Source organism: Capra hircus, chromosome 20 (genome assembly GCF_001704415.2).
Source record: "Capra hircus breed San Clemente chromosome 20, ASM170441v1, whole genome shotgun sequence".
Taxonomy (NCBI): domain Eukaryota; kingdom Metazoa; phylum Chordata; class Mammalia; order Artiodactyla; family Bovidae; genus Capra; species Capra hircus.
Window position 1 is genome coordinate 41,262,894 of NC_030827.1, and position 144,179 is coordinate 41,407,072.

Sequence of the window (144,179 nt, forward strand, 5' to 3'; positions counted from 1 at the left end):
TCCATGGGGTTGCAAAGAGTCGGTCACAACTGAGCTACTTTCACTTTTCAAAATAGTAAGCCTGAACATCACTGATGGGGATTTGAAACTCATTCGGTGAGGTTCCATACAGTACGCTTTCGGAAGTTTTGTTCCAAAAGGGACAGGAAAGAGAACTGCAGTGAACCAACGCTCACAACTTAAGTGACCGCAGGATCACTGGGCGACGGCGACATTCTTGCTATCCAATCGCCGGGGAATCTGGAGAGAACCCTTTGGATTGGTCAGAGAAAACATCCCTCCAAGTTCATTGAAGGAGGGGCTTGGCGTGGGCGCGGCCGGCAGAGCATTTTGGCCAATCAGAGAACGCATGGGGGCGGGCTTGGCCGCAAGAGGGTGGAATGGAGCCTTTCTGAAGGCGACTATCCGCTAATCAGATCCGCCTGTCGCGAACGGAGGGGGCGTGGCCTCCGGCGGCGGGTTCCCTACTGCTTGGGCCCAAGCGCAGAGGAGGTGGGGCCCGGGCGGGCCTGGGCGGGGCGAGCGGTGTCGGCGGCGGAGCCGGATGCGGGCGGCGCCGCGGCCGCGGCGGCCCTGGGGATGGGCGGAGCCCCGGCCGCCAGTGCTGGTGGCCGCTGCGAGCGGCCGCCCCTGCTCCCGCGCGTTGCTGCTACCCAGGGTGGCGGTATGCTGGGAAAAGGAGTAGTCGGCGGTGGCGGCGGCACCAAGGCGCCCAAGCCCTCTTTCGTGTCGTACGTGCGCCCCGAGGTGAGGGGGCGTCGCGCGGGCGGGGCGTCGTGCTGGAGTGGCAGGGGCGGGGGGCGCCGGGAGCCCCTTCCCTGCCTCCCGAGGGCCGCGAGCGCTTCTTGCCCGTGTGCCGGAGGGGAGCTGAGCGGGATGAAGGACCAGGGGCGCGCTGGGACTCCTCGCGGGCCCGGGTGGGATTCCCCGACGCGGGCGGGCAGGTGCTCGAGTGCAGGGCCCACCTCACCGGGATACCAGGTGAAGGGGCCCTGGCCGGGAAGGTCCTGCGGCCCGGCTGGCTCCTGGCTACAGTAGAGGGGAGCTGGGGTTTGGGGCACCACGGGAGGGGAAGGGCTGGGGGGACTGACCACCCCCCGCCCCAACTCCGGGGACCTGCGTAGAGCTTGCAATCCCGGCGGGTGGGTCTGCCCTGCTCTTGGCATTTCTCAGTGAGTCTGTAGAGCTTGCTTATCTCAGCTGCTTGCTTCTAAGAGTGCTATGATGCCGCTGGCGGGACCCGGTGCCCTGCTTCCCGCTTCCCATCAGCACTACTGGGAGAAAGTGGGGTCGGTCCCGGCCTCAATCAGTATCTGTCTCTTCCTTGTAAATTCCCCTCTGTCGCTTCTTCCCTCTTTCATTTCACTCCTCAGCATCAGCCTTTCCACCTCCTTACTTTCCTCCTGGAGTTTTAGTGTCAAGTTCATTCATTCATTCAGAAGATATTTTTTTGAGCTCCTACTCAGGGCCAAACACTGTTCTAAACTGCTTGGGGTATACATCAGTAAACAGAATAAATATCCCTGTTCTCTGGGAGCTTATCTGAGGGAGAGAGGAGTAAACAATCGGTAAAATAGATATAAGTAATTATATGGTATATTAGAAGTTGCCAGTGGGATAAAAATAGGGATTGACTGATGGCCCATGGGGCAAAGAACCTGCCTGCCAATGCAGGAGACACAGGGGACGTGGGTATGATTCCTAGGTTGGGAAGATGCCCTGGAGGAAGGCATGGCAACCTTCCTGGATTCTTGCCTGGAGAATCTTGATGGACAGAGGAGCCTGGAGGGCTACAGTGCTTAGGGTCGCAAAGAATTGAACATGACTGACTAACACTTTTCTTTTTTCAATTATATGGTGTATTGGAAGTTGAAAAGTATGGTGGGAAAAGAAAAGACCCCCTCTTCTTCTTTGCACTTGGGCATCTGAGCAAAGACTTGAAGGATGCTTGGGATCTGAGGGTAGAGTCTGGAGTGTTGGAGGGCCATCAAGGAAACCAGCCCTGCAGAATCCAGTGAGGGAGGGGATGCCCGAGTCCCCGGAGAGGAAGTTAGGCTGCAACTCGTAGGCCACACTGAGGTCCTGATCCAAATGCTTGATTAGATGCATTTTCATTTTTGATTTCTGAAGAGTTTTTTTTCCCTGCTCCTCTCTTAAGACTTTAATCAGCAACGGGTGCAGAAGCATTGGAAAATTCTTGGGCTGTCTTCCCACCTCTGTAAAGCAAAGGCAGGTGGACTGTGAGGAGAGGTCTTCATCAGGGAGTGCTTCTGTAAAACCACCAGTGGCCTGAAGCCTTTGCATGTGTATCTTTAAATTCAAATGTGTGTCTTTTTTTCCAGTGCAGAGTACTCTTCTTATTTTTAGTCCTAATTTTAAAATAAAAACCACTTCCTCTGTAAATGCCTGATAGAGTCAGGGTCATCTTGAATATTCAGCAGGCTCCCTTTATAGTATCGAGGGTAAGTAATGTGGTCAGTTTCTCTTTGTGTCTTTTTGGTTGAGCCTGGGTTGAAATGCAACTGATCTTTTAACCTTTCCTTTTTAGTGAGATTCGAATGCGAGTGGAAGTCTTCTGAAATGTGGCCAGAGTTCAAGAATGTTCCAATTTTTTATCCACCAAGCACACATGTTGTAATTAGGCATGTTTTCCCTCTTTGCCCTCAGCTCCTGATATATTTTCTTTGAGGGATATTAGGGAAGGGGAGTGGGTCAACCCCCAAATAAGCCTGAAGTGGTCGCATTTTTCAGATCCTTATAGTTGGCAGTTCTCTTTCCTCGCAATAAAATAATGCTATGTAGACACTATGCTTCTTTGTTGAAATCTGTCTCTAAAGATATTTTGTGACAGAGTGTAAGGCTCTGACCTAAATTGTCGATGAGTTTTAGAAGATAAGGGAATGAAAGAGTGAGGAAGCAATTTGTCATTAAGTATAGTCTAGCTTTTGCTAGCCATTACATTATCGGAAATACGTGTGAGCGGTTTTGAGGTGTAGCTATGTGCCTCTGAGAGCCCTGGGTCTGATGAACTTCGGCTGGCTCGCTTAATAGAAGTCCTTCTGACGACTGTCATTCTGCTGTTCCTATTCCTCTCCCTCATACCGAGTTCATTGTCAGTGTTTTTCATGTGTTTCCCCATCACTTCTTTGTATGCGCTTTGCTTTTGTGAGCTGGGAGGTCACAATTTCTCACAGCTCTTTTTGCTGGTAGATCACTAAGCCACCAGAACAACCTTCAGGATGTAAGGTGCCTTATGGTCCCTGTGTCCAGTGATGAACTTGTTCTTGACTGATCAGACCTTGTAAGATTTAACAGGATCTATGTTCTGTATGCCAAAGAGCCTGTCAAGAGTTAGCACTTTGTATCAAAAGCAGAAGGCTTAACTGGGTAAGAGTATTTGAAGATGATGCTTTTACACATAATAGCTTTTTTTTTCTCTTGTGATCAGAAAGGGTTGGCATCGGACAGCCTAAAATGAGGGATAGGAGTTTACTTCCTCCATTAACATTGGATCTCTGCCATGGTAACTTGGCTCTTCTGTCACTGATTCTCCTAAATCAGGGAACGAGCAAGTTAAAATCTTGAGCTGTAATTTAGGAACTTCGGTCGCGTTTTGTAAACTCTGCCCAAAGGGTGGCACATCAATAAATTTGATAAATAGGAAGTCGATGGTTTTGGAAGCTGAGGTGAACAGGAGGGAGAGAGCTGGGCTGGTCTTGGTGGTACCCAATGGCTGGTACCTGAAAACATGTCAGCACCTTCACCCCAGCATAGGCCCAGGCACAAGGTGCCTCTGTGAATGGAACCCTGGATGCTGAGCTCTGCTTCAGCGAGGTGTTAGCTTATAGTTTGGGTGCCAGCTCTTCTTTTCTTGTACAGAAAACACGTGTTTGAATTATGGTGATTTCAGAAACGATTAGTGTTCATTGTAGAAAAATAAGACAATGTAGATAAGCAAACATTTTTTTAATGGAAAAATTGCAAGCTTATTAGTGACTTGGAGTGTTATCCTGTCAGATGTGTGTGTAGGGCATATATATATATATATATATATTTTTTTTTTTTTACCAAAATGGGATTAATATTGCTGATCACATTATTTTATAATCTGCCCATTTCACCAGAAATGTATATTGTAAATGTCTTACCTTGTCAGTTGTCAACTGTAACTTCTTTTTAAATTAGACCCCTTTTCCTCAACAGAGACAGACAGTGTGATGGGAGATGTTAGGTAGCACAAAGAGGCCAGGAAGGTAGTATGGTTTTAAAATGGTTTTCTGGTTAGTTACCTTCTCTGGTACCGAAGGACAACTGATTTCCTTAAGACTGTCAGTTCTCTGCTCAGTTACCTTGAGATTGTAAACTCTGCTTTGGTAATTCTTAGTGGTTAGAAATGCTTACTGTCTGTACTTGGCAGCTTGTACTAATAAATAAAGCACCACGGTGTGTGTGCTCAGCTGCTCAGTCATATCCAACTCTCTGCGACCTCATGGTCTGTAGCCTGCCAGGCTCCTCAGTCCATGGAATTCTCCAGGCAAGAATATTGGAGTGGGTAGCCATCCCCTTCTCCAGGGGATCTTCCGACCCAGGGGTTGAACCCAGGTCTCCCACACTGCAGGCGGATTCTTCATTGCTGAGCCACCAGGGAAACCCCATTAAATGGTGGTCCTAGGAGAAAGTTCTGATTTAATAAGAACGGGTTCTCTAGTGATGAGAGAGCTGAATAAACGCCTCAGGGTGCTGTGTGTTGCCTTCCGAAACTAAGACCAGGAAGAATTCAGCTTTGAGAGTCTGCTCTACTTGTGCCCATGTTTGTGTGGTGTGCCAAATATGGTTAAGATGTACTTTCTAGTTGAGTTTAGGTCAGTGTTTGACTTGAACGTACTAGTAATAGTTATTAGTTACTTAGTTGTGAATTTTTAGAGTTGGAAGAAAATACAGAGATGACCCAGTCTGCACATGAACTCTTGGTCTGTTCTGTTGATGTGGAAATGAGGCCCTTAGGGTTAATTGTCCTGCCCACGGGTACAGTGCTTTTGTAGAGCAGGGTTAAGAGCTGTCTCCTGAGGCCAGCACTGCCTGTGACTAAGCCAGACCCACAGGAGTTCAGGAAAGGTTTTACGTAGATTTGAGAACAGACAAGATGTGAAGACTGAGAAAAGTCCAAAAAAATCCAGATTTAAGAGCCGATGCTTTGCATTGATTCCCCCAGGGAGAATAATGTATCTGATTGCCTCTTCCTCACTTAGGGCTGTTTCTTTTGGTGGTGTGATCCTGTGTGCTTCCCAGAGCTAGGACTGTGGGTATATATTAAAATTGAAAAATTTTTTTACTGGTATTGATTAGGCACTTCTGTGTCCCAGAAACTCCTTATCTCATTTCATCCTCATGTGTCTTATGTGGTGAATACTACCATGACCTCTCTTTTTTGTGTCCAGACGTGCAAAGTGAGACCCAGAGAGTTCCTTGCTCAGGGTCACAGCTGGCAAGGGTTGGTGCCAGGATTTAAACTAGGGTGGTCGGACTCCAGGGCCATTCTCTTATCCCTCTGTGAATGCCAGGGATGTCGTTAGTGAAGCATACTTGTAGGCATGCCTGGTGTTTGCACATGGGAGTGCTTTTTCCTGTTCTCTGGCAGCAGTTTCTTTCTTGGCTTTTGTTAGTTTGTCCACCAGGGGATCATGAGCAGATATGGGGCTCATTGGAGATATGATTAATTTGTTCAACAGGTACTTACTCAGCACCGGGTGGTGATTGGCACTGTTCTAGATGTTGGGGGTCCAGAACAGATGAAATGATTGAGATTATTTTTTTGGTGGAACACGATGGTATTAAACTGTTAATACCAATTTTGATGACTTTGATGGGTCGATGACAAGAAGAGATTGGCTTATCCTGAAACAGACCTCCTTCCTCAGTTCTAGCAAGAAAGGAATACCTCTGAAAGCAAAATCTAGATCCTGTGACTTCTTCTCCATTAAGGACACAATTTTCTCCTTGAGCTTCGAGATCATCGGTAGTGACTTCACAGGCTGTTAAAGGACATGAAGAGTTCTTCCTGAAATGACCACTTTCCTAGCTGTGGCTCTAGCCTGATGATCTGTCCAGAGCTTCCGCTTTTTCTCTGCTGCTTGTGCTTCCTGCGGCATCTCCCTGGGTCCCTTCCAGCACCACACAGCTTCTGCAGACAGAGCACCAGAAGATGTCAGGAGACTAATGTAGGCAGTCCTGCCTGCAGCCAGCAGCACAGTGGCCGCTGCGACAGCCCCCACTGCGGCCACCACTCTTCCGCACCCTGCTTCTGTCTCTGACCTTAAAACCAGCCGTGCTGTTAGAGTCTCAGGCTGTGGGACACCCATGCTTAGAAACTTAGACGTTCTGGGTCCTTCTCTGCACATGCTCAGCAGGATTTTGGTGTCCTTTGACTACTTCCACAGGAAACCGTCCTGTGTCGCAGTGTGCATCAGAGAGAACTCAGTTTTCAGGGGGTCAGAAAAAATTTTTTTAATCACTATAAAAGATATATACCTTATTTTTATGATAAAGACAATATTGCCGACTTTGGAAGTTAGGAAAATGAAGCTACCCTTAATTATGCTACCCTAATAACCGAAGTGACTCTTTCCATTTTTTCTTTTAGTATGTCCAGGCTTGGTCTGTGTCTTACACGGTTGCAAACACAGTATGTGTAAAGACTTAGAGCCTGCCCTGTGGTAATCGTGACTGAAGGTGGTACCACTGATTCCTGTCAGCAGGGCAGACACTGAAGAGCTGGTTTTCCAGCAAGGAGCCACCCTCAGGTTTCCATGCGACGTCTTTTTTTTTTTTTTTTTCACTCACTTTTGGCCGCACTGGGTCTTCATTGCTGCATGTGGACTTTTCTCTAGTTGCGGCGAGTGGGGGCCACTCTCCAGTTGTGGTCCAAGGGCTTCTTGTTGCAGTGGCTTCTCTTGTGGTGGAGCACAGGCCCTGGGGCACATGGGCTTCCGTAGTTGTGGTGCACGGCTTAGCCTCCCTGCAGCATGTGGGATCTTCCCAGACCAGGGATTGAACCCATGTCCTCTGCACTGGCAGGTGGATTCTTAGCTACTGGACCACCAGGGAAGTCCACACTAGTGACTTCTGATGTGCTTTTTTGGAGACCCCAAGGAGAACAGAGGGTTTGTAGTTTAATGAATCACTTAGAATCAGCCTCTTGAGGTAGATTGGGAGGTAGGATTGAACCAGGATAATTTTGCCAACCTCTAATCTGCTGCTGCTTCAGAAGGAAGAAGAGAGGAGGTAGACATGGAGAGGGGCCCCGGCAGTGAGCAAACCTTTCCAGTAGCTGGAAGGGCCACAGGGCCTCCCCCTTCGCCTAGTCCCCTCTGCATACCTGGGCATCACTCTCCAGGGAAAGCAACCACTTGTCATTCCTCCGTCTTGCTACCTATGCATGAGGCCAGTCCTTCCAAGCCTCAGTTGTATTTTTACTGGAAAAGTGGAAATAATGATATCTGTCTTATCTGATAGGTGTAGGTGAACATTTATGAATCTGAACTGTGAGTGTGCACAGGGGGTGCTGCATAGCAGAGAGCTTGGCCACTAGCTGGGTAACCTTAAGGAGATAGAACTTGGCCGCTAGCTGGGTAACCTTCAGGAGATGTGGGCTTTCATTGTTACTCTTATTCAGGAGCCCCCTGGAGGGTTCCAGAAAGTACTCAGTCACCAGTCTTAGAATACAGAAATCTTTCCCTAAGCTAAGGTGTTAATGACAGTGGAGTATTTTAGTTGTTGCCGTTGTTGCCATGGCACCGTGCCCGGAAAGTTTGCTGTGTGGTAACTCTTTCTTAGAGTGTTTTTCACTATCTCTGAAAGTTTCTTTTCCTCTTTTCTTATTTCCTTTTTACTTTTGAGAATGCTTTGATTATATTTAAAATTCCAGCCTAATGAGAACACTGAGTGGTCGGCTTTTTTTCATTGTTAGCGTTTGGCCTTTGACATTTTGCTGGATTCATTCTGTGGACTTATTTTTTCCTCTCTCCTCATTTCGGAGTCTTTCCATCATAGGCCACATTTTATGCATTTATCACATCTGGTCAATGATTTACTGAAGATACGAGTAAGGAAAATCAAATCACCTCTGGGAGTAATAATTCTCTTTACGTGCTCCAAAGGCAGTAGCCACATCGAGTGCTGTTTTGACGTTAAACGCTTCAGTCCTTGTACACACCTCGCTGCTGGGCGGCCTTTCAGAGGAGGAGTCTGAGCCCTCACTTGTTTGCTTTGTGGGGAGAGGGTGGCTTCGGCCAGGAGAAAAGCCGGGCTTGTGCGTGAGAGCGCTGGCCACAGGGGTGGCACATTTTGAAGTCTGCCTTCTCCCTGGTAACAGATTGTCAGCTGCTGTTTCAGGCAGTGATCCTGAACTGCTGGGTTTTCGTTTGTTTGTTTGTTTTTGCTGAGAGGGCTTTTCTTTTTTTTTTTTTTTTAAGATTCCTGAGAATGCCTTTGATGGGAATGGTCCCAGTTTTTTGAATGAAAAATCTTACTCTTCTACCCTTTTATCCATACATAAGATCGTATCCCTGTTTTGCTTGAATCCCTTGAGATCTGCTTCCTGGTGTGACTTCCCCTCTCTGAGCCTCCCTTTGATCTTCACCTAACGTTGGGTGCCCCTCTTCCTGGCAGGCTTATTTTGAGCATGAGCAGAAACACCATGTACGCCCAAACAATAACTTGAATTGGGAGAATTATTGAGTGTTGCTACCATTTGCTAAGCACTGTGTTAGAATTAGGAATGAGAGAAAAAAGCAGTCTGTGCACTCGGGAGGCCCACATTCTGCCGGCGAGATGGCATGTCGACAGATGGCTGTGTTGCACGGAGGTAGGTGCTGCCTGTTGACAAGGGAGGAGCGCATGACGCTCCCGGGCACGGAGGAGGGCCCGCTGCGGCCCCACAGCAGCATTTGGCCTCATTGGGAGGCTGCGTGGGACTTGGAAAGGGCAGCGTTGACATGGGCTCCGGTGTGGGGAGGAGGAGGCTGCAAGCAAGAGGGACAAGTTGGAAGACTCACAGGTGCATGGGGACCAGGTGGTCGGACCATCTGTCGTCATCTCTTATATAAGGTGCACGTGGGCCGTGTGAATGCGGCAGGTCTTAAAGAATAGAATCCGGGGGTACCGCTGGGACCTGCAGTTTGTTCCCTGTTTTCTGTGGATGCTGCTGTGTAGGTCAGCCTGGCTCTTGGTGAGCCTGTAGGCAGCTTCTCATTTGCCCCAGTTCCTCTTGTTCCAAGATCATGGAAGAGCTACTGCCCCAAGGCTTTCAGCTACTTGCCAGCTCCTCTGCTGACCTGACATCTATACATAGCAGCCCTGAGGGGCTTCCCTGGTAGCTCAGGTGGTGAAGAATATGCCTGCAATGCAGGAAACCCCGGTTCAATTCCTGGCTAGGGAAGATCCCCTGGAGAAGGGATAGGCTACCCACTCCAGTATTCCTGGGCTTCCCTGGTGGTTCAGACAGTAAAGAATCTGCCTACAGTGTGTAAGACCTGGGTTCGATCTCGGTGGGGAAGATCCCCTGGAGGTGGGTTATGACAGCCCACTCCAGTATTCTTGCTTGGAGAATCCCCATGGACAGAGGAGACTGATGAGCTACAGTTTATGGGGTCACGAAGAGTCAGACACAACTGAGTGACTAAGCACAGCCCAGCACAGCCCTGGAGGGGGACAAGGAGGGCACACACACAAGGCAGTGCCATGTGTTTCTGCAGCTGCTGTTGGTCTCATCAGTTAGCTTAAATGATAGACTTTGGTGGTCTCGTGACCGCCCCCTGACCTCTTCTCCTAGCCCTTGTGTGCATTCCAGCACTGCCCTCCTCACTCTCAGTGTCATGAGGGGCATGGCTTTGGAATCAGAGTTTTGCTACTCACTGTTTGGATTTAGGCTGGGTATGTAAGTTCTCTAAGCCTCAGTTTCTGTATGATGGGAATAAAGGTCATAGTATCCAGCCCATACTAGTGTCGTTAGTCTCAAGTGAGGCCCTCCATGGAGAGTTGCTGACTCAGTACAACTTGGCTTGTAGTAAATGCTTCGGAAATGTTAACTGCAGTACTTGCTGTTAAGTCTTCACCCCAGAAGTCGCAGCTGTGTGTCTTCGTTCATGTGTCCTTGTCTTTGGCCACTAGAGCGGGTCCCGATGATGGCCCAACTTGACTTGGTTCCTCTTGAGCATCATTCTTCACTCGCCCTCTCAGAGGCGTGAGTCTGGAGCTGGGGGCGCCGTCCCCCCTGTGGGATCCTGCCATACCCACAGTGTGCGCCCTTCCCATCTCTATTCCAGCACGGTTTTCTTTCTCAGTGAGCTGTCATGGATGCCCTCTCTGCCCTCCTGTAACAGTATCTTCCCTTGTCTCGGGGCTGGGGGCCCTGGGGTTTGGGCAGCATGTTAGGTCCTGGGACTTTGCCTCTAGTTCAGCTCCTCTTCCTTCCTTCCCAGCTGCTGCCAGCACCTCTCTCATTTCCTCAGTACTGTGTGGTCCAGACCAAGCACCTCCTCTGATGGCCGGGACCACCAACTGCAGCTGCTTACCTTACACAGGTTTTCCCACCTACCACTGCTCCCTTTGGAGCCCCCCTCCCCCAGACACCCCTCACATCACGGCCAGGCTCCTTTTGGACACTGCCTTGACATGTCATTTTCCTATTTAAGGGTCTTTCATGCCCCCTGCCCCTTTCACTGGTCCGAACTTTAGCACCGTTCCCAGGCTCACCCAGATTCTGCCTGCTTCTGGTTTGTTGATAGAGCAATAGCTTGGATTCAGGAACCTTGGGCTGTGGCCATTTCTTATCTGAGTGTCTTCGAGGAAGCCCCTTCACCTCTTTGGGTCTCATTTCCTGGATTAGGCAAGTGTTTTTAAACAATATTTTGTTCAAGGAGCTTTTTTAAAAAAGAAAAACCCACAGCATGATTCTTGAACAACTTTTTCAAAACTCACTGTCCCCAGTCCTGCTTTAGAGATTCAGATATGACCCCCGGGGGTGGTGGGAAGGGTGTATGTGGGGGAGTGTGGGGAGTGGGAGGGAGACCTGCAGTAGGAACCTGTAGTTTTTTTCAGTTCACTAGCATCTCTTCCTTCAGCCCCTCTTAAGAACTGCTGTTTCAGATGAAATCACAGAGGAAGCCCAAGAATAGAGACAGACCAGAAGAGAGAGGGTGTGAGAGGTGCAGTGTGAAGGCCCCGGCCAGGCTGAGCCGAGGGCTCCTGTTCCTTCAGCCCCTTTGTGTTCCCAGGTCTTTCCTCGTGCCTGGCAGCCTCCCTGCTCTGCCTCTGTGGCACAGGCTGACTGTAGCTATGGGCTTTGATGGCACCATAGAGCGTTTACTGTTGACTCCTTTGTGCTCTGTGTCTGCAGCTCTTATTTCCCCGACAGGACTGTAAGCTCCTCCAGGGCAGGGCTGTAGTGCCCACCACTCAGCGTGGCCTTGTGGAGCTCACAGTGGCTTCAGGGAGGGTGAATGGGCGGTGGCTCGGCCATCATGGGAGAGGGCCTCAGAAGGTCGCTGGCGGGCCCTTCACTCAGGTCGTGTTCACCTCTCCTGCAGAGTGAGCTTTGGGGGCTGAGGTTGAGAACTATACGAGGAACTTCGGTGTGATCACTGATTTGACTCTGGGTCTTTGTGCCCCAAGAGTCTGCTTTGGCAGGAGATGTTTTGCCTAAAGATATTCCTTTTCACTGTCACTGTGGTGCTGAGGTTGGTAGGCTGTTGACCTGCATGGATGCCTGAAGCCCAGCTGTTGCCCGCAATGTGTCTTGGGCCGACCTTAGCTTCCTCAGGCAGCTCCTGAGCTCAGGCCCTGTCTTCTGGAATTGAGCCAGCTCTTTGGCGAGGTCAGATCTGTGGGTTTTGAGGCTTACGCTGCCCACGGTCTCACCATTTCCTCTCTAGCTTGAGTTTCCTACCAGGGAGAATGTGATAAAGGGTTTGGATTATTTAAAGGCCTGGGGAGTGCCTGGTAAGAGTGATCCTTGCTAAGAAGTACTGATAAACCTTCCACTGCTGTGCAGTGGGTGATGAGCTGTCAAAACAGGTGAGGGCTTTACCAGGGATCATCTTGGCGAGCAGTTACTTTCTTCCTTCAAAAAGAATCTGAGATAAGGGGGACTAGCAGGAGATCTAAATGGGAGAGAAAGGATTTAGAATGATACATGAATGAGGTCTGGCTCAGCTGTTGGTGGTGGGGGAGTTGGCGGTAAGGGCGCCGTGGGAGGTTGTTGCCTGTTTCCCCTGCCCTGGAGACTTGTCAGAGTCGACGAGACACTTGATAGTACTATTTTGTAATAAGAGAAAAGTTTAAGATTGTCTGCCTAGGGCTGTGGGAAGAATGGGGTGACTGCTCTTGGGTAAAGGCACCTTTGGGTACCTGAATATATTCTAGAGTTGACTCTGGTGACAGTTGTACAATCCTGTGAGTGGACTGATAAACACCTCGATTTGTATACTTTAAATGGGTGAATTGTTTGGTATGGGAGTTATGTCTTAATAAACTCTTATGGAATCACAGTTTATGAATCAGAAGGACCAAACTTGGTGTCTGAAGTCTTGAGTTCTAGCTTCACCACGTATTTAGCCCTCTGAGCCCAGGCACATCATCTAACCTCCTGGAGCTTCACTGGTTTTATCTGTGAAGTAAGAATGAAAATTCCTTATGGGATTGTTGTTAAGACAAACGACACAGGGCATGTGAAATAGGACATAGTAAAACCTCTGCTAATTACATATTTACATGTTTAAGTTAGTCTGTTTCTGTGGATAATGGATGTTTAGCCTGAAGTGCTCCTGAGAGTTCCCAGCTCGCCCTGTGAAATGAACACTGCTTGTGGCTGAGAACTGATTTGCATGATGTGTAAAGAGCAGAGTCCTTAAAACCCGGTCTCGAACTGCGTCATGTCTGTGGTCTGGGACCTTGAGTCCAGACAGAGTGTGTCAGTTCGCCTCTTACTGGACGTCAGATGCTGACATCGTGCTTCATTGTAACAGTAATTGTTGCTTATCTCCACCTGCCAAGGCAGTGTACCGTTAGCAGAGTCGAGCTGTGGTCAGCGGCAAAGCTGGTACCTGGTCAGGCTGACTTGGCAGGGTGCAGAGTCATCTGTCCAGGAGTGGGGGGCCAGCAGCCTTGGAAATTGGCTCCAGGAAACAAACCCTAAATTGATTTCTCCAGCTTCCTAGACCTCAACAGTAGGTAGACTCGCTCAGTCTCTAAACTCCATCCTTAGTGATCAGGCTTCCGATTCAGAGTCTGTTTTTGAACATGCCCCTGCCTTACTGATGAAACTAGAGCGTGTTTCAGGAAGCCAGCTAAGGAAGAGGTGTGAGGAAAGGTCAGTGATACTTACCACTGATCACAAACGTAGGTAGTAGTTTTTGTTCATTTATTCTTAAGCTTTAAAATTAAAAAAAGCTTTTTTTCGTTTGAAGTATAGTCAGTGTACAGTATTATAGAAGTTGGGCCTCCCAGGTGGTTCAGTGGTGAAGAATCCCCCTGCCAGTGGAGAAGACATGGGTTCGATCCCTGGGTCGGGAAGATCCTGGAGAAGGAAATGGCAACCCCCTCCAGTATTCTTGCCTGGAAAATTCCATGGACAGGGGAATCTGGCAGGCTACAGTTCATGGACTTGCAAAGAGTCGGACACGACTGAGTGACTAAGCACACACACACGTTATATAAGTTATAGGTGTGCAACAGTATTAGGTAGTCAGTTTGAATAGAATTGTCTCAAGAACTGTGTTTAGGATTAAAAAATATTACCAGGATCAAGAATTGTTTTTCTCTTTGTATTTTGTTATGCATGCTTTCAGTAGACTTTTATTGGCATTTTGCTATCCAGGAGCATATATCTTGTTGAGGCTAAAAATACGAAAAGTACAGCTCCAGCCCCTACTTAGCATCACTCGGGGAGACAGACAAGGAAAGAGACTATTGCAGTCTAAGAAAGGCTTGCAGAGGATTTGAACTATGTGGCAGTGGGTTGGATGGAGAATTGGCTGGGCAGGACTGGCGAGGGGGGATGAGGGGCCCTGTGGGTGCAAGGGCGGGATAGCGGCAAGGCAGTGCAAGGGTAATCAGAAGTGTACAGTATGCTGGATGGTGGCTGGGTAAGTGCAGCAGCCAGGGCTGACAGGTGCAGATGGCTTCTGGAGCTGTCAGGAAAGCAGAGCAGACAGAAATACAAGAGGCAAGGGAGAGCTGAGAATGACTGCCGGGTGGATGCAGGGCTGGAGTCCAGAGGACCGCAGGTTCAGGGAGGGACGGGGGAAGTGATGAGCTGATTTAGAAATGGGAATTTGGAGAGTCTGAGGGCCTTTCCAGTACGAGTGGCCGGGAGGCTGTCTGGGGTCCAGATCCGGATCCCTGAAGAGGAGTCTGGAGTAAAGGTCCGTTTGAGGGGAGGAGGGCCATCAGCACGGGTTGCTGGAGAGTTTCCCCAAGGAGCAGAGGACCTGTGAGGAGATGCCCAGGAGGGAGATGAGGAAGAGCAGCCAGACAGCGGGTCGGTTGTTTGGCCCGGAACTCATTTCTGCTGATTCTCAGGTCTCAGCCTAAATGATACTTCCTGAGGGTAGCCATCTTTTCTGACCTCCCCTCCACGTGTGCTGGGTGTTGGTGCCGCGTCCCTGCCGTGGCCTGCCCGCCCCCGGCGTGGCCCTGCACACGTGGAGTCACGCTTGCCCCTGCTGCGGTCGGACCGTTGCTCTGGGGACGGTGGGGCTGTGCGCGGTGTTCACGCCCGCATTTGCTGTGCTGGTACAGCGGGTGCCTAAGAAAGGCCAGTACAGTCGGTGAAAGAGCGTCTGAAAGGCCGGGGTGGGGGGGGCGGGGAGACAGCGTTGCCTGGGAGGATGTGGTTGGTGGGCAGGCCCAGGATTGTTGCAGCGAAGGGAACGGTGCTGGGCAGGCAGGCCCAGGCTCAGGTCCCGCTTCACTTACCCTTGGTCAGCCTCGATTTCCTCGTCTCTAAAATGGGAGCAGTAATGTCAGTCAAGAGTGGAGAGGATTAAGTGAGATGACGGGTAAAAAGAGAACCTTCTGTCGGTGTCTAATATTAATACGTTACTGGCTTCCCAGGTGGCACAAGTGGTAAAGAACCCACCTGCCAATGTAGGAGATGTAAGACACACAGATTCCATCCCTGGATTGAGAAGATTCCCCTGGAGGAGGGCATGGTAACCCACTCCAGTATTCTTGCCTGGAGAATCCCCATGGACAGAGGAGCCTGGCAGGCTACAGTCCTTGGGGTCACAAAGAGTCAGACATGACGGAAGTGACTTAGCATAATGAATGAATATTTATAGCACTGATTCCCCAGTTTTCCAGTTTTTTTTTTTTTTTATGTGTCCATCTAAATGTCTTGAATGCTGAAGTCAGTTCTTCATCTTTTATTTTGGGTGTTTGGTGGTTAGCCTACCTGGAAGCTGGTTGTTGGAAGCAGTCGGTATTCATTGGAGGCAGGTCCACCTTGCGGCCCTGAGGAACCAGACACACAGCTTGAGTGCTGACTCACTGGTTTCGCTCCACAGGCTCACTGCAGCCCTGTGATCTCTGCCACTCCTGAGAGACGAAAATCTGAGCGATCAGGTGGACGCCTTTTAAATGCTGGACCATTTGCACAACAAGGCGGATGTACTTAGTGCCACTGAACAGTGCAGTTGAATATAGTTAAAATATTATGTTTTATATTATGTGACTGTTGCCATAATTTAAAAAAAAAAAATGGAAAAGGAATCCATGCTGGGCCAGCTGTGTGAGGTGGCTCCCAGAGGGCGTGTCTCCTTTGGGCCGCAAGCTTGCTGGAGAATGGGTGGCAGTTCTCACATCTTGTCTGGCACACAAGTGGCCAGAATGGGAGTGCCTCTGGCTCAGCGCGGGGCGGGGTTCCTAGGCCTTGTCTGGGCAGCAAGTCCTGGGAACTGTTGATTGTCCAAGCGCAGCAGGAACAGAGGTAGCTCCTTTTGAGCTGTGGGATAAAATGTACGGAAACTGGAAGACCTGCTGTTTATGCCCTTATCCCCTTTTAAAACAAATAAACAAAGGTAGCCATAGCATTGGGGTAAATATTGAAATAAGCAATTTACCAAAAAACCCCAACCTTGATCCCACCCCTCTGGCATAACTGCCCTCCCTCCGTTTATTTCAAGCTGCTGTTCTGACTGAATGCAGGCCTCTAGGATTCCCAGGTTTGAAGACTTGGATGTTCTGTGACCAGCACCAGCTGGCAGTCTCTGCTTCACTCCTGTGATAATAGCAAGCTCTGTCAGAACTCAGAGAGGTGCTGCACAAACCACAGGGGCCTTGGTTAACACCCCATTTGTTGAAAATTTGCATCACTTTCCAATTGAGTTCCTTTTTGGCCTGTGGCAGAGAAAAAAGTCTGTCAGCATAACTGGTAGAACCAGTTCTGCTTGATTGTTAAAAGAACTGTACTTTCCTAACCTTCTTTTCTTATGCATTGAACATGATACGCAGTTGGGGTCAGTAAGGGATTTTATCCCACGTGTCCAGTTCTGGAAACAAGACCGTGGCCATTTGCTGATAAGGCAGCTGGCAGGGAGTGTCACAGTTGAAGGGCAGAAGGAGCAGAGGGTTAAGGGGAAGCCCAGGGCCCTTTGCTGAAACCAGGTGACAGTTAAGAAGCTCCCACTGCTCCAGAGAAGAGGGAGAGGATAGAAGCAGCCGTCCCTGGGCGCTGGTTGAATTGCCTGTGAGATCCTGGGAGGACACCAAGTCCATCCATGGTGGCTGCTGCCCTGCCTCTCTCACTGGACAGGCTTCACGACTTTCTTTCTGGATGAATATCATATGCATGACAGTCTTCAATGGAATGTTCTTTCCAGTAATATGAGAGCATTTGGTGATGCCGCCCGTGTTAGTGCCCAAGCCTAGATATTGTCTCTTAATCTTCCAAATGTTTCCCTGGCCCCCGCTGGAGTGGTTTAGAAACCTCTCATTACTTTAAGTCATTATTAACTAACTTACTTAGTGAAATCTTTTGAGCACTTACTGTTTGCAAGGCCTGTGCTGGGACTTCCCAGGCAGCATTAGTGGTAACAAACCCGCCTGGCAATACAGGAGACACAAGAGCCATGGCTTTGATCCCTGGGTTAGAAAGATCTGCTGGAAGAGGGCATGAACCCACAGGACCCTGGTGGGCTACAGTCCATGGGGTCACAAGGAGTCAGACACGACTGAAGCGACTTAGCACCCACACGCACACACACTGGATTCTGGGGGCAATATGGTGAACAGAAAAACAGAGAGCCTGCCCTCAAAGAGTTTATAAACTGATGGGGAGATAGACTTAAATAATTACATAAACAAATGTGATACTGCAATTGTGACAAGTGCTAAGAAGGAAAGATACACAGGGCTTAAAGAGCCTGATGGCAGAGAAGGCTTCCCAGAGGAAATGACCCTTGTCCTGAGGTCTGATGGATACACAGAAACTCACAGGGCAGAGAGGAGAAGCATTCCATGCAGGGGCTTGGATTCAAGGCAGGAAGGAGCTTGGCAGGTACTAGAGGCTGACGGAAGGCTGGTGTGGCCGACATGCAGGCTGAGGAGGAGGGTGTGGGAGACCAGGCTGGACAGGGAGGTAGGCACCAGGCTGTGCAGAACCTGGTGGGCTTTGTCAGGTCGTTGTGCTTCTCCCACCGGTCACCCAGAGCAGGCCGTGTCCTGAGGGGTCACTGCCCCTCCAGGGTGGGCAGTGGGTGCCAGAGGGGCAGATGCAGGCTGAGCAGTTGGAAAGCTGCTGCACTGGTCCACGTGGGCGATGATGAGAGCCTGGACTAGGCTGGTCCTGGTGGAGGTGAGAGAGGAGCATGGGCTCTGGGTGTCTGTAATAGGCAGTACCGATAGGATTTGGTCAAAGACTGGATACCGAGGGTGAAGGGGAAGGAGGTGTAAAGGGGACTCCTACATGATATGCTTTTGAAGGGAAGCACAGGGTAGCCCAGGCCATACTGTGTTATTTGCCTTGGGGCCTTTCATGGAGTGTGGGACCGCACAAGGTTCTCACGGAACTCTCGAGGGTTGGTTGGAGTGACAGAGACCTAGGCCTTGAAGGATGGATTGGAGTGAGTCGTAAGAGGTGAGCTCTCAGCTGGTGTTGAGGAAGCCCCTGAGTTCTTCTCCACACAGCAGCCATTACTCCTGGGGGTAGATGTATTTTTTTTTTTCCTTCTTTCAGTCTCTTTCCCTCTCCACAACAATTTGAGGCTTTTCCTGGGGCTTCCCAGGTGGCTCAGATGGTAAAGAATCTGCCTGCAATGTGAGAGACCCAACTTTGATCCCTGGGTCGGAAGATCCCCTGGAGAAGGGGATGGCTACCCGCTCCAATATCCTTGCCTGGAAAATCCCACAGGCAGAGGCTACAGTCCATGGGGAAGCAAAGAATTAGACACGACTGAACACCGAACGCTTTGGGTTCTTCTGGTGATGCTTGTCGAGCAGATGCATTCAGTGACCTTCCTGTGTTGCTTTCCTTTGTTTCCTTCATTCCACAGAAGTAATGTGGCCTCGTGTAGGAACGGAGGTTGAGCCGGCTGTCAGGTTTGACTTCCACCTGCACCACACGCTAGCTGAGTGTCTTCACCTGCAGAGTGGAGGAAAGAGTGGGTATAAGAGCCCTCCCTCAAGGGTTGCTGTGAGGATTAAATGAGTTAATAAGTATAAAGCCCTTTAAACAGTGCCTGGTATGTAAGGCTCTAGAAATGTTTGTTACTATTATTCTCCTCTCAGCCTCCGTAATGGCTGGCCCTTGAGAGTAGCCGCTTTGACGTTCATAGAGTGGACACTTGTGATTTCTGCAGTCTACCAGCAACCTCTGAGTCACGATGGAGTAATTTGTGATGTTAGTAAGGAAGAGATTGTATTTTCTCATCCAGTTGTAAAGGTCAAGTTGGATAGCCTTTAATCACTCGCCCAGTAAATTTTGCCCATGAAGACAGCAGCTTATTACGCATTGAGAACTCAGCTTGATCAAGAGGAGGATGTACACGTGGGAATTTTATTGTGTCCTGTAACCCTTGGCGCATCCAGACGTGGGCTTTGCCTTATTGTTAACCACTTCCCCTCTTCTCCATTCAGCTATGCTCATTCTCCCAGGATCAGCAACAGCAGATGTTACAACTCTTGTTTCTCAAAAAAAGAGAAAACACTTTGAAATATTAAAATATTATCTCCATATTTGTTAGTTCTGTGTTTTTCTTATGGGGTCCAAAAAAAAAAAAATACTGTAAAAACATGTAAGGGAAAGAGATGTAAGACGCGAGAACTCTCCATTCTGTGTTCCCCGTCTGCTCCCTGACCTGTACAGGTGGCTTCCCAGAGAAAAGGGAGAATTCCACTTTTTCTCTAAGGGGAGGGTTTCCTTTTCATTCTTGTTTACACACCCTGATTTATTGGAGTCCCCTAGATAATTTCTCTTCTCAGGACTGGTGTATATTTTGATTTCAGGGGTGAAGGGGTGGTTGACGGTGATGGTACCATTTTTGAAGTGATAAACAGGTAAGATATTAGTGATGCAGATATTAGATATTATTGATATTAGCCTGCAGTATGTCTCTTTAAATTCCAGTGCAGAAGTACTTAATTCAAGTTTTTATTCTCAGCTTGTCGCCAGCTTTCAGTAGCTTAGTCTACTTTGTGTGTGTGCGTGATCTTAGTTCCCTTATCAGAGATCAAACCCAGGCCCACGACAGCGAAAGTATCAAGTCTAAACCACTGGACCACCAGGGCATTCTCAGTTTAACCTACTTTGAATAAACTCAGTAGTTGAGAAAACTCTCCTTTTGTCTCTGTGCCTGAGCAGTCTCTTCCTCAGATGTGGTATTCTCTTAAAGAAGCTGTTAGTTTATTCTTTTGGTCTTGTAAGTGGGTTCAGAGTACTTTCTATTGCAGAAGAAAAAGACACCAAATGACCAGAGCTAACTCATTGTAGAAAACAAGTCCTATTAATAGAAAAAGGCCGTTTCTTTTTCCATGACTTCAGATAGTCCTGTGTAGTCAAGATCTAATGGAATTAGGACCAGTCTGGGTGTTGCTAATGGCAGTTTTCTGATCCACAGAAAAAAGAATTGAGAAGTCTCCTGAGTGGAGTCAGTTTCGTTTAATGTGGGAAATAGGATTGACAAGAGAAACAGAAATTATTCTGCTCATGCAGAATCTTAAATAACTGTGTCTCTTAAGTAGTATGTTGAAATCTTTATTTAATCATCAGAGGAAAGGAAGAGAAAAAGAAAGGAATCAAGAAGGACAGATTCTGCTCAGTCCAGTAGTTGTAACAGATCTCATTTACTGAATATGTATGCCAGATGTTTACACCCATTTCTATTGATAACCTCATACTAGGTAGTATTGTTTCCATTCACACAGGAGGAAACCAAGCTCAGTCAGGTTAAATGGCAAGCCCAAATGCATGTCTGTAGGTACCAGAGCTGGGTTTGGACTGTTGCCTCAAGTCTCTATTACTTGTTTTCAGTACATGCACAGAGAGAAGTTTGGAGAAACCAGGGGAAAGACAAAACTTAAAGTCTTAGTACTATGCTGTTTTAAAACTACAACTGTGCTTTAAAAAAAGGTAAATTTTGTTCTGAGATACACGTGGATTGCCACCTAATATGTAGCCACAAATGCATCTACCCCCTCTGATTTTCTATTCTAGCGGAAAAAGCAGAGTATTAAGTGTCCATTTTAGAGCAGTGGAGCGACCTGGAGGAAATAAAAATGTTTGTATTGTGTCTTTTTAGCACTTGGTGCCAGAAGTGATCGAAAGAAACTGTGTTTTGGAACCTTTAGGGATGTTATGTTGCCTCTTGGAATTTGCCCTTCTGCCTGGATGAAATTAAACTGAGAATAACAACTTTGGTTTTTGACTCAGAGCCCTTGTAAGCAGTGAAGGGTTGACATGAACATTTACAAGCGTCTGGCCTAGGAGAGCTTCACGGTAGAGACCCCCACTCCATTCTTTCCAAGGTCCCTTTTTCCCCCTTTGCCAAGATTCTAGGTCCTCCACACTTTTGAGATGTGCACAGCCTGAATATGAACTTGGTAAGACACTAGAGAAAACTCCGAGAACCAGTGGAGTGAAACAACCAGGCTGCCCCGCAGTCTCTCAGCAGATTCTCAGGCACGCAGCTGACACTTGCTTTCACGTGCTTTTGTCCTGTATGAGGCAAAGCCTTGTACAGTGGAGTACAGTTCTCGTAAGGGAATTTTTCTAATTTGTTCTAATGAGTTTTGTAGCAGGAGACTGGTTTTCTGTTGCATGCAATGGATGTTTTGTGGTAGGAAACTAGAGACTGTGTTTGTTGGAACACAGCGGCAAGGAATGTGGGCTCTGGAGTTAGTCAGGGCTTGGGCCGAACCCTTGGTTAGTGACTTATTTTCCTATTAAAGGGAAGTTCCTGAACCTCTTTAAGCCTCAGTTTCTGCATCTGTAAAATGGAAGCAGTACCAATTCTGGTGTTATGCAGATTAATGAGATACTTATGACGAGTACTTATCTGACACATCATAGAACTTAATAAATGTGACTTATTATTATAGTTAAACGTGTGCAGTTGAAGTGGAAGCTGAGACTGACAGCTTGTGGAGGGCCTTGATTGCCGTGTACAGACTTGAACACACCTGTCTTTACTGCTCAGAAGTCTTTTTTCACTTTGGGATTTTCAGCAGTGTTTCAAATAGCTGAGGTTGCTGTATGATCTGTGTTTTGGACAAATAAAGCTGTTTTACTTGTTTAGTCTTCCCTACTGGCTCAGATGGTAAAGAGTCTGCCTGCAATGCAGGAGACCCAAGTTTGATCCCTGCGTTGGGAAGATCCCCTGGAGAAGGGAATGACAGTCCACTCCAGTATTCTTGCCTGGAAAATCCCATGGACTGAGGAGCCTGGTGGGTCCCAGTCCATGGGGTCGCAGAGAGTTGGATACAACTGAATGGCTAACAGCACACTCACACAAAGTTATTTAGTGGCATTCGAGGCAAGGGCTCACCTGTATTGGTTGGTTAGACTCCTTTTTGTTGAACACTAGCTTGTCGGCAGCAGTGTGTATCTTACTGCATTATTCTGACCTCTCCTCTCCCTGTCTGCAGCTGAAGGAAGTCTGCTGAATAGTGGCAGCTTTAGTAGGAAGTCAAGCACTGTTAGAAATCTTGGTGGTTTTTCTGCCGCCGCCTCTCATGCTGAAATTTCCCACACACTTCATGAGATATTTGGCTCCTCCACGACCTAGCTGCTCGGTGGGTTTTCCTTTCTCTCAGATCAGTTTTTGGTCAGCAACTTGTTGCCAGCATCAGAATGTATTTAACATTATTCCAGAGAAGAGGAGGAGTCCCTACTCTTTACAAAATATATTTATTTTTATTTATTTATTTGGCTGCACTGGGTCATAGCCGCTGGATCACCAGGGAGGTACCAAGGAGTCCCTACTGTTAAAGTGAAAAATGTGTAATAAGCTTCTGGGGCATTTGAAAAAAACAAGGGTGAGTCTCCAGTTTCCCTTTTTCCATGAGGGGAAGAGGCCTCCAGTCCTTTCCCTTTTTCTCCGAGGAAATGCTTCTGGTAGATTTATCTTCTCCCCTCTGAGATCGGAGTGCCCTGTCTTGCCCGTGTTTTAGAATCGAGGGCTGGTCTGCAGGGGTCTTCCTTTGCCGTTCTAGTGAGGGCGAGCCGCCATGGACCCTGCCTCCTTTGAGAGCACAAATACTGAGGCTCACTGCGCTGTCACGATGTGGTCATAAGGCAGGCAGTGAGCTCCTGATTCCATTCTCTTCAGCGGGCACCCCGAGGCCAGGACACTTGCCCAGATGGTCCCGCTTGCTCCGGAGGAGGCCGGAACCCACCCAGGTTTCTGACTTGGTCCTGTGCTGTTGCCCGAGAGACCCTTGTTGCAGATAGGAAACACTGTGTGTTCAGTGCAGTCTGCTTGACCGCCTTGCTCCTCACAGCCCACGGGATGAAGCCCAGGCTCCTTAAGACGGCCTTCCTTGTTGCCGTGTCTGCACCTTCTCTTTCCTTTCCTCCTGCCTCTGCTGGTCCGTCTGTTGAACTCCCGCACACTCCTTGTGAGCCACTTCCAGGGAGACTGCTTGAACAGTCTGCCCTTCCCCCGCCCGCTGTTGGTCCCTCTACTGAGTCAGGTCCCCACTTCTGTGTTCCTGGAGTCCCCGTCAGAGCCTTCGTTAACGCGCATATGGCGGTACAGTGTGTTAGTATTGTCTCGTCTCCCCACTGGGCTGTGAGCTCCTGTTTACCTAGCACTGGCTAGAGATTCATTCAGTTACCTTTGTTTCTTATAAATCTCCTCCTTTTTTTTCACGTACAAACCTCAATTATCTTTAGAAGCCTAGCATCCCCTGCTTTTATATACTTCTGAACATATATATAGGTTTTCAGGTGGCTCAGTGGTAAAGAACCCCCCTGCCAATGCAGGAGACGCGGGTTCAATCCTTGAATCAGGAAGACCCCTGGAGAAGGAGATGGCAACCCACTCCAGCATTCTGTCCAGCAAGAGCCTGGACAATCCCATGGACAGAGGAGCCTGGTGGGTTATAGTCTGTGGTATCGAAAAGAGTTGGACACAACTTAGCAACTGAACAATACATATACATATATATTTGTGTGTGTGTGTGTGTGTGTGCACAAATACATACACTGTAGGACTTAGTTTGGAAATGACAAGGCTAAGAACATTATGGGATTATTTTTTGGCACGCCATGCAGCACGCAGGATCTTAGTTTCCCGACTGGGGACCGAACCTGCCCCCGCCTGTAGTGGAAGCGGGAGTCTTAACCACTTGAAGTCCGTGGGGTGTTTTGTTTTTAAGGTAGTTTCTGCTTTACCTGGTATGTGGGAAAGGGTAGAGCAGGGAGTAATATGCGCCCCTACACCCTGAGAAGTCATGCAGAGATTGTGGGGGTAGCCGCCAAGGCACGCCATTCGGGGGGGCTCTCTCCGCTTGAATAATGGTGAAACCCTGTGAGGCTTTACAGCCTGGAGGCCTCATACGTCCTCACCTAAAATCCACACAGTTGGAAGTGGCAGGTGCTCGGTCTGGCGTGTGATTCCCGCCAGTCTTACTCGTGTGAGACGGTGTCTCTGATGTCGGTTCCTAATCCTAGAGCCCTGGACATACTTACTGCACATTGACATGTTGCATGACGTGATTCCTTCATCTCTGGTTTCTGTTATTGGTGCAGTTGACCGAAGTCAGTACCGTTGGTGATGGTCAGCAGAATTGCTGTAGCTAGCTTTGGCTCACAAGGGAGTCTGTTATAAAGATACAGATGTGATGCTTGGAACTGTGGGCCAGAGGCGTGGTTGGGCATCACCAGAGCCTGGAAATCCATGGAGACCAGGCCAGGACTGCTTGTTTGTTTGGGGGACGGTCTTCTTTCTCCACCTATCTTCTTCATGTGTGTCATTCTTTACAGAACAGCTTTCTCTGCTGCCACGTATTTGTAGCCAAATCTACAAAGTCTGTGGGCTTCCCAGGTGGCACTAGTGGTAAAGTACCTGCCTACCAATGCAGGAGACAGAAGACATGCAGGCTCGATCCCTGGGTTGGGAAGATCCCCTGGAGGAGGGCACGGCAATCTGCGCCATTATACTCACCTGGTGAATCTGATGGACAGAGAAGCCTGGTGGGCTACTGTCCATAGGGTCGCCAAGAGTCGGGCACCACTGAAGTGGGAAGATCCCCTGGAGGAGGGCACGGCAATCCGCGCCATTATACTCACCTGGTGAATCTGATGGACAGAGAAGCCTGGTGGGCTACTGTCCATAGGGTCGCCAAGAGTCGGGCACCACTGAAGTGACTTGCACACATGCTACAAAGCCTGTAGTTAAAGTAGCCAGCTTGATTAGCTTCTCTTAGCCCTTCAGCCAAATTAGTGGGGGAGATAAAATGATTAGCCGTTTGCAACTATGTCTTGTCTGTTAGCTCATGCAGGTGGTGGGAAGGAGGTGGTACTCTCCAGGAAGGAGGTTAGGGAAGCAGGGAACACTCGTCCAGGACAAGGGAGTTTTGGGTTGGACCATCCTGAGAGATGTCCTCTGATTGCCTTGTTCATGGGATGTAAACTAAAGGATTTCATTAACCATTTCAAGAATTGATGTACGTCAGTAATTTGGGATAGTATAAAATCTTTAAGTCGGAAGATGATACTTCTGTGGACAGCGTAACAGTAAGGCTGTCTTCTCTGTCCTGGCTTCAGTTTTTCAACTGAATTCCAAGCGCTAAAGATGATTGCTAGTTTTCTAACAGCTGATTGAATTTAATGCATAGCTTTGCTTTCCTCAGACACAGATGATAAACCTGTCAAAAATAATTGTGCTTTAATTTAGTTCTTGTCAATGACAGATGATGAAACCTCTCAATGAGAATTTCTAAATTACCAAATCCACTCCTAGCATTTACATATGCAAAAAACAGTCTCTCTTGTATAACCTGGAGCAGCGTGTCAGAGTCATCTGGGGAGTGTTTACAGATGAGAGACTCAGCTGCGGCCCCCACACTCTGATTCCTCAGGCTTGCGGTAGGGCCTGAGCGTCTGCGGAGGTGAAGAACAAGCTCCCCAGATGACCTGATGCTCCACAGCTTTGAGAGGCGCTGCGTCAGGGAGGCTTGATTTATTGGCGTCTCCCAGGATGGAAATCAGTCATCTCCAAAACCGACCAGGCACAAAGCAGGTTCTCTGAAGACACTACGACTTCATTCTGCAGCCTCAAGATGGGCTGTCTGGCCTCTCCCAGCCTCAGCTGTACTGTGGTTTCTTCTAGTACTGGGGGGCTTCAATTTGAATCAACAGATTCCAGAAACTCATACCACCCAGAAACTTCTACCCAAAACAAAGTAAAAATATTTCATTTTAATACGTTGACAGAACTGGTTGTGTTTTGTAGCATTTCCTGCAGTCAGGATTTGATTGTTTGCATCCCCGCAGTGTCATTTAACATGTTTCTCTGTCCCAGTGTTCTTATAAACTGGTAGGTAGCAGCTCAAGCAGATGGAGTGAGATATTTTGGCAAGAATTCTTCATAGGTGATGTGGTAGGTTGATGAGGGGGCCCAACAACACTTTTTGTTTTTCCCCAGTGTTTTACCATATGATATTTTTTATTCTGTCTTTTTGTGGAAAAATTTGATTTTGACTCACTAAGTTGATTTACAACCCATTGATAGATACAAGCCCTAGTTGGAAAAATACTGTTACAGAGAGGGAAATAAGCATGCACTTGGATACTTAAAAGGTGATATTATAGATGCCAGTAGAAGAATGTCTAACATGAATATTCTAGTATGGGGATAAATTGTTTTTAAAAGTAGTGAAAATCTATATAAAGAAGTAACCCCCATTGAGTCTTAAAGTTAACAGCCATTTATGATTGATGTTTTGGTCCATTCACTCATTAAGGATTGCTAGTTATCTTTGACTATCGGGTAAACACTGAACCCTGGATAGAAGCCTTTGAAGACGTTGTTAATTGAGAAACAGTGACACAGAACCTCGCCTTGGACTTCCCTTGGTGGTCCAGTAGATAAGCGTCTTCTTGCCAGTGCAGGGGACATGGGTTCAGTCCATCAGCCAAGAAGATTCCACAGTCTGCAGAGCAATAAACACGTGCTCCCTAGAGCTCGTGCTCTGTGACAAGAGAAGCTAACCCACCGAGAAGCCTGTGACCCACAGCGAAGAGTAGCCCCTGCTCTCTACAACTAGAGAGCCTACGTGCAGCAATGAAGACCCAGTGTAGCCAAAAATAAGTAAATTTAAAAAAAAAGAAAAGAACCTGGCCTTGATTTACTAGAAATGATTGCGTCCTGGGGCACTGTTGTGTGGTTTTAGGTAGCTTAGAAGGAGCAGGTCTGTTCGCAGCCACCTGTTCTGAGCCCTGGTGTGCTGCAGGGCTTCCCAGGGGCGCTAGTGGTAAAGAACACACCTGCCAGTGCAGGAGACGCAAGAGACATGGGTTCGCTCCCTGAGTCGGGAAGACCCCCTGGAGGCGAGCATGGCAGCCCACTCCAGTATTCTTGCCTGGAGAATCCCATGCACAGAGAAGCCTGGTGGGCTGCAGTGCATAGAATCACAGAGTCGGACATACCTGTAGTGACTCGGCACGCACGCACATGCTGCAGAGTGGATGGATCTGTATTGACTTGACACGTCCATAGCTTCCTGTTTTTACCTTCCAGCCCTTTACACAGGTCCATTTTCTCCCAGAAACACAGAAGTCTACTTCAGTTTTGATCCTTGATTCTCACTGGAGGAAGAAGGGAATCATTCTTGGGCTGTCTTCCATTCTCTCTCAGACTCTGCTCGAGCTGCCTTGCCTTGCTGAGTGACATCTGTTCCTGTATGTGGGGAGTGCCCATCCCTGCTCCTCTTAAGCATTGTCACTTCTGAATTGTTAGTGTAACCCATTGAACTGACCTGCTGAAATTTTCTGGCTTCTTTAGTTAAAGATACTTTAGGTACTTCCCTGGTGATTCAGTGGTTAAGACTCTGTGTTCCCTGCAGGTGGCTGGCGTTCAGTCCCTGGTTGGGGAACTAAGATCTTACATGCTGTGCTGCCCCCCAAAAAGAATAAACCAAATGTACCTATTTTCTTAAAAGTTTTTTTTTTAATTACTTTAAAAAAGCTATTAACACAACATTGCAGATCAGCTATGTGTTAGTTAGTTGCTCAGTTGTATCTGACTCTTTGTGACCCCATGGACTGTAGCCCGCCAGGCTCCTCTGTCCTTGGTGATTCTCTAGGCAAGAATACTGGAGTGGGTTGCCATGCCCTCCTCCAGAGGATCTTACCAACCCACGGATCAAACCCAGGACTTCTGCATTGCAGGTGGAGTCTTTACCATTTGAGAAACCAGTTATACTTCAATTAAAAAAAACACCTAGCTTGTCAAATAAACAAAAAGCTGCTGAACGTGATGTTTTAGCATGTATTCCGAAAGTATGGCTTTATGTTATTCACTTGAGCCCTTAAATATATTACCCTTTGCTCTTCTCTTTTAGGAAATTCACACAAACGAAAAGGAAGTAACCGAGAAGGAAGTCACTCTTCACTTGTTGCCAGGTAACAGTCATGTTAGCGTCGCACCTCCTCATGTGCAGTTCAAAGCCAGCAATAAATTATGTCATTTCTAGTAGCACTATATATAAACTCCTTTGTTTTCATCCACACAGTGTGTGACAATAATGAGTTGGACCAGAATATCAAGGTCTTTAGTTCAGTGTCTGCACACCTGGAACTGAATATTACACCATCTGCAAAGAATTTTTGTTTCCTCCTACCCAGAGCGAATGAAAATAAAGGCGGGAAATTCTCACCTCTTTGTAAGCAAATGAGGTCTTTTTTCAGGTTGCCTTACTTGGCCCCATCAACTTTTCTGGTCCCTATCTGGAAGATTCTGGTCCCTTCTAGATCCTTACATCCCACCCAGCTGGGGCTTAACCAACTCCCCAACCCTGGACTGCCAGGGCTTGCTGTTTGTCATCACTGAGGAGACTGGATTGGCTGGATTTTTTTTTTTTGAGATGGAGGAGAGTGACTGTCTATAGCGTAAATTGAGTTTTAATTATTTCTGAATTCAGAAACAAACTTGGTGGTGTAGGCTCTCCAGATATGGGGCTATCCTGTGAGTTGTGCTTTCAGTTCTGCTTTCTTTTTTTTCCAGCTTTTTTCATAAGTATTTTTGGGTACATTTCCCAAAACAATTGAGGCCTCATTCTGGTTCTTTTAATTTTATTCCCTTTTATTGGGACAGTATGAATATGCACAAGTTTCTGACTGATCCACCTTATTTCATAAACATCAGAAATCTCTAACTTTAAAAAAAAATGTTTTTAAGTGTCAAAGGCTCTTCCCTATAAAAAATGGCCTAAACCTCAATCCATATATCAGTTTGCTCTTCTTGGGGTACAGATTTGGAAGCTTACTTTTGTCTTCAGCTTAGTGTTACACACATTCTCGCATTCCCTGGATTCCTGACGTCTCGTCTCGCTGTGCAGCCCAGGTTTCCTAGACTAGATTAAGATCTTTCCCAGCTCATGCCTCATGTGACCTGAGACTCTGTCTGTCTGTACTGGCTGACAGGTGTGGCGAGGCCTCGAGTGCCTGAGCATGGACCCATATGGCTTGCCTGGCCTTGGGGCAGGTTCACTATTAAAGCTGTTCTATTTATTTATTTTTAAAGCTGTTTTACACCAGGGGTTCAAAGCATAGAAAGCCTTGCTCACGTGCCTTCTACCTTGAACTCAGCTAAAGCACTTTTTCTGAGACTATTTTAAACTCACTTCATTGTTTTCTTCAAGCCTGGTGGTTTGAAGATGCTGACCTCTCTGTAGAGGCTGAGCTGGTGACAGAACCATCTTCCTGTATTTCTATTGTATTTAACAGCTTGGAAGAGAGAAAAAAACAAGGTGAAACATTTTATGTGTCCCTTCAAGTCTTAGTATCTGAAATTCTTCTTTGTTTTCATATTGAAAGTTAGAATAGATTAATTTTTAGCCAAATGGTAAATTTAAAGACACTGAAGGGAAAATCCAGAGGGAGATTTTAAGACGATGGTTGTCTGTTAGATGAGGAGAAAATTCCTTTTTTTCTTGTCCCAAAGTATTTACACTTAGGTGTTTTTTGCTTTTTTTAAAAATTTTATACTCAGTTTTTTGTTTCCCTGTATCCTCCTTTTATTTTTCTGTCCTCACCATCCGGCCCTCATGAGCCTCTCCACTTCCTGCCTATCCCTAAACCCTCATCTCTTTGACTGGAGACGGAAGTTGTCTCTCTCTGTCACCAGGAAATACAGCTCCCGTGCTGCTGGGCGTCTGCAGAGAGAGCAGGAAAGGTGACATAGTGAGAGGAAACACGCTCAGCGAAGAAAGGGAGGAAACAGGCTTGCTTTCCCACAAACCTCTGACCTCCCTTTTCCTCCCATCCTTGTCTGTGGAGCCAGACCGAGTGCGGTCATGCTGTACCCCCTGGGCCTGAGGAAGCTGCCTGAGAGCTCCGGACCAGGCACACACCCCGTCCTCTTTCCGGGGTAAGGAATGGCCACTCTCGCAGGAAGGGGAGCGCGAGAACGACATTCCGCAGCTTGCCGGCCAGCCCGTCTGGCGTTGCTCGCTTGGGTACCGCTTCTGCTCGGGTACAGAACGTCTGTTCGGGTTCAAGTGATGGAAGCACTAAGATCTGTGCCTGCCCGTGCGGCCTAGGTCGTTTCTACCTCTTTGGACACGTCCATTATTCGCAGTGAGAAGACAGGAGTGCCCCATGTGAAGGTGTATCTGAGTCATTGTGGTTCCACTTCTCCGTGGGCCCCACGCTGCTTTGTCTCCCCCTGGGTTTTGCAGCTCCCCTGTGCCATGTCGTGGCCTGTGTTTGTCTTTACAGGAATAGAGCCAGGGAAGCTTGTACTGCTTGCCTTCTGTATGTTGCTTGAGGACTCTCAGGACACTTTGCTTTGGTTTCCATCAGGTGAACAGCTGCTGTGTGAAGCCAGCACAGTACTGAAGTGTGTCCAGGAAGATTCCTGTCAGCGTGGAATCTACGGGAGGCTTGTCTGCACAGACTTCAAGATTGCTTTCTTGGGCGACGATGAATCTGCCCTGGATAATGATGTGCGTGTGAGCTGCACTTGGCTGAGTTTGGGGTAGCACTGCCCCTGTGACCCCGCTGTCTTTTTCCCCAGCTTCTCAGTAACTTGCCCTTAATGCATGTAAACACAAAGGCCAGAGTCCTTCTCACCATGATCTGCTCTCCCTCCTTTGGTGGGAGGACCGCTGTGCAGTTCCACCAGTGCCTCCCGTCGTGCTGGCGTGCATTGGACCTCATAGGTTGACACCATCAACTTTTTTATTTTCTTCTGTATTTCAGTGCGGTACATATCACTCAGGGGAATCACAGCTCCCCAAAAACACTAGTTCCCCCTGTTTTCTCTGCACAGAACTCTTCCCCAGATTTAGCAACTAAGTTCAGTTATGAGACTGGTGCTGAATGCAGCACTTGAGTTTGGTTTTGTGTTTGCTCTGCACTGAGCAGCAGTGTTCTTGTGTAAGACTTGTCCCCCTTATGAAGAGTGAGCAGAGGAGAGAAAAGGAGTGTCCGTGCCACTCGGAGCCCACTGTGTGCGGTCCCGGAAGCCGGTCAGCCCGGCCATGGCAGCATCTCGCTGCCTCACAGTGTGGGCCTCTGTGCCGCCACTGCGTTAAGAGCCTAGTTCCTAGTCCTGTGCAGAGAGAGCATTTGCAGAAATGCGAATCTCCTGGGGTTTTCTTCCTGCCCTCTCATAGCTTTGTCACTCACCTATCACTCACCTGCATTTGGGTAGAAAAATCCGAACCTGCCTGCCACCTCCCAGCACCTCTCAGAGCGCGTGTGCAGCTGCCTGGCCTGTTGGCCTGGGAGCAGCCCAGGACTGACATGTCCTGCCTGGGTTTGAAAACAAGTGTTCACAACATTTCTCACACTTTGCTACTTCATTGTCCTTTTCCTCGGGATGTGACATTTCCCTGTTTGTTTAGGGCGTATACCTTTTCATTTATTTTTTCTTTAGTTTTATTGAGATAGAATTGACATACAACATTGTAGTGGTTTCAGATGTACAACATGATGAATTTGGGATACGTATGTATTGTGAAATGATCATCACAATACGTTTAGTTAACATCCGTCTCCTCACGTAGTTGTACAACTTTTTTCTTGTGGTGAGAACTTTTAAGATCTAGCCTGTTAGCAACTTTCTAATGTACCGTGCAGTGTTACTAACCATAGTCACCATGCTGTATGTTACATTTCCAGGACTTACTTATTTTATAATATAACCTAAGTCTGTACCTTTTGACCACCTTTGCCCATTTCCCCCATCCGCTCCTCATTTTTCTTAGTATGCAAGTTGGGAATAGTAATTCATTGTGCCTGTAAATGTCTAACAGTGCTTAGCAAGGAATCACAGTTGTTTCCTTTTGAATTTTTTAGGAAACGCAGTTTAAGAATAAGGTCATAGGAGAAAATGACATTACCCTCCACTGTGTTGATCAGATTTATGGAGGTGAGTATCTGTGTTCCCCAGGCCTTTGAATGTGTAGCTGGTAATGATGGGTTGGTTTTGTTTTTTGGACTTTTATAGTTTATTAAAATTTCTTCACCCATTTATCTTAATCAGTTTTATGGATGATAAAACTGAGATGTGAAGTGGCTTATTTGAGGAGGAGCTTATTAGCTGGTGAAGCTTGGACTTGAACGTGAACCTGTTCTTTCTAATACTCCACGGTGCCATTACAGGCTAGGTGTTGGTCATATGTCAGTGTTAGCCATGCAGGTCTTACTTTAAAGGCTAACCTATAAAAGTCTGTTGTAGCACACCAGCTGTCTATTCTGCTGATTACACAAAGCCTCTCTTGGCATCACTTCTCTATTTTGGTAGTCAAGGCTTTGTGAGCAATTACTTGGTAGCTGTTTATGGAGTTCCCAGCACCAGGATGTCCAAACTCAGGGTCAGGGTCAGGAGGGGCCCTAGCCATAAACCCGGGAGTCGGCTGTCCCAGGTCAGGTCCCTAATGATCTCCCATCTTTCATAATCTCAGCTTTCAGAGCTGGGTTTTCTGCAGGAGTTGATTCTGCTGCCAGTGGCAGGTCCATTTTGGTCTTGTACTTTCTCTGGAGGAATGAGGAGCCCTGGCTGTTGTAGAGTCCTAGGCTCCTGCTGGGTGGAACAGGGTGGGCTCCTGCTGGGTGGGACAGGGTGGGGTCCTGCTGGGTGGGACAGGGTGGGCTCCTGCTGGGTGGGACAGGCCCTGGCTGGGTGGGATGGGGCCGTGCTAATGGTTACTGAGAAGATGACGCCTTTCCGCTCACTTTTGAGAGGCCTCCTTGGAAGTTAGCAGTTTACCTTGTTTCTTTAGCATTAACCTGTCTTATAGCATGATTTCCCTTCTTGATTTCATTGTTTTGTAGTGTTTGATGAGAAAAAGAAGACTCTCTTTGGACAGCTGAAGAAGTACCCTGAGAAGCTCGTCATCCACTGTAAAGACCTCCGGGTGTTCCACTTCTGTCTGAGGTACACAAAAGAAGAGGAAGTCAAAAGGGTAACTAGTCGCATGTGTTTTTAGGTTTTATTTCCCATCAGGTTTTCCCCGCTTACTCAGTTCTTGCTTCCACTGCACGAAGGTTGAGGGGAGCCTTTCACTCTGTAAAGTTGAAACTGGTTATAACCTCATGTACTTTGATTAGAATTGAGAGATAACTTGGTAGAGCAGGACTGTATTGTCCTGGCACATGGTACAGTTAGTCCTTCGATTCATACCATGTTTGTTCCCAGAGCCTTCAGAGGGTGGGAGGTGGGAGACCAGGGTCAGAAGGCAGTCAGGGAGGGGAAGATGGATGGAGCAGCTAGAAGCAACCCCCTTCCCCGACCCCACCAGCCTTTCCAAAAGCAGCAGCAGCGACCCCCAACTCCCACATGAAGGAGCTGACATCTGGAGGGTCGTGGTTGCATGTGGAGGGAGGTGGAGGTACATGGTCATGGGCAAAATGAGTCACCAAATAAGCCTGTGCTTTTGGTCACTTACTTAATCTGGTTGCTGCAGCAAATTGAGGTGTGTAACCGGGTGAACTGGTTACAGTGATTATTTTAAGTTACAAGGTTTCTCTTAAGATATTGAAGGTCTCAGACTTGCCACTGTCACAGTAAACGCATCAGGGAAAACCTTTAGCGAGAGGTCAGTTTATCAGTTGGCTTTGGCTACAGTGAGTTATTAGACATTCTTTTTAGATATCCCCTTAATCTTCTTTCAGGTAGCACGGGAGTTTGGTTAGAATAATAAACATGACCCCAGTATTTGTTCTGAGCAGAAAAAAGTGGTACAGATACGGAAAATTCCCTAAGAAGCAAGAAACTTCCATTTGAATGATGATTTTCATCATCTGTCCAAATACACTTTTTGTTTGGAACTTCAAACTAAAAGCATGGTAGATTGAGTTCCTTATCTTCTAGAAAGAAAGAAAGAAAGTGGTGTCGCTCAGTCGTGTCCCACTTTTTGCGACTGCATAGACTGTAGCCTGCCAGGCTCCTCCGTCCAGGCAAGGGATTTTCCAGGCAAGAACGCTGGAGTGGGTTGCCGTTCCCTTTTCCAGGGGAATCTTCTTGACCCAGGGATTGAAGCTGGGTCTCCTGCATTGCAGGCAGACTCCTTACCGTCAGCCACCATGGGAAGGCTGTCTTCTAGAAGAAGATCCTTAAGGCCATAACACATAGATCAGAATAGCTCAGTGTCTTGGTTATTATCTGATATCAGCTTTACATCTTTAGAAAGACTCCCCTGGTGGCTCAGACGGTAAGGAGTCTGCCTGCAAGGCAGGAGACCCGGGTTCACTCCCTGGGTCGATGGTATCCCCTGGAGAAGGAAAGGGCAACACACTCCAGTATTCTTGCTTGGAGAATTCCACGGACAGAGGAACCTGGCGAGCTACAGTCCATGGTGTTGTAAAGAGTCAGACATGACTGAGCGACTTCACTTTCTTTTACTTTACATTTTTGACATGTCAGATTTTTGGAGTGTCTGAATACGGCACTTGTTTTTTTTAGCACTTTGTCTTTGATAAATTAGATTATGTCTTAAAAATTTCCCTAGAAATTCAAAGCTCTTAAAAAACCTGACAAAATAGTTAGCATTCTGTTTGTGTGGCATTATTCCAAGAGATAATATCACAGATACAGACCTCAGTGAGAGTTAGCATGTTGCTCAGCGGAGCCCATGGGCATTACTGAAAACCTAGACAACTTGGATCTTGTCTCTCAGTGTTTACTTGCCAAAAGCATGACTGTATCCATTACTTGGTTCTTTGTAGATTGTCAGTGGCATAATTCATCATACCCAGGCCCCTAAACTGCTTAAACGATTGTTTCTGTTTTCCTACGCGACTGCAGCACGAAACAGCCCAGGTAAGCTTTCATCCGCAGTTAGGCAGGACCCTTCCAGTTCCTACCTGCAGCTCATGGGAGAAAACCCATCCGTGGGTTTTTTCCCCCATCTTTTCTAGCAATGGGTCACCTCTTACTTGGGTGATTGATTCAAAGTTCTTTTTTTAAAAAAGGTTTCTGTTTCTTTCCTGTGATCTTTGTTGCTTTAACTTATCTTTTAGGTTTGTTTGCTTTTTGTGAAGGATTATTTGATGGGTTCTTATGGAAGATTAAAATCAATAGATTGTCATTGGAAATGTGAGACTATAGAGAAAGAAAATTGAGACAAGTTTAAAATCACCCTTTCTGTCCCTGGGCTCTTTGTTCCACTTTCATAGGCTTGATTTCATTTCATAAGACCCTACAAAAATGTCTTGCATTCTAGAAAGTTTTTAAACAGCCAGAACATGCTTTATAGCAAATATTTGGGGGTGGGGAAGGGAACACTTGTACAGAAGAGAGCACATCCGAAAACCAGTTTGGTTCGAAAACTTGAAATTCCAAATGTTTTCCATTTGGTTCCCTGAAAAAGAGAGCAATCTTTTTAGTAAGAAACTGTGGTCATCTGAACGAGCTATTAATAATGCCCAGTGTTGTACAGTGATTCCACAGATGCTTGTCTTCATCCTTCTCTGGATCTTTCCCCTCCGTCTGTTCACTTGCTCTTCCCGTTCCTTTTTTTTTTTTTAATTCCAAATTAGTATTTTAATTTTTTTTCCTTCCAGTTTTACTGAGATATAATTGACACAGCATGTCTAAGTTTAAGGTGCACAGCATAACGATTTGATTTCCATTGTCATGACATGATGCCCACAGTAATTTTAGTGAACGTCCATCATCGTACATCGACATGATATTCAAGAAACAGAAAAATTTTTTCCTTGTGGTCAGAACCCTTAGGATTTACTCTCTTTAACAGCTTCCATACATAAACGCACAGCAGTGTTACTTGTACTCGTCATGTTGTACATTACGTCCCTATCTGCCCGTCACTCTGAACGTGAAGTTGGTGTTGACCAGTCCCGTGCGTGTGTCATGAGCCTTTCTTCAGGGACATGACGTGTCCTACCTGCACATGTCACGCTTTGTGGAATGCAGAGTTGCTTTGTCACCAGCTGCTCACTTGGTAAATGTTTCTCGAATGCTTGCTATGGGTCAGGCACCCTGGAAATATGAACAGGACTAAATCTCTGCCCTCTAAGAGCATTGAGTCAGGGAATTCCCCAGTGGGCCAGTAGTTAGGACACTGTGCTTCCACTGCAGGGGGCCTGGGTTTAATCCCTGGTTGGGGAACTAGGATCCTGAACACCACACGGCACAGCCAGAAGAAGAAATAAGCAACCAGTCAGTGCTGTGTGCTCTGGTGGAAGGGACCGGCCACGCTGGGGAGGGAGGGCTGTCAGAGGGCAAAGGTTGGGCCTGAGCTGCTGGTGGAGATTGTATCCGAAAGGCACTCAGGAGTGTTTGAGGAAGTGACACTGGCGTGTGCAGAGATGAAGCTATCTGGAGAGCAGGCTGCATTTGGGGAACTGTGGTGATCTTGAAGAAAAGGTGTGAATTTCCAGGTCTGTCCCTCCTGAGTTCAAATCTTTGTCCAGCTGCCTAGTAGCGTAGACCCTGGGGATGGTGCTTAACTCCTGAGGCCTCTGTTTTCTCATTTAAAAAACAGTAGTGTTAATGCTTCCCATGAATGTTTTGAAGACTGTAGATGGTTAAATGCACGGCACATAGGGTACAGTCATTGAGTGAGGGTTAATTGAGAGTGTAACTACTTATTCAGGGCAGATTCTGCCCAGAGAATTACACTGACATGAAAATGTACTCAGCACTACTAGTAGTCTGAGCCTAAACCTTGTGCCTTCATGTAGTAAGTTCCTGTCTGTGAATGATCTTTTCATGGTAGCAATACGTGTACGTGCTGATTAGCTGGGCGCTGGCTGACAACAGCGTGTTGCAGTATGAGCTGTACAAAATACGACCTCTTTGTTGATTGCTGTACTTCGTATAAACATTTATTGGGTCTACATGTGAAAATCATACTGTTTTTAGGAGCTCTGCCTCTCCCTTGTATCCTGACTCTTGGTCTGGACCAGCACAGGACATATCCTAGCTCCCCAGCAGGTGTCAATCTGTATGCCAAAACCCTTACCTTGACTGACCCTGGCAGTTTCATTACCTTATGGAGGTTTTTTTTGTGCCAAAATGTCCAGGCTGTGTAGCATCTTGTGTTCTATTCAAATTCCAACATCCTTCTCTTCTCCTTCCAGCCCTCCTTTTTTTGGTAAAGTAAAGGTTATAACTGAGAGGTGCAAGTGGACCAGTTAGTTTTTTTATTGTGTAGGGGTTTGTAGAAATGGGTGCTTTGCAATCGGAACATCTTTCATTTTTCTCAGGTTTAATAATTCACACATGTGCTTTGGCTGAAAGGTCCTAAATGTTTGTGACCTGGCATTTTAGGAAAGAACTTATCTGTGTTGCTAAGATAATGACCTAGTATGCTTGAATAGGAATATTGGTATTACTTATGTCTGTGGGGAAGTTTATTTGCATCTGTTAACCTTATGGGAAATTTATGCTGCCTAGGTTTGAATTCCAGTTCTGCCATTGCCTAGCTGTGTGACCTTGGACGAGTTAATTGACCTTTCTGTGCCATGCCTGAATGAAGGAAATAATATTGCCTACCCTGTAGGGTTGTGAGGATTGAGCACATGAAAGGTGCTTAGAATAGTGCTTGGCATCCTAAGTGCTGTATAAGCTTCACTACTGTTGTTGCTGTTTTTTTAATCATTGTTTGTATTATCATTCTCTGTACTATGATGTGGTTTTATTAAAAGGAGCAGGTGGGCATTTAATTTAACACTTTGTTTTCCCCAGAAGGCTTGCTTTTTAAAGATGTGCACAGGTTGGAACGAACTGATCCGTGTGACCACCCAAGGGTGTTTTGGTGCACGTCACCCTCATCAGGCAGTGCTGTGGGGAGGACCACGGGCACACCTGCTGAGCTGCGTGAGCAGCACTCCTGAGCCCTTGCTCCTTGCAGGGAGTGGCAGGGTGAGGGGCAGAAGTCCCCATCAGCGAGATGTGGCCCTTGGCCTATGGGCCCCGACCCTCGACGTGGCCATCTCCTTCGTTTGTGGCTTTCAGGAGCCAGGTGTCACACTGAGGACTCCTCTTCTTGGCAAGGAGGCTTTAGACTCAGGAATCTGACATGCTGTTCAAATGAGTTTGCCATCTTATGCACACATGGGTAGGGCTAAAAATATTTTATTATTTTAGCATTTGTGCCAAGCCAGTCTTTTAGTGCTTCACGGGATCTTTTTTATGTTATATAAATTATCTCATGGTCAGATGACTGCAGATGGAGCTATAAATTACTTTTGCAAGGAATGGAACGAGAACAGCTCCTTTCCCCTGGTACAAAGAGACAGAGCCTCGCTTATAATTTTGGATGAATGACAGAAAGAAAGGAACAAGGTTAGGATGAAGTAGTGAGTTCATTCTGCAGGGATAAAAATGGGCTTTGTGGAGGAACTTGGGGCCCAAGGAGCCACTTTCACAGCATTAAAACACCAGGCTTCACGACAAAATTTTACTGTCTTTCTCCATTTGTTTTGTTAGCAATGGACCCCAAGAAGCACGCCGTAATGTTTGACACACTTCAGGACTGGTGTCGGGAGCTGGAGCGGACCAAAGGCAACATGAAGTACAAGGCAGTGAGTGTCAATGAAGGCTATAAAGTCTGTGAAAGGTAAGCTCTCGGCACCATGCTTTTCTTTTTGGCGGATTTGTTGAGATTTAATTCACGTGCCTTGCCAGTTCATCCCCGTGATGTGTATCGTGGTTTTTAGCACATTCACAGGGTTGTGCAACTGGGTGTGCTCAGCTGCTCAGTCAGTCGTGTCTGACTCCATGTGACCCCGTGGACTGTAGCCCACCAGGCCCCTATGTCCATGGAATCCTCCAGGCAAGAACACTGGAGTGGGTTGCCATGCCCTCCTCCAGCGGATCTTCCCGACCCAGGGATCCAACCCGCGTTTCTCACATCTCCTGCAGCCATCACCCTGGTTGATTTGAGAACATTTTCATCATCCCCAGAAACCCCCATGTCCCCACCCACCCGCCCCAGCCCTAGGCTGCCGCTCATCTACTTTCTGTTTCTGTAGATTTGCCTGTCCTCAGCAGTTCGCGTAAATGGAGCTGTGCAGAATGTGGCCCTCGTGCCTGGCTTCTTTCACTGAACACAAATGTTATCACGGCTCATCCATGTCATAGCAGATATCAGAATCTCATTCTTTTATTACTGCTGAATAATATTCCATGGTGTGGATGTGCCGTATTTTATTTATCTGTTCATTAGTTGAGGGACATGGAATTGTTATCACTTTTTGGCTATTATGAATATGCTGCTGTGAACATGAGTATAAGCTTTCATATGGACGTATTTTTAGTTCTCTTGGGTGTATTCCTAGGGATGAAATTGCTGAGTCATATAGGAACTGCACATTTAACCTTAAGAGGAACTGCCAGACTATTTTCCATAGCCCCTGCACCATTTCTACACTCCTGTCCACAGCAATTGAGGGTTCCACTTTCTCCACATCGATCCTGTGCTTTTTTAAGAAACCCTTAAGAGTAATGACAGTGTATTAGAAGGTAATAAGTGCTTTCCTGGTGGCTCAGGTGGTAAAGAATCTGCCTGCATTTTAGGAGAGCTGGGTTTGATCCCTGCATGGGGAAGATCTTCTGGAGAAGGGAATGGCAAACCACCCCAGTATTCTTGCCTGGAAAATCCCCTGGACAGAGGGCTACAGTCCATGGGGTCACAGGGTCAGACACAACTGAGTGACTAATACTTTCATTTTCACTTCAAGTGCTATGGAGAAAAAAGTAGATCAGGCCAGGGGCTGGGGCACGCTGGAGGTGTTGGTGGGAGGGTGGGTCAGGCAGAGGGACAGTGTGGGCAGAGGGCCTGAGGTGGGATTGAGTCTGGTGGTGTGGGAAGCAGTGAGGGGCCCAGGGGCTGGAGGGGACTGAGCGGCCAGAGCGGTAGAGGGTGTGATCAGGGAGGAGAGGGCCAGCTGGGTGCTGATGGCTGGAGCAGTTTCCAGAGTTGAGAGGGCAGAGCGGAGGAGCTTGAGCAGAGAGGCTTGATGTGGTCTGACCTACATTTTTAAAGGATGACTCTGCGTCACCCTTTTTTTGGAAACTTGAATCTTATCGTTTTGGAACACATTCCTCAACACCCTGCTAACACTTTCCAAAAATCCATATTTTTCTAGAGCATTTCGTGTTCGTGATTCTGAGGGGCCTCGTCAGCAGATCAGTTTTTTTTTAAACTATTTATTTTAATTGGAGGCTAATTGCTTTACAATATTGTAGTGGTTTTTGCCATACATTGACATGAATTAGCCATGGGTGTACATGTGTTCCCCATCCTGAATCACCCTCCCACGTCCCTCCCCATCCCATCCCTCAGGGTCATCCCAGTGTACCAGCCCTAAGCACCCTGTCTCATGCATCAAACCTGGACTGGCGATCTATTATATGATAATATACATGTTTCAATGCCCTTCTCTCAAATCATCCCACCCTTGCCTTCTCCCATAGAGTCCAAAAGTCTGTTCTTCACATCTGTGTCTCTTTTGCTTTCTTGCATATAGGGTCATCATTACCATCTTTCTAAATTCCATATATGTGCATTAATACACTGTATTGGTGTTTTGTGTTGACTTTGATCAGTCTTAGACATTTGTATGGTTAGCCCTCTCGTTACGGCACACACCAGGGTGGCAGTGGGGCGGGACCTGCGGGACAAGTGTGGGATCACACACACCCCTCATGCTTTCTTGCCCCTCTTCCTCTCTTCACAGTCACAAAGCGTATAAAGGGAAAGCTGGTTAGAAGGAGGTCAGAAACCCCTGCTCCTCGGAGGTGATGTTTTATAATGTGATGTTGACAGTGAGAGAAGGCAGCCCCACTCCCAGGGTTTTTTAAAATCCTGCCGCCTACTGATTAGAGTCGCTGGTGCTGGCATAGGTCTCAGCACAGCGGAAACACACCAGGTGGAGAAGGTGGGCAGAGCAGCGTGTTGGGGTTGGAGTGGGGGGTTCTAATTAGTGGTCAGCGGGAAAGATGGAGCCTCAGCAAGGTTTGGTGTTCAGAGCACTCAGTGCAAACGCACTCCCCCACACTGCCCCAGCCAGGTTCCCCTTCCCGGCACACACACTCAGCACCACTCCCCTTTTCTGCCCCACTGGAACCATACAAGAGAAGCTATGCTTTGGTTCGCACCTGAACCACGCGGTAGCTGCCTGCATGGTTCCCCCAGCCACTCTGGCCCCAGCATCCGTGCTCCGTGGAGCACGTTGAGCAGGGGGATCCAGCAGGCTTCTCACCGTCCTCTCCTCTGCATCAGTGCTCCTCACTGTGCATGATAGAGAAGATGAAACTTCTGACAGGCCCTCCAAGGCCCTTCGTGGTTGGATTCCTGCCTAGCTATCAGCTTTCCGTGCACCACCCCTTCAGCCCCACCGACCCCTCCTGTGGGCCCTGCCCGTGTGGTCTCCTGTCTGGGACGCTCCTTTCACTCCGGGCTGCACAAGTGAGTTACCTCCACGTCGTCAGTCAGATCTCTGCTCAGGCATCTCTTTTAGGGAGTCTTCCCAGGACTAGGTGAGGTCTTTTGGGAGAGCTTTCCTTGCACCATGTGCCTCTCTTCCTGCAGCTCCTCTGGTTTGGAGTTTGTTTTTATCTATAGGAGCCTGGCGGGCTGCAGTCTGTGCGGTCACAAAGAGTTGGACATGAGTCGGACACGACTGAGCGACTGAACTGAAGTGAACTGAAGCACTTATCACCATTTGGTTCATGTTTGTTTCTGCAGCCCAGCAGTTCTGGTGAATCAAGGACACTGTCTTTATTCATCTTTCTATCCTCAGTACCACATGTAGTGCCTGACTCATAAGACCCACTTAGGGGCCAGAATGAATAAATTAACAAAAGCCCAGTGGTTAGAGGAGGAACCCTAATCAGCTTGGATAAGAATCAGGAACTCAGTGTCTACTTCGCCTTCTCCTGAAAAGCCTTCTTCCTCCCACCTCCCTGAGAAGGCAGAAGACGGTCCCCAGCCCTGCAGAGAGTGTGTGACACAGAGGAGCCAAGAAGTTGACTCGGCCAAGGAAGACACTGCTGGCCTGGGGGTGTTGCTCTGGGGGTTCCCTTACCCTGCTGGAGGTGGTGCCTGAGAGGATCGCACAACTTTCCTTGAGGAAGTCAGCTTGTGTTTGGAGAGGCTGATTACTTTGTTTTCAGAACTCATCCTAATGATAAAATGAGCACTCTCCAAGGAGGAGGGTGAGTTGCCTATAAACGCTGGCAGTCTCACGGCAGAGCCTCCGTAGAGCCACCTCGAGTTCACTGGGACAGGAGGGGATGTCACAGACCACCCCCCCCCCAGTGGTGCAGAGCTGCCCATTTGTGCAGCCTCTTTTCTCAGTGACTGCATGCTAAGTCACTTCAGTCATGTCCGACTCCTTAATACCCCATGGACTGTAGCCCACCAGGCTTCTCTGTCCATGGAGGTTCTCCAGGCAAGAAAACGAGTGAGTTGCCATTTCCTCCTCTAGGGAATCTTCCTGACCCAGGGATCAAACCCACACCTCTTATGTGTCCTGTGTTGGCAGGCAGGTTCTTTACCACTAGTGCCACATGGGAATCCCCAGTGACTGCATGTAAACATGCTAATACACTGGGTTCTGACATTTTCCCCCACGTGAAAGACTTTATAAGAAAAAATTAACTGGTTCACCAGCATCGTAAAATATTCACCCTCACCATAGTAGAGGAGGGCATGTAGATTTTTAAAGCAGTGTGGCCCCACCTCATGGGCCCCTGGGGAAGGAGCTGAGAACCTGCTCATAAATGAAGGCCACGGGTGATTCTGCTGAAAGGGTTGGGGAACAGCGGTCTGTTTGTAAGTTGCCATCTAGGGCCATGCTTCTCATGGTTGACTCTGCGGCCCTGTCACCTGGGAGCTGGTGAAAGCACAGCTTCTGATTCTAGAGGTCCAGGTAGGGCTGAAGAATCTGCTTCCTTCTAAGCACCCTCATCCCCTGTGCACCCCTGCTGTGCAGGAGCTTCTAGAACAGCAGCTTTCATCCTGTGGGCACACCTGCTGTGCAGGAGCTTCTAGAACAACAGCTCTCTTGCCCTGTGCACCCCTGATGTGCAGAAGCTTCTAGAACAACAGCTTTCATCCTCTGTGTACACCTGGAGAGCTTTAACATCTCTGCTATTTAGTAGTTCTGAGTGCATCCTGGATACTAGGAGTCTTTTGGTCTTCCCATGTGACTTTAATGGGTAGCTTGAGTTTGAGAGCTGTTGATCTGTGAAGATGTTTTTGTGTCACTAACAGCACCTGAAGAAGCCCACCTACTCAGCGGACCTGAAGGAAATACCCTGAACACTTCAAAATCTCAAAAAGTCAAATAATTCTAAGTTTTAATGGTTTGATGTGTTAATATCTTAGCCTCGACCTGTAGTTCTCAACCTGATTTTGCCTCACGTATTATAGGAGCTTTGTTCTTTTTAATCACTGTTAAGAATTGTTGTTGTTTTTTTTATGGAAAATTTCAAACAGTATAAAAGAGAATTTGATGAGTTCCTTTTACTCATCACCCAACTTCAACAGTTATTAACTCATGGCTCGTCTATGCCTCTGCCTACTCTACCCCCACCCCGCCACCCGCCCTGACTATTTTGAAATAAATCCTAGAGCTCATCATATTTCATTCGTAAATATTTCAGTTTTACATCTCTAAGAATTAAGGACTTTTTATAAACATAATCGTAACACTATTATCACAACTTTCAGATAATCTATAGACTCTCACACTGTTACCTTTTTCTTGCTTGTTTACTTGAAGAAACCAGGTCATTTGTCTGATCATTTCCCTACAGTGTGGATTTGATGTTTACATCACCATGGTGATGTTTAAACTGTTGCTTCATCCCCTATGAATTGATTAGATCTAATGACTTGATCCCATTCAAATTCCGATCTCTTCGACTCGGAAAGTCTATCTTTCCCATGACCTGGTACTTAAGAAACTTACTTCAAACTAGGGATGTGCACACAAATACCATCCGATTGTTTGCCATTGTAGTTTTTACACTATAGGCACCTTCTGCCTTCTCATCCTTCCTTCAAGCTTTTTGAGTGGAAGCTGTTTATAGCCCCACAATGGTAGAACTCAGGTCTTTTTAATAGAAACCTACATCTCCTAATTAGAGGAAGAGATAGTGTCCCTGTATGTCTCTGACCTCTGCAGCTCTAAAAACCTAACTCTCCTACATCCTACTAATTAACGGATTTGTTATTTTTAGAACCTAAATTTATTTTATTCTTTAGAAACTGAAGTCATACTGCTTGGGGCCCGGTTCCAGCTCCACTAATTCTTACTAGTTGTATAACCTGGGAAGGGCCTGAGTAGAGCTCTGTTTCTTTAGCTGTGAAATGGGAATGAATAATAGTACACATACCTCATAGAGTTGGTGGGAGGATTAAATGAATAATTCACGTTAAGTAATTAGAACAGTCTGACATACAGTAAGCAGTTAAATGTTGTCCGAGCACTTGATAAAATGTCTGGGCAGTAGTCTTCATGATTATTGGTTTTCATGTTAGTCTGACTCAGATCCACACAGGTATATTGTCTCTGTATGATGAAAAAGATCCCTCCCAGTTTCAGAACTCCTATACTCAGGAATCTAGAAAATTGGTATTGATGAACCTGTTTGTAGGGCAGGAATGGTGACACAGATGTCTAGAGAACGGACTTATGGACATAGTGGGGGAAGGAGAGAGTGGGGCAGATGGAGAAAGAAGCCTCGACGTGTGTACATTACCATGTGTAAAACTGGTAGCTAGTGAGAGGTTGCTATGAAACACAGGGAGCCCAGCCTGGCGCTCTGTGATGACCTAGAGGGGTGGGATGGGGGCCAGGGAGGGACGCTCAAGAGGGAGGCAATATTGTAAAACTATTTTCCTCCAGTTAAAAAAAAATGTTTTTTTAAGAATTCATATACTGTTAGATATCAGATGTCCAATTCCCTTCATTTTATACATGAGGAAACAGACCCAGAGAGGTGGGGTAACTTACCTAGGGTTACACAGAATCAGAGGCAGAGCTGGGATTTGAACTCAGATTCCTGACTGATTTGGACAGAGACAGTTTATCTGCTCTAGTTCTTAACAGGGAGATACAGTCCATGTCAAGACAGTCTGCTCAACTTCCTGTGTTCATCGACGGCAAGCGTTCATATTTAATGAATTAACTTGGGTACGAAAACCAATGACATCTCTTTCCTCTAGGTTGCCAGCATACTTTGTCGTCCCCGCTGCTCTTCTCGAAGAGGACATCGTGTTCTTCCAGGGTCGTGGCATACCAGTAAGTGCACCTGGAAACCCTGAAAGCACGGGTTACTCATTGGTCCATTCTGGCAGATTATCCTACTTAAAGCCCTTGGCTTTGGTATTAAACAGTTTGTCCTCAGCCCGAGAGCAATCTAAAAATACCTTCGGGACTCCCCAGAGGAGCCCCTTCGACAGGAGGCTCCCGGGGAACAGAGTTCTGAAGTTTTTCCGAGGCCCTGGGGCTCTTAGCAGAGACATCTTTAAAGAGCTTTAGGAGGATTCCAGGCCCAGCTGGTGTTGAAAGCCAGCCTAATTTAACACCTAAATTGTTTCGAGGCTGAACCGTCCCCTCCAAGGGTTGTAGGGTTTCAAATCCTTTTCGGCCTCTCCGTTAATCCTGAATGGGCATGGCTGAGTTCCCGCCCAGAGACAGCGTGGAGACTTCCTTAGTTTTCACAGAACAGACTGGGATGGGAGCCATATTTCACGTGTCGCTGATCAAAGAAAGCAAGACTCTGGCAGTTATTTCAGTTTCTAATTGGTGGTTGGGAGTTGCCAAGCCTGCAGGGAATTGAGTGCAGAATGAGAATCACAGATAAATGCTGGGCCATGCACATGGCTGGTGCCCCTCAGAGGTCACTCTTGTAATGGGAGGTGAGGTGTCTCAGCAGCGGCCCCAGCCCCAGCAGTGCGTGCAGGCTGGGCAGGCAAGGAGACCCTCTGCCTGCCTGAAGGGCTGCCTGCTCTTCTGTGCCAGCCTGTTTGTGCCATGTCAGAGCATGGGCCTGATCTTGCCAGTTGCTCGGACTTCTCAGGAGAAATCAGAGATGTGGGTTTTTATGTGAGTTTTCCCTGTTTCTAAATGTATGCAGCTGTTTTCAAACTCTCTGGTTTCAGGACTCTTTACACTCTTGAAAAATCATTGAGGATCTCGAAGAGTTTTTGTTTATGTGGTTGTTATCTGTTGATATTTGCCATATTAGAAACTAAAATTGGAAAATTGTTTAATGTTTATTTTAGTAGTAAACTCATTAGGTGTTAACATAAGTATTTCTATAATAAATAACTGTATCGTCCAAAACAAAACAGTAGGATAGTACTGTTGTACGTTTTTGAGAACAGACAACTGCTTTCTTTAATCCCCTTTCCTTCATTCAGTCTGTTGTGCTGTGTTGGGTGTGGTTGAAGTGTATGAAGACAATCCAGCCTCACATAGATGTGTATTTAGGAAAGGAAGGTGTATTTAATAGCCTTGTCAGATAATATGATGGTACACAAAAAATTGATAAATGGTGGTTTTGTAAAGGTTAATTGCAGTAAAGAATCTGAAAACATAATCAATGAACTTTTCATTCACTGCATTAAATCCATTGGTCTGTCTTGTACTCTGAATGGATCTTAAACCATGCATGATTTTAAAAGCATAATACATTGGTCATTTATAAAATGTTAACTCACTAGGTTATGTTCAAATATTGACATGCTTTCTTAGATACAAATCACATTTGTTAATTTCATCCCTGTCTCATTAGAAAAGTCTTTGAATATTGGGAATTTGTTCAGCTAAAAAGGCAGAGACTAGTCTTCCAAAATTCTAATTTTTGCTTGAAAGTTCAGCTTTTATCATTGGCAACAAATTGTCAGTTATTCTCCTTGTTGTTGTTCAGTCACTCAGTCGTGTCTGACTCTGTGATCCCATGGACTGCAGCACACCAGGCTTCCCTGTCCTTCACCGTCTCTCAGAGCTTGCTCACACTCAAGTCCTTTGAGTCAGTGATGCCATCCAACCAGCTCATCCTCTGTCGCTCTCTTCTCCTGCTGCCCTCAATCTTTCCCAGCATCAGGGTCTTTTCCATTGAGCCAACTCCTCACATCAGGTGGCCAGAGTATTATAGCTTCAGCATCAGTACTTCCAATAAATATTCAGGGTTGGCTTCCTTTAAGATTGACTGGTTTGATCTCCTTGCTGTCCAAATGACTCTCAAAAGCCTTCTCCAGCACACAGTTCGAAAGCATCAGTTCTTCGGTGCTCAACCTTCTTTGTGGTCCCACTCTCACGTCCATGCATGACTACTGGAAAAACCATGGCTTTGACTATCCAGACCTTTGTCGGCAGTGATGGCTCTGCTTTTTAATACGCTGTCTAGGTTTGTCTTAGCTTTTCTCCCAAGGAACGTGGAGCAGATGTTTTCCTTAAAGTTGTTGGGCTTTCTTCTTTTTTTCTAAAAATGCATGTCTGCCAGATACCAAAGTCAGAACGCCCCTGGTTTGTCTGTCGTCCACTCTTTCAGTTCCGTGAAGACGGCACCTGCCTCAGCTCTCCAGTCAGTCTCATGGGTGCTTTTCCCTTTGACAGACACTTTCATGCTTGGTTTGTACTCCATCACACAGAGCATAAAAGATATTAGTATTAAATATATTGTACACCATGGGGAATATAGCCAAAATTTTATAGTAACCTTAAATGGAGTATAACCTTTAAAAATTGTCTCTCTCTATTGTGCATCTGTAACTTAATATGGTACATCAGCTGTACTTCAGTTAAAAAGACCAAAACCAAAGGAGACTTAGCAAATAATGGAGGGATTTATCCACTTTTTAAGATAAACAGGATCATCCAACTAATTCTTGTCTGTTGTCAAGTCCTTCATACGAGGAACCTGTGGCCCTTTCCCAGACAGAAATTGTACAGATAATAATAGGGGAACTCATGTGTCTTCTGCTGAATTCCTGTGAGAAGTCTTCTCTCTGACCAGGAATGTTGCTTGCTTTCTATTTACTGATTCAAATAGAGAATGTAAGGCCCCTCCGTGCCTGAGCTGAGAGGAGATGGTTACAGTTGAGCCCCAGTGGGGAAATGAGCTATGGTTGGCTATCACCAAGAGCATGTTCTTTCTGCCCCGGGAGAGGAGATAAAGAGGATGAGAACACCTGACTTCCTAGAACCTGTCACCAGTCATGGCTTGAGAGGGTCCCCTTTCTCAGAGTGAGCCGCTCCCCACAGTGGGCAGGAGTGCCTGGGCTAGGGCGGAATGTGACCTGGAGAGGGGAGTAAGAGGGCAGCGAGGGGCCTCTGCTTTGTCTGTGTTGGAGTACTTCCGCCTCGCCAGGAGTCTTACAGGGTCTGTGCTCGCTTTGGCAGCTCATGAGGCACTTCTGTGTCCCTCAACAGCTATCCCTCCATAGCCGGCAGTCGGCTCCCGTGTCTACAGTGGCAGCCCGGCCTTTCTCTCACCTTGGCGCCCCCTCGGTCTCTCCACACAGATGTCCTGTGGGCACTAGACACCCAACACACCCAGTACTAATTTACCATCTTCCTCTGAAACCCCAAACCAGTTCCCCTTTCTGAGGGTAGTGCGGAGTATCGGCTGGATTGCGTGCTCATCTCCAGCCCAGGCTGCCGCTGGTATTCCCGTGTATGGTTGATACTTACATTGCAGGTGACTCACAAGAGGATGCCCTCTCTAGACAGCTGAAATCCTCTTGGTTGACCTTTGACCTCGGGCCCAAAAGCTTGGTCAGCAGAGCAGGGCTGGGCTTTAGCCACTGTCAAACCCTTAACCAGACCTTTACACAGGCTGCTCCAATCAGCCTTCCTTCTCCATTTCAGGTTCTACTGGCAGATTACATTACTTTGCCCCCAAATCACGTCTCATCTCCTTCTGGGCCTGTACAACAGAACAAACAAATGAAACTCGCCCTGTCTCTAGCAAAATGCTGAAAACGGTCGACTGTCACTTACGCGCAGTCACTTGATTTCTTTCTCTGTTGCCACCCTTTGTTGTTCATTGAAATTCCCTTCTCCTGTGGTTTACCACATTCTGCTTCCTATTAGATTTGCAAATTTATTTCTCTTTTTGGAGTATAAAGCTCTTTGAAGTAGACGAAGCATCATAGCCTTCTTTCCAGCCTCTCACAACCAAATTCAGTGTCTTGCGTGTGCAAGTCTCTTAGCAGTGTTATGTTGAATAACCAGCTGTCCGTGTTTTCTAGTTTGAAGTTTCTGTAATGACGGGAGCTGCCCGCGTTTGACCATCCCGGTAGAGTAGGGCCTTCAGAGTCATTGCTCTACTGTGTGCAACCTGGGGAAGTTTCTCAGTCTCTCCAGCCCTATTTCTTATTGTTATTGGGGCTAGTACTCATAACTTGTCTGAGTGTGGTTGTGAGAATCAAATGACTTAATTCATGTAAAATCCTGAAATAGCTTTACCCCAGTGATAACCTCTATGATTATAGTAATAATAGTCTCTATTATAATAATAATAATAGTAACAGTAATGATGATGATGATTTTATTATCCTCCAGGTTCCCAGCACTAAAGCCAAGTTATAAGGTGTATGTTAGGCCATCAGTGAGTCTGAATGTGACTACTTAGACCTGAGGTGGTGGTGGTGGTGTTAAGACTAGATCAGTCCTTTTTGTTGTAAGTGTAACACATTAATTCCTTGGCATAACAGAGTTGACTATATTCAGGTCTTTTGTATTGAAGGTATAATTTCCCTGTATGAATTTCATGGCTAAGCTTACCTGTCCTCTGTAAGGTGGTTTACATCATGTCTGGAAAACCTTCCTTCTCTTCTGCAGATATGGTGTTGGTCGTGCCACAACGGATGTGCCCTCTTGAAAATGTCGGCCCTGCCCAAAGAACAGGATGATGGCGTATTGCAGATCCAGAAGAACTTCTCGGATAGGTCAGCACTGTCGCGCATCTTGGTATTGTTTAGTTGGCTTGGTTCTTTTCCAGGAAGCTGGGAACAGTTCTCGGGAGTAAGTCCATTTCAGTTTACTTACTGATAAAGCCCTCGAGTGCCGGGAATACAGCTCAGCGAGGTCATTTTTAATTTGAACAGAGTCGGGATGACATGGTCCTGAAGTGCATCAACTGCATTGTATTGAGAGACACACGGCTGAAGCATTTAGGGGAAAGTAGTCTGATGGCTCGGAGAAGGCAGTGGCACCCCAGTACTCTTGCCTGGAAAATCCCATGGATGGAGGAGCCTGCTAGGCTGCTGTCCACGGGGTCGCTTAGAGTCAGACACAACTGAGCGACTTCACTTTCACTTTTCACTTTCATGCATTGGAGAAGGAAATGGCAACCCACTCCAGTGTTTTTGCCTGGAGAATCCCAGGGATGGGGAAGCCTGGTGGGCTGCTGTCTATGGGGTCGCACAGAGTCGGACATGACTGAAGTGACTTAGCAGCAGCAGCAGCAGCAGCAGCAGCAGCAGCAACAGCAGTCTAATGGCTTTAATATTGACAGTTGTCAAATTTGGGTCAAAGTATGGATGTCACTGTGCTATTCTGTTCTGGCATGTTTGAAAATTTCAAAATAAAAAAGTTAAACGTTTTTATTCACCCCTAAACTGGATGAATTTAAAAACAAGAAAAGGAGTGGACTTAGGAGTTAAATTGCTCTGGTTCATATCCTGGCTCTTTCAGTTTATAGACTTGGTGGTCCTGCTCCTTGTCTCTGAGTTCCTGGCCCCGGCTAACCAGGAGTGGCCGCTGCTGGGCAGCAGTTACCTCACTGGGGAGGAGTCGGTGGGAGCTCTGCACACAGATCCTGGCACCTCGGAAGTGCTCAGGAAAAACTGTTTCTGACTCAGGCCTGTTCTTCTAATGTCTCGTTCCTTTCTGGTACCTAGGATTTACAAGACCGTCCACAGGCCCCCCTATGAAACTGCTAAGACTGAAGACCTCTCAAGCAACTTCCTGTCCCTGCAGGAAATCCAGATGGCGTACTCTAAGTTCAAACAGCTGTTTCTGATAGGTGAGAAGAACCCTGAGCCAAAACTCGCTGTTACCTGGAAAAAGACGTGCTACATGGCTCGGGTAAAAGGTGGTGCCTTGTCCCTGGGTTCCTCGTGGTCGGACACGGCTATAGGGGTGGCTGTCACAGAACAGAGGGGCTGGTTACCATGGGGCTGGTGGCCCTTGCCACATTTCCTCCCACCATTTTCCCCTGGGCTCTTGTCCCATTGCCCCTTCTCAGAGCAAGAAACACAGAGCCACCCTTCTCCTCTCTTCCTTCTCCAGCTGTGAACGTTGGGCTTCTTCCTCTAGAAGCTGTGAAACTATGCAGTACCTGTATTCCCCAGCTGTTTTGTAAGGTCGATGATCTGTTTGTTTTTCTTAGTCACTTATTGAATGGACTCCTCCTCCACTGAGTGGAAGTATTTTATTTTTCTGATTGAGCATATATATATATAAAACTCCAGTGTAAAAAATCCCAGTTAATCAGAAATGTACAAAGTAGAAAATTAAATATGTCCATCCTTGCCACTCCTCCTTCCCTGCCCAGGCTGCCCAGTGTGAAGGGTTCAGACCTTGGATCAGATTTAATCAAGGTTGGTCACCTGTTGATTCTTTTCACTCCTTTTTTCTGGTGGCACCATGTGGCTTGTGGGATCTAGTTCCCCAACCAGGCCCTCAGCAGTGAAAGCACTGAATCCTAACCACTGTACTGCCAGGGAATTCCCTATTCTCTTCATTCTTTTTTTTTAAAAAAAGATATTTTATTCATTGATTTATGTGTCTAGCTGCACTGGATCTCAGTTGCAGCACATAGGATCTCCGCTGTTCTTTGTAGCATGTGAAATCTTTCGTTGTGGCATGCAAACTCTTAACTGAGGTGTGCAAACTCTGTAATTGCAACATATGGGATCTAGTTCCCTGACTAGGGATCGAACCCAGGCCCCCTTCAGTGGGAAAGATTAGTCTTAGCCACTGGACCACCAGGGAAGTCCCTTCCCTTTGCTCTTTTTTTCAAGTGTATTTATTTTTAGTTGAAGGATAATTGCTTTACAGTGTTGTGTTAGTTTCTGCCGTACATCAACATGATTCAGCCACTGACGCACATATGTCCCCCTCTCTCTTTACTCTTGAATGTGTGTTTCCCCTCTGATATTTGTCATGCTTATTGCCAGTTTCTCAGCTTTTCGTTTTTAGCCTAGCGGTCTGACTTAGGATTTACTTAGTCATTCAGCCAACGTGTATTGCATTTCCATTATACACACCAGCTATGCCAGGCATTGGAGACAAAGATGACTGTGACACCAAGGGAAACCAGTGTACACCTCTAACTGGAACACACCGACAAAATGCAGGCATGTGGAGAAGTAAGAAATTGCACTGGTTAAAAAAAAAAAAAGAAATTGCATGGTTGATTCAGGACTGTGATTCCCCACTTCTTTTGTCACCATCCAGTACTGGCAGGGGTATCTGCCTTCTCACTGATTTGAGTTTGCAACTTTCACATGCAGTAGACTTCTGTAAAATGCAATGCTTCTGTCTCCAGTTGGATTGGGAGGTTGTGTCCAGTGTGCAGGATAAATATGTGTTTAAGACTCCAGTGGAAGTTTCCACGGCATAGGACACGGTCTGTTGCATCTTCCGCTTCTAAGAGCAGCGGGCTGAATGTCGATGTGTCTGCCTAATGCATATTTTTCTCCTTGTCAAGTTACGGGGTGACCGTGACTTGGTGGACAGATTTTAGGGCACTTTTTTACTTGTGCAAAAAAAAGTCTGTTTTTGACTACCACACCCTTCCAGAGGTTTACAGTTCAAAAACCACTTCAGCTGAAGGCTTGAAATGCGCTTTACTTAACTGGAGCCCGGTGCTGGATTCTCAGCCTAGCGGAGGGCCACGCCACTGAGCAGCAGAGGTTCCACAGCGGCGTGTCCACAAACAGTGCCCGACTTCTTCACTCTGTTTCCTTTCTTTTCAGATAATAGTACTGAGTTTTGGGACACAGACATCAAATGGTTTTCCCTGCTGGAAAGTAGCAGCTGGCTGGACATAATCAGGTATTTCAGGGTGTTGTTTTGCTTGTAAATTTCACAGTTCTGTAAACCAAAGTAGTAAAGCAAACTGACAAATAATTTAACTGTTTTCTATTTCACAGTTAAATACTGTTAGGTCACATGTTCTGTTCAGGGCTCAGCTGGATTTTGCATTTGTTATTTATTATTTCTGTGCATGTCTGATCAGAATTTACGAATATGCTACCTGCCCACACAGATCTGCTCCTGAGACTATGGACCAGGGATGGGAAGGCTGCAGAAAAGGGGGTGTGGGACCCCAGCATTCTAACTGAGCTGCTCTGCTCACCTCCAGGGAGGAGGCAGAGGGTTGGGAAGGTGGGGGGATGCTGAGTTTTCTGGTTTTGTTTTTATTTTGGGCAGGGGGTGGTTTGGTGACAATCAGGGATTGAACCTGCATCCTTGCAGTAAGTGTGGAGTCCTAACCACTAGACAGACAGGGAATTCCCAGGTGCTGAGTTTTTATTGCATACTTTTTAAAAGAATTCTCTATCTTTTATGTCTCTTACGTATTAAATTGTTTTTTACTATAATGAGTGCCAGTTAGTCTTTCTCATTTGGGGGATTAAGTAGAGATTCTGAGAGAACAAAACTTTTTTCCCTGTCCTACTTCCTATTTTGAATAGCTTCTCTCCATTGCCCTTAAACAGAGGCGAGGGCAGAGGGAGGCGCAGAACAGATATGACGCTTGGGTGAGAGCCAGTGAGAGATTGGCTCCAGCCCCAGGGCACCTCTGAGGAAAGGGTGGGCCCCCGTCTCCCCTCGCTCTGCATTCTCCCTCAGACCTGCCTGGTTTGTACAGAGAAGCCGCAGGCCTCCAAACCCTTCTTAGCAAATAGGTTTTGAAGAGCCTGCTGCATGTCCCATAATTTGAATATATAATTGCAAGTATTATCATAGATGTTATAAAATAAGAGGCCCTTTCTTTCTGTGGGGCTTGTAGAGAAGGTGTGCGTCCCTAACCAGGTGAAGAGCCTGTGGGAGGCACCCCCGTGGCAGGGTTATCAGTCCAGCAGATGGAGCTGCTGATGGTGGCAACAGTTTCAAAGGGCATAGTGTGTCTAGAGAGACAAAGCGATTTCGGGACACATGGACCTTTCCAGACAGGCAGATACATTTAGCCAATGATCCTGAATTAAACAAAATGGGCCTGTAGCACAGCCTCCAGATATAGACATTTTAGGGTCTTACTAGGACTCACTGCCACACTCAGGTATAAATCTGCAGTAAGAATTCCCAGTTTAGGAATCGTCTAAGAGCATTTTTACGTCCGACTCTGGAATTCCCTTCTGAAAACTATAATAACTATATAAAAACTATATAAAAACTATAAGCAGATGAATGTCTTGCAGTACCTGAATAGTGTAAACAATAATTTGTTTCTTTTCTGCAGAATTTTAGTATGATACAGTAAGTGTAATGGAAAACTGAAGATCAAGTTAGATTGCCTCTAAATTTCTTATTGTTCATAATACCAAGCTCAAGATCTATTATCTGTTTTACTTGTCTCTCTCCTTATAGGCGCTGCCTGAAAAAAGCAGTAGAGATTATAGAATGTCTAGAAGCCCAAAACATGAACGTTCTTCTTTTAGGTAATACATTTAAAGCACAAAGGGTGGTTTCCTTTTTCATTTTCTTGGGGTTCTGTTTCTGTATATAGAGATTTATGTAAGTGGAATTGTCTTATAAAGTGAAGTCGGTCAATCATGTCCAACTCTTTGCAACCCCATGGATAGTAGCTTACCGGGCTCCTCCATCCATGGAATTTTCCAGGCAACAGTACTGGAGTGGGTTGCCATTTCCTTCTCCAGGGGATCTTCCCTACCCAGGGATCGAACCTGGGTCTCCCATGTTGCAGACAGATCCTTTACCATCTGAGCCACCAGGGAAGATTGTCTTATAAAAGGAGTGAGCTAGTGTAGAAATCCTTCTCATACTTTTTACCCTGACCTTGGAATCCTTGCCTTGGATTTCATTGTTACAGTTTAAAAATACATTCCTTCACTTGGAACTTGGCAGACGTATCCGCAGCCCAAGAAGGAATTGTTTGGTATCTTTACCAAAGCTCACATTTCGTGATATTTTGGGGTTTTGTTTTATACTAACTCGGTTAAAGTTTGGATGACCTTTTTTGTATGAAGACACCCATGGATAGTTTAATTGTTATTTCTGCATTTGTATCTGACAACTTTGTGCAGTTGTTGCAGAAACTGTGTGGTCCACGATTTCCTTTTCTGCAGTGGACTGAAGTTGCTGTACATGTGGGCCCAGTGTGTATAAGCCTCGTTCAACAAAGATTGTTGCTGGGATTGGTTAGATCTGAGCTAAAATATTGTCTGCCATATTGAATATTTGAAGTTTCTTGTGGCCCCATGCTTTAAGCAGAGTGCCTCATGCTTCCACACCCTCAAGCTTTTATCATTTTTCTGACACTCTCTAGGAGAGTGTCTGACTCCTGGGACTTAGCTTCTGTGAGCAGACCGGAAATGTGTCAGCCTGTGGCTTCTGTATCCTCTGACTTAAATTTGAACACGTGGACTGAGCACCTCCCACATACAGAGCTCTGTGTTTCTGCCTTCTAAAAGTTTACACCCTATTGAGTTTGAGAGAGAGCTGGCATAAGAGTGTTATTGAAAAAGATCTGGTTTACAGCAGCCGAACAGAGTACTGAGTAACTGGTGAAAAGGAGAGATAAAGACTGGGGGTGCTGAGAAGTACAAGTACCCAGGCCAGACTGCACCAACCCCAGAGGTGCGCAAAGTGAGGTGTGAATGGTCAGCGGATGAGGCTGAGCTGTGCCTCACTCCCCAACGGCCGGCGGAGCTGTGTCTTCTCTGAAATCTCAGTCGCTAGCCACTCTTCCTGGGGCTTGTAGGTGTACTGGTAGCATACTTCATACACAAGAAGGAAGATTCTCTTGAAAACCAAAACTTGTTTCAAAAGAAAGATGAATATAAAAATCTGTTTCTTCTGAACCCTGGTGTTCCCATAGTTTAGACTTTTTCCTGGAGGAGATATAGGAGCACAGTAAGCCTGGCCCTGGAATGCTTCCTGGCCCCGCGGTCACAGGAGAGGTTAACAGTGCAAACACCTCCCTGCTTAGGATTCATTCTGAAGTTTCTCTAACCCTGTGAATACCAGAACCATCATCCTCATGGATGTTTTAAAATAGCAACTTGAGTGGCACTTCTTTTTGTAAAGTAGAAACTACGAGGATGTAGACCTTGACTTTCAGGACTGGGAAATTCTTAAGACAGATGCCCAGATGTAGACATATGTTGTTATTTGCTATGAGTGGTGGATGGTGAACAAGGATGTGAGCGGAGTTTTCATCATGTGAGTTTTGTACCGTCGCCCGAGGGGTGGACATGTGGCTTATACTTACCAGGGAGAGTTTCACCTCTAGGCTAGGCAGGCCCCTCTGTGCTCAGACGGAAATGGCAAGAGCCCTGGAGCTGACAATCAGAGCAGTTTGGTGCAGTCCAAGAGTGTTACCCTTTCTCCGAAGCAGAGGCAGTGGAGGAAAGGTGGCTGAGAAGCAGCTGAGCCGTGAAACAATGAGCTCAGGGATGGCAATCCTGATGCCCCAGCTGGAAGGGTTTTAAACTTGGTCTGTGGAGCCCAGCAAGCTGCCATACTGTGCCCTCATTGTGTGGTGCATCTGACGCCCCCATGCTGACTCTGGGTTTGCCGAGTTGCGTCTATTCACCAGTAAGGAGTCCATCGTTAGTGCCAGTGTCCCTTGGAGCCGGTGCCAGCCAGGCTAGAAGTTTGTCTCTCAAGCTGAACATGTTACCTTTTGCCACCAATGGCCCAGCCTTTTTGGGAATTAGAACTTGACTGTTGGGGTAGACGTTGGTGTGGGGGCCCTGCTTTTGCCTGTGCCCTCCGCAGCTCTTTTAACACTTGGTCCCCTCTTTCCTCTCTGCACTGTTGCCCGGCAACCCCTGCCCACCCCCACCACCACAGAGGACAACGCCTCCGACCTCTGCTGCCTCGTTTCTTCTCTGGTGCAAGTGATGATGGACCCCCACTGTCGAACGATTTTCGGTTTCCAGAGCCTTGTCCAAAAGGAATGGATCATGGGTGGCCATTGCTTCCTGGACCGCTGCAACCACCTCCGTCAGAGCGACAAGGAGGAGGTGAGTGTCCTCGGCACAGACCTGGGCAGCCTCGGGCACACAGAGCCCTATCTCTCCTTTAATAACCTGCACAGCGCACACCTTAGGAGCTTGTCAGGAAGGCGAGGACAGGTTACTGGTCAGTGAGTGTGAATGATTTAAACACTGGAAACCCTTCCTAGGGAAAAGGGATATTTATTAAGAAGTGTGTTCAGAAACTTCTCTTCTAAATTGTATGTCCCAGGGGTATATTATAGTTCATGGTGGAAGTGATGTTGACTTGTAAAACTTAAATAAAAATGAACTCAGTGGGACTCCCACAATTTCTGGTAAGTTAGTCTTTGCAAAAAGTAAATAGGGTACAAGTTTCCCTGTATATACATAATAACGCATAACAACAAGAAAATACATAATAATACATACAAAATACGTAATAACACATAATAATAAGAAAATACATAATAACACAAAGTAAATTTCCCTTGCAATGAACCCTTTCAAAATAAAGCCCAGCCTTCGCCATGATAGCTGCAGGCCTGGGCTTCTGAATTCAACCACTGGAGACACAGCGAGACAGTTCAGTTAGTGAAAATGAGTGTCCCCTCACCCCCAAACTGGGATGTACTTGGGTTGGTTACAGCTGTGCCAGCTGTGTTGGCTGCATTATTAGCAACTATGGAAGGAAAAATGAAAACATGTAAACTGTAATTAAATCACCTGCAGAGCTAACAGATGCTAGCAGGGCGGCTGGTGGTTTTTCTTCCCCCAGATAATAGGCATGTCTGTCTGCGGTGCTGGGCAGCTTGACACAGCGGCTCTGGAAACAGAGCTGAGGCTTCTGCCCATAAAGGCTTGGTGTGTCCTGGGAGACCAGGCCACCCTTGCTGGGCCTGCAGATTTCTCTGAGGACTGGTCTGCACTCATCCGTGTCCCGTCAGGCTGATGATGAATATGCATCACCATCTTTCATCTTAGAAGGGACTTGCCTTCCTGAGACACTAATTCGAAAGGTTGATGGCACTCAAATAACAGAGTTGGTACTGTGTTGGGAAGAGGGTATTTTTGCCCGTCTTGTGTAGTCTGTGTATCTTGAGAGCAGGGGGACTGACGGGCACCATGTCTAAAGGGGAAGAAGCCCCAGAGCAGATCCACCCGCTCACCCAGGGCTGGGAGGAATCACCTGTACTTTCTGAGCCCATTTCCCTGACTATGCTGTGAGATTCAAATATTTTCGACTCTTATTTAATGCCACTGAATGTAAAATGAGGTGTGAGATAAAGTTGCCACGTAGACCTTTCTTCACATCTCAACATCGACACCATGGAGTTTTGACAGAAAACTGGGTGGTCCAGTTTATGATGTAATTGACGCATCACAATTGACTGGACTGAGTCAAGAGCTGGACTCCCAGCTCCTGCCTCTCAGGAGCTGTGTGTGAGACCTCAGCCTGGCTCAGAAATGGAGAGACTGTGACGCAGTCTGCCTGTCCACCTGACGGGGTCACTGGTGACTGAGGAGGAGCACTGGGGAACGACAGGGTGCCCTCAGAAACTCTACTAAGAAAGAGCTTGCCTCCGAAGCTAATGAAAGAGGCCATCGATGAAAAAAAAATGCATTTGTGAAAAACGTTAGAAACTCATTTTTGCCGCTTCTGCTTTCTCTCCCATCCGCTTTCTCTCCTGGGCCCTCATTGTCTGGGCGGTCACTCAGTCTTTGTGACCCCATGGACTGTAGTCCGCCAGGCTCCTCTCTGTCCATGGGGATTCTCCAGGCCAGAATACTCGAGTGGGTAGCCTTTCCCTTCTCCAGGAGATCTTCCCAACCCAGAGATCAAACCGAGGTCTCCCACGTTGCAGGTGGATTCTTTATCGTCTGAGCCAACAGGGAAGCCCTGTTGTCAGGGCGGAGGAGGGAGTAATCACAAAATTTGAAGAAACTGAGTAGTTTGTGGTTTGTTTTTTTTTCTTTTTGGTAATACAGTGCTACTAATGAGGAGAGTGGCATTCTTTGGTGCAGAATAGTGTTTCACTTGAGGTTCAGAGTTAGCATTTCCTGTCCTCAGGCTCAGTTGCAACTGCTCTTCTGCCAGTATCAATGGGCAAGGAGATTCTCCATCTTGGGAATGTCTTTCCCATAGGGAGCTACTGCCGAGTCCTGAGGTTAATCCACCGGTGTGTGGTTTTTCAGTCAAGCATGTTTGTCTCTGGGGATGGGACGCAGTTGGGAATGGCAGTCACCTGGAATGTGCTTCCCAGAGCATGCAGTGCCCAGAGAGGCCACTCCACAGCTGTCCAGGTGGCTGCACTGTACCCGGGACCACTGGCTTCAGACCGTTGGCACCCCTCCATCACACGCGTCTTGTCTTCATGTAGGCTCCCGTGTTCCTGCTCTTCTTGGACTGCGTGTGGCAGCTGGTGCACCAGCATCCTCCAGCGTTCGAGTTCACAGAGACGTACCTGACCGTTTTGTCTGACAGCCTGTACATACCTATTTTTAGCACCTTCTTCTTCAATTCGCCTCATCAAAAAGATACAAACGTGGTAAGAGTCGCTCTTAGGAACCTGTGTATTGAAGAAGCCGTGTCTAACAAGTAAGACGTAAGAGGAGCGATGATGAAAATAATATTTTCTTTATAACAGTGATTACACAGAGGGCCCTGTTCTGAGTGCTCTCTGGGTATTGATATGTAATCCTCAAGTCCAAATTATTATTATCTCTGAGAGTGAGTCACTGAGACAGTGAGGCTGTCACCGTGGGTCACAGGGTAAATATCGGGGCTGGGAGCCAGTGTGAGAGCTGGGGATTGAGCACGTTAAAAGTGGTCTTTATGAACAGCTCAGATGCCTTCTCTTCCACTTGACGGATGCCAGGAGTGACTCAGAAGAGAGTAGAGGCGGAGGAGGGGAGCTTGGCTTTCGCTCTCTGCCTTAAACATCTTTATAGTCTCTCTTGAGGCCCTGCTCCCGGGGCTTCAACTTGGCACTATCAGGGCTCCGACTAGCCCTCTGGGGGCCTGGAGTTTGCTGGAGCTGCCCTCCCGGTGGATCTGACCACATCCCACAGGGAGTGGGAAACAGAGCCCGGGCCTCCAGTCACGCAGCCTTGCTGCTCACCAGCCTCATGGCCTCAGGTGGTTTACTTCATTTTCCCAGCCTCCATTTCCCCAAAGGTAAATTGGAAAAATAGGAGCGACCTCATGAGGGGTGTGGTGAGCGTGTGCAGTACAGTGGCTGGCACAAGTTCTGCTGGAAGTAACGTGTCCTGCCTCCTCCCAACCGAAAGCCATCGGGGAGCGACCACCGACGGCCACAGCCTTCACGTGCGGCGCCACAGAGGCCAGGTGCACCATCCTGGAGCCTGTCTCTCCGCACTGTCTGCTTTGCTCAGCCCTCCCTGAAACACTGTGACCTATGCTTGTTTTGGCAGGGCAGGGAGAGCCAGGACTCACAAAGCAAGCCTTTGAATCTTCTCACCGTGTGGGATTGGTCCGTGCAGTTTGAACCCAAAGCCCAGACGTTTTTCACAAACCCTCTTTACGTGGAGAAGCCAAAACTGGAGAAAGTCCAGCGGAAAGGAACGCATTTCAAAGTAAGATTTGTGCATATCTAACCCCCTCGTCTGTGCAGAGATCTCCTTGTCTGGAAGGATTACGTTTAATCTGTGGATTCTGGGCACAGTCTCACAGAGTTGAGACTGTGATGGGCAGGTTGTCAGGGCCCCTGAGCATCCTTGCTTTGGCAGATGCACGTTTGTCCTGAGTGTCACTGGGGTTGCCACGGGGAATCGAAGGTGTCAGCCCTGCCCCAGTGTGATTGACAGAGCAGAGGGAACGCTGATCACAGGATGGGTTTTGTGTCATCTGTACCAGTTTAGGTATTCACTAGCAAGGCCTCTCTTCATGCTAAAAATGGTGTTTGTGACTGACATGTTCTCTCAGGGCCCACAGAGCTCTGGCACAACCACCTCCCCGCTCCATTCTGTTGGAGCTGGAAGACAGCCATGGGCACCACGTGAGCAGACGGGCCTGGCTGTGTTCCAGTATTTACAAAGGCTGGCACGGGCCAGATTGGGCCCGTGGGCTGTTATTTGCGGACCTGGGCTTAAATGACAAACATCAAATTATTTGGGTTTCCCTTTAGATATTTGTTCCTGATTTTACTAGTTATTGAAACTCCGACATTCCCTAGATGATGTATGATGTACATGGCATTTCTTGTTCTGCCTCCTGACTTGGGAGCCCCCCACAAACAGGAGAGCAGGGTGCTCAGTGGTGGTCACTCGCAAGTCAGCATGTCACTGCCTTCTCCACCACCATCTTTCTGGTTCAGAAGTCCTGCGGGGCTCCTGGGGGCCTGACCAGTTCTCCATTCTAAAGGGGCTTGGGGACCCATGAGTCAACGCCAGCACTCACAGAAGATGCCTCTGCTGGCTGCCGCTTCACCCCTTCAAGGGTCCACAGGCCCAGGCTGGGTGTTAGTGCTCTTGGTTCAACCTCTGTCCTGTCTGCTGGGCCAGAACCACCCTGTGCTCCGGCATAGCCAAGCCAGAGGTCAGTTTTGTCAGTGTGCTGTGCCCCCTGGTGGCTGCACACACACCTGCCGCTGGGTCTCGATGGCTCAGCTGCCCCCCCTCTGGTGGGCACAGAGAGGTCTGGCGAGGGCACTCAGAGGTCTGAGGGAGGAAATGAAAGCTCTACCTGTAAGTCCATTTCTCTGCCCAGGCCATGTTTTTCTGAGGGTCCCTTCTCATAGGTGGGAGTGGAGAACCTAAGGGCCCAGGTTGCAGGAGCTGGCCCGTGGGAGAGGCTTGAGCCGCAGGTCAGGGCATCTGAGGTTGTATTAGCTCATGCAGGGCCAGCGGTGGGCCGACAAGAACCTTTGAGGCCGTTGGGTAAGGAGTCCTGGTGTCAGGCCTGGGGCCTCTTTTTGGGGGGACAGGCAGCCTTGGAGATGTTCTGTAGAAACCAAAGAGCCATGGCCAACCACAGCTGCCCTGGGAATGCCCAGTGGGCTGCCCCAGGAATTATCCCTCAAGACTGTGGGGTCCGCTCAGGTGTGGGGTCCCAGCCTCAGCCCCAGGCCTTGACCAGGCTACAGGGACACAGTGCTGCCCCCACCTGGCCTGTCCAGAATGCTCCATTCACTCTGGGCTTGAGAGAAGGGCTTCCAAGACAGGGAGGGCTCTGTTAAGAGTTCAGGCTCCCTCCGGAGCCAGTCTGTGTGAAACCACACCTGGCACTTGGTAGCTGGGGCCTTTGCGGTTGACTTAACCACTGTGCCTTAGTTTTCTGATGTGTAACGGGGGCAGTAATGGTGACTCTGAGGACCGGGTGAGTGGTTGCATGTTCAGCACTGAGCGTGGAGCCTGGCAGGCAGTGAAGGTCCTGCCTGCTTCCCTTATCCCTGACTCACCTGGGTCACTGGGCAGAAGAGGCTGGCCCCCAACTCTCCTGCCCCCAGATGGAAAGTTGGGAATCCTGGCCATCTCTGACTCGGGGTGTTGTGAGTGGCTTTGCTTTCCTCTCCTGCCCCCAGATGGAAAGTCAGGAATCCTGGCCGTCTCTGACTCGGGGTGTTGTGAGTGGCTTTGCTTTCCTCTCCTGCCCCCAGATGGAAAGTCGGGAATCCTGGCCATCTCCGACTCGGGGTGTTGTGAGTGGCTTTGCTTTCTATGGTATACTTTTATTGTTTGTTCTCCACTCCATAATAAATACGAAGCACTAGTAGGAACACGTTACAGAGTTAGGAGCGTAGCCCCAAAATAAAACTTCTGCCTCCTCTTATTTCACATGACACCTCAGGAGTAAAAGAGATGGGGAGAAACAGCTCCTCCGCAGATTTTTACCTTTATCTTCAGGCACCAAGGATCTGTTGCAACCGTCTGACCATCCTCACAACCCTCTCCCAGTGTATCCCAAAATACAGCACCTAGCTTTGGCTTCAGGTCAAATTCCTGAGGAGGACAAGCGTATAGATGCTCTCAACATCTTCCACCCTGTGCAGCTCGTCGACAAGAACACCCGGCCCATTTAGACAGTCCTCAAGTTCCTTTTGCTCCCATCTGTCTCCTTGTCCAAAAGAACCTTTCTGACTTAGGCTTGACCTCCCCCTGGGTGTCCGACGTCCCACAAGTTAAGCCTGTAAGTTATTTCGTTGGAGCGACAGGCTCTTTAGGGCATTTGCACTTTCCTCACAGGTGTTCAGAATATTGTGGAAGCGAGCCCCCTAAGTTTTTCAGAGAAGAAACATTCTGCTCCCTTCACAAATAAATAGGCCTCATCTCCAGACTCCCCTGACTCTCTTCTTCTTCACTCATTTACCGGCTGCGCTGGGTCTTTGTGGCTCCACTCTGGCTTATTGTGATGGCCTCTCCAGTCGCAGAGCTCTAGAGCCTGGGCGCTGTAGAGCCTGGTGCACAGTCTTACTTGCCTCTTGGCATGTAGAATCCTTCTGGACCAGGGATCGAACCCATGTCCCCTGCATTGGCAGGCGAGCTCCTAACCCCTGCACTACCAGAGAGGTCCTCATCCTCCTGTCTTAACTTAAGCTTGTTCTTCACGAGTCCTTAATACCCTGCGCCTGGTCTCGCCCATTTGTTTAGCAACCCAGCGTGCATCTGATATGCTCATCGTGGAATAAACAGGTATCCCTCACCCACCCACTGCCGCTTTCTCTCTGTGTGTGACGGCATTGTAATGAATTTGCGTTCACAGGGCAGTTCTCATGACTCTTCTTAAAGTAGGATTATGCTTTTTGTTTGTTTTTTTTTGGATGGAAACAACCGTCACTGTGCTCTTGGGCTAACCAGAGACTTTTTTTATTTGTGTTCTCTCTCAAAGCATCAAAGACAACTTTCTCTGCCCCTCACCCAATCGAAATCATCTCCCAAAAGAGGATTTTTCAGGGAAGAAACGGATCACTTAATTAAAAACCTGCTGGGCAAGAGAATCAGCAAACTGATCAACTCCTCGGAGGAGCTGCAGGACGGCTTCCGAGAGTTCTATGACGGCTGGCACAGCAGGCCCCCCAGCTACCAGGGGCTGCTGCTGCCTCGCCTCGAGGGCCCGGAAATCAAAGTCTGGGCCCAGCGCTACTTGCGCTGGATTCCGGAGGCCCAGATCCTGGGTGGCGGTGGAGTGGCCACCATGAGCAAACTCTTGGAGATGATGGAGGAAGTCCAGCGCCTACAGGAGAAAGTCGAGGCGAGACACCACAGCCAGGAAGCCCTCCAGGCAGAGGCTGCCTCGCCACCGAGGACCTCGGGCCGCCTGTCCTCCTTGTTCCCTTTCGCGCTGCTGCAGCGCCATTCCTCTAAGCCTGTCCTGCCCACCAGTGGGTGGAAAGCCCTGGGAGATGAAGACGACTTGGCCAAGCGAGAAGATGAGTTTGTGGACCTAGGGGACGTGTGACTGGCCTGCTCGATGGCGGTGAGAGAGGACCCTCGCAGGCTGGGACAGGAGGTTGGACACGTCGGCTCTCCATGTCGGTGTGTCACGCTAAAGCCGACTGCCAGGGGAAGCCTGGGTCTTCTGGAAAAGAGCTGGTTCTCATTTCTGCCCCCCAGTTCTGAAAGACTATGCAGTTGAAACCCGTATCTCGAGTATTATTGAAAGGAGTTAGTACGTGACCCGTAATACAGCTGTGGCCAGTGTCCTCTGTGTTAGCATCACTCAGACCCCATGGTAGCCACTTTACTACTTAGAAAGGGCTTTGGTAAGCTGTGCTTGGATGCCGTACGGTCCTCACATCTTTCCTGTGCCAACGTGCTTTATCCAGTCGTCAGGAGTAGCGTCTCTCTAGCCCATCCCGAAGTTCAGCTTTACATGATGTGTGCGTGTGTGTGTGTGTGTGTTCAGCTTTATATGATGTGTGTATGTGTGTGTGTGTGTTGGATTAACAGATTCAGATAGCGGTGTTAAGATGTGCAGCCTTCATTTCCAAACCGTAGCAGTTTTCCTCTGTCCTCTTGCCATGCGTGTCACCATCCTGATGTTTCAGACCATCCTCAGACTGTGTCACTTCATGTGGGGGCAGGGTCTGGCTCGCGGCCGACAGCTCCAGGTCCCCACCCCGCCACCGGCTGTGCACTGCTTTCCACTGTCCCTTCGCAATCCCCGCCTTGGTGTACCTCGTCCTGGGATCTTGCTGCTAAGCCTGTGGGTCAAACTGGGGGAATCTCTTAGGTTTGCCCAAAGGAGCCTCCGTTGTCCCAGAGGCATGCAGTGTTTGAAAGAGATTGCTTTGCCTTTTTCCAACAGCATGCCGAGGCTTCAGAGCATCTGTGGCCGCCATCCTCAGGCGTTTTCCCCAGTTTTGCTACCTTACAGACCAGTGAAGAAGATCACTGTCGAACGCAGCTATCATAGGGAAGTGGTCAAGCATAAGTCTCAGAAGTGATGGTGACCACATAGTACCTCAGCGATTTTAAAAGCCATAGAAGAAACTTGACTATGCCTGGTAACCTTCCTGGATCTGCTGTTTAAATGATCTATAGTTTTTAAGTGCCAGAAAAGCACATTTAGTGAGGACCCGTTTTTTCATTCTCCGTGGAAACCTTCAGTTCCACAAAAGGAAGTGGGAAAAATGATCGATCTCACGTCAGAATGTTCCCTATCAGAAGTTTGCCTTTTATATCTGTTTGCTCTCCAGTATGGATTCCAATTTGAACATTACCTATTTAGAAAAGCTTTCAGTTGCTGAAGGGCAATAAGAAAATTTGAAACTGTTGACAAAGAGGAATTTCTCGGTTTGCACTGAATCGTCTTTTGTACACCACAAGAAATTGCTTTGCAGTCCTCCCCACGCTGAGTTGATGCTCAAGCCTTGTTGGTCTGTTAAGATGATGGAGATTGAGGGGAGGGCAGGGTTTATGCATCTGGGGCCAAACACATGCCCAGTCTTGGTTGCCTTAAGAGTCTCACTAGTAAGGTCAGTGTAGGCTTGCAGTGGGGACTTTAAAATGACCCTAATTCATTGGCTATGGTCTGTGGGCCTTCTTAAATTAGCACTAACCTCCTTTCTCTGGCCCACTGCCTCCCAGATACACTATGAAGTTAACTGGTTTTGTGATCATATTATAATGGGAATATTTATACAGTAGCCTCTTCAGTCTTAAGATTTTAGTAATTTTCATTCCAAAAATGCCCGGTGTGATGCTTTACAGTCCATAAAGTGGTTCAAAGGCACAAGGTCATGGCCCCTCTCATAGCAGTTGAATGTGCATTGAAATATTTTTCTATGATTTTTTTAAAAATAAAATTACAATAGAAAAATAAGCTGTTTTAACATGTAAGGTCATGACAGTTTATGTATTTATATCTGAAATGAGATTTCTATAAACTTGTATTTGTGTACAGAATTCTCAGTGGATTTATATATTGTGACATTTTAATTCAAGATTGAGATATGGATTATGGTTAACAGTAAAAGCTAAAATGGGATCATTTACTTTGTCTAAAATGCTGCACTGTGCACGTTTGGAAATGTATATTAATTTCCTGTATATAATATCTTGAGTTTGTTTATACCTCCAAGTTTTTACACTGAAGATAAATTAGCTTTAATTATATTAGAAACTTTTTTTTTTTTAAGGGAATAAGCTGTTGGGCTAAATCTGTATAAATGTTCTTTTTATTTTCTGGATGTACAATGAAAGTTTATACTTGTATTTCACTGCATCGTATCTGATTGCAGAAATTAAAGCACAATTTACAATACTGTATTTGGTGTGGTTGGTATAACATGGAATAATTATTTTCACTTAGTCATTGTGTGTGTCGCGGGGGGAGGTGGTTGATTGGTTAGTGGGTGGATGGAAAACCAATAACCAAATAGAGATTTAAAATTTCAGGAGGTGATAAAATTCTATGACAAAAATAAAATAAGGTAGGACCCTATAGGGTAAGGAGGTGGTGCTAGTGGTAAAGAATCTGCCAGCCAGTGCAGGAGACAAGAGTCTCAGGTTGGAAGATCCATCCCCTGGAGGAGGGCATGGCCACCCACTCCAGTGTTCTTGCCTGGAAAATCCCCATGGACAGAGAAGCCTGGTGGGCTACGGTCCATAGGGTCACACAGAATTGGACACAACTGAGGTGACGGCATGCATCCATGCCTATAGGGTAAGTAAAGGGAGAGAGTTTTTTAATCCCTGAAATATCACTGCCTCTTTGCTTTTGTGGGGATATATAAAATGAGAATAACTGTCGATGGAAGGGGTTTGATGAAAGAGAAGAGGCTTCATTTCCTGCCTCAGAGAGTAAGCAGGCTGGCCTGGGCGGGATGGTGTGTACAAGGAGGACTTTTTCCTCATTCATTTGTTCAGCATTCGTCTGCGAGATTGAGACCTATCGCTGTTGGTTGAGAAGCTCTGTTCTCTGCCCGCTCCTGCCCGCGGCCTTCTCCCCTGGCTCTGCTCACCCCTCTGTTGCCTTGGGCCAGGCCTGGCACGGGGCCGGTTCTGAGCCATCCCTGGAACTCCGTGTGCTCCCCCTGCTGCCACGTTGCCCTCACGTGCGCCAGGTACTTGATATTTGTATTAAACTCCTGTTAGAAGTTCCGGCCTCTACAAGTTAGCAGTGCATGCATGCTAAGTCACGTCAGTTGTGTCCGACTGTGACCCTGGCAGGCTCCACTGTCCATGGGATTCTGCAGGCAAGAATACTGGAGTGGGTGGCCCTTCCCTTGTCCAGGGGATCTTCCCGACCCAGGGATCCAACCCACGTCTCTTATGTCTCCTGTATTGGCAGCAGGTTCTTTACCACTAGCGCCACCTGGGAAGCCCTGAGGTTAGCCGACTCCAGTCCTGTTTTCCACATTTGCTAACTGGCTCTTGGTCTTGGGGGGACTCCCTGTCTCCACGTTTTGCTTGTTCCTGGATTTCCAAGTGAGGGCCATGGGGGGACTGAGGGAAAGCAGGGCGGGGAAGAGTGAGCATTTCATTTCCCATCCAGTGTGAAACAGGACAGCGGGGAGAGGTGGCTCCTGCTGAGGACAGACTGCCTGCCTCCTGTGTCACCTCCTGGCCTGGAAGGTGAGTGGACGGGCAGAGGGAACCTGGACTCTCGTTTGTTTTCTGAGCCCCTCCCGTGGTTGTGCTCACTGTTCCTTAACAGCAGGACAGTCTCCTCAGCTGTGCTTGTGCCCTGCTGGGCCCTAGGGCATTTGTGAAGCCCACCCCTGGGCAGGACCACTGCAGGGCCAGGGGACAGGGCCTTCAGTGACAGGTCCTTCCACGTGGACCCTTCTAGCAACCATCCCCAAACATAAAAATATTAAATGGGGCTGGGAAAGAGAAGGCCCTGTTTGTGCCTTGGGCTCCGGTGTAACCAGGTATTGTGCAAGGGCTTATATGGGAATGTACTGACAATCAGGCCGGCAAAATAACTGGTTAAGGGTCATTTATATATTGAACAGGAAAGTTATTTGTTAGAATGATGGTTCTGTATCTCTAAAAACAGACAACTTGGTCTATTTTGTGGTTCAGGCCCAGGTTCTTTTAAATTCTTTTCTCTTTAATCCTCCCATGACACCATCTGCCCTTAGCAGTTTAAGGATATGAAGGTATGTAATATGGAAATATACACATTCCTAACCAGTGGACAGCCAGGGAAGTCTGTGGCTTTTTAAAAAAATCTAGTTTTGCTGGTCAGTCCAGTTTTTGTTAACTTTTTTTTCAAAAAACTAGGTTTGAATATTCCTTTTGTGAAAAGCTATGTGACATTTGTTTGTTTTAGTCTTGAATGGAGAATTTTTCAAATAATCAGAGGCCTGGGGCAGGCGAGTGCACTGCTGATTCCCAGCGCTGAAAGGGCATAGGGCGTGCCATTCCTGGGCTGGGAAGTAATGCGAAAGGGCGACATTTCATCCCTCAGACTGACCTGAGGACCTTGGCCTGGAATGCATTGCTGCAGGGGGAGCTGAACACAGCCCAAGCCAAACTATACCTAGAGTGGAGAACAGCAGATTGGGGTGAGGAGGGTGCAGGTGTGGGGGCGGGGACAGGCTGGGAAAGGGGCAGGAGGACTTGTTCCAGAATGATGGCAGCATTCTACATCTTTATTTTTTTTGTTCTTAGCTGCACTGGGCCTTCATTGCTGCGAGTGGGCTTTCTCTAGTTGCGGTGAGTGGAGGCTACTTCCTCTTTGTGATGGCTTTCCTTGTTGCAGAGCACGGGCTCCAGGGTGTGCAGGCTCAGGAGTGGCGCACAGGCTTAGTTGCTTCGGGGCATGTGGAATCTTCCCAGAGCAGGGATCAAACCTGTGTTGCCTGCATTAGCAGGCAGATTCTTAACCACTGGACCACCAGGGAAGTCCAGCACTCTACATTTTTTTCATTAATTAATTTTTTTAATTGAAGGACAATTGCTCTACAGAATTATGTTGTTTTCTGTCAAGCCTCAACATGAGTCAGTCATAAGTATACATATGTCCCCTCCCTCTTGAACCTCCCTCCCATCTCCCTCCCGATCCCACCCCTCTAGGTTGATACAGAGCCCCTGTTTTAGTTTCCTGAGCCATACAGCAAATTCCCATTGGCTATCTATTTTACACATGGAAATGTAAGTTTCCATGTTACTCTCTCCATACATCTCACCCTCTCCTCCCCTCTCCCCGTGTCCATAAGTCTATTCTCTATGTCTGTTTCTCCACTGTTGCCCTGTAAATAAATTCTTCAATACCATCTTTCCAGATTCCATATATATGCATTAGTATATGATATTTGCAGAGTACATCATGAGAAACGCTGGGCTGGAAGAAGCACAAGCTGGAATCAAGATTGCAGGGAGAAATATCAATAACCTCAGATATGCAGATGACACCACCCTTATGGCAAAAAGTGAAAAGGAACTAAAAAGCCTCTTGATGAAAGTGAAAGAGGAGAGTGAAAAAGTTGGCTTAAAGCTCAACATTCAGAAAACGAAGATCATAGCATCTGTCCCATCACTTCATGGGAAATAGATGGAGAAACTGTCAGACTTTATTTTTTGGGCTCCAAAATCACTACAGATGGTGATTATAGCCATGAAATTAAAAGATGCTTACTCCTTGAAAGAAAAGTTATGACCAACCTAGATAGCATATTCAAAAGCAGAGACATTACTTTACCAACAAAGGTCCATCTAGTCAAGGCTGTGGTTTTTCCAGTGGTCATGTATGGATGCGAGAGTTGGACTGTGAAGAAAGCTGAGCACCGAAGAATTGATGCTTTTGAACTGCGGTGTTGGAGAAGACTCTTGAGAGTCCCTTGGACTGCAAGGAGATCCAACCAGTCCATTCTAAAGGAGATCAGCCCTGGGTGTTCATTGGAAGGAATGATGCTAAAGCTGAAACTCCAGTACTTTGGCCACCTCATGCGAAGAGTTGACTCATTGGAAAAGACTCTGATGCTGGGAGGGATTGGGGGCAGAAGGAAAAGGGGATGACAGAGGATGAGATGGCTGGATGGCATCACCGACTCGATGGACATGAATTTGAGTGAACTCCGGGAGATGGTGATGGACAGGGAGGCCTGGCATGCTGCGATTCATGAGGTCACAAGGAGTCTGACATGACTGAGCGACTGAACTGAACTGAACTGATACGATATTTATCTTTCTCTTTCGGACTTACTTCACTCTGTATAATAGGCTCTAGATTCATCCACCTCATTAGAACTGATTCAAATGCCTTTCTTTTTATGGCTGAGCAATATTCCATTGTGTATATGTACCTCAGCTTCTTTACCCATTCATCTGTCAGTGGACATCTAGGTTGCTTCCATGTTCTATCTATTATAGATAGTGCTACAGTGAACATTGGGGTATATGTGTCTTTTTCAATTTTGGTTTCTTCAGGGTATACAGCATTCTACATCTTGATAAGCATTTGGCTTATACAGGTGTGCGACAAATCTCGGTGAAATTACATTTAAGCTGTTTCACTGTATTTAAATTTTGCATTAAGAATATTAAGCAAATCTTGAACTCTAGTTAATGATGCTGCCAACAAATTATTTATGGGGAAATGCTCTGTTGTCTGCGTTTTACTTTGAATGGCATCAACACAATGAGGCTGGGTAGAGGGATGGACATGGCCGGATATGTGATAAAGTGAATAACAGATAGTAGATAAAATGACAGTGATGTGATCTCGAGCTGGGTGTGTGGGAGTACGAGTGTCCACAAAATTCTTTAAAACTGACTATGTTTGGAAGTTTTTGTAATAAAATGTTGGATTTTGGGGACTTCCCCAGCAGTCCAGTGATTAAGACTCTTTGCTTCCAATTCAGGGCCCATGGGTTCAATCCCTGGTCAGGGAACTAAGATTTCACATGCCATGCAGCATGGCCAAAAAGTGAAAAAAAAAAAGTTGGATTGTTCTGGAGGAGGCCATGCCTCCAACATGCAGGAGCGTGTTTCTCCAACTAGAAACTGAATCTGTGCCCCCTGCAGTGAATTAATTCTAAACAAGGGGGGAAAGGTGCCTAGGACTATTTTAGTGTTTTATGAGAGAAGAGAAACCCTATCCTTATAAAACTACCTGGCCACCAGGAAGATATAATGAAACTCAGAGACGGGACCGGAATGTTCATGTTCTCCCTCCCCCCACCGCCCACAGCCCCCTATTTCTGTTTCCAGCATCTCTGCACCATCATTTTCTGTTGCCGGGATCATCATTCTAAACTCCTTTCTCTCTGCTTTTGGTCCCTTCTCTCATGTTGCCAGTGAATCTTCCTAAAGTAGTCATGTGATTTTTTTTTTCTTCTTTTTGACCTGAAAACATGTGATGGATGCATCCATTAGAGCTCTGGGTTACAGTATTTTAAGCCAAAAAGAGAGACCATGAGTTTGAAGGTGGGGGTCAGAGATGCTGTTGGATCTCTGTTCCTGAAGCCCATGTAGTCTTTTTTTTTTTTTTTTTAAATTTGGCTGCTCTGGGTCTTAGTTGGAGTAGGTGAGTTCATTGCAGCATATGGGATCTTTAGTTGCAAAATGTGGGATCTAGTTCCCTGATCAGGGATCGAACCTGGGTCCTGCATTGAAAGTGTGGAATCTTATCCATGGGATGACCAGGGAATTCTCCCTGAAGCCCATGTAGTCTATTCTGAACATTCTTTGCTGTTCTTGGGTCTGCATACTAGCTTTCTTGTCTTCCCGGTTGATGAAGTGGAATGAAACTCCCACAGCAACTTTTCAAGAGACCAGTAAGATTGAATTGGAATCTTGGTCCCATTCCAGATCCGGGGCGGAGAGTCTGGGCCAGCCAGCTGTGGGGCGGGGTCTTCGCTGGGCCATGTCCCCCGGCTCTGAGTGTGCTGTGCGCTTGCCTGCCCAGCACAGATGCCAGCTACTCACTGCTTATTAATTGTGAGGCTATCATTCCCTGTCAAATTCTCAAGTTTCATCATATTGTGAATGTCACATTTCTGTGTTTACATTGACTGACAGCAGCCCTTATCAGGGGCTGAGGAGTGGGATAGTTAAGGGGTGGCCTCTCTAGAACCAAACTACCTGAATTTCTGAACCCCTGATTCACAACTTACGAATTGTGGGACTTGGCTGAGGGAGTTACTGTCCCTCCCTCCCAGTAAAATGGCAGCATTCACAGAACCCATCTTATTGAAGCTTTGGAGGATTAATGATGAGTTCCTCTCAAGTGTCTATTACATAGTAGATGTTCAACAAATGTTAGCTATTATGTGGTCATTTAAATACTTTATGTAAACAGAGGGGTGTGTGTGTGTGTGTGTGTGTGTGTGTGTGTGTGTGTGTGTGTAAACTTAACCAGGAACAGTTAACATTTGAAATACCCCAAACAGGAATCCAAGTTCCAAAGGTGGCTACGTAAGCACTTCAGATGTTCAAAATCTACCTCCAAAGGTTTGCTGAGCATCTTCTGGCAGTAAGATGTGTCAGTACTTGGGATATACTCTTGCCTCTGCCCACTGCTGATTTCCAGAAGCTACCGACTTAGCAGAAGAGTGTCACAATTATATAAGGGCCAAATTGACTTGGATCAAGTCATGACTTCAATCATTATATATATCAGTAGTTAAGATTTACTGGGTGTTCAGTCATAGTCGTATCTGGGGGAACTCCTCCCTGTTCCCTACAATTATATGGGAGGCTTAGGGTATATGAAGTCAGCCTGCAGTTTTTGGTTCATTGTGGCTGCCACCTAAGGTCTCTATGTCTTTGTTTGTTTTTTTTTAATTAATTAATTTTTGGCTGTGCTGGGTCTTTGTTGCTACACGTGGGCTTTCTCTACTTGTGCTGAGCAGAGATTGCTCTTTGCTATGGAGCACAGGCTCTAGGCCATATGAGCTTCAGTAATTGCAGCACATGGGCCCTAGAGTACACAGATTTCAGTAGTTGTGGTGCACGGGCTTAGTTGCCTTGTGACAGAAGGGATCTTCCTGGACCAAGGATTGAACCTGTGTCCCCTGCATTGGCCGGCAGATTCTTAACCATTGGACCACCAGGGAAGTTACTCATTGGCTTAGTTTGGATTTTCTCAGTAGCCAAGACTCTGAGACAAATGTTTGAATGCAACTTGTTTATCTGGCAAGTGATCCCAAGTAACAGCGTGAATGAGTGAGCAATTGGGAAAGGTTCACGTAAGTTACTGCAGCGAGCAATGGGGCCCAGCCCTGCCAGGAACCCTCTGAGAGACCATATGAACTTAGGAGGGTGTTGATTATACCCATATCTCTTTTTAAAAAACAATTTGTTTTTGGTGGCTTTGCATCTTTGTTGCTGCTAGCCGGCTTTCTCTAATTGCGGCGAGTGGGGGCTACTCTTAGTTGTGATGTGTGAGTATCTCGTTGCAGAGCACAGGATCTAGGCCAATGGGCTTCAGTAGCCTCAGCACACAGGCTCAGTAGTTGTGGCTCTTGGGCCCGAGAGCACACTGGCTCCAAATAGTTGTGATGTGTGGTCTTAGAAGTTGTGGTGTGCGGACCTGGTTGCTCTGCAGCATATGGGATCTTTCCAGACCAGAGATTGAACCGGTGTCCATCCCCTGCATTAGCAGAAGGATTCTTATCCACTGTACCACTAGGGAAGTCCCCGTATCTCCTTGTCTTGCCTCACTCAGCATGGTCTTGTGAAAATTCCTCTAAATTAGAGGTAGAGTTCCAATGCATTTTATATAATAGCACCTCAAAGAGCATCATAAAGGGCTTTTGTAACAACTAACCCTTTCTGCTCTCTCCTACCTCAAGATAAATTCCTTGATTTCTCCCCAGATTCCAAATGTGGGACTACCTGTGGCTCCCCTCTTATTTAAGGGATACTATTTCTCTATATCCTCAATGCCTGTGGACATTTCTAAATGCCCTTCTTATTTCTACTGGGAGGCTGAATTCCGTCCTGCCCCAGAGCTTCTGGTTACAGGGCCTGATTTCCCAGAATTCTTGAATATTTGACCCACCCTGTCCCTTGCCTCCCAGGAAGAGGCGAAATTAAACTAGATGAGTATGTGATTCAGTCCTTACTATGAATTAGAACCTTTTGTTTACTTAAAATCAAATAACTGTAGTGTTTTCAATTCCCAGAGCACCCATACATTCATCCAGTTCCAAGGCGCCCCACTAGCCTTTTCAAGTGCAATAGCATTCTCAAACATGCACCACCACCCCAAATCCTCTGAGCTATGAGACACCAGGAAACAACAGCCAGAATTCAACAAATAAATGTTTTGTGATTAAAAAAAAAAAAGAGCAAAATGCCAAGACATTAAACAGCCTCTGTTTATAGTAGGAGGTAAGAAAAACGTAATGTAACACATGGCATTTCTTGCCTGTGCCTAACCAGTTTGATCTATGCTTCTACTGTGTGAGCAGCTTCAAAATTTGTCGGTTTTCTTCGCAATAACATAGCACATGCCAGGGAATAAGGGCTCAGTGTGTTGTCGGCACAAGGAGAACTTATCCTGGGCCGACTCAGGCAGAAGGGAGCCAAGTTGTCAAGACAAACGGCAACTGAGCTCCATGAATTCCACCCTGACACCCATAGCTGCTCAGTTCAGAGATACAGTTCCATGGCTGTGTCCCAGTGAGCCGCCTTTTTGGGTACCCCTGTTCTTAGACCAGGTGGCTTAGAGTATTCATGACTCCCAGAGAGAATAGGCTGGGTAGAAGGAAGCTCCCCTTGCAGTCAGTTCAGTCACTCAGTTGTATCCCACTTTTTGCAACCCCATGGACTGCAGCCTGCCAGGCCTCCCTGTCCATCACCAACTTCCAGAATTGACTGAAACTCATGTCCTTTGGTGGACATGAGATGCCATCCAACCATCTCATCCTCTGTCATCCCATTCTCCTCCCGCCTTCAGTCTTTCCCAGCATCAAGGTCTTTTCAAATGAGTCAGTTCTTCACATCAGTGGCCAAAGTATTGGAGTTTCAGCTTCAGCATCAGTCCTTCCAATGAATATGCAGGACTGATTTCCTTTTGGATGGACAGGTTGGATCTCCTTGCAGTCCAAGGGACTCTCAAGAGTCTTCTCCAACACCACAGTTCAAAAGCATCAATTCTTTGGCATTCACATCCATATGTGGATAGTCCATATAGTCCAACTCTCACATCCATACATGACTATTGGAAAAACCATAGCTTTAACTAGACGGACCTTTGTTGGCAAAGCAATGTCTCTGCTTTTTAATATGCTGTCTAGGTTGGTCATAACTTTTCTTTCAAGGAGTAAGTGTCTTTAGCTGAGAGTTTCTTCTTTTGGAGGTGGTAACAGGTAACAGCCTTATTGAGATATAATTCACATACCATACAATTCACCCATTTAAGGTGTACCAAGCAATAGTTGTTAATATATTCACAGTTGTGCAGCCATCACCACAATTACAGAACATTTCCATCACCTCCAAAAGAAACTCTCACCCTTAGCTATCACTTCTCAACCCCTTATGATCTGCTGGCCTTAGGCAACCACTAGTCTGTCTGTCTCTGTATATTTGCTCATTTTGGACAATTTCATATAAACAGAATCATGTATGTGGTCTTCTGTGATCAGTTTTTTCCACTTAGCAGAATGTTTTCAAGGTTCATCAGTGTATATAGGACGTATCAGAACTTCATTCCTTTGCATGGCCTAATAATAGCTTGTTGTATGGATATACCACATTTGGTTTATCTGTTCACTAGTTTGGGCATTTCACCTGTTGGATGGGTCCCCATCCATCCAAACCACTAAGTTTACCCATTCCTTAGTTTGGGTTTTTTTTGCATCTTCCACATTATTATGACTAATGATGTTAGAAACATTTGTGCGAGTTTTTTTGTGGACATATGTTTTTATTTCTCTTGGATAGGTATCTAGCAATGCAATGTCTGGGTCACATAGTCACTGTCTGTTTAGCTTCTTGAGGAACTGCCAGACTGTAGTCCAGAGTGGCTGCACTATTTTATACTCTCCTCAGCAACATATGAGGATTGCTATTTCTCTACACCTTGCCAGTATTGGTTATTATCAGACTTTCCTATTTGAGTTACCTGACTCCAGTGTTCTTGCCTGGAGAATCCCAGGGACAGAGGAGCCTCGTGGGCTGCCGTCTATGGGGTCGCACAGAGTTGGACACGACTGAAGCGACTTAGCAGCAGCAGCAGATATTAAGTGGTATTTTTAGTTACATTTCCCTAATGACTGACTAACAATGTTGAGCATCTTTTCATGGGCTTGTTGGCCATTGGTCTATCTTCCTTGAAGTTGGAGAAATGTCTGTTCAGATTCTTTCTTTTTTTTTTTTTTTACTTGAGATACACACATTTATTTTATTAATGGATATAACTAAACAGAGAAACTTTGAATAGGTTTAATCAAAACATGGTCTCACGAGAGCAGGTATGAAAGGTTGTCCAAGAATAATGTCTGTCTAGCCATGTGAGTTAGCTCAACAAGCAAAAGAAGAAACAGAATAAGAATCCAGTTTAGAAGAATGACCTATACATTGTGAGTTTGATGTGAATTCTGTTTTCCTCCTTGGTTTTATTTTTTTTAATTTTTTTGTGTTTTTTTTTAATTTTTACTTTATTTTACTTTATAATACTGTATAGGTTTTGCCATACATTGACATGAATCCAGCATGGGTGTATATGCGTTCCCAAACATGAACCCGCCTCCCACCTCCCTCCGCATAACATCTCTCTGGGTCATCACCATGTACCAGCCCCAAGCATGCTGTATCCTGCGTCGGACATAGACTGGCGATTCGATTCTTATATGATAGTATACATGTTACAATGCCATTCTCCCAAATCATCCTACCCTCTCCCTCTCCCTCAGAGTCCAAAAGTCCGTTATACACATCTGTGTCTTTTTTGCTATCTTGCATACAAGGTTGTTCATTTTTTAATTGTGTGGTCTTTTTGAGTCAAGAGTCTTTGTCTGTTCTAGATACCAGCCCCTTATAAGGTATATGACTTGATGCTGGCACAAAAACAGACACACTGATCAATGGAAGAGAATAGAACGCCCAGAAATAGGGTAAGGATCCAACTTCACTGCCTTCCACGTGGATATCCATGCAGTGTGTGGATGTGTCTCCTGCATTGGCAGGAGGATTCTTATCCACTGAGCCACCAAGGAAGCCCAACAGATCTATTTTTGAGGCTTCTCTCTTTCCATTCTGGCTTCTGGTAGTTGAGGTTCCTTTTAACCAGAGACTTTCAATAGGATACAGAAGTGATGTGCCTGGACATTGTAACCTCACTGTATAATTCTAACCCAATAAATACATGTTGAAGAAGTTAATTCAGGAGGAGATGAATTTAGTCTAAATTTGGTCTCAGACTTGTTTAGTACTATGAAAGACTGGCTTTATTTATGAGTAGAGCCATCATTGGAGATTAACAGAGAAGATAGGAATTCTTTTATTGGAGTATAATTGCTTTAAGATGACATAGTGGTAAAGAATCCGCCTGCCAATGTAGGAGACACAAGAGATGCTGGTGTGATCCATGGCTCAGGAAGATCCCCTGGAGGAGAAAATGGCAAACCACTCCAATATTCTTACCCAGAAAATTCCATGGATATAGGAGCCTGGCAGGCTACAGTCCAGGGGGTTGCAAAGAGTCGGACACAGCTGAGCATCAGTTCAGTTTAGTCGCTCGGTCGTGTCCGACTCTTTGCGACTCCATGAATCGCAGCATGCCAGGCCTCTCTGTCCATCACCAACTCCCAGGGTTCACTCAGATTCACGTCCATCGAGTCAGTGATGCCACCCAGCCATCTCATCCTCTGTCGGCCCCTTCTCCTCCTGCCCCCAATCCCTCCCAGCATCAGAGTCTTTTCCAATGAGTCAACTTCTTCGCATGAGGTGGCCAAAGAAAGTACTGGAATTTCTGCTTTAACATCATTCCTTCCAAAGAAATCCCAGGGCTGATCTCCTTCAGGGTGGACTGATTGGATCTCCTTGCAGTCCAAGGGACTCTCAATAGTCTTCTCCAACACATCAGTTCAAATGCATCAATTCTTCGGCACTCAGCCTTCTTCACAGTCCAGCTCTCACATCCATACATGACTACAGGAAAAACCATAGCCTTGACTAGACAGACCTTAGTTGGCAAAGTAATGTCTCACACACATAATTGCTTTACAATGTTATGTTAGTTTCTGCTGTACCACAGAGTGAATCAGCTACATGTACACACATATCTCCTCCTTCTTGAGCCTTCCTCCCAGCACCCCCCCCCACCCCTCTACATTGTCACAGAGCACCAACCGGTCCCCCTGTGCTATGCAGCAGCTTCCCACTAGCTCTCCACTGCACACGCGACCGTGTATATACGTCAGTGCTACTCTCCCAATCCATCCTGCCACCCCTTCCGCCCCTGTGCCCACATGTCCATTCTGTATGGCTGCATCCCTACAAACAGATTAATCTGTATCATTTTTTCTAGATTCCACATATATGCATTAATATATTTGTTTTTCTCTTTCTGACTTACATCACTCTGTATGATAGACTCCAGATCCATCCACAGCTCTACAAAGAACCCAATTTTGTTCCTGTTTCTGGCTGAGTAATATTCCACTGTATATATGTACCGCATCAAGAAGATAGGATTTATTATAGAGAAGATAGGAAGGAAATCCTCTAGCTCTATGGGCCTAACTCAGCATTGTTCAGGGAGGTTGTGGCTCCCAGTCCAGACTCCCCATCATTCCTGGCTTTCCACTGCCTTTCTTCCACTGTTTTTCTCTCTGTTGCTCTGGAAGATTTGACTGCCTCTACACACATGGAATCCCAGGACTCCATGACCTGAACACTGGCTACCATTACCTATTATCTTCTCAGGAACCTTTGCTGTCTACTATTTTCTGTCTCCCTGGTCCTTTAGTTTAGTTTAGTTTGGACTTCCTTGGTGGCTTGGACAGTAAAGAATCTGCCTGCAATGCAGGAGACCTGGGTTTGATCTCTGGGTCAGGAAGATCCCCTGGAGTATCCCACTCCAGTATTCTTGCCTGGACAATCCCCTGGACAGAGGAGCTTGGCAGGCTAGAGTCCATGAGGTCACAAATAATTGGACATAACAGAGTGACTTACACTGGTCATTTAGTCCCTACTGATCCTGTCCATCAGTATTACAATGAGCCCCACTCTAGCTTATCTCAAAATAAACAAAACCCATGTCTTGATCCTATCTTCCTCCTCCACCTATGCTCTCCACCCCCATGCCTGCCCTCCAGTACTGTCCCATCTCACATTCACTTCTCAGTCCACCCAAAACTTCCTTTATTAAAAAAAAAAAAATTTATTTGGCTGTGCTGGGTCTTAGCTGCCGCGCGCGAGATATTCGATCTTCATTGTGACACGCAGACTCTCGGTTGTGCCATGTGGGATCTAGTTCCCTGACCAGGGATGGAACCAGGCTCTCTGCATTGGGAGCATGTGGTCTTAGCCACAGGGAAGTTCCCAACCCCAAACTTCTAAGACTGTTACCTCAAGAACCCAGTGAATTCTATGTCACCAAGCCCAAAGGACACTTTTCAGTTCTCATCTTGTGGAGCAGTTAGGACTGAGAATGACAAGCCAAGAAGGGGGAAGTGGGCATTGGGGAGGTGGCCATCAACACCTGCCAGACCTTGACTGACTCCCTCAGTGGCCAGCACTGTCGGCCATTTCCTCCTTGAGTAAATCTCTTCTCTTGGGTGCCACGATAATGCACTCTACTAGTTTTCTTCCTACCCCTCTGGCTGCTGCTTCCCAGTCTCCTTGACAGAGATTCTTCTGTCCTCCTCAGGTCCCTTCTCACTCTTAACCCTCTTCCTGGATGATGGCATTCATTCCTGTGGCTTTAATCACTGTGTGGATATGAATGACTCCTGAGTCCTTATCTCCTGTCTCTACTCCATATCTTTGTATCCTGCTTGCTACCCTGTAGCAAGACTTGAATGTCTGCAAAGCACTTAGAACTCAACATATCCAAAATTAAACTCATTTTATTCCTTCCAAACTTGCTTCTCCTCCAGAGTCGTGTCTTCATGAATAGCTGTACCATTCACTTCACTGCTCTGGTTCCCTGACCCTAATTAAACCCAAGCCCTATGGAGTCTACCTACTACGTGACTTCTGAATGGCCTTCCTCTTCTCTCCATCCTCACTGTCACCACACGCGTCTTAACCAGCTTGGGCAGCACCTGGACTGCTCTCTCAGTGTCTCTCATTTTGTCTTTATGGATGTTAATCTCCAAGTTGATCTCCACTCTGAAGCCAGAATCTTTCCAAAATGTCAACCAAATCCAGTCACTTCTCATGAACATAAATTGTCATACAGTCGTAAAAATGTTGTTTATGAAGAGTATATTAATTGACACAAGAAAATGTTCACAACATCATCATTAAGTGAAAAAAGCTTGAATTTAAAACTTCTGTCACATTTCTAATTTCCTTTACGAAAATGCATGGAAAAGGTAGCAGGAAAAATATTCCAAAATGTTCAGTTCAGTCGCTTAGTCGTGTCCGACTCCTGGCGACCCCATGAATCGCAGCACGCCAGGCCTCCCTGTCCATCACCAACTCCCAGTGTTCACTCAAACTTATGTCCATCGAGTTGGTGATGCCATCCAGCCATCTCATCCTCTGTCGTCCCCTTCTCCTCCTGCCCCCAATCCCTCCCAGCATCAGAGTCTTTTCCAATGAGTCAACTCTTTGCATGAGGTGGCCAAAGTACTGGAGTTTCAGTTTTAGCATCAGTCCTTCCAAAGAACACCCAGGGCTGATCTCCTTTAGAATGGACTGGTTCCAAAATGTTAGGAATACTCAAACTCGTAGAATTATTGGTCATTTTTTATATTCTTCCTTATAGGCTTCACTGGTGGCTCAGACAGTAAGAAATCTGCCTGCAATGCAGGAGACCTGGGTTTGATCCCTGGGTCAGAAAGATCCCCTGGAGAAGGAAAGGGTAACCCACTCCAGTTTCCTTGCATGAGAGAATTCTGTGGACAGAGGAGCCTGGCGGCCACAGTCCATGGGGTCACCAAGAGTTGGACATGACTGAGCGACTAACACTTTCACTTTATATTTTTAAAAATTTGACAGTTGCTTCTATAATGAACTTGTGAATAAATCAGGAGTTTTTCCCCACTTTGGTTGCTAGAGACAGAAACTCAAATCAAATATACTTTAACCAGAGGGGGAGGTTATGAGAATCCTGTTGTATCTCCGAAACTAAATGACTGGAAACCAGCCAGCCTCAGCCATGACTGGAACCAGAAATGCAAACATTGCCTATGTTCTTTCTCCATCTCAGTGGGTTTCCTCTGTATGTCTGCTTAGTTTCATCCTTAATTTTCAGACCAATTTTCTCTGGTCCCAGTAAGAGAAAATGTAGACCTTGAATGCCCTGACTTCACAGTTCATGGTCCTGGGATTCTTAAGACAGACTAGCCCACCTGTCTCTAGATCCAAATCAGCTAAGGAGTAGGACTGTCCCAGCTCAGATAAGGGCACTGGTCCCCTGCAGACAGAGGCAGGATCACGGTGCACTAACATGGTGGCTTCCCTGGTTATCATGTGAGTGATGTGTATATGTGTGTGTGGTAGGGAAGGGATTGAAAAGAAGAATAGTAGGTGGTTGGGACTTCCCTGGCAGTCCAGTGATTAAGACTCTATGCATCAAATACAAGGGGTACAGGTTCAATCCGTGGTCAAAGAACTAAGATCCCACATGCCATGCAGCATGAATGAAATGAAATGAAATGAAAAAAAAAAACAAAACCAGTAGTGAAATGGAGCAGGGCCATATGGTCCTTGCCCCCTCCAACATGTCCTCTGCCTACCTATTACTGGTGGAAACCTTTAGTTAAAAAATAAGTTTAATCAGAGAAGTGAGAACTGCTGAAACAAAGAAAAACACTGAGACTAATGCCATCATTAAACGCAGTCAAGGACCTTTAGTTCTTTCTCAAGGGCTGTAGATGATACTCTGAGCCATATCCTGTGAGCTGTCTTATAGATACCAAAACACCAGGTTGGAGAAGTTAACTACGTGAGGACCAGACTGTACCCAGGACTTGAACTACCACAATTCCAAGAACTGACTGCAAAGAAATGGGAACAAGTGCGCGCCAGAACTAAAGATTAACTGTACCTAAAACAACCAAGATGATGTTAGTCAGACCACTGATGACCAATTTGAAGATGACTGTGCTGTTTCTGCATGTTGCCCATCCCCCACTCTGCCTGTAAATGCTTTCACCCCCTACTTGTGAGGGTGGGGAGTCGGCCTTTGGACAGATGTCTACCACCCTTCCCCCCAGTTGCTGGCATCTGAAATAAGGCAAACTTTCCTTACCACCAAGCCGGCCTGTTTACTGGCTTTTGAAAGGCGAGCAGCCGGAACCCCCACACATACCTTTTGGTAACAGTAGGTGGTTGTTTCCAGAAGGAAAGGAGCTCTGTATTTATAAAACAAAATCTTCACACCAAAATGAAATTTTATTAAAGTTAGAAAAAGTATACAGTATGATATTTTTTTAATCTCATAAACTATTTTCAGTAGCTTCCTTGTAACTCAGCACTGACTTATCCCCCTTTCCTTTTTGCAACAGCTAAACACATTCCTGTCTAGCCTTCTCATGAATTCTTCCTGCTGGTCATTTACCCATAAAATGTATAGATTATCTGCTTCAGCCCTGTTATTTCTGAGAGGCCAAACTCAAGCCCAGAGGGATGACAGGAATCGCTGAGCTCCCCCAGGGGGATAACAGAATGTCATCTTTACCTTTCTTGTCCACTGCGTTTCCTCTCTTCTACCCAAACCACCTGCCTTCACAAGCCCTCTCCACATCTCAACTTGTGTCTCCAAGACTGCTCAGAACAAAGGCTTAATTAAGAGTACAGCAAGCCTGACAGCCCCATTGCATTATTCTCTATTCAGCTGCCTTTGCTAGACCTAGACACTCACTGGGAAAACTTGAGTCCTTTCCTGCACAATTACTCTAACTCCGTGTTGCTCAGTAAAGCACCCATAGGACAAAGGGTTTCCAAGGATATGCCAGAGAGGATACAGACACATTCTGAGGCAGGGGAGCTTCTTGCCTCTAAATGCTACAGGTTGTAGATCTAAGAGTCTAATACCTGAACACATCCAAACAAGGAGATGGCTGTGGAAGACTCTACCACTACCCTACCCACCCCATCCTCGCGAGGCTTCATTATGCATTCATTTGTAAAAAGCACACCGTTGTATTTGTGGAAGGATGCAGGATGTGCTTCAAGTATGGACTCTCAGGCTTGGGTTGACTGGTTGGCCAAATTACATGACCTAGATTATTCTATAAAGACAGGATGGGGGATTTCTCTGATGGTCCAGTGGTTGAGAATCTGCCTGGCAATGCAGGGGATGTGGGTTTGATCCTTGGTCAAGGAACTAAGATCTCACATGCCAGGGACCAACTAAGCCTGTGGGCCACAACTGGAGAGTTCCTGCCCTGTACCTAAAGATCCTGCATGATGGGGTGAAGGTCCTGCCTGCTGCAGTTAAGACCCAACACAGCCAAATGAATGAATGAATGAATGAATGAATTTAAAAAGACAAGATGGTAAGGACAACAAGGATCGGGAAGAAGAAAATTACTCAGTGTGGCAGACAGACTCTAGAATGGGTCCCAGTGGTCATGTCCTTGTGAATCTTCTCTCCCTGAGTGTGGGCTGGACCTAGTGACTCCCTCCGACAAATAGGGTATGGCAAAAGGGATTAGTTACAAAGGACTGTGACTTCCTCTGTCTCTCATGTTTGGAGCACTTGGTTTCTAGGGAAGCAAGCTGTCATTTTGTGAGCTATCTGTGGAGAGGTCCACATGGCAAGAAATTGATGTCTCTGGTTAATGGTATTGAGGACCTAAGGTCAGATAACAATCAGGGGTAAGCCTGGAAACAGACCCTCCGTCCCCCAGCTGAATATTAAGGTCCAGCCCTACTGGAAACCAGCAGTCTTGCAAGAGAGCTTGAGGCAGAGCACCCAGCTAAGCCATGACCAGATTCCTGATCTTTAGGAGCTATGAGATAATAAAACTGCTTTGTCATTTAAAGCTACCATTTAGAGATCATTTGTTATGCAGCAATAGTTGGCTAATACACTCAGTCAGAAGCTCCTTATATGGAGAACAAGTCACAAATTTAGAGTCGGACACGACTGAAGTGACTTAGCAGCAGCAGTAGCAGAGACTTCCCTGGGGTCCAGTGATTAAAACTCCACACTTCCAATGCAGGGTTATGGGTTCAGTCCCTAGTCAGGGAACTAGGATTCCACATACCACACAGTAGGGCCAATAATAATAAATAAATGAATAAAATATAAAAATTTTTTAAAGGCTACTTAGTGCTGAGCTGGAGACAGTCTGGATGCATAAGCTGAAAGAGAAATTTAAAGGAGAATGATCTTTCAAGAGCTGACAGATCTTTTTTAGTAGAACAGTTACTACAAATCTGATAAGGGATTTGCCATATTCTTATCAGCAGATCCCCAAGGAGTTCCTAGTTTAAAATGTTCTGTTTTGCTTTTGCATGATGCTTTGGGGAACAAGGCTCTTGTTTAAGGAAACAAGTGTGCATTATAAACTCTGGTTCTTTTGGTCACTAAAATTGTTAAGTAAAATAGTTTTGAGTCTAATGACTAAATATTTAGGAAGATTGATTTTCCCTGTTTTCAGCTAATGGTTGGTTTTGGCCCATGGCAGCACAGCGCAGTGATCACCGGCACAGATTCGGAATCCTGAAACTGTCAGTTCCAACTCTGACACTAGCTGGTGACTAGAGTTATTTGTTACTAGAATTACTAGCTCTGAGACTTTGGGAAGTTACTTAACTTCTCTTGACCTCACTTTCCCCATCTGGAGAATGGAGATAATATGGTATCCACCTCATAGGGGTTTTATGAGGAGAGCACAAATTAATAAAGTGGGACTTACCTGGCGATCCAGTGGTTGACTCTGCATTTCCACTGAAGGGAGCACAGGTTCAATCCCTGGTTGGGGAACTAAGATCCCACACCCCTTGTTGCATGACGAATAATAATTATTATTATTATAAATATAAAGTAATTAAAATAGCATGTTACATATACTTAGGACTCTATAAGTATTTATGTGCTACGAGGAGGCTGGAGAGGGTGTTGAGTGAACCAGTTTGCAGTAATCTGCCTGAAGAACACTGCATGATGATATGGAATTTAGGGCAGCAGATGCCTCCCCTCCAAACCCTGGGTGGAGTAGGACCCAACAGCTCATACAGGAGGTAAGTCATGCCTTGTCTGATTCAAACCACTGGAGAAAATGTGGTGGCTAGTACTTTACTTTTAGTCTTTTCCAATGAGTGGCTCAGTGGTAGAGGATCTGCCTGCAAATGCAGGAGACGCAAGAGATGTGGGTTTGATCCCTGGGTTGGGAAGGTCCCCTGAAATAGGAATTGGCAACCCACTCTAGTATTCTGGCCTGAAAGCTCCCATGGATAGAGGAGACTGGTGGGCCTAATCCATGGGGTTGCAGTGAGTTGGAAACAGCTGAGCACAGAATAAAAAGAGAGAAGATTACTTTATACAGTTAATGGATATTTTTTTCCCCATGTGCAATTCTGCTGGCCACTCCAAGTGGCCAGACCCTGAAGAATTCATGGCACACACACACACACACACACACACACACACACACACACACACCCTCCCCAGCCTCTCTTGACTGAAGCTCCCCTGGCTAGGAAGAAGAGTCGACAGAGAGCAAGGGATGGGGGGAAGCACCCCACTCCTACCCATTAACTCCCTGAGTGTGAGCAGAGGAAGGTGGGGACTCCACTCCCCCAGAACCCACAACGTTGATTTAGGGAATCTGAGCATCCCATGGACAAAAGGAGCCTGGCAGGCTACAGTCCATGGGGTCACAAAGAGTCAGACACGACTGAGCACGCACACAAGAGAGGAGAAGAGGCCTATGTCTCAGGCCCGTCTATAACTTAGGGAAGAGGTGTGTTTCAGAGAACTCCCCTCAAGCCCACCCAGGGGTGTAAGAGTAGATGGTTGGGTGGGCCATGTGGGAAGAGATGCCTGAGGAAGAGCAAAAGGATAATTTGGGAGCATTACAGCCCCTGCTTGGGCTTCCCTTGTGGCTCAGCTGGTAAAAAAAAAAAAATCTGCCTGCAATGTGGGAGACCTGGGTTCTATCCTTGGGTTGGGAAGATCCCCTGGAAAAGAGAAAGGCTACCCACTCCAGTATTCTAGCCTGGAGAATTCCACTGGACTGTATAGTCCATGGGTTTACAAAGAGTCAGACACAACTGAGTGACTTTCACTTCACTTCACAGCTCTTGCTTAATGAAAGAGCATGGTAATGGGTCTCAGAATATGGTGGCTCTGGCTGGGGACTGAATATTGAGTGTTTTGAGAAGTCAGTTTGCCATGGGTTAGGCATGGCCCATGAATGTGGATATGAACATGGTTACAATAAAGTGAAACTTTCTGATTTTAAATAATGGAAGATAGAAGGGACCCCACTTGAGACTGTCCAAGAGAAGTTGGTCCCCAGGGCTAAGGGATTTGTGGGGCCACAGTGAAGCTTGAGGGATACCAGAGCAACTTTGCAAATGATGTTTTCTTTGTTGGTGCATTATGAAAAAAATTCAAATGAGGGTTTGCTGCATTGGTGGTAGCTGTAGGGGGTGAATATTCCCTGAAAAGAAGATAGGGAGCATCATTGAAGGTAATACCTTCGAAGTATCTTAGTGGCTTCTTAACTGTCTCATTAAACTACTATTTCTTCATTGTCAAAAAGAGAAAAAGGAAATGGAAGACAGTGGGGTCTTGTTTATAGTACATCACCTGTTTCTACCGTCTCTTCCCCTGATGAAACGCTAAGCACAGTGGTGAGAGCACAACAGCCAGTCCATGTCGGCCACTTCATCTCCTTTCTTTCAGTATCAGTCCCATTAGACAGCAAACTGATGTCCTCAATCTATCTCATCTCTCGAAATGTTGATTCCTAACCAAGCTCCTATTCCCGAGATATGAATTTTAGTTCAAATTGCAATGGCCTTTTTAGGTTTATTTTTCTACTATAAGCAACCAAACAATTTTTGGAGTTAGACAATTTGAAAGATGCTTCTCAATAAACAAGCAAACAAATGGACCACCTTTACAAAGAGACTTTTCTCATGAGGGACAGAAGACATCTGTGGCAGCTGGAGTGGGACTATCACAGCTCTGAGAAATTATGGTTGAGGAAGAAAACTCTTCTTAGAATGGTAGCTGTATCTTTGACATAGCTGGATGAAATGCTATGGTTTTACTGACATGATAGGTGGAATTCAATTCGATTATGTCAGGCCCCAGAACAAAGGTTGACTTATAATTAGCTTTGCCTTTGAAACCTCCCACTGGTCTGACCTTTGTAAAAGGCAAACCTAACCTATTGGTTTTCTACCTCCCCTCCTCAACCCTTATTGAGACAAATAGATAAAAGTAAAACTGGTAAAAGTGAGAAGAGGAGAGTAAAGAAGCTGGCTTAAAACTCAACTTTCGAAAAACTAAGATCATGGGATCCAATCCCATCACTTCATGGAAAATAGATGGTGAAACGATGGAAACAGTGACAGACTTTATTTTCTTGGGGTCCAGGATCACTGCAGATGGTGACTGCAGGCATGAAATTAGGACTGACGCTGAAGCTGAAACTCCAATACTTTGGCCACCTGATATGAAGATCTGACTCACTGGAAAAGACCCTGGTGCTGGGAAAGATTGAAGGCAGGAGGAGAAGGGGACGACAGAGGATGAGGTGGTTGGATGGCATCACCGACTCGATGGACATGAGTTTGAGCACACTTTGGGAGTTGGTGATGGACAGGGAAGCCTGGCATGCTACAGTCCATGGGGTCGAAAAGTGTCAGACATGACTGAGGAACTGAACTGAACTGATCTGAAAACGGAACTCCCCTGGTGGTCCAATGGCTAAGATTCCATGCTCCCAATACAGGGGGCCCAGGTTTGGTCAGGGAAGTAGATGCCACTTGCAGCAACAAAGACCTGGTGCACCCAAATAAATACATATTAAAAAACCAAAAAGCTATTAAATAAATAAAGCTGGTAAGCCAGATCCAAAGGCTGCTATAGCTATGATTTTCTTGTTGTTAACATTTAGCTGCTAAGTTATATCTGACTCTTTGTGATCCTATGGACTGTAGAGCACCAGGCTTCTCTGGCCATGGAATTCTCCAGGCAAGAATACTGGAGTGGGTTGCCATTTCCTTCTCCAGGGAATCTTCCCAACCCAGAGATCGAACCTGTGTCTCCTTCATTGGCAGGCAGATTCTTTACCACTAAGCTACCTGGGAAGCCTGGTGATTAGATTTAGACTTGGCCAGATGATCTTTGGAAGAGACATTAAGATTCTAAGGTCATGAGGCATCAGTTAGTACCATGAGGCAAATATATCTGTCTGAGAGGAGGTTAACAGGGTAAAGGAGTTAATGATGCTTCCGAGGGTATATGCCGTTCAGCCCGGATGGTCATCTACAGGGGCAAAAGATGGCTACTTTTAGCTGAAACCTTCTACATTCATGTTATAAGGTTTCTTTTATTTTAAAAGGATATATTTATAATCAAGTCTTAACTTTGCCCAAATAACTAAAAATAGTAGGGGAACCAAGAAAGGTAAACATATGTCAAGGCCATCTTTCTTAAGAAACTCTTAGGGAGACCAAAATTGCTTTCCCGTGGCTCATCTCAAATTCTCTGTCTTATTTAACCTCAGCTTCTGCAGAGCTTAATTTTCCTGTCACTGGAGTCTTCTGTTTCTTTAGGGAGTAGCCCTTCTAGAGTTCCTCGGGAGCAGTCACTCAAGAAACAGTCCTTAAAGGCAGAGAAGAAAAGGATGTCAGAGACTATGTGAATGTTATGTCAATGAGAGAAATAAACCAGGACATGAGCTGCTTTATTCATGAGCCCACATTCAATCTGAGATTTGGAATCAATCTTACAGAAACACTTGGCAGGCAGATGTTTGCACAGAGGGGTTTCTCACAGCACTGTTGGGATAGTAAATATTTAGAAATAAGGTAGGTGTCCTCATCATTACTGAACAGATTAAATTGTTTGCTCATACTGTGAAATACAGTACAGCAAAAAAGAATGTGATAGAAAAACAAATATTGTATATCAATGCGTATATGTGGAATCTAAATGGCATATATGATTTTATTTGCAAAACTGAAATAGAGACACACACAGAGAACAAATGTTATGGAAACCAAGGGGGAAGTGGGTGGGTGGGATGAACTGGGAGATTGGGATTGACATATATATCCTATTGATACTATGTATAAAACAGATATCCAGTGAAAACCTACTGTATAGCTCAGAGAAACCTACTCAGTGCTCTGTGGTGACCTAAATGGGAAGGAAATCCAAAAAAAGAGCGGATGTATGTATTGCTGGTTCACTTTTCTGTTCAGCAGAAACCAACTCAACATTCTAAAGCAACTATACACCAATAAAAAGTAATTTAAAAAATAAAAAGAATGAGATAGAGTTAAACGCACTGATATGGGGAGATTCCGAAGACACCCTGTTATGTGAAAAAAGCAACACGCAGCACAACCCGTACAACACAACCCTTTTACATGAATCTGTATAACATACGTGTATGTGTCTCACATAAACGCATAGGATGGGGATGGAAGGATGGGGACCACACGACCGTCCTGGCTGATTTGGAGCAGAGATGTGAAAATGGGGATGAAGATGAAAGGTGCTCTCTGAAATTGATTCTAGTTTGAATCTTTTATCATAAGAATGTGTTTGTTACTTGCGTAATTTTCGAAAGATTGGTGCAGGCAATCTTCTAAAAACAAGAAGTACTAAACTCATTGAACTTCTTTGGCATCTGACTTCATCCCACCCACACCCGCTTTCAAGAGCTAAAAAACAAGAGACAGTTTCTGAGGCAGCTACTCAAAATCAGCTGAGGTGGCTTAACTAGCTTGTCTTTTTCGGTCCTGACCTCACAGTTGGAGGGGTCTCACCCCGTCTCTTGAGAGCTTATCCACTTTCTTCTCTTCCAGACTGCCTTATGAACCTGCTTGTCTTTCTCAGGCAGACTGCCCCTGGCCCTGGTGTCCATTGATGACTTCACTTCCTGTTTAAAACATCCGGCCTGTAAAATTAGCGGAGGGTCAACTTTCACTAAATTACTTGTTGGGATGAGGAAGGCTGACAGAAGGTTCAGAGTTCTACTGGCAGTTAGCAATTCCTCTTGATTCTTGGCTTGGTTGATTTACCTCAGAAAGGGGGAAGTCCTGTGAATCTGAATCTGTACCAGACTCCACTCTAGAGCAGTTCCAGCCAGGAGAATCCTTCCTACCTGGTGTTTCAGTTCTCTGTTTTTCAAGAGTGGATGGTTCGTCTCTGCTCCACGTGGCATCAGCTGGGACGGCTCAGCTGGAGGCCAGAGTTCGCTTTCAGGACGCCTCACTCACATGGCTTGCAAACTGTGCTGCTGACTGGGAGCTCAGCCAGACACGTGGACCAGGGACCCCTGTTCTTTCTAGGGGACCTCTGAACAGTTTAGACTGTTTGGATTTCCTCACAATATGGCGGTTGATTCCAAGAACAATCACCCTTAGAGAACAAAGCAGAAGTATGTATTGCTAGTGGTAAAAAAAACAAAAACAAAAACAAAACCCCACCTGCCAATGCAGGAGGTGTAAGCGATAGTTTCAATCCCTGGCTAGGGAAGATCCCTTGCTGAGGGGCATGGCCACCCACTCCAGCGTTCTTGGCTCGGAAATCCCGTGGACAAAGGAGCCTAGAGGGCTACAGTCCATAGGGTCGCAAAGAGTCAGACACGACTGAAATGACTTAGCACACACACTTTAGTCGTTGAGGCAGTCTCAAGTTCTACTCAGGTTTAAGAAGAGGAGCTATAGAGTCCCTCTCTTGATTGGGGGGCAGATGTAGGCCAGCTATTGGCCACGGCTTGGTTTTGAGAGGTAGCAGAGAAGAGCTGATGACTGGATCTGAAATATCAGTAGAATATAATAGCAGTTAAGCAATGCAGAGACGGAGAAACTGATCTTCCCAGGTCTTCCTCAACCAGATCTTCTGTAGTTGGTTGATAATAAAATTTCCGAAGCCTATTTCTTCTACAAATGCAAAAAGAATAATAACTAAAAACCAAAACCCAAACCTACCTAATCAAGCAACTGTTAAAAAAAAAAGCAAAGACCCCAATTTCAATGTCAAATTTAGGATTATTTATTACTTTTTAAATTTTGACTTATCTGAACATCCCTTTCTTAAAAGGAGGAAATAGAGTTACTTACATCCCACTACAAAGTAAAGTTTTACTGGGATTTTGAGTTAAAGAAGATGTAGTCAATACTAAGATTATTATGAACATTGCTAAATTACCTATTAAGATAACTTTCTTGCATTCTCAACTCATTTTGGTGGGAAGAAATAATCTAGTCGAAGTCATCATTTCTATTTTGAGTAGGTTAACTTTTGGTAAAATTAGTGTTTTGTATCTGAATCTTGTTTCATATGGTCAGTATGCTTTATTCAGAAGAGCTTTCCCTGTTCAATTTATGTGGAATACTTTCTGAATTTTGTTTGTGAATTGATGGGAGGGGCTTTGTTGGGGAGAGGATAAGAGAGTAGCAACAAATATGAAAGAAATGTTGTGGTAAACCTCAGGAGGATATTGTAAAAACTGACACATGGTACTGAAGAGGTATCATGAGCTTCTAGAAAAGGGGCTACATAAATGCAAAATAATACCACAATTGTAACTTTTAAAACATGGGTAGGAGGACTTCTGTGGAGCTCCAGTAGTTAAGAGTTTGTCTTGCAATGACAGAAGACATGGTTCAATCCTTAGTTCAGGAAGATCCCATGTGCCTTGGAGCAGCTAAGCCCGTGAGCTACCACTATTGAGCCTGTGCTCTCGAGCCTGGAAGCCATAACTACCGAGCCTGTGCACTTAGAGCCCGTGCTCGGCAGCAAGAGAGGCCACCTCGGTAGAAGCCCTTGCACCATAACGAAGAGTAGCCACCACTTGCCACAACTAAAGAAAGCCAGTGTGAAGCAACAAAGACCCAGCACAGTCAAAAATAACTAAGTAAAATTTAAAAAGTAGATTCATGGTTGTCCAGGGCCAAGGGAGTGAGTTTGGGGGCAGAGGGACATGACTGCTACGAATAGGTGCTTCTTTGGGTGAAGGTGATGAAAAAGTTCTAAAATGGATTGTGGTGATGGTTGTACAACTCTGTGAATACACTAAAAAACATGAATTGGTACAATTTAAATAGGTAAATCGTATATACATGAATTATATCTCAATAGAGCTGACATTTTGAAAAAGTAAATCTAAAATTGAATATAAATGAAAGATACATGTATGTGTAGATTTTTAAAAAAGTGTTATGCTGCATAGAAAAACCTAATACGTCATCTACTTGTCACCACGGTGTCCTATTTTATCTCCCGCATCATGTACTACTACTTTTTGTTAATTTTGTCTGTATCTTTCCAGGGCTTTAACAATACACATATAAACAAAATATGAATATGTATTCTTTTGTTCTTCCCTTTCTTTCAGGAAAGGCAGCATACTATGTAAACGTTTTTGCTATTTGTATTTTTCTCTATACAATGTATATCAGAGATCTTTTCTTTTTAGCACACAGAGCTTCCTCACTCATTTTCAGAGGATATGGTCTTCCATTGTGTGTTAATCACTCTCCCATTGAGGAACCATTTGATTATTACTTTCCAGTCTTTCACTTCTATGTTACAATGAACAACCACCTACATATGTCATTTCATACATGGTTTCACCATGCTTTTGCCTACATGTTATATTTCCAAATTAACTGGTGAAATGGTTTTATTGGTGTATTTTTAATGTTCCTTCATTATTAATAAAGTTAGCTTTTTGTCATATTTAAGAGCCAACTCTATTTGTTTTTATGGGAATGATCTGTTAACCTGTTGTGCTCCTGTTTGCCATGTGTCTTGACTGTGATTTTTTTTTCCATTCAGAAATGTTTGATTTTTATGGAATTGAATTTATTAATGTTTTCTTTCATGATTCTGGATTTTATGTGATAGTAAGAAAAGATTCTCCTTTTCAATGTTACAAAAGAGTTCACCTACAGAGTGTTCATCTAAAACTTTTATGGTTTATTTACTAAATGCTTAGAAGTATTTATCAAAATAAAAAGTTGAAAGAAAAAGGAAAACAACTAGCAATATTAAAATGGACGTTTTTTAAGAATAAACCTAGCAACATTTCAGACTAACATGTGAAGATATATGGAGATAGTAGCTTATTTAAGCAAAGATCAATTAACTACTTTAGCAATAACAAACTTTAAATGCCACTGAATCTTTAACCAGCTAAGAAATGCTCTGTATGTGAGGATGGATAGTTTGTAGTAGCTCTCAGGTAAATATCTTGCAGGGATTTCAGTTTTGAAATTCACACAAGTCTAGAAAGGAAAAGAGGTGGAGTCTATTGTCTCACTTGCTGCATCTGGGCTCACCTTTGATCAATAGAATGTGACAGAAATATTATTGTACAACATATGAGTTTTGTAGCTTCTCTGCCTCCTGGAACTCAGATTCCATGTGAAGACCAGGCCAGCCTACTGGAGACCTACAGCCAGCACCAATTTCCACGGATGCAAGTGAGTCTGTGTTAAAACAACCAACCCACATCAAGCTGTAGTTTGACTCCAGCCATACAAGTAACCCCATGGGAGACCAGCAGAACAGCCTAGCTGAGGCCAGCCCAAATTGCTGACCCTCAGAATAATAAGCAAATAGTTGCTGTTTTAAGCCACTATTTGGGGGACATGGTTTGTTAAACAGCAATAAATAACTCATATAAATGCCATTCTGAGGAGTAATGAAGAAAGAAAATAGATAAAATACTGAAAGATAGGTTAGCCTTTCTGTATTAATTTGTTCAGTCACATACTCCATCTCTATGAAGAAAGGATTCAAGTCGGCTGTGCTGGGCAGACCCAAAGGTGATCTCTAGTGATCCCTGTTTACTGGTATTCATGTATTCATGTAATCCGGTCCTCCTGAGTTTGGGCTGAAACTAATGACTGTTTCTAACCAACGGAATATGGCAAGAGTGTCAGGATGTCATTCCCACGACAACGTTACATTCTATAAAACCGCATGATGCTGACAGATTCACGCTAGGCATTCCCCTTGTCGGCTTGATGAAGTAAGCAGCCACGCTGAAGAAGCCTATTCAGCAGGAAGTCACGTGCAGCCTCTGGGAGCCAAGGGTGGCCTTCAGCCAACAGCCAACGACAAACAGAAGCCCTCATTTCTACAGTCGTCGGGAAATGAGTTCTGCCAGGAACCCAAGCAAACTTGGAAGGCAGTTCTTTCCCAGTTGAGTCTTCAGATGAGAATGCAGCTCAGTTGACATCGTGATGGCCTCCCTCTAAGTCCCAGAGTAGACAATCCAGCTAAGCTGTGCCTGATGCCGGCCCCACAGAAACTGTGAGATAATATTGAAAGGTCTTCTATTTGTTCTACAGCACAGAAAGCTAATAGAGCTACTCAGGAAGCATCAGCATTCAATCCTTTGACCGGAAAGCAACCTTTGTTCCTAGAAGGAAAATTTGTGGTTTGTGGAAAGAGGGAGACCTTCTTTAGAAGGTCAGTTCTTCACAGCATTGTAAATCAACTATACTCCAATAATTTTTTTTTTCCTAAGGGTCAGTTCTTTCTTATCACACTGTGATTTATTTAAAATCTTGGATAAGAAAGGCATTTATTTTCCTGGTTGACTCAGGGAACTAAGGATAATTTATTCAGCAAAGGTGGGGCAGAAAACACATTAAATTTGTATATGTGTATAAGGAACTGTTTTCCTAGATATTAGTAAGTAAGCTATTCAGATTCCATTGAGCTGAGAAAAAGGGAAAATGTTTAGTGCAACAGAAGGTTTGAGGATTATAGTTAGAGTAGACACCTGAAACATTCTCTTCACGGGCAATAAGAAGCAACCTGTTATAGTGCCCATGTATGCAGCAGGATTGGTAAGTACAATGATGCTTTTACATGTATTTATTATTGTTGCATTTATTCTGTAAAATCATCTTACATAGCATGAAGTGATGGGACCATTAGGGTGATGTCATCTGCATATCTGAGGTTATTGATATTTCTCCTGGCAATCTTGATTCCAGCTTGTGCTTGATTCAGCCCAGCATTTCACATGATGTACTCTACTGCTGCTGCTGCTGCTAAGTCGCTTCAGTCGTGTCCAACTCTGTGTGACCCCAGAGGCGGCAGCCCACCAAGGCTCCCCCGTCCCTGGGATTCTCCAGGCAAGAATACTGGAGTGGGTTGCCATTTCCTTCTTCAATGCATGAAAGTGAAAAGTGGAAGTGAAGTTGCTCAGTTGTATCCGACTCTTGGTGACCCCATGAACTGCAGCCTACTGGGCTCCTCTGTCCATGGGATTTGCCAGGCAAGAGTACTGGAGTGGGTTGCCATTGCCTTCTCTGACGTACTCTACAAGGAAGTTAAATAAGTAGGGTGACAATATACAGCCTTGACATACTCCTTTTGCAATTTTGAATCAGTCCATTTTCCATGTCTGGTTCTTACTGTTGCTTCTTGGCCTGCATACAGGTTTCTCAGAAGACAGGTAAGGTGGTCTGACATTTCCATCTCTTTAAGAATATTCCACAATTTGTTTTGATCTGCACAAACTCTTTAGCATACTCAATGAAGCAGAAGCAGATGATTTTCTTGAATTTTCTTGCTTTTTCTATGATCCAACAGATGTTGGCAATTTCATCTCTGGTTCCTGTGCCTTTTCTAAATCCAGTTTGTATATCTGGAAGTTCTCAGGTCATGTACTGTTGAAGCCTAAGTTGGAAGGATTTTGAGCAGTACCTTGCTTGCATGTGAAATGAGCGTAATTATGTGGTAGTTTGAATATTCTTTGGCATTGCTCTTCTTTGGAATTGGGCTTCCCTGGTGGCTCAGGTGGTAAAGAACCTGACCGCAGTGCAGGAGACCAAGGTTCAATCCCTGGGTCAGGAAGATTCCCTGGAGAAGGGAATGGCAACCTACTCAGGTAGTCTTGCCTAGAGAATTCCATGGACAGAGGAGCCTGGCAGCCTGAAGCCCACAAGGTCACAAAAAGTCAGATACAACTAAGTGACTAACACTTTCACTTTTTTTTTCTTTCTTTGGGATTGGAATGAAAACTGACCTTTTCCAGTCCTATGGCCACTGCTGAGTTTTCCAAATTTGCTGGCATATTGAATGAAGCACTTTAACAGCATTATCTTTTAGGATTTGAAAAAGCTCAGCTGGAATTCCATCACCTTCGCTAACTTTTTTGGTAGTAATGCTAGATAAGGTCCACTTGACTTCACACTGCAGGATGTCTGGCACTATGTGAGTGACCACACCATCATGGTTATCTGGATCATTGAGATCTTTTTTGTACAATTCTTCTGTGTATTCTTGCCACCTCTTCTTAATCTTCTGCTTCTGTTAAGTCCTTACTGTTTCTGTCCTTTATTGTGTCCATCTTTGCATGAAATGTTCCCTTGGTATCTTTAATTTTCTTGAAGAGACCTCTAGTCTTTCCTATTCTATTATTTTCCTCTATTTCTTTGCATTGTTCACTTAAGGCTTTCTTATCTCTCCTTGCTATTCTTTGATTCCTTGCTGCTACTACTAAGTCACTTCAGTTGTGTCCGACTCTGTGCGACCCCATAGATGGCAGCCCACCAGTCTCCGCCATTCCTGGGATTCTCCAGGCAAGAACACTGGAGTGGGTTGCCATTTCCTTCTCCAGTGCATTAAAGTGAAAAGCGAAATTGAAGTTGCTCAGTTGTGTCCGACCCTCAGTGACCCCATGGACTGCAGCCTACCAGGCTCCTCCGTCCATGAGATTTTCCAGGCAAGAGTACTGGAGTGGGGTGCCATTGCCTTCTCCGTTGATCCCTTGAGAGTTTCTTAAACCACATAATCCTAGAATGTGTGTGACAGACTGTTACACAAAGAACTAAAAATATTTTTATAGTTTATCTAGTCTGTGTATTTCTTTGATGTTTATTTGTTTTCTTACTTGTAATCTTCAATGAAGTAAACAAAAATAACTTGTTCTACATTTGTTTAAAATTTTAAATCCTCATCCAAATTTATTGGTTAAAATATGAGCTTATGTTTTATTATTTCAAAAGTATGTTTATTATTCATCACCAAAGAGCAAACCTTGTTCAAGACATTTTAACTGAAAAATTAAGAAGCCCCTATTACAAAAAGTACATTTTTAAAAAATCCAAAAATATTTTTCTCAATAATGTATGGAACATGCTTGTAGCCAGACCTAATTCAAAGATCCCTACCTTTTGTTAATAACAGATTTATTGAAATATAATCTATATACCACACAATTCATCCTTTTAAATTCTATAATTCAGTGGTTCTCAGTATCTTCACAGAATTGTGCAGCCATCACTATTAGTTTTAGAACATTCTCACCATCCCCCAAAGAAACTTTGGACCCATTTAACAGTCATTCCCCATGCCCTTCCAGTCTCCCCAGCCCTGGGCAATCACTAATCCACTCTCCATTTCTATAGATTTTCTCATTCTAGACATTTCCTATAAAGAGAACTGCACAGTATGTGATCTTTTGTAACTGGCTCCTTCAGATAGCATTAAGTCTTCAAAGTTTATCCATGCTATAGCATGTATCAGCACTTGCTTTTTGTTGCCTAATATTTCATGATGTACTTATACTACATTTTATTTATCGATATCAGTTGATGTATTTGGGTTGTTCCTACTTTTTTCCCCCTATTATTATGAATAATGGTGCTATGTATATTCACTTACAGGTTTTTGTGTAAAATATGTTTTCATTTATTTTGGGTATATATGTAGACATGGAATTGCTGGGTCATATGGTAACGTGATGTTAAAACCTTTGTCAAATGGTTTTCCAAAGTGGTGCACAATTTTATCTTATAACAAGTACTACTCGGGTTCCAGTTTTTCCACATTATAACGCTTGTTAATATAGGGTTTTTTTTTTTTTTAATTATAGCCATTCCAGGGGTGTGAATTGGTATCTCATTACGGTTTTGATTTGCTCTTTCCTGATGATATTGAACATCTTTTCATTTGCTTATTGGCTATTCTTTTATCTTCTTTGGAAAGTATATACCTATACTTTGCCTATTTTTTTCAATCAGGTCATGTAGCTTATTATTTGGCATAAACGTTAGCAACCAAGGCCATGGTCCTGTTAAACATCTCCCTCCCCAGCCCTCACATTCCATCCCAACCCTGCTATAAAAACATAATAGAACACAACAAAATACCACAGTTCAGTCTGAGATGGGAACAAAAAGTGGCTCCAGCAAAAACAAGACAGAAACACAAGACACAACATCTTTGAACAGTTAACAACAACTGCCATGGCCCACAGGGCAAGGGGTCAAAAGGAGACCTCAGACCTAGGCCATTCAGAGGTTCAGGACAGCTGTCCCTTCTGGCTACATCTTCTGGGCTCTGCTGCAGGAACAGGAAGGGGAGGCTGCTGAGGGGCTGGGCAGGACCCCTCCTCTCACTCTGAAGTTCAGGTCACTGACTGGAGTGCTTTTGGTTGGGGGAGATGTCGCAGGCTCCTCCCAGAGAGAGGGATGCAGGAAGACATCAGGGGCCCCAACGGCTGCCCCTCCACCGCCCCATGCCCACGGTGAGAAAGTTAGCTGAGCCCCTCCCCAGAAAGAGTTCATGACCTCCAGGAGCCAGCACGCTTGTATTCACATGGCATAAAGCCTCAAGTTGACCGTGGTCACCGGAAAGCTGACTGCGAGGACCCATCGCACAAGCAGCGCCTGGGAGATGACGCTGGGCTGGGGCTTCCTCCTGGTCCACCTTGGTGGGAATGGAGTCTTGCACCTTGCTGCCTGTTTGCCTGCGAAGGTCTGGTGTCCACAAATGGTCCTAGTCCTTGGCGTTGTGGGGTCAGCAGCCCCTGCAACCCCTTAAACAGTTGCATGTTGCATAGGAAGGTGGTCTTGGCCTCGTGCAGGACCCTCTGCTCCACCTCGGGGGTCCCCTTGAGTGTTCATGAGGGAGCTGTACAACTAGCTGCTTGAATTTGGTGGCGCTGGTGATGTTGGGGAAAGTGAAGAAGGCCAGACCCTCTGGAGCTGGGCAGGCCGAGGGCCTTCTGAGTGACCTTTCAGAGGACGTGGCACTCCGGACGGGTCGCCCAGGTAGCGGGTATAGGCACGGGCCATCAGCAGCTTGATCTCTTGGCGTCTCGGCACCGAGTGCTAGGTGGCCTGTGCATATAGGATGCCCTCCTGCCTGCGCACCCGTACCGGTAGGCCACGTCCTGTTCCAGGGTAGCCCTGTGGTGCAGCTTTTCGGGGAGCTGAGGTGGGGCGTAGACCAGGTTCTCCTGGTTGTGTTCCATCTCCTCCTCCAGGGCCAAGGAGACGTGGCACAGAGGTGCCATCACCGGCTTATAGGCTTCTGGGGTCACCCTCTCCCTTCTGACAGCTCTTCATGAGCTCTGCATTCTCCTCCTGGGTGTGCACCTCCGGGGTGGCCTCCTTCATGTGTGTGCGTGCTAAGTCTCTTCAGTCGTGTCCAACTCTTTGCCACCCTGTGACCTGTAGCCCGCCAGAATCCTCTGCTCATGGGATTCTTCAGGCAAGAATACCGGAGTGTGTTGCTTGTGCCCTTTTCCAGGGGATCTTCCCCAACCAGCGATGAGCCCCATGTCTCTTAAGTCTCTTGCATTGGCAGGTGGGTTCTTTACCACCAGAGCCACCTGGGAAGCCCGGCCTCCTTCAGGGCCTTTGCAAATCCTGGGGCATGCTGTTGGCCTACAGGTGCTCCTTCCTGCGGCTGCACTCGTCCCGGCTCTGGAACGGCTTCGAGGACTCTGGCTCTAACCACTCAGACGAAGGAGGCAGCAGGGCGACTGTCTACTCTGCCTATTTTAAATTGGATTACTTGTGATTTTATTATTGAGTTGTAAGAGTTCTTTATATATTCTAGTTATAAGTTCTTTACAAGTATATGATTTATAAAATTTTTTTCCCATTACGCCAGTTGACCTTTGATTTTTTTTGATGGTGTCCTTTGAAGCACATTTTCTTAATGGTATTCTTTTAATAATGTTCAATTTATCTCTTTTTTTTGTTTTCTAATTTGGGTTTTTGGTTCTATCTAAGAAACCATTGCCCAATACAACAGCAGGAAGATTTATGCCAATTTCCATCTAAACACTTTACATTTTTAGCTATACATTTAGGTCATTGATCCATTTTAAGTTAATTTTTGTATATGGTGTAAGGTAGGGTTTCCACTTTATTTATTTATTGGTATGTGGATAAACAGTTGTTTCTGTACCATTTGTTTTGAAAAGACTGTTCTTTCCCATTGAATTGTCTTGGCAACCTTATTAAAAATTGACCACAAATGTGAGAGTGTATTTCTATTAACTTTTGTGAGAGTGTATTTCTAGTGTATGTGTGGTCTTATACTTATTTTCTTATTGAAGTACAGTTGATTTACAATGTTGTGTGTATGTGTGGTCTTAAAGTCTATTTTGTGTGATGGTTGCTGTTTGCATGATATATAGTTTACCACTCTATTTTTCCCAACCTTCCTGCATCTGTGGCATAACAAATTACAAGTTCAGTGTCTTAAAACAACACACATTTATTATTTCAGAGTTTCTATCAGTCAGTAATTTGGCATAGCTTAACTGGATTCTTTGCTCAGAGTCTCACAAGGTTGTGATCAAAGTGTTGGCTGGGCTATATTCTCACCTGGAACTTGGAGTCCTCTTCCAAGCTCATTCATACTGTTGGCATAATTTAGTTGCTTTAGTTCTAAGATTGAGACCATCAGCTCTTAGAGATTACCCCTCTCCATAGGCAGTTCACAACGCAGCTGTTTCCTCAAGAGAGTGTCTCAGCTGACTCAAGTCTCTCTAATTAAAGAAGAGATGGCTTCACTTTCAAGAGAAAGTAATGATGTCACCTGATTATGCAGACCCGCCCAGGATAATCTCTCTTTTGATTAACTCAGTGTGAATTTATTAAGGACCTTAATTACACCTGCAACATCCCCTCCCTTTTGCCATATTTTAGTGGTCAGAACGGGGCTTCCCTGGTGGCTCAGATGGTAAATAATCCACCTGCAATGCAGGAGACCTGGGTTTAATTCCTGGGTTGGGACCCTGGAGAAGGGAAAGGCTACCCACTCCAGTATTCCTGTCCAGAGAATCCCATGGACAGAGGAGCATGGTGGGCTACAGTCTATAGGGTTGCAAAGAGTCAGACACAACTGAGTGACTTTCACACACACACACACACACACACAGAGTGGTTAGAAGTAATTTACAAAATCTGCTCCCACTGAAGGAGAGGGGATCACACATACATGTAGATAGTAGGGCTGCAAGAATTATAAGGGCCATGTTACAATTGTGCCTTTGATAGATGGGAGCATGGGAAGGAGCACAAATTCTCCATGTATGTTCCTTTTATCCATTTTTAGTTTTGAAATATGTGAGTTTATTATCAATTATGTGAGTTTATTATCACTTACTCAAAAATAAAATTCTAGGAGACTTCTCTGGTGGTCCAGTGGTTAAGGATCTGCTCTGCAATGAAGGGGACACAGGTTCAATCCCTTGTTGGGGAACTAAGACCCCAGTGCCGAGGAGCAACTACACCCAAGCACCTCAACTACTGAGCCCACCCGCCTAAACTAGAGAGTCCATGTGCCGCAACAAAGCATTCTGTGTGACACAACGAAGATCCCATGTAAATAAGTAAATATTTTAAAAAAATTTTGTATCTTTGAAACTTTGCATATGTGTCTTTGGACCTGCTTGACTCTTATGAAAAGACCACTTCTTGTACTGTAAAATCATTGCATCATTCTGAGGTTTTGGTTAAGAACATGGACTCTGGAGGCAGGCTGTGGATTTTGGGTAAGATACTTTATCTCTTTGTGCCTTTTCTGTAAAATAAGGCTAATTATAGCACATAGGATGTTGTGAGAACTGGGTTAACATATTAGTATCACTCAGATACTGCTGCTTGATAACACAAAATCTTAGTCACAATAACAAGCATTTATTTCACCAAGCATCAGGCTTGCAATTTGCCAGATGTGCTTGGTTGGGCTGATTACTTAACTTCTCCAAGCTTCAGTTTCTTTGCAAAAAAGATGGGTTTGTTACTCTGGGATTCCCAGAAGACAGGACCCAAGACAAAGGCTTTTGTGCTGCTGTTTTGTTACGGAGTCCATTTTCCAGGAATGGGGTGCACAGGACAGAGGCATTGAGGCTTAAAGTTGGGGAGCCATATGTAGAATGTGTTGTTGAGCTTGCTGTAGCTTAATATCACTGAGAAGTTGTATAAACGATCTAAAAACAATCCATTAGGGAAGAGAAAGGACAGCATTTATCCACCAGCTTGAACTGCTAACTCCTGAACATTTGGAGGTGACCCACATGGACATTAAGTGTGGGACCAACAAGCTGCACTGCAGGAAGCAGTTGAAGTCCATGCCTAACAGCAGCAGGACCTAATCTTCACCATTCTGGTGCGGGGTTTCAGGAAAGCATGCCTGGCACATTTCCAGCAGTCAATAAATAAATGGTCCTTGTTATTAGGAATATATATTTTGGTCCCCAAATATAATTTATTCCTCTTCCTTCATTTTTTCTTTCTTTCCTTTCCTCCCTTTTTCTTTGTATAGAGACAAGGTGATTTTGAAGTCTACTTTGTAGAAAATAAATAAGGGGAAAATGCTAGGAAAGCTCTTAAAAAAAAAGAGCAATAATGTTATTACGTAAAGTCTGAATAATTTCAAAAGTATGATACTGTTGCTTGAATAGACAATGAGCATATATTTTTGTGGACAAAATACATGTAGCTATTCACTGTATTTAGTATAGTATTGTTTCCAATAGCAAAGGACTGGAAACAGTCTAATAAATGTCCATCAATAGGGGTGTGACCAAAAAAATTATGGTGTTTATACAATAGAATATGAAGCAACTGAAAGTAATCACAAACAAGCTCTTAAGTACTGACATATTTGTGTGTATATGCCCAAGAATTGTAGTACCTGTGTGTGTGTAAGTTGCTCAGTTGTTTCTGACTCTTTGAGACCCCATAGACTAGTCCACCAGGCTCCTCTGTCCATGGAATTCTCCAGCAAGAATATTGGAGTGGGCTGCCATTCCCTTCTCCAGGGGATCTTCCCGACCGAGGACTCAAACCTTGATCTCCTGCATTGCAGGCAGATTCTTTATCGTCTGAGCCACCAGGGAAGCTCTTAGTACCTATACTGCATAATAAATTATTCCAAACTTGGTAGCTGAAAACAACAAATATTTATTATTTCACTCTTTGAAGCCATCAGGAATGGCTTCAAATGGAGAAGGAAATGGCAACCCACTCCAGTGTTCTTGCCTGGAGAATCCCAGGGACGGGGGAGCCTGGTGGGCTGCCGTCTCTGGGGTCGCACAGAGTCGGACACAACTGAAGTGACTTAGCAGGAATGGCTTAGCCTGGTGGTAGAGGTTCAGAATCTTTAATGAGGTTGCAATTAACACATTGGTCTTCCCTGATGGCTCAGCGGTAAAGAATCTGCCTGTAATGCAGGAGCTACAGGAGACTTGGGTTCAATTCCTGGGTAGGAAAGATACCCTGGAGAAGGGAATGGCAACCCCCTCCAGTATTCTTGTCTGGAGAATCCTTGGCAGCTATAGTCCATAGTGTCACAGAGTCAGCCACTACTGAAGCGATTTAGCACACATTCAGGGGATTCACTTCCAACACGACTCACTCACACGGCTGTTGGGCAGGAGGCCTCAGTTCCTTCACAACTAGGCCTCTTCATAAGGCTGCTTGAATGTCTTCATGACAGGGCAGCTGGCCTCCCTCAGATCTCAGAGAGAGGAAAGAACAAGGGAGAAGTTGTAAACACTATTGTCCTAATCTAAGAAGTTACACAAAGTCCTCCCTGCCACATTCAATTCCTTTGAAGAGAGTCACTAAGTCTGGCCCATACTCAAGGGGTGGGGAATTAGGTTTCCCCTAATCTGCTAAGGTATTTGAAAATCACCAAGGGAAGAGGGGAACAACTGGGTGAACAGGGTCAGGGCTAGAAGGAAGATTTTTACTGTATCTATCTTTATACTCTTTAAACTATGTATTTGACTATATTAATCAACTAATTATATTTCTTTTAAAAAGCAACATTTTAAACTGTTTGTGAAAGAACTGGGGGGGGGGGGGGCGGGGGAAGGGGAAAAAAACAGTTGAACAGGATGCCAATGAAAGAAATTGGTTGAACTGAAATCGACCTTTGCCCCAAAAGATAGGAAAAAGGAAGCGAACATTGTGCTCATCCTGCCCTCTTCTCCCCACCCCAGATTTAGCTTCCCATTTTCCGAGGCAGGGGGTGGTAGTGGTGGTGAAGGCCAGCATGAGTTCTGGATAAAGGGTTTGTGGAAGGAAAATAACTCTGTAGCCAAAATGTTCCATGCTACGGTTTTACCGTGGGCGTTTATGTCTTATTACAGCTTCAGTCCAGTTACATTCCTCCTATCTAAATCATTCTGAAGCCACAGCCTGTGGTCACTCCTGACTTTAAATAATATCGGATGGCATACAATGCCATTTCTGGATAATGTTTTATGTGTGAATTCCACTCGTCTGGCCTTCCAACGCCCTCCCCTCAGGTTTGACATCTATTCTTTAACAGAACGTGCACAGTCAAGCACGCCAAGAGGATTTAACCTAGTAATTAAATTGAAAGATTTAATGTGTACAAAGACGTGGCGTGAAACGCAACAGGTTTATTGTCTCTATAAAAAGCTCGTTAAGGTTGACTGTACTGACCTGTGCAGTGCTAACTGTACTCACTGCGCCCGGATCGGCAGGAGGGACAAAGTTTTACAAACCAAACTATTCAATTTGTTCTAACCTCTCTCTTCGTACCGTAATACACCCAGAAAAACCAAAAGTCCGTTTTCAGGCTATTTAAACGCAGCTGCTCCTTCTGAAGGGTCTGGGAATGTGGGCAGAGAGCGCGTTCTCTCCACGCTCCATCGGTACTGAGCAAAGTCCTTCCAGTGTTTCACCGGGACACCGGACCCCAAGCCCAGCCTCGCCCGAGGCCTACTCCGAGGACAGTGCTGTGGGCGCAGCTCCAGACGGATCAGGGTTCGCCCTCGCGAGGCCAAGGCTGCCCCGATTCGTTGAGGCCTTTCCAATGTCTACTTTCAGCCCCGGCTCCTTAGGGGACACAAGGGAAGGCGGGCGGAGGAAGGACACGTCACGGGAAGGGGGGGGCGCGGGCTGGGCGATGAAGGCACTCCAAGGAAACGGCGAGGGCCCGTGGAGTCCCAGGGGCCGAGGAAGGGGGTTCCTAAACCGCAGACCCTTGCCCCCGCCCACTCCCCGGCCCCCCGGTCCTGCCCGCCGCTTCCGGCGCCCTCCGGGCCCGCCCCGCGCCGTCCGTGCCACATCCTCCAGTGACGTCAGCCGGCGCCGCCATATTGGAAAGGCGCCGCCGCCGCCGCTTCTTCCTCAGCGGCTTCCTCCTTTACCGCCTCCGTCTTGCTGCAGCTGCCTCACGCCGCGGCCACAGAAAGGATAGAGCCCCTCCTCCGCCCCACCGACGCCGGGCCCACCTGCTCCCCCTCCGCCCGTCTCCTCATGACTGCATCCGGCCCCGCTGCCGACGGACGTCTCCCCAGTGCCCGGTCCTAACACGGAAGCGCGGGTCGGGGGCCGCGGAGGGAGGAAGAGGGAGACCCGGCCGGTCCTGCGTCCCTCTCGGCCCGGCGCGGCGGAGCCATGACCTCGCTGACCCAGCGCAGCTCCGGGCTGGTGCAGCGGCGTACCGAGGCCTCCCGCAACGCCGCCGACAAGGAGCGGGCGGCGGGCGGCGGCGGCGGCAACGATGAGGACGACGCGCAGAGCCGTCGCGACGAGCAGGACGACGACGACAAGGGCGACTCCAAGGAAACGCGGCTGACCCTGATGGAGGAAGTGCTCCTGCTGGGCCTCAAGGACCGAGAGGTGCGGGCGCGGCGGGCAGGGCGGGGGCGGCCGGTGCGGGGTCCGGGCGCCACGCGGGAGCCCGGCTACTGGCTCCGCGCGTCTGCTCTCCGAGCTCCCGACTCCGCGCGCGGGAGCGTCCAGCTCACCCTCTCGCACTGATTGTTTGGATTTCCCTTTCTGGTTTCTCAATCACTCCTTTCATTTTGACTCCGCGGCGGGTCTGTTGCGTTCTCGCTTTACCCCCCGCCTGTTTAACTCGGGTAAACCTCAGGGTACGATTCCCGCGGAGTGCACGTTAGCGTGAAACAACTGGAACCACCAGCGCCCTGAACCCATAGGTTCTGCAGGTTTTAGGACCTGGGAGGGGTCCACTGATCTGCTTTCTGGGGACTAACAAAAAAGAACAGCAACTTAAGGTGTATTGTTTGGAAATTTTGAAAAATTTCCGTGAAATGGTAATGGAAGCAAAAGTTTTATTTTTACTGTTAAAGTCCAAGGAAATTCTCATGAAACCTCCTGCAGATTGACTTTCTAGGTAAACATGCTTTGGGTGAGACATTGTTTTTATAATTTTATCATTTCCTCAGTTTTACTGTTCTCAAAAAAAAGTCTTGCAGTCTCAAAGGAGGGACTTCTTCGTGGGGGTGCTTGAAATGCTAGGTTTGTGACTTGATGAGAGGCCTCAGCGTTTCGATAGGTATGTGTGTTCTCGTTTTGAAACAATTATTTTCACGCTTATACCTTGTGAAAATATACACACATAGAGGAGTTGGGAAAAATGCTACGGTGGACACCTACATACTCACCTAGTTTCTGTAATTAACATTCTGCTGTATTTGCTTTATCATGTGTGTATCTGCAAAGCTGATTATTTTTAGAGACCTGCCGAGGGTCAGACGAGTGGATATTGTATAAATCATTTATAGCGAAGGGTCCCAGAAGCTTGTTATATATGGAAACTACAGACAGCACATTTTGAGAGTCAGATACAAAAATATCTTAAGTTTTTTTGTTTTTCAGTAGTTTTCCCAATTCAGAGATGGGGGAAAAAAAAATTCATGTTAAGACAACTTCGTCATCTTTCTCCACAACTTATCAGATTTAGGTGAGTTTTATATGGATTGTTTGTGGACTCCTGATATTTAGTAATCTAATGAGTTAAAGTTTATCTTGATGGAAATGTCTGGAGTATTTGTGTTATCTAGATTTCCAGTTTGCTCAGGTCTTTCTGATGATCACTTGATGTTCCTCTGGCCATTTAAGGGACTCGATATCTCTTTTAGTTCCTGAGTTATGATGCAACCAGGCTGTATATGAAATTTACTTTTTCTCTTTGGAAAAACAAACGAGGTATATAGTGTCCTAGACCTGTGATTTTAGAAAGTATTCTTACAAAAGGTTTTTTCAGCTTCAAAGTTTAGAATCTTGGTAATAAATGTTTTATCTTTTTCCTCTGGGACAAAAGTAACATTGTATCTTTTTCCTCTGGGACAAAAGTAACATTGTAAAAAATACTAAAAAGCAAAATGAAGAAAACAAGTCTCATCCATATTCCTCAGTGAATATCTAGTTTGTAAGTTTTCAGACTTCTCTATGTGGATATATTCTTTGTGTAAAACTAAAACTTAACAGCTAAACCAAAACTTGCTTTTGGACTTCTGAGTCACTGTAAATGAGAAATTAGAGTGAGAAAGTACCTTTTTGTTTTTTTAAGTATGTTACTCTGAATGTGGCAGCCCACTCCAGTATTTTTGTCTGGGGAATTCCATGGACAGAGAAGCCTGGCCGGTTACAGTACATGAGGGCCTAGGAGTCTGACACTACTGAGTGATGTTTAAGCTGAAGCATGTTAACATGCCGTTTTCCCTTGATTGGTTTTCATGAAGATAATCTAAAGAATTTATTTGTTGCAACTTAATAGTGCTTACAAAATCTAGAAAATTTGAAGTTCTTTGGTGACAGGTAATTGAGGCCGTATGTTGTGTTTGTGTCAGGAGTCACTATATGCTGCCATGTCATGGCCAAGGTCCAGATGCTAATTCTGATCATTTCAACAACCACAGAGGCAAGGAAACTTTCTTCCCTTTAGCAGGCAAGTTCATGGAATTGTGGTGGTGGGCGAGGTTGGGACTTTGCATTGCTTTAGAGTTAGGTTTTGGGGATTAACCTGTGTTTCCCGCTAGCCCTGGCAACTTGTGCATTTCTATCTTTGTCCTTAGGAGATTCCCCCCCTCCCTTCCTCCCCTTCCCCCCTCCTGTCTTCTGCTTGTACCATTCTTTTCAGGGACAGGAGTTACTCTCACATAGGCTCTAGGCATTTATGCTTATTAATACCAGGTTTTAATTTATTAAATTTAATATTAACAAATTCTAAATTTTAGCTGTAGTATAGAGCTCACTGCTTTAACTTTATTATTTTAACGTAATGTCCATCTTTCAGTTCAGTCGCTCAGTCGTGTCCGACTCTGCAACCCCATGAATCGCAGCACGCCAGGCTTCCCTGTCCATCACCAACTCCTGGAGTTCACTCAGACTCGCGTCCATCTAGTTGGTGATGCCATCCAGCCATCTCTTCCTCTGTCAGCCCCTTCTCCTCCTGCCCCCAGTCCCTCCCAGCATCAGAGTCTTTTTCAATGAGTCAACTCTTCACATGAGGTGGCCAAAGTACTGCAGTTTCAGCTTTAGCATCATTCCTTCCAAAGAAATCCCAGGACTGATCTCCTTCAGAATGGATTGGTTGGATCTCCTTGCAGTCCAAGGGACTCTCAAGAGTCTTCTCCAACACCACAGTTCAGAAGCATCAATTCTTCGGCGCTCAGACTTCTTCACAGTCCAACTCTCACATCCATACATGACCACAGGAAAAACCATAGCCTTGACTTAGCTGGGTACTTTTAAGATACTCAAAAGCTTAATTCAGAGGTTATGTTTGTCATTAATAATGGATACACTTTATATATTTGTGACCTAACCTTAGATCGATAATAGTTGTTCAGTCCTTTCTGACTCATTGTGACCCCATGGACTGTAACCTCTGTCCAGGATTCTCTGGGCAAAAATACTGGAGTGAGTAGCCATTCCCTTCTCCAGGGGATCTTCCCAACCCAGTAATCAAACTTGGGTCTTCTGCATTGCAGGCAGATTCTTTACCATCTGAGGCACCAGGGAAGCCCTAGAGCTAACCTTAGTTGAAATCAAAACAAGGAAAATTTTAAAGAAATTGTGAGAGGCAAAATTAGCTTGATTTTCGTTTTTTTAAATAATGCTGAGACTAATGGCTTGTGAAAAATACTTTTTGTTGAATAATAAACCTACAGAAAAGTGCATGTGAGTGTGAAGAATTTTTGCAAACTGAACACACCTGTTGAACCAACACCTTAATCAAGAAACAACCTGAGCAGCTCTCCAGAAGCCCCACTTGATTTCCTTTGCAGTCGCTGCCTGGTCCTCAAGGGCCACCACTTGCTTGACTTGAGAACTCAGCATAGAGTTTCCCCCTTTTTTGTACTTTCATCTGTATCTTTTGTAAAGCAAGTTTGTGACTTGCTTGTTTGAGGTTGTCATTTGTTCATTCTCATTTTATTATCAATTTAACTTTTAGCACATTTACAATCTACAATATTAAAAAAAATTGTTTAACTCATATCCTGAATCTAGTATTCTCCTTGCCTGTTTACTGAACAGAAGGCTCAGCGTGCCTGCTAGTGAGCAGATGGTTTGGCTTCAGATTATCTATTAGGGATAACTCTAAAGTTATTGTGAATTTCATTTCAGATTTTTTTCACCAATGATTTTCCTTTCTGTCTTATTAAAACACAGATGCCTGGGCCCCTCTGGGGGTTCGGTGCTTAAAGTAGGCAGAGGACATAGGTATTGAAGTAAATCATGAGGAGCCCACAGCAAGATGGCAGATATGTTTAAACTTAAATTCAACTTCCAAATAATTAGCAGGATTTCTGCCATCTCTCCTGTGTTTAAGAGGAAGAGACAGCAAACAAGCTAGGTGTGTCCTGCTCCCAACTATTTGATTTTTCCGTAGATGCCTCCTATAGTCATTGTTTTCTGAATGCCTCGTTGAGAATTAAGTGAAATGACTGGTGTCATATACTTTTTGAATATCTTCATTCATGGAACATCTTAGTGCCCTAAAGTTGGATTTGATTATGTTAAATGACCAGGTATAATTTAGAGTGGAATGTGGAATAGCAGAGTGGAAAGATGTGGTGTAGTCTTGATCTGAGATATATCCTTAGCTTTCCATGTTATTCAAATGCTCTGAGCCTCAGAACTCTCTAAAAGGGAGACACAGACCTCTCCTGTAGTTTTAATGACTGTTGTGAACATTTCTTGTTTTACCCTTCACGTTGTCTCTCAAGGTTTTATTTTGCCTGTAGGGTATTTCCCGTCGTATACATCCCCAGGATGCCCTATTCAAGCATGCATCCCTTCCCTTTTGTAGTGTAGTCTGACCTAGACTTGTCCAACCAGATGTTTTCTCCTTGGACTTTGGATCTTGAGAGCAGAACCTGAGGCTATGGGGATTTTGGAGGACCTGTCAGTTGATGCATTGGAGAAGGAATGGCAACCCACTCTAGTGTTCTTGCCCGGAGAATCCCAGGGACGGGGGAGCCTGGAGGGCTGCCGTCTCTGGGGCACACAGAATCGGACACGACTGAAGCGACTTAGCAGCAGCAGTGGAGCGCCAGTGTGTGGGTCATATTGTTCTCTGACTTGGTTGTTTTAGATTCCTTCTCCCTAGCCCTGTGGTGCTTGTCTTTTCCATCCTGATTTCCCAGGCATCTTTCAAGTTTGTAAGCTTTAAGAACTTTCCAGTCAAGTCCCTTTTTAAAGATTGCCAGAGTCAGTTTTTGATGTTTTGAATGCTTGGAGGTAAGAACTTTAATGTGCTAATTTAACTCTGTATCTTGAAAAATAAGTAGATGCTTGAACTGGATAATACACACTTAGGGTAAAATAGTTAAGTTAAACTAACATGATAGAACTGACTTTTGTGTGACTTTTAAATTAGCTCTAAAGAATGATCTAAAAGTGTTCCATTTTTGGAGTTTCCCAAGGTTTCTACTTTGAAGTACAGTACTTACTATGATGGATAACTTTAAAAAAAAATTCTCCTTCCTGTACATGCAGTAATACACATATCTGCATATCAAATCTGTTAATGAGAAATTCATTCAGTACTCAGTATTAAAAGATGTGTTATGATTTTAGTAATTTAAAGTATAATAAAGACTTCTAGGTTTTAGGATTTTGTTAGTCCTTTAATAAAAATAATGTGCTGTTCATAGTTTTGAATGATTTGAGGGATCATTTTTTTTTTTCAGGTGCATTTAAGAGTACACACGTATGAAATATTAGTTATAAAATTAGTTTTTGGAGTTCGTTGAACCACTTGATTGTATCTTTTACATAAGATTTTGTATTAGTGAAATTACTTTTCTTCCGGGTTCTCTCACAGTGTGGCCAAAATATTCACTGATTCATTTTATATGTCATACTGACATTTGATATTTATTCATTTTAAACCATCTGAGCATTCCTGTATGGATCATTTGCGATTATCTTTTAGAATTACACCTTGAAGATATTTTGATCAAATATTTAGGCATACTTTTTGACCTTTAAAGAGATAACCTATGGTCATTGTCCGCTTATATGTAAGTCTCAAAAGATTGTAAAATGCATTGAACTTGTCCAGTTATGTTGTGTTAAACTTGGCCCAACACTGCTTTATGTCCAAGCAAACTTTCTGCTTTGTATCGGCATAATTCTTCTATTAATCAGAGTAAATTGTGTCACTCAGAGTTGCTGTAGTCTTTGTTTAGGGGGTTTTATTTTCATGGGAATGTGCTTTTGAAGCCGCTCAAAGAGATGGCTTGTCCTCCCCGTTTCTTCCATTTAATAAGAGTCGTGACAAGTAACAAAGGAGAGAACCCGACTTCATTTTGAAATTGATGCCATGGCTTTAGGTTTCTCTGATCAAAGCTTGAAAGACTGCAACCTGTTTCAGTAGTATTGTACAGTATTATAATCTAGTGAATCTTGAGGTTTTAAATTAGATATTGAAGATATATATATAGGTAGTAGGGCATTATTTTATTCATATTATCTTGTCTTACTAGTTATTTGGTAAACCTCTGATCTGCAAGAAGACAATTAATATTAAAGTACATTATTGCCAGAAAGAATACTTCAGGTAAATATAGTCTTAAGCTAAAAAAGTTAAATTTTAAATGGGGAAAAAAAAAACTACCTTTATTTTTATTTAAACAATAAATTGTATTATGTTTACATACTTTTTTTTCTTTTTTATTTTAAATTTTTATTTATTTTTAATTGAAGGATCATTTCTTTACAGACTTTTGTTGTTTCCTGTCAAACCTCAACATGAATCAGCCATAGGTATACATATATCCCCTCCCTTTTAACCTCTTTCCCATCTCCCTCCCTACCCCTCCCCTCTAGGTTGATTTTGGGGAAATACATTTTCTTTTTTTTTTTTTTTTCATTTTTTTCCATTTTTAAAAATTTTTTTATTTTATTTATTTATTTTTTTAATTTTAAAATCTTTAATTCTTACCTGCGTTCCCAAACATGAACCCCCCTCCCACCTCCCTCCCCATAACATCTCTCTGGGTCATCCCCATGCACCATCCCTAAGCATGCTGTATCCTGCGTCAGACATAGACTGGCGATTCGATTCTTACATGATAGTATACATTTTAGAATGCCATTCTCCCAAATCATCCCACCCTCTCCCTCTCCCTCTGAGTCCAAAAGTCCGTTATACACATCTGTGTCTTTTTTGCTGTCTTGGTAGAGAAATTCTTAAATTGGAATCAAAGGATGGAGTTTAGAAATTCTGTGAACATTCTGTAGTTGTATGTATTATGTGTGTATATCTTTCTAGAGAAAGGGAACATAGCTTTTGTGAGGTACTCAAAACATTTAGTGAACCAGAAGCTTAAAAATTATCAAATAGAGAAACTGTTTCTTTGTTTTAATTTAAGTTTTTTGTTTTGGCTGTGTTTTGTCTTCTTTTTTTCCTCTGGAAAATTGACTACAGAATATTTCAGGTTTCAGGGTTGTGGTCAGTTGGATTTTCGGTTTGAAATAGGAAGCCAGCATTTCTGTAGCTTGGTCATCTTGCTAGATGACATTTGCAAATTGTGTAACTAGCACATGCAGAGTTCTAATACCTTCCGTGTGTTCATCAGATGTTTATTGAGCTAAGCCTTTGATGAGGTGCAAATATTAGGAAGAAGGTCTCTGTCTTCAAGCCCTTTCATTTCAGTTCTCTGAGTCAAAACTCTTACAGTAAACTAAAAAACAAAATTGTGTTTCTGTCATAGAATTTTTCCATGGTGAATATCTCAGCCTGGCATATAGCTCCCACACAGTTTATATTTACTTTACTTAGTAAACGATGTATTTTCATTGAGGGTCATGTCACCCTAAGGGAGAGGAAATTGGTTCTGGGGATGGTGATGAAAAATTCTTACTCCTTTTATGTATAAAGCATAGATACACATACAGTATATAAACTGATCAGGTGGTGCTAGTGGTAAAGAATCCGCCTGCCAGGGCAGGAGACTCAAGAGATGTGGATTTGATCCCTGTGTCCGGAAGATTCCCTGGAGAAGGAAATGGTAACCTACTCTAGTAATCTTGCCTGGAAAATTCCGTGGACAGAGCCGCCTGTGTACGGTCTGTGGGGCCTGAAAGAATTGGACGTGACTGAGTACATACAGTGTGCCATCTTACCCAGATTTTATGGGAGAGGATGTGGTTAGAGGAAACAGTCTTGGAGAAAGCTCCTTTAGGGAGCAGAAATGGGAAAAAGAAGTTGAGAAATACTGAAATAAATTAATATTGAAAATACTGAGTTCGTGCTTAGCTGAGGCTTAGATCTTTTCCTCTGGTACGAATTCTTATTGTAATAGAATTTGACTAGTAGTTTGCTAGTAGGAGGAATAATTTTAGTATATTGAACTGCAGGGAGTTGTAAGTTAAATTTTAAGAACAAAATTATCCTCGTTGGTTGATAATTTGTAGGTAGTCTTTGTTCGCCACTCTCTACCCTCTGCCCTTTGGAGAAACTTGAATTAAAGGACTGCATTTAAATTGCCGACAGTTATTTTTACTCTGGTTTCATTTTCTAGTTCTGGTTTTTTAAATGCAACTGTTAAACAGTTTTATACCATGTTAACAAAATAAGCTCAGAAATAGCATTTTAAGAATTTAGCTTAAATTTCAGTTCAGTCACTGAATTGAGCTACTCATTTAATTTTTTTGTCTGTACACTGTTATAATGGAAACAGATTTAGTTCAGTCCAACTATTGAACATCTATGTGCCAGTGTCTTTGCTAGTGGTGAAGTTCCAAGGAAAATTCTCTTACCTCAAGGAGCATCCAGTCTATATAGAAGACAGATTTGTAAGTGGTTCCAATAAAATAAGTTATTGACTTAAATAGAAATATGTGTTAAGGGCAATAGTGGATTCCTTGGATCAGGAATCAGAAGATTGCCATATTTCTTGACTTCTAGCCCTGCTCTTGACTAGTTAGAAGGGTTAAGGTAACCGCTTGGAATTCCTAGACCTCAGTTTTACCCCCTGAGCACAGTGAGCCTGCCTTTGTGGGCTGTCCCATAACTTGTGAATTGTAGGGCTCCAGTGCAAGTGCTTTTGAAAACTGCAAGGTGTTGAACAAATGCAAGTGGGTAATTGTCTCGCCTTGAGAAGTGAATTAAGAGTTATAGTGATCTTGACAAGTACTTAATTACTTACACTGTTTTTATTATTTCTTAACGTTTTTGTGCTTTGCTGGGCTTAAGTGAGCCTTTCCATCAAGTGCAATTACTTATCTGTGCTTGCTTATCTATGTGTTTGTCCTGAACCTACAATCTGGTTTATTTTTTTGATAATCGCTGGCATGCTGTGCTGGAAAATCTGGACACCTGAACTACCATTTCTTACTTTCAGGCCAAGTCCAGAGTCTTTCTTGAACAATTCTCATAAGAAATGACTGACTCTTCAGAGGCATCAGAAGCCTCCAAACCTCTAAAATGATAATATGACTCTAGTGACAAGTGAAGTGGCTGATCCCTTCTCTCACCCCTGTATGCCCTCTGCTTCTTTGGGGCTCTTGCTCTTTTAACTCTTGTTTCTTTTTCCTGCGTCCATCCGTCTCCTCCAGTAACAACCACACACTGGCATTTCAAGCTTTGTCATAGTTATTTTACCCATGCCTTTGTGGGTGGTTTCTGATTATAAACTTTGTTATTAGAAACTCTGCCTTCAGTAGAATTGGTATTGGAGGCCTAGGATTGGTGGTTTGGTTTTATTTTTAAATTTATTTTTCATTGGAAGATAATTGCTTTACAATACTGTGTTGGTTTCTGTCATACATGAGCATGAATCAGCCATAGGTATACACATGAGCTGACTCTTTGGCAAAGACCCTGATGCTGGGAAAGGTTGAGCACGGAAGAGGAAGGGGGTGATAGAGGATGAGATGGTTGGATGGCATCATCGACTCAATGGACATGAGTTTGAGCAAGCTCCAGGAGATAGTGAAGGACAAGGAAGCCTGGTATGCTGCAAGCTGTAGCTCCTCCTGCATCCCACCTCCTTAGGCTGTCACAGGATTTGTGTTTTTTAATATAGTTTCTTTAATTGTTTGGTGGGGGAGTGGCTTTTCTCTTACCTCCAGATTGCTTCACTCACATTTTAGAGGATGCCTTTGCCTCGTCCGTGGAATAGTGGCAGCCTTTGTCTATTCCTCCTATGATGATTTCTTTAAAAATCATCTCAATGGCTGGTAAGAAAGGGGCATTCTTTTGAAGAGAGGAGATCGTCATGTTGGGTTCTTGTCTCGATTTGATTTCTTTAAAAATCATCTCAATGGCTGGTAAGAAAGGGGCATTCTTTTGAAGAGAGGAGATCGTCATGTTGGGTTCTTGTCTCGATTTAATGAGGAAAGGAAAAGGAACTCTGTTATCACTGGTGGAATGGGAAGCAGTCCTCAGTGTTGTTGGGACTAGGGTAAGTGAAGAAGACCCGAATTGGGTATGTCACCAAAGAAGAGTGTTGGAGATGGAAGGGAGCATTTTAGGAAGATAAGTTTTGAGCAGAATTTTAAATGAGATGTGGCATGTGATTTCATAGGAAACCAGCATTCTAGACAGAATGTTATGACAGGATATATATGTGAAAGTAAATAAATGGGATATTACTCAGCTATTAAAAAGAATGCATTTGAGTCAGTTCTAATGAGGTGGATTAAGCTGGAGCCTATTATACAGAGTGAAGTAAGTCAGAAAGAAAAACACCAATACAGCGTATTAATGTATATATATGGAATTTAGAAAGATGGTAATGATGACCCTATATGTGAGACAGCAAGAGACACAGGTGTAAAGAATAGACTTTCGGACTCTGTGGGAGAAGGTGAGGATTTGAGAGAATGGCACTGAAACATGTATATTATCATATGTGAAACGGATCGCCAATCCAGGTTCAATGCATGAGACAGAGTGCTCAGGGCTGGTGCACTGGGATGACCCTGAGGAAGGGATGGGGAGGGAGGTGGGAAGGAGGTTCAGGATGGGGGACATGAACACCCATGGCTGTTTCATGTCAGTGTATGGCAAAACCACTACAATATTGTAAATAATTCAGTTCAGTTCAGTGGCTGTCGTGTCCGACTCTTTGCGACCCCATGAGTCGCAGCACGCCAGGCTTCCTTGTCTATCACCAACTCCCGGAGTTTATTCAAACTCATGTCCATCCAGTTGGTGATGCCATCCAGCCGTCTCATCCTCTGTCATCCCCTTCTCCTCCTGCCCCCAATCCCTCCCAGCATTAGAGTCTTTTCCAGTGAGTCAACTCTTCGCATGAGGTGGCCAAAGTATTGGAGTTTCAGCTTTAGCATCAGTCCTTCCAATGAACACCCAGGACTGATCTCCTGGGTGGGATGTAATTAGCCCCCAATTAAAATAAATAAATAAATAAAAAATAAATAAATGGGAAAGTTATCCTTCTAGAAATGTTGTTTTAAAGCTGAAGAATAAAATCTGCGTTGTCTAATAATAAAAGATAAGATATGAGGGAGATTATGTGTGGAATAGGGGAAATGAAAAAACTCTGCCTTGAAGCCTTGAAACAGATGGTGGAGATGATAGTGGAGACAGTTGTTGCTTGTAAAGATAGCAGTAATGATGTAAACTGGATTTTTAGAAAGACATTTAAGTGAGGAAAGAATTGGTAGATGGAAAAGTTGGAGGCAGGAAGATTTGTAATAGGCTTGAAGTTACTAGAATTTGTGAAATTTGTTGCTTGGGTCTTGGATGAAGAGGGAATGAGACAGATCAGAAAGATAATTATTAAGGAAGAATTATTTGAATTTAATTACCATTAAAGCTTTGAGAAAAGATGATTGGTTCTTTTACAAGTCTGTGCTCATTGTTGAAAAAGATTGAGAAAATATAGATTACAAAAAAGAAAAATAAAATCCATAATTCAACTTTTATTCCTTCAACAAACATTTGTGGAATGTCGACTATACAGAAGGTATTGTGCTAAAGAAGATAGATACATATATAGATAGGTATATACATATGTGTGTAAATAAACGTGTGTAAATTAAACACTGATAGTTCCTGTGAAAAAACACTGTATGGGAATGGATGTTGAGGGGACAGCATATGGAAGAACTTTATAAGGACATGACATGAGACTCAGTGAGTAGCTGCCAAATCCAGTGAAGACAGACTAGCATGTTTCAAGGTCATGAGGTGTTGAAGAGCTTGGTTTGGTTTGAGGAACTGGAAGGTGGTTGAAGGCAGGAGTGGAGTGATGGGGAGAAAGACCTGAGATGATGATCGAGTGCTGCAACACAGAGGCCTTACAAATCAAATCAGGTTCAGGACTTGGCGTATTACACTGTGTGTGGTTGGGAAGCCACTGAAGGTGTTGGGGAGTGGTATACCCAGTATTTGTGTTATCAATAAAAAAAATTCTGTATGGGGAAAGGACAGACACAGAACTTTTGGGGCTTCCTTGGTGGTTCAGACAGTAGAGAGTCTGCCTGCAATGTGGAGCACTCAGTTTGATCCCTGGGTTCAGGAAGATTCCCTGGAGAAGGAAACAGCAACCCACTCCACTATTCTTGCCTGGGAAATCCCATGAACAGAGATGACTGAGCAACTAATAGTTTCATACCCACTCTTTATGTCATCAATAAAAAAGAAGTTCTGTGTGGACAAAGGATTGCACAGAGACAAGTAGTGGAAGTTGGGCAGTAATATTTTGGTGTTACATTATTTTTCCAGTCCTATTTGCAATGAGTTTGCCTATGTTTATTTAAAACTTAAAAAGAAAAAAAAAAAAAAAACCTTCCAGTACTGGATTGTAACCTCTTTTCTCTTTTTTAACCCTTGTTTTCTTAATAATGCACAGTGACCACCTTCCCATGTTAGTAAATAAGGATTTTTCCAATGAGAAATAAAATGCCCTATTATTTGCTGTGACTGCATGATAGAGCATATTATTTGATGTACCATATTTAATAGGGGTGTATTATAAGTATGGTCGTGCTGTGGACCTTCATTCTTTAATTATTTTTCTCTAGTAGCCTGGACATCACATTATTACTTTTTTAGGCCTTTGTGTTTGTGGCAGATTCTTCTGTATAGAATCTCCTCCTTTTCTTTACCTGGCAGCCATTTCTCACCCATCTCTTGACGCCCAGCTAAAGCTCTTTACCTGATTTCCAGGGCACATTCGTTGCGCTCATATCCCTTTTTCCTATCGTTGTATACACCTAGCAGAGTGTCTAGGATGTTGTAGGTATATATGCACGTGTGATAGTCTGCTGGGGCTGCCATAACAAAATACCACAGAATTGGTTTAAACAATAAAAATTCCTTTTCTCACCATCCGAAAGGTTGGATGCTTGTGTGATTGGGTTCTGGTGAGGTTCCTCTCGCTGTGTTTCAGGACAGAGAGAGACAGCAAAATCTGTACTGTCTTCTCCTAAGAGCACTAATCTCATCACGGGGCCCCACCCCCATGACCTCTTCTCAACCTAATTATCTCCCAGAGGCTTTGTTTCCAAATACTGTCACATGAGTTAGGCTTTCATTTTATTCATATCAGTATTACAATATTTATCATATTGAATTATGATTTTTTTTTCATTTTGTCTCTTATAAATATCTTGGTCATCTCTATTACCTCTGCTTAGCAATGTCTTGGTACTCAATAGGTATTTATTTAGTTAAATTGTATTTTTCTTATTTTAAGAAAATAGAATTGTGCAGAGGCCAGCATCTAATAAGTAGTGTTATGGTGACTTGATAGAAAACTTAAATGCTTTTATTATTCTATATGCTTTCCAAAATGTCCTCAACTTAAAATACTGACAATGTAACATGGTGGTCAAAGAACAGTGTCTAGCCAGAGCACTGTAGCTGGAGGTTTAACTGCTGATAACCAGATTATACATCTCAATTTACCTAAACTTCAGATTTTTCAATGTAAAATAATGCTTTATTCAGTCATTGTAAGACAAAGTGATAATTAACATATATGAAACAGCTTTGCAAAACTGTTTACTATCCAAAACCTTCATGCTTCCTAGGAAAGATTATGGAATTATGGTTAAATCTTATTAATAAGATGCTGTTAAATATACTTTTTAAAACGTTGCTAGGGAATTTCCTGGCAGTCCGTCAGTTAGCAGTCCACACACTAACGGCTGAGGGCCCAGGTTCAGTCTAGTCAGAGAACTAAAATCTCACAAGCTGCATAGCATGGCCAAAAAAGAAAAACACGTTTGCTAGTCAAAAGTATGTACATTTTTGCCAGAAATCCTTTACAAAATTCATTTTCTTGAGAGAAGGTCAGTTTCTGCTTACACTTTGTGTTCTCTGAAGTGAAATAAATGATGGCACCCATGGAAAGAAAAGTGAGTACTTCAACATCTCATTTCCATGGAAGCTGAAAGCAAACACTTGCAGATTACACATTAGACAGACAGGACTTGGAAGACAAGACAGAATGATGGAGCTAGGAGAACAGTTTCAGTTCCAACTTTGCCACTCAGTAACTGGCAAGTCCCTTAATTCTCTTGAGCCTCAGTTTCATTGTCCTATGAAAATGGAAGAATAAATCCTACATAATTTGGTCTTGTAAGGACTAGACATGGTGCCCATTGGGCTTTCCTGATGGCTCAAACTGTAAAGAATCTGTCTGCAATGCAGAAGACCTGTGTTCGATCCCTGGGTGGAGAAGGTCCCCTGGAGTAGGAAATGGCAACCCACTCCAGTGTTCTTGCCTGGAGAGTCCCATGGACAGAGGAGCCTGGTGGACCAAAGTCTACGGTGTCACAAAGAGTTGAACATGACTGAGTGACTAAATAGCAGCAGCAGCATGCTGCTACTGCTGCTAAGTCGCTTCAGTCTTGTCTGACCCTGTGAGACCCCAGAGACAGCAGCCCACCAGGCTCCGCTATCCCTGGGATTCTCCAGGCAAGAACACTGGAGTGGGTTGCCATTTCCTCCTCCAGTGCAGGAAAGTGAAAAGTAAAAGAAGTCGCTCAGTCGTGTCTGACTCTTTGCAACTCCACGGACTGCAGCCTACCAGGCTCCTCCGTCCATGGGATTTTCCAGGCAAGAGTACTGGAGTAGGGTGCCATTGCCTTCTCCAAGCAGCACCATGGTGCATTGCAAATGCTTAGCCCAATTTTAAACTACAACTGTCTGCACGTTGGAAGAATAAAGGATTTGGGGAGGCTATGTTCCAAATGTTAATAGAAGTTACCTGTGAGGGTGTGGGTGATGGATGGAAGGGAAGGGAAGAGGTAGGGATTTTCCCCTCATGTACTGCTGTTTGAAAATTTTTTTCAAGCAAGTGAGAAGGGCTGAGATGTCTCAAGAAGAGTGTGTAAATCACAAATGAAAAGACCACTTAGCAAGACAGTACACTTAAGAGATAGGTAGAAGAGTGACCTTTAAAAGCCTAAACAGGAGCTGCAGAGGAAAACAGGAGAGTGGAAATCAGGGGAGGAGGAGGGAGTGTCAACAGTATTAGCTTTTGTGGGCTGTTTCTCAAGAGAACTGTATCTCATTACATGGGTTGGGAAGTGGTAGGGACCTTTTTTTTTTTTTTTTCCACTATCAAGGAGTTTGGGGTGAATGGGAAGAAGATAGGGCCATTTTGGTGCTTGACTGTCTCTCTTGATGGACAAACCTGAGGACATTTGAATGTCACTTAGGAAGGCGCTGCCACATAAGGGAGAGCTTTAAGCTGTTTTAGGAGGGCAGGAGTTGTGAGCAAATATACTTCTTGAGGTGGGAGAGAATGGGTAGAAGGGTTAGCCTTAGGTAGTTTTCCTATCATAACCAGAAAAAAGGAGTGTGGACTATGAAGTTGAGTTTGTTGATGATGGTTCATTGCTGAAGTTGAGGTTGTTCCTGTCTGATGGTATTTACTTCCTATGGTGTTATCTGCTGAAAATGAGCTGGGTTGAGATTTGAGGGAAATGGCAACCCAGTCCAGTGCTCTGGTCTGGAAAATCCCATGGATGGAGAAGCCTGGCAGGCCACAGTCCATGGTGTTGTAAAGAGTCGGACACGACTGAGCCACTTCACATTCTTTCACATTTTGAGGTTTGAGGGGAATGTAGTTTTGAAGCAGCTGCTCTGTGTAAGAGCTGTGACCAGGGAAACATAGAAAGATTTGCCAGGATGGGTTTAATTTAAATCGAGATGGCAAGTTTTCTTTCTTGCAGTTGAGAAGCACAGGCACAGAAAAAGAAAGTGGACAGTTGGATCATTCCATTGGAGTTTTGGTAGGTGAATGCAATGGAAGAAAAATAGTTGCGAATGGAACTATCAGTTTAGAAATTACCAGGAGTGTATTTGAAGTGGTATGCTTGGGGCTTAATTTCCTTATACATAGAACGGTACTTGGTACAGAATAGTGCCCAATAAATGACTGTTGGAATGGCTAGAGATGAGCGTAAGAATGGAGAGGACTGATGTGAAGAATGGAGGAAAGCCCAGAATTGGGATCTGCACAAAACTGAAGATGAATCATACATAGATAGAATTCATTACTTGGATTGGGTTCTTTTTTTTAATTTTAATATTTATTTATTTATTTGGCTGCACTGGGTCTTAATCGTGGCACATGGGATCTTTAGCTGTGGCATGTGGGATCTAGTTCCCTGACCAGGGATTGAACTCAGGTCCCCTGCATTAGGAACACAGAGTCTTAGCCACTGGACCACCAGGGTAGTTCCTGGATTGGGTTCTAACAGAGTGGTTCTTGGGTTGAGACTGGTGTCCCCATTCCTAGGGAATCGATTGGTCTGTAGCCTGGAGGTAGTGGTAGAACTCAGAGTAAAACGCTTGGGTGGGAAAAGTATTTTTAATGACCTTTAAATGAAACTTACCCACTACAGTTACAAACATGAGGAAAGCTGAAGTAGTACTAGTGATATCTGTGAGTTTGTCACCAGTAGAAACCAGAGATATTTTCATATCTTACTTCTTTCATTTAGACACATTGCATTATTGTCTGCTCATGGCTATGTTGAAATTATACTTGCGACTAGGGTTTGTTGTTTGATGTACTAATAAAGAAGCACATATATTATCACAAATTTGTTTATTTTTAATACTTTCAATTTTATCTCCTTTGTAATCCTATGCATTTTATTTTATGCACTTAAAAGGCAGGATAGGGACTTCCCTGGTGGTCCAGTAGTTAAGAATCTGCCGGCCTACGTAGAGGACACAGGTTCAGTCTCTGGACTGGGACTCTGGAAAGATCCCTCACATACAGGGTGACCAAGCCCCTGCATCTCAGGGCCTGCGCTCCACAAAAGAGAACCCACCACAGGGAAAACCCCGTGCGCAACAACGAAGAGTAGCCCCATTTGCCCCAACTAGAAAAAGGCTGTGCGCAGCAGCGAAGACCCAGCACAGCCCCAAGTAAGTACATACATCGTTGTTGTTTTTTTTTAATGCCAGGATAGATACAGTAGTCTCTCAGTGTCCAAGGGACATTGGTTCCAGGACCCTACATCGCAGGGGTTACCAAAATCCTCGGATGATCTAGTCCCTTATTTAAAATGCTATAGTTTTTGCATTTAACCTACACACATCCTCCTGTATCATCTGAGTCATCTCTGTTACTTATAATACTTGGTGCAATGTAAATGCTATATAAATAGTTGTAAATACAATGTAAATAGGGGCAAATTCAAGTTTTGCTTTTTGGAGCTTTATTTTCTATCTGTGGTGTTTTGGATCCTTGGACACAGAGGGCTGACTAAATTTTCTCTTTTGAGGGCTAAGTTTTAGAATAAGGAGTTAGTATTTTAGTGACTTTCAGTGAGGTGTGGGCTTTCTGTTTTTTTAAACTGTGACTTGTGGGTTTTTGTTTTTAATCATTGTGTTTCAATCACTTGTATTTTTTTTGAAGGGAGCATTTAGAAATTTGTATTTGTTTCTCTGCACTGACTCTGTTAGCTGCGGCACACATGGCTCTTTTAGTCTTCAAGCTATTGGTTGAGTTATGTGGGATCTAGTTCCCTGACCAGGGGTCAAATCCTGAGCCCCTGCATTGGGAGTGTGGGGTTCTAGCCATTGGACTGATAAGGAAATCTGAGTCACCTGTATAAATTGGTCCTGAATATTCATTGGAAGGACTGATGTTGAAGCTGAAACTCCAATACTTTGGCCTCCTGATGCTAAGAGCTGACTCATTTGAAAAGACCCTCATGCTGGGGAAAGATTGAGGGCAGGAGGAGAAGGGGACAACAGAGGTTGAGATGGTTAGATGGCATCACCGACTCTATGGACATGAGTTTGAGTGAACTCCAGGAGTTGATGATGGACAGGGAGGCCTGGCGTGCTACAGTCCCTGGGATCGAAAAGAGTCGGAGACTGCTGAGCGACTGAACTGAACTGTATAAATTACTCTTTTTTTTTTTTATGTTTGTTTTATGTTTAAAGTTGTCGCACCTTTGGCTAATGGGAATTCATTTCCTTTGGCTGCAGTGTTCTTTTGGTATCACTTATTAACCTTTGATAACTTCTTGCTTTCTGGTCAACGTCAAAATGCCTGAGAACTCGTCTTCTAAATACATATCCTGTTTCAGACTTGAGATAGTCTTCAAGGAATCCTTGCTTTTTTAAGTGGGGAATGAACCACAGTCTGGGTACTGGGTGTCCTCAGTGTTATTGGGATGGCCTTGCCTCTAAGACTTTTCAGTACACAGACATAGATTGTATTTTCTTTAGGGGATAGAGCTAGCATTTGGGGGGAGGGAAGAATCACTTCACATGGTTTTTTATTCAAACTTAACATGGATTTTTATTTCACTTATTGAATTTTATACCTATATCTTTTTTCTCTTAATTAAAGTTCTTGGTTCCCCCAAATATTATTTTTATTGGATTAGTTACTACATGTATTTAAATAGCTTTAAAATAATAATGTCAGTATTACTACAAATTGACTGTTGAATTCAGCCTCAAATTTGTTTGCAATACTTTACTAGGATGTACAGTTAAAATACTGTATTCTAAAGGCAGTTGAAATAGTTAATATTTCTTTGTGGTTGTATCACTAATTTTTGTGCAGTTAGATTAGCTCATTTGTTTTCCTTCTTTAAAAGTGTTTTTTCTGTTTTGAATATGCATAACTATCACAAGTTAGGAGTCTACTTCCATCATCCTTTCTACTTCATTCCTTCTTCCTCCTGTTGGTCATTTTGAAAACTTAGTTTGGAGTTTGTTTTTCCAGTGTTTTTATAGCAAAATTAAACATACTAGTTCTTGCCCCTCTCCCCCATATACAAAAGATAGCCTACTAGAGTGAAAAAGTTGGCTTAAAGCTCAACTTTCAGAAAACTAAGATCATGGCAACCGGTCCCATCACTTCATGGCAAATAGATGGGGAAACAGTGGAAACTGTGTCAGACTTTATTTTGGGGGGCTTCAGAATCACTGCAGATGGTAATTGCAGCCATGGAATTAAAAGACACTTACTCCTTGGAAGGAAAGTTATGACCAACCTAGATAGCATATTAAAAAGCAGAGACATTACTTTGCCAACAAAGGTCCATCTAGTCAAGGCTATGGTTTTTCCAGTGGTCATGTATGGATGTGAGAGTTGGACTGTGAAGAAAGCTGAGCGCCAAAGAATTGATGCTTTTGAACTGTGGTGTTGGAGAAGACTCTTGTGAGTCCCTTGGACTTTAGGGAGATCCAGCCAGTCCATTCTAAAGGAGATGAATCCTGGGTGTTCATTGGAAGGACTGATGCTAAAGCTGAAACTCCAGTACTTCGGCCACCTGATGCGAAGAGTTGACTCATTGGAAAAGACTGATACTGGGAGGGATTGGGGGCAGGACCGAAAAGGGCTGACAGAAGATGAGATGGCTGGATGGCATCACAGACTTGATGGACGTGAGTCTGAGTGAACTACTTTTGCATTCCAGTCCCCTATAATGAGAAGGACATCTTTTTTGGGTGTTAGTTCTAAAAGGTGTTATAGGTCTTCATAGAACCGTTCAGCCTCTTCAGTGTTACTGGTTGGGGCATAGACTTGGATTACTGTGATATTGAGTGGTTTGCTTTGGAAACGAACAGAGATTTTTCTGTCGTTTTTGAGATTGCATCCAAGTACTGCATTTCGGACTCTTTTGTTGACCATGATGGCTACTCCATTTCTTCATTTTTTCCTTAGTCTTCTTTAAAGTAATACTCATTTAGTTCCAGCAAAATACAGAAACTTTGCTCCAGTATATCTTCATTTACCCCTTTCCTTTGTTCATTATTGTCAGAAATGTTACAAGTTCACATAACTCAGTACTGTTTTATACTTAGTATTTTATGCAATCTTTTGCTTTTAAGTGAGTTTTTAAAGGCAAAAATAGAAAATATATAGTCTTTCATGTTCATTTACCTTTGTATCTGTCTTTTCTTTATATGGATTTGTAATACTGCCTGATATTAATTTACTTAAAATCAGCAGGAGTTCTTTTAGTATTGCTTATAAGGCATATCTGCTACCAACAAATCCAGCCTTTGTTTACCTGTAAATGTCTCTTTCATCTTCAGCTTTGAAGGGTGTTTTGCTGGGTATAGATTCTTGGTTGATAGTGTGTTTCTTTCAGCACTTTGAATATGTTATCCTAATGCCTTTTGGTTTCCAGTATTTCTAGTGAGAGGTTATCTGGTAATTGTTCCCTTAAATGGGATAAGTTGTTTTTTCTTGTTGCTTTCCCAGTATGTAATATCTACTCTTTGTTTAATGTCAGCAGTTTGACTGTGATGTATCTGGGTATGATGCTCTGGATCGTCGGTGAATATTTTTCACCATATTTGGGGACGTTTTTCAGTTTTTTCTACTTTCTCCTGTTTTTGAGACTCTTGTCACTACTGGGAGGCTTGCTTGAACACTACTCTCTGAAGTGAAAGTGAAGTGCAAGTCAGTCAGTCATGTCTGACTCTTTGCGACCCCATGGACTATACAGTCCGTGGAATTCTCCAGGCCAGAATACTGGAGTGGGTAGCCTTTCCCTTCTTAAAGAGATCCTCCCAACCCAGGTCTCCTGCATTACAGGCAAATTCTTTACCAGCTGAGCCACAAGGGAAGCCCACTGAGGCTTTTCCTGTTTTCTACATTACTTTCCGTCTTGTTCTTTAAATTCAAATTCAAGTTCATTGACTCTTTCTCATCTCGTCTTTACTGTTGAGCTCCTCCAGTAAACTTTTCACTATAGGCACAGTGTGTGTGTGTGTGTGTGTGACATATACACACTGCTACATTTACTTGTTTTTGGCTATGCTGGGTCTTCATTGCTGCCTGCCGGCTTTGTCTAGTTGCAGAGAGTGAGGGCTCCTCTCTAGTTGTGGTGTGTAGGTTTCTCACTGCGCATGTGGTGGCTTCCCTTGCTGTGGAGCATGGGCTCTAGGCACACAGCTTCTTTAACTGCAGCACTTGGGCTTAGTTGCGAGTCGCTGGTCCTAGGGTGCGTGGGCTTCAGTAGTTGTGGCACAGGAGCTCATTAGCTGTGGCTCGCAGGCTGTGGAATCTTCCTGGACCAAGGATCAAACCTGTGTCCCCTGCACTGGCAGGTGGATTCTTACCCGCCATGCCACCAGAGAAGTCCCAGTCATACTTTTTTCTTTGGACAGGAAAAAAAAGACCATTATTCCCCTGTTTTCAAACAGATGGTTGCTAGTATAACGTTTATGAGTTTTGGTAGATACATCATAGTTTCCCAATTACTTTCAGATAGTAACACAACTTGTATCATGCATTAACCAGGAAAACAAGACGTTTTAACCTTTTCCCAAGTACATCAATGAATCCATCCATACTTCTTTCTTTCCAGCAATTCCTACACATGTTGATCAGTTTTTCTTCCTCTTTTTACCTCTCCAGTTATTTTTGGATCTGCCTTCCATATAGGAATTTATTTAGTAATAGAGAAGGACGACAGTGATCTCTAATTCTTGGACTTCGGTTAGATCATTTCCTTAGGAGATACTTCATTTTAGAACTTGCTGAACATATTTTACTTCAAGAATACAAAAGAAACCTAAAATAAACTTTTTTCAGTGAAGTATATAAAATAGGCATTAGCTCTTTTTTTTTAATTTAAAGAATTCCTGGAAATAAAAGGTTGAAAAAGAAAACAGTGGAAAAAATAAGAGTAATTATATTTTATGGTTCATTCAGTGATACTTTTTAACTAAAGAATTTCATTCTCTAAACTGAGGTCAGTATTTGATGAATCATTATTTTTATTAATGAGTCATTGTCATTTTCCCACTAATTCTTTAAATATGGTTTCCTTTAGTTCTTTACTCATTATTTGATAGAGTGTCCCTCAGTTTGGATTTGATGTATAAGTAAATTATTAATGTGTCTCTGTGTGTGTGTGTATTTTCTATCATTTAAGGTTAATGATGTTAGGATTTCATTTGCTTCTAGTTGGAATGTGGCACTTAATAATCACAAGCCCTAATTTGCCGTCTGACAGATAGGTTCGTTTTGTTGATGGGACTGCTATTTGTTTTCAGTAAGCCACTACCCTTGCCACAATCACACTTACTGGTGTTCAACTAAAGATTGACAACTAAAGGTTACATTTATGTAAATTTGAGTTCCTTGGCCATGCATAATATTTTTTTAGCCTGTTATGAATCTTTTAGTTATAGTTTCTATATACAAACTTTTTCGGATACCACCAATTTAATATTTCATTAAATTCCTTTTGGCATTACTAAAAGTTAGCTGCTTGCAAGAACAGAAATCTCTGCAAGTAACCTAAGCAAAGGAGATACAGGTCAGTCTCATGGAAATAAGGTTTAGAGGTACAACCCAAAGATACAGGCACACTTCTGTTGTTAGGATGCTTTTCTCTGTGTGTCTATGTGTATGTCTGGGTCTGCGTTACATTGCATGTTCTCTCATTTCTGCATCTCTCTCTTCTGTTCCTTTCTGTTTATCATCATTCTCTGATTGCATTCGTGAAGAAGGGCCAGTGACTTCTGAATCCACATAACCGGTTACATCTCTGTTGTCCATGCTCACCTAAATGGTGCAGCCTCTGTGTGCCAAGTTCAGATTCCCGGGAGGAGAACTTTAATGTACCCGTCTGGTCCAGTTAGATTTGGCAGAATAGTTATCCCTTTCTTTAAAATCTGTAGAGGGCACGTTTTCTAACAGGTGGCTGTGAGCCAAGAGTGGTCTCAATAGTACAACTTTTGGAGTGAGTTTGGTGCGTGCGTGCTCAGTCGCTTCAGTCATGTCTGACTTTGTGACGCTGTGGCCTGTAGCCCACCAGCCTCCTACGTCCATGCGTTTCTTCAGGCAAGAATACTGGAGTGGGTTGCCATGCCCGCCAAGGGATCCTTCCGATGCAGGGATTGAACCGTTGTCTCTTGTCTCCTGTATTGGCAGGCAGGTCTTTACTGCTAGTGCCACCTATAGTAAATCCCAAATGTTTTTGGAAACCTGATATTGTCTTTTGGTGAGGAAAGTCTGTGTAGAAAGCCATTTCTGAAACAGTGATCACAACAGAATTAAACATTATATACAGATATGTTTTTAGTCATTTCATTTGGAAATACTTTGTGCATAAACATAGAAACATGCTCGTAAAATATGAAAACTGTTGTGTGTACCTTGTCCATATATTAACAATGGCCAGTCTTAAACAATAAAAGGCTTCTGGTTAAATATTCTGGAACTCAAAAGTTGAATGATGAGAATTCAGTGTTAGCATATTTAGGGACCCAGTGAACATTTCCTTTTGAAATCCTCCCAAGTGGAGCCACTTGAGAAGAAAAAGGGAATCAGGCAAATAAAGATCCAAGTAAATTTTATCTCATCGCTGAGAAAAAGTTGTGTTGGAGGTTGTTACTTAGCTCTGCAGTAATGTCAGATTACTGCATGTGTTCTCTGTATATATTCTCTGTCCCCTACATTTAGATCTTGGAACTGCCCACTGAAGGAAGGATTGTGTCTGCAGAGCTTGTCCCTGGTGTCATTGCCTCATTCGTTCCTGCGCCTTCATTCTTTCTGTTCTGCTCCTTGCTTCTGAGTGGCATACCATATGATAAAGGTCATATATCCCACTTAAAGTTACAAGGTTCTCGTGAGGTCTGCCTAAAGATTGGCCATTTGTCTGAGTCCTGGATACTGAGTGATACCAAAAACGTAAGATTGACGGGAGCACTCTGTAGTCAATTTAGCTGGCATTCTGTTGGGAACATCTCCACCTACCTGGTTATCATTAGTTGTTATTATTAAATTTTGGTAAAAGGCAAGTAGAGTGCTTTGAATTAGCTTCCAGGGTCTTCTGATTGTCTACGTCTTGTATTCTAGTCTTGATTTTGTTGGAAGACTTAGGCTTCCCTGGCTGCCTTCAATGCAGGAGACCCAGGTTCGATCCTTGAGTTGGAAAGATCCCCTGGAGGAGAAAATGGCAACTCACTCCAGTATTCTTGCCTGGAGAATTCCATGGACAGAGGAGCCTGGCAGGCTACAGTCCATGGGGTTGCAAAGAGTTGGATATGACTGAGCGACTAACACACTTGTGAGCTGCACATGGTATGACTTTCAGATGTGCCTGATTTGATTTTCTGGCATTTCAGCTCCCCAGGACAGCCATAGGGTCGTCCTGGGACCATCTGTTCTTGAGTGTCTCCCCTTGTTTTGGACCTATGCCTCATGAAATCCTGTTTCTCTGGATTCTTGTGGGGGTAGTGTATGATCCACTGCTACTTGGCATATCCCTGCCTCTTCCATTCTTATATTTTAGAAATAGCTGATTCTGATCCTAATCTTAAACTTATAGGGCCCCAAATAGTTGTGGGTTTTTTTGTGGTTCTCTAACCTCCGCTAGGACCCAGAAGTTGAGTCTTCTGCAGTGAGTAGGGGACATCCGCAAGATCCTGTGGCTGCTGGTATTCCTAATGGAGTGCTGCTGCTTTGTCACTAAGCTGATTGCCTGGCCAGTGGTTCTCCCTTCATGTGGCCCTGAACTTTGAGTGCTAGTACCCTATTTTTGGATTAAGCTAGGGTAGTCAAACCTATGGTTTTTTCAGTAGTCATGTATGGATGTGAGAGTTGGACTATAAAGAAAGCTGAGTGCTGAAAAATTGATGCTTTTGAATTGTGTTGGAGAAGACTCTTGAGAGTCCTTTGGACTGCAAGGAGATCCAGCCAGTCCATCCTAAAGGAAATCAGTCCTGAATATTCATTGGAAGGACTGATGCTGAAGCTGAAACTAATCTTTTGGCCACCTGATTTGAAGAACTGACTCATTTGAAAAGATCCTATGCTGGGAAAGATTGAAGGCAGGAGGAGAAGGGGACGACAGAGGATGACATGGTTGGATGGCATCACTGACTCAGTGGACATGGGTTTGGGTGGACTCTGGCAGTTGATGATGGACAGGGAGGCCTGGAGTGCTGCGGTTCATGGGGTTGCAAAGAGTTGGACATGACTGAGCAACTGAACTGAACTGCCCTTTTGACAGATATGGTATAAGATTTTTACTAGGGCAAAAACACATTCATGCCCTGAATATATAACCATCCTGTTTAAACCACAGGTCCTTGTAATTGTTTCAGGAGTAGTGTTTTCTCTGAGGACAAATCCCCGGGGTGGTGTGGTGTTACCTGCTCTGATGAAGTCTTTTGCACTGAGAAATCAGGTAGATTGGTGGTCTGCCTAGATTTGGATGTTCAGTCAGCCAGTCTTGTACCAAGTTTTAAGGCTCCCAGTAACTGACAAGTTAGACGCTGGTTCTTCATCCCACTGCTGTGCACCTGTGAGGCCTGTGCCCCGTGTCTGTCCTCTCTTCCATGGGTTTAGGTTAACTCAGTAGCTGTAATACTGTATTTCTTTCAAGATACCATCTATTTTTAAATGCATCCCAATACCAGAGATACAACTTCTCCCCCTTCAGTTTTATTGAGGAATAATTGACATACATCACTGTATAAATTTAAGGTGTACAGCATCGTGGTTTAATTTACATGTGCAGGCATACCTTATTTTATTGTGCTTTGCTTTACTGTGCTTCACAGATACCATATGTTTTACAAATTAAAGGTGTTTTAAAATTAGCAATAAGGAATTTTAAAACTAAGGTATATACATTTTCTTTTTTTTTTGGTTATAACTATAGTGTAGTGTATATATTAACTTTTATGTGCACTGGGAAACCATAGCATTTGTGTGACTCACTTCTTGTGATAACTGGCTTTGTTCCTGTGGTCTGGAAACAATTCTGTGATATCTCTGATAGTTACCAAACCGAGGTAGGCCTGTATGGTGAAATGATTACCACAGTAAGTTTAGTTAGCTTCCATCATCTCATATAGAGATACTAAACTTATGTTTGGAGATCAGTAAAATGTAGTTTTATGGTTAGCACTAGAGATTAAAAGATGGAAGTGCTCTTTAGCACTTGGCAGGGTCTCAGCTGGTGCCCCAGCTTCAGTAGTTTTGCTTGTATGTGTAAAGGTGACATGGATTAACTCCAGAATCTTGCTGGCTTAGGTCATGACCAAATTCACTTGGCTCTTTCCAGTGTACTGCTTTCCTTCTAATATACTTAATTCTCAAGGATGGCATTGCCACCATCTTATCCAGTAATATCATAAAATATTTTTGTTCAGCTCTGGGCTTCCCTCATGGCTCAGCAGTAAAGAATCTGCCTGCTAACGCAGGAGACGCGGGTTCGATCCCTGGGTCAAGAAGATCCCCTGAAGGAGGGAATGGCTGCCCACTTCGGTATTCTTGCCTGGAGAATCCCATGAACAGAGACTGGCGGGGCTAGAGTCCGTGGGGTTGCAAAAGAGTTAGACGTGACTTGGCGACTAAACGACGACTCCCCTCTTCTCTCCTGCTTCCAGCAACTTGCTTGATTCCTGATCGTACTTTTATGATGTGGATTTTGCCAGGCGTCGTCAGCCTGCTTGGTATGGTTTGGTGGCTTCACTGATCTTTGGAATATTGTGAGTCCTGGAAGCTTCACTGCAGAACTGTCCATGTCCATTTGTCTGTTTTCCCATGTGAAGTCAATTCTGTTTAAGTATGTGTCTTTAATGTTAATGCCCCAAAGCCATTCACTACATGTAAATCTTTAAAGTCCTGTTAAATACTCCATTTTGCTAACTTCTCTGGGTATACCTTTATTCTCAGGGCAGTTGAGGTTGAGGTGTAGTTTGTTGTCTGCTAGAGAAGGCACTGGCAACCCACTCCAGTACTCTTGCCTGGAAAATCCCATGGACAGAAGAGCCTGGTAGGCTGCAGTCCATGGGGTCGCTAAGAGTCGGGCAGAGCAACTTCACTTTCACTTTTCACTTTCATGCATTGGAGAAAGAAATGGCAACCCACTCCAGTGGAGAATCCTAGGGAAGGCGAAACCTGGTGGGCTGCCATCTATGAGGTCTCACAGAGTCGGGCATGACTGAAGCGACTTAGCAGCAGCAGCAGCAGGAAATGTAAGATTCTCCCCTCTCCCTTTTTTCTGAGGTGAAATTGATCATTCTTTTAATTTTTATTGTTTATTGTTTTTAGCTGCATTGGGTCTTCATTGGCTTCCTGCAGGCTTAGTTGCCCTGGAGGCATGGGATCTTAGTTCCCGACTAGGCATTGAATGCACACCCTCTGCATTGGAAGGCAGACTCTTAAACACTGGACTGCCAGGGAAGTCCCCAAGTTTCTAATAAGTACTGTTCATCAGAAATTTCCAGGCTGCAGAGACAGGGCGTTGTCCTGTATTTCACCCGTCACTGTCTCATGAGGTGTACTCTATTGTTTATAGTTTGTAGAGGCTCACCTGGGAACTCCCATCTATATGTCCAGGCCAGTTGAAGCCAGATAGCTGTAACTTTGATTTCATGTGAGTCCATTTCTGGGCTTCCTAGAGCTTTAATTGTATTGGATGGATACACAAGCCATGGATTTTACCTGACATCTGTAAGTTACTGGTCTTATTAACTACTTAGCTAATCTCTGCTGCTGCTGCTGCTAAGTCGCTTCAGTCGTGTCCGACTCTGCGACCCCATAGACGGAAGCCCACCAGGCTCCCCCATCCCTGGGATTCTCCGGGCAAGAAGACTGGAGTGGGTTGCCATTTCCTTCTCTAATGCATGAAAGTGAGAAGTGAAAGCTAATCTCTAGTGATCTTAATTTAACCAGATCCCTAAAACTAAGTTTAAAAGAATCCCGTCAAATCTAAACAGTATCTGCTTTCCCTACCTCACATTTAAATCTGCTTCTTTATTTTTTAATATAAATTTTAAAAATATTATTTTGTTTATAAAGTACTTGGTAGTTTTGGGTCTTCATTGCTGCATGGGCTTTCTCTAGTTGTGATGAGCTGGGGCTACTCATCTTTGTGGTGTGCGGGCCTCTCACTGTGGCTTCTCTTGTGGCCCACAGGCTCTTGGCATGTGGGCTTTAGTTGCCTGTGGCATGTGAAATCTTCCTGGACCAGGGATCAAACCTGTGTCCCCTGCATTGGAAGGCAGATTCTTACCCACCATACCACCAGGGAAGTCCGGCTTCTTTATTTTTAAACAAATTGAAAAAAAAACACACACACACTTATTTGGCTGCATTGGGTCTTAGTTTTGGCATGTGTGCTTTAGTTCCCTTACCAAGGATTGAATCTGGGCTTCTGCCTTGGGAGTGTGGCGTGTTATCCACTGGACCACCAGGAAAGTCCCATAAACCTGCTTCTTAATGTTGATCTCCTGGTGGCTCCCTTAGTCTAAACTCTAATTTTCTCAAAGCCTTCATTCTCAGAAGGGTAGCTTCATCATTTAAGTTCCTGTGTCAAAAGTGAAGTCCCGTGGACCATGGTAGTCAGTCATCGTCTTAAATACAAGCTGCCCACTGTGGCCTGGCAGAGCACCAAGACTGACCCCAAGAGAGCACCAGAACCCTGAGTCTAGGCCCTCCTTTCTTCAAAGGATTCTTTGACCTGTTTTCCTGCCCACCAGAATCGTATGTTACCTTATTCTGAGTCTTAAACAGGACTAGTGACAGCTGCTGATTTCTCTTCAGAGTTGAGTACTCACTGAAGCCTGCCAGGCTCCTCTCTGTCCTTGGAATTCTCCAGGGAAGAATACTGGAGTGGGTTACCATTTCCTCCTCCAGGGAATCTTCCCAACACGGATCGAACCCACATCTCTTGGGTCTCCTGCATTGGCAGGCGATTCTTTATCACTAGTGCCACATGGGAAGTCGAGTACTTTAGTAGTTGGCAACTCTTCATGGCTTTGTAATTTGGACAGACCCAGTTGTTAGCTCTCAGAGTGCCTATTTTCACTTGAGTGTTCCCAAATCCCTAGATATCTATCAGTCTCATTTTGTCCAGCCTTTTTATCCACCTCGGTTATTGCCCTTAAATTTCTCCTGGCGTTGTGTGTTGGGAGGTGCTGGAATCTGATTGCTTTGCAGTTTGTTATCAGAGTACTAGGCATGGCCCCATGCCTAAGTTTTCTGATATAGTCATCTAAATTTAACCTTGTGTTTTTATCCTAAACAGCATTGAACGATGTTCTAATTCTTCATGAGGCCGCATTGGATTAGATTATTTTTCCTGAGCTGCTTCATTTGCCCATGTTATAAACCACTGTGATCTCAGGTTAACTGAATGGGTGAACCCTGAAGTCTGAAAGGGCCTAATTAGCACATAACTTGGTGACTTCCAAAGTTACTTGTAAGAAAGGGGTGAAAAGACAGTAAGTTCTTGAAAATCCTAGTTTAATAATGTATAGCACTTGTAGTTTTTCAGTATTTTGATTTTAATTAGAGAAAGATATGAAAGGTAAAAGGCATGAGAAATAGCTTTGGCTAAAAAATACTTATTTTCTTGAAATAAGTAAATTAACTCCTTTGTTTTCTCTTTTTTAAATAGGGTTACACATCGTTTTGGAATGACTGTATATCATCTGGATTACGTGGCTGTATGTTGATTGAATTAGCGTTGAGAGGAAGGTTACAGCTAGAGGCTTGTGGAATGAGACGTAAAAGTCTATTAACAAGAAAGGTAAGAGGGGACCTATATAACATAGCCTTTTTGAAGAGTTTGTGCTGCCTAAAGATGAAGAATGTTTCTACTAACAGTTTTCTATTTTATTGAAGTATAGTTGATTTACACTATGCCGATTCTTGCTATATAATGAAGTAATCAGTTATATGTATACATACATTCTTTTTTTTTAAGTTTCAAGTTAAGTTTTATTGAGGACCTTACTGTAGCTCAGGAGACAGCCTCTTGGATAGGTCTGAGGAACTGGTCCTGTACGTTCTTTTTTATATTCTTTTCCGTTGTGGCTTATCACAGGATATTGAATAAGTTTGCTGTATTATACAGTAGAACCATGTTGTTTTACTAAGAGCTTTCAGAAGTTGAAGTTGATCTTAAAGTTAAATCTTTATTGAATCATGATTCCATATCTTTTTTTTTTTTGCATCTTTGATTTTTTGGTTCTTTGTACATAATGACTAATGTGATTCATTGTTAGGATCATCAGCCGTTGCATCCTGCATATTCAGTAAGACTCCCAAACTATTTGCTATTCCTGAAAACCATGATTTGGAAGACTTGACAGAAGTACTCAAAAGTGATACTGTGCAAATTAACTATCCATAGGCTATTGATCCTTTTGCCAGAAAACAAATACTTTTCAGATCGCCTCCTCTCCATTGTTAAAGTCTGTGTTAATACAGGTGTTGACTAGTTTCTAGAATTTTTAACTTTCATTTCAGTCTGAAATATTTAAGGCCATTTCTCTTCGTCTGTCATTGATTCCTGGGGGATGTAGGGTGTTTCAGAACTGTTTTTTTCATAATGCATTGTGTTATGATGTGAATCCAAAATGCTTTAGGGTGAAAACTGAACATTTTTTGATTGATATACTAGATAGAATAATAATCCTATGGGAAAGAATAAATTTTTGAAAATTATATACACAGTAGACATGGTATAGCAGAAAATATTCCTCATGGAATATTAAATTTAGTCATTTAAAGTAGAGTCAAATGAACTGGCATGAGATTAGTTTTGAAATTACTGTTTTAGATATTTGTCATAAAGCAGAATATAATTTTTATTTCCATTTTACTGTGCAACCATAGATTTATGGGGGACAAAAACCTTAGGAATTTTTAATTATCAGTGAAATATATACATTAATTACTAGTAGTAATAGAAAGTACAAGTAATGTTACATTAATATTATGGATCCCTGACCTAAGAAAAAATATCCAACTATACCCGGTTTATTATAATCCTGACACTTGTCTCAAAATGATGGGCATGCGGTGTGTTGAGGCCAGATGGCAGTCGATTTCGGGAGTTAATGGAAAGTAAGAAGTGGTGGCATGACCACAGCATATAGACATACAACTTTTTATCCCAGGGCTTTTTATTTTTTCTTATTCTGACACCCTACTACAAGCATGGCCCAGAATAGCACTTTCCAGTCAAACCCTCTATGATAATGAAAGTGTTCTATATCTGCTTTGTCCAGTATGGTGGCCACCAGCCACATGTCTGTGAACTAGACACTTGGAATGTGGATCATGCAAATAGACATGCTGTAAATAAAAACACAATGGCTGTTTGAAGACTTACTGTGGAGAAATAAGAATGTGAAATATCTCAATTACATGTCAGTATTTTGGCTATGATGGGTTAATTCAAATATATTAAAATTAATTGTACTTATTTTTCTTTTTAAATATAACAACTAAAAAATTTAAAAATAGATTTGTGGCTTGTATTTCTGGTTCTAATGATATTTCCATTGGGTCATGTTGTCTCCGAAATAGATACTGTATTTTCTTTAACCTTTTATAGTTCATTATTGACCAGAGACATATTAATACATTAGTCTTTTGTACATGAACGTTATTGATGAGAAATGTTTCAGTATTCACTTACACAACAAATTGCTTGCCACAGGGATCAGTTTCTTCCGAAATCCCCGTCAATAATGTGCTGATTGATCAAAGAGGAAAGGACACGCTGCCAACAACAAGTATTCAGAAAGACTCCCATTTTAAAAATAATATTGTTAAATTTCGTAATATTTTAATAGCTAACAGTATCAATAATATAAAAGTTAAGCTTTGATATTACGGAATTTCAGCTAGAGATTTGTTTAGCCAAGAGTGTTATGGAAGGCTTTAAAAACTCTAAAGCAGTATAGTGTTTTCTTCTGTCATCCCCTACTTCTGGATTTTTCTACTCTTTTGCACCACACGGCATGTGGGGTCTTAGTTTCCTGACCAGGGGCGGAACCCACGTCCCCTGTATTGGAAGCACAGAGTCTTAACTGCTGGACCACTAGGAAAGTCCCTTGGATTGTTCTGTTCTTCAAGTGGATTCTATATCCATCTTAACTTAATGTTTTGTAGTATTTAAAATTTTTATGTAATCAAACCTATTGGTATTTTCAGGGTTTCTGCTGGTTGTCACAGTTTTGAGAAAACTTGCTCATTCTCTCAATTATATTTCATATTTAAATCTATCTTTTATTGCAGTGTAAGCTCTGAGGAGCCAAGTCTTCCTTTTTACCTCTAATTTGTTAGCCACTTGTTTTAGTAATGTCTGTTGGAAAATTAATTGCTCCAGTAATGTGAAATGTCACCTTTATTATATACCTAATTCTGATATGTAATTGAGTCTGTTTCTGTAATTAATAAATGTTTGAAAAATGAATTTCTGTATCAGATAGCCCAAGGTTTAGCAGTGAAGGGAATTGCAATGAGTATAAACTCTTCTACCATTTTGCTTTACTCATTAAGGCACATTTTTGTTTATGTTATATTTTCATTTATGATTGTGGCTAATCTGGTTAGGTTAAATATAGGATTTCCTTAATATGGAATTAATTGAAAATCTGAACTTTGATAACTGCATGAACACTTGGAGCTTTAAGCATGGTGAAATGTTTACATAATTTTTTTTTAATCTAAAGAGATCAAATAGATCATGTGATTCTTACTGATTACATTGTAGGTGATTTGTAAGTCAGATGCTCCAACAGGGGATGTTCTTCTTGATGAAGCTCTGAAGCACGTTAAGGAGACTCAGCCTCCAGAAACGGTCCAGAACTGGATTGAATTACTTAGCGGTAAGCTTCTGTGTATAAGCTGAAAACTGAATTCTTGGAAAGATTTTTGTAAAAATTTAAATACTTTTGAAAGGAACTTGGACAAAATAGCCACAAATTTGTTTAGTGGTAGACAAATCCCATGGACGGAGGAGCCTGGTAGGCTACAGTCCATAGGGTCGCTAAGAGTCGAACACGACTGAGCAACTTCACTTTCACTTTTCACTTTGATGCATTGGAGAAGGAAATGGCAACCCACTCCAGTGTTCTTGCCTGGAGAATCCTAGGGACAGAGGAGCCTCTTGGGCTGCCATCTATGGGCTTGCACAGAGTTGGACGTGACTGACGCGACCTAGCAGCAGCAGCAGCAGACAAACTTGAAAGTGAATTAGTCACTAAATGAGGAAAACTGTGGTTTTTAAAATTTCATCACCTCTAATGAGATAGCAGGTGTGACTGAGATTATGTATACTTCCTTAGAGCTCCTGTCATTCTTTGTCAAAATTATTTCATGCTACCTTATTCTGGATAGGCTAGGTTAAGCTGTGGAAACAAACAACCCTGAAACCTCAGTGGCTTAAAACAGAAGCTCATTTCTCACTCATGCTGTAAATCAGTCGCAGACAACTTCATTCTCACTTTGGCAGCCAGGCAGATGGAGCTGCCACCATCTGGGGTATTGTCAGTAGTGTAAAGAGAAGAAAAGTATCAGGATCACCTGGGCTCTTAAATTTCTGCTCAGAAAAGATGTGTGGGTCAGGCTGCATTGGTCAGAGCAAGTCACATGGCCTCCCCTAACTTTAAGGAGACAGGACGTACAGCCATATGAAGGAACAGCTACCTGTTGATAGCACTGATGACTACATTTACTTTAAAGTTGCTTGTTCATTTGTCTAACCTACTAGATAGTGAACTCCTTGACTATAGGACCTGAGTTATCTTGCTCTTCCTCTCTACTATTATATAAAACATAGTTTCTGTATATATTTATGCTCATTTCATGTCCAAATATATTACTATTTAGAGTACCTTTCAAAAACATTTGGATGTTATCAGAGATTAGTAATTAACATAATGTTATTTTTCTCACTTATCAATGGAATTTCTACAGTAATAGTTGTATTATGAAGATGTTCTTGTATCAGTAAAAGATTGAGTTTTGCATGTTTTTTGAAACATAAGTATACATATTCCAAACCTAGCTAATAGAGCAATAAATGAGTACTTTACACTTCTGGCAGAGTTCATTCTTCCTTTTTGGTAAAGAACATAAATTTTCACAAGGTTGTCTTGGTAATTTTGAGAGGTTATTTTGGCCCACACTCTGGTAGATCTGTTGATAAATTTTCTTTTTACCTCATTGAGTAAGAGAAACTTTAATGTGACCCTTTTTCCTTCTTTGTGCTTGTGATGTTGGTGTTGTGTTCAATTCCAGTTTTTTTTATTGTAGGAAATCTTAAATTAAAATTACTTTACCCATTTGATGAAAGTTTGTTAGAACTAGGTGCTTACTCAGCATGTACCAGGACTGTGTCACAGTGCTCAGAACACTGTCAGCCCTCTTTGCGTGAGCCTTCCACCTGTTTGGCAAACTGTAGCCATTGACAGAGGCTCAGTGAGGGTATGAATATTAGCTCTACCTGTTAAAAATCAGCACATGTGATTTTTTAGATGGAAATAGAAGTGTTAGTAACTTCTAACTGTCCCCTGACAGATTATTTCTGCGTTCTCTGGAGATCACTGGCCTAAGCAGTCTTTGTGTCCTGCTTATATTGTACTGCCATTGCTGGACCATTGCTACATATAGTGTGCAAATTAGAATTTGTAATTAGATTCTCAACTGACCAAAAAGAGCGTTTAATCTTAAAGTTGTCATTAGCTTTTTTGGGAAGTAAGAGTGCTAAAGTTCTTTTTATGGTATAGTGGGTCTTGCCTTAAATCAGTGTTTTTGATATTCACTTTGGTGCAACTTAACCCTGTGAAGGTGTTTCCAGACGCTCCCTCCATCAACGAGCTCTTTATCTTACACTGTATGTGCTAACATCACATGGGGATGTGGTTTAATAGTATATCTTAGATCACCAGATTTCCTTTGATAGTTCATATGCTTGTTATGTGCACATGCTATGTAGGGAGTATGACTTGCAAAGAGTTGAATCTTACCATTTAAGGTGACTATATACTTCTTAAACTTTATATGTGAATGTAATGTTTTATGCATGTAGCTTATCCAGTACTCAATTTATATGATAATTGAACATGGTTTTCAACTTGAGCTGGTATACATTGTTCTTATCTGATTAAGGAGTGAAAGGAGGGCAGAAGTCTATAACTTTTTCTCAAAAGTAGTAGATATAATTATGATTTTATGAAACAGTGCCCATTTAAGTCAGGAACTGGTGTAAACCAGAAGGCTGATACTTAGAAAGTGCCTTTAAAATTTTTTTTAAACAGCATCCTGTGAAGTTTAGTATGGCTGTTACTGCCAAAATACTATTACCTGTAGTACTTTGGTTGCATATTCCTGATGTAAATAAGAATGATTAGTAATTTTAGCGTAAAAGAAAGAAATCTGCAGTGGCAGAAAGGGAAAAAGCACATTTCTTTTAAATTAAGAAAAATACCTTCTTCCCACCTAGTTAAAGTACTGATAGTGATTGCTAATTTTTTAAAATAAAAAATTGTATCCAACCTAACAACATTTTAGCCATTTTTAAGTGTTCAGTTCTGTGGGTTAGCTTGTTGATGTAAAACTTTTTAGTAGCTTCAAGATAATAAGTGGTATCAAATACCAGTTATTGCAGCAGTACTGATGTAAGTACTATAAAACATAAAATGAAGTGCTGCTATACTAAGTCTTAAAATCCATTTGGGCAACAATTGTATATTTCTAATAACAGATTAGAGTTTAATGGTATGATGTTCTTTAAATGCATTTAGTTCAGTTCAGTCACTCAGTCATGTCCAACTCTTTGTGACCCAATGAACTGCAGCACACCAGGCCTCCCTGTCCATCACCAACTCCCGAAGTTTACTCAGACTCATGTCCATTAGGTCATTGATGCCATCCAACCATCTTATCCTCTGTTGTCCACTTGTCCTCCTGCCTTCAATCTTTCCCAGCATCAGGGTCTTTTCAGGTGAGTCAGCTCTTCGCATCAGGTGGCCAAAGTATTGGAGTTTCAGCTTCAACATTAGTCCTTCCAATGAACACTCAGGACTGATCTTCTTTAGGATGGACTGGTTGGATCTCCTTACAGTCCAAGGGACTCTCAGGAGTCTTCTCCAACACCACAGTTCAAAAGCATCAATTCTTCAGTGCTCAGCTTGCTTTATAGTCCAGCTCTCACATCCGTACATGACCACTGGAAAAACCATAGCCTTGACTAGACAGACCTTTGTTGGCAAATAATGTCTCTGCTTTTGAATATTCTGTCTAGGTTGGTCATAACTTTACTTCCAAAGAGTAAGCGTCTTTTAATTTCATGGCTGCAGCCACCATCTGCAGTGATTTTGGAGCCCCCTCAAATAAAGTCTGACACTGTTTCCATTGTTTCCTCATCTATTTGCCATGAAGTGACGGGACCACATGCCATGATCTTAGTTTTTTTAATGTTGAGCTTTAAGCCAACTTTTTCACTCTCCTCTTTCACTTTCATCAAGAGACTGTTTAGTTCTTCTTCACTTTCTGCCATAAGTGCATTACCCCAGAGAAAACAAATCACTGGGAGCTTTAGTAGCTGGAGAAAGTGGGACTTGATTTGGGCCTTTGAAGGTCAAAAATGAGACAGAAGTAAGTGTTCTTGTTCAGAAGGATAAGAAGAGGGCCTGGTAAAAATTGGTGGGCCTGTCCTTGCACAGCTAAGTCTGTTCTTGTTTCTGGGTTTTCAGAACCATGTATTGTACTGTATTGTTGAGTGATACGTATGCCTAGGGAGTCAGATTGTGTGTAAAGAAGAAAGAATGATTAACCTATGTTGGTCTGATGGTTTACCTCTGAGATGGAGAAGATAAAAGAAAAGCATGTAAAGTCCTGATGTATGATAGGAATGACGTGTAATTTTAGCATAAAGAAAGGAGTCTGGAGTAAAGCTTTCTTCTTTACCTGGGGTGGGAGGCTGAATATCCAGTAATTCATCTTACTATTATTTGTGGTGTGTGTACTGTTGTTGTTCATTCATTCAGTTGTGTCTGAGTCTTTGAAGCCCCATGAACTGTAGCACACCAGGCTTTCCTGTCCTTTACTATATCCTGGAGTCTGCTCAAACTCATGTGCATTGATTCAGTGATGCCATCCAACCATCTCATCCTCTATTGTCCCCTTCTCCTCCTGCCCTCAATCTTTCCTAGCATCAGGGTCTTTTCAAATGAAATGGCTTTTTGCATCAGGTGGCTGAAGTATTGGAGCTTCAGCATCAGTCCTTCCAATGAATATTCAGGACTGATTTCCTTTAGAATTGACTGGTTTGATCTCCTGGCAGTCCAAGGGACTCTTCAAGAGTCTTCCCCAGCACCACAGTTCAAAATCATC

At 44.4% G+C, this 144,179-nt stretch overlaps 2 protein-coding genes and 1 pseudogene across 2 annotated transcripts in view; 2 read left to right on the forward strand and 1 right to left on the reverse strand.

The window, feature by feature from the left end:
• Positions 556–67,073, forward strand: MTMR12 (myotubularin related protein 12). The gene is made up of 16 exons (XM_018065668.1): positions 556–747; positions 28,060–28,120; positions 30,521–30,663; positions 32,021–32,093; positions 32,999–33,129; positions 34,892–34,985; positions 38,622–38,751; positions 45,373–45,448; positions 50,000–50,106; positions 51,061–51,185; positions 53,143–53,221; positions 54,758–54,828; positions 57,206–57,378; positions 59,730–59,897; positions 60,784–60,945; positions 64,196–67,073. Exons 1-16 carry the CDS (start codon positions 580–582, stop codon positions 64,763–64,765), a joined length of 2,331 nt encoding a protein of 776 aa, XP_017921157.1. The 5' UTR covers positions 556–579; the 3' UTR covers positions 64,766–67,073.
• On the reverse strand, positions 99,655–100,461 carry LOC102180969 (annotated as a pseudogene).
• Positions 105,952–144,179, forward strand: part of GOLPH3 (golgi phosphoprotein 3) — a 45,346-nt gene continuing 7,118 nt past the window's right edge. Inside the window, exons 1-3 of the mRNA XM_018065702.1 lie at positions 105,952–106,965; positions 136,444–136,575; positions 139,555–139,669. Of these exons, the coding sequence (XP_017921191.1) occupies positions 106,741–106,965; positions 136,444–136,575; positions 139,555–139,669 (472 nt within the window). The 5' untranslated portion in view covers positions 105,952–106,740. The remainder of the gene's footprint in view (positions 106,966–136,443; positions 136,576–139,554; positions 139,670–144,179) is intronic.

What these genes read in the sequence shown, in the direction of transcription:
- MTMR12 (XM_018065668.1), top strand. Translation starts at nt 580, where the DNA reads ATGGGCGGAGCCCCGGCCGCCAGTGCTGGTGGCCGCTGCGAGCGGCCG. An exon ending in TGTCGTACGTGCGCCCCGAG is followed by an intron (nt 748 to 28,059) that starts GTGAGGGGGCGT and finishes CTTCTCTTTTAG; the next exon opens with GAAATTCACACAAACGAAAA. An exon ending in GTCAGAGCGACAAGGAGGAG is followed by an intron (nt 57,379 to 59,729) that starts GTGAGTGTCCTC and finishes GTCTTCATGTAG; the next exon opens with GCTCCCGTGTTCCTGCTCTT.